The 144179-nt window shown below is 39.5% G+C and overlaps 1 protein-coding gene across 2 annotated transcripts; it reads left to right on the top strand.

The window, feature by feature from the left end:
- Positions 1-37211: 37211 nt before the first annotated feature.
- On the top strand, positions 37212-105456 carry TRIQK (triple QxxK/R motif containing). 2 transcript variants are annotated; one of them, XM_048286733.1, is made up of 6 exons: positions 37212-37305; positions 54448-54550; positions 54784-54823; positions 55038-55118; positions 90208-90293; positions 100222-105456. In XM_048286733.1, exons 2-6 carry the CDS (start codon positions 54461-54463, stop codon positions 100333-100335), a joined length of 411 nt encoding a protein of 136 aa, XP_048142690.1. In that variant the 5' UTR covers positions 37212-37305; positions 54448-54460; the 3' UTR covers positions 100336-105456. The 2 variants fall into 2 exon arrangements, with proteins under 2 accessions (XP_048142690.1, XP_048142689.1); XM_048286732.1 differs by lacking the exon at positions 37212-37305 and adding an exon at positions 37609-37775.
- The last annotated feature ends 38723 nt before the right edge of the window (positions 105457-144179 follow it).

Genomic DNA, 144179 nt, shown 5'->3' with positions numbered 1-144179 from the left:
TGAAACTTTGGAATCCTGTTTCAGAAAGTAAGCTCTGCACTTACTTAAAATGTGTAGAGTTTCAAGCCTCTATTTATCCACACCCATACGGGTACTGTGGTGGGCACAGTAACTGCCTATTAGGCAAATAAAATACAAACCCACTTGTGCTAAATGCTACCAGCACAGGGCTGAAACTTGAAGGCAGTCTCTGCTCTTTTTCCATAAATTTGCCCTTTTAACACCTTTTGTTTATCAAGGGATGGAGAATGCTTGACTGGTAACAAACTCTTGTAGTTTAACCCCTTTGGACTGCAGTGTGCAGCAGAATGTTGTGCTGTGTTTGTCTGGGTTGGAGTCAAGTCACTGGGGAGAGACCTTGTACAAAAATGGGACTATGTGAAAAGCCTTGAGATGTCCTCTACATTCCATAATAATACTGACTTCAGAGATGATTTTGAAACTACCAGGAAAACTTGTCAGGGAAGCTTGTCTTGGTATTGGTCTGGTAGTCTGGTATGAAAAAAAAATACCCAAACAAACAAAACCCATGTGCCTAAATGACAAACCTTATCTCCACTACAAACATAGAAGGAGCTGGTGGTTATTGCAGAGCCTTTTAAAACTGAACCCTATTGCTGTCTGATGCCTAGTTGGTCCATGTGATAACATTTTCTGATCTCTTTCCAGCTATGATACAAGAAACATCCAAAAGTCTCCATCTAAAAACTCCAGTACCACGATTAGCAGTTAGTGGGCCACCCTCAGAAAACAGAAGGGCTGAACAGCCAGCAAGGCAGAGCCAAGTCCTCTGACATGATACCTCTGAAATAGGATCTCCCTCCCTTGACAGAAAACAGGAAGGAAATTCACCTTGTCTCCATCCTCCCCATAGGTGTATCACCGCCGTGCAGTACCAGCTGACCAGCTCATGGCATGTGAGACTGACAGAGACCCACTGCAGACCACAGTAGCTGAGAATGGGACTTCTCCTCTTGTTCCCACCGTGTCTGCAATCCCTGAGCACTGAACCAAGCTTTTTCCTTCAGTTTATGAGTGTCCTCTCACACATCCATGATCCCACTCTAGCATCCATTTCCTTTGTCCTACCTATGTGGGGGAAGCATTTGGAACCAAATGAGGGTTTCTATTATGTCCACCTTGGGAGATTTAGTGCATTTTTAGTGGCATTATCTGTCAGTCCAGGCATGAAAGTAAGGTCAGATCTATTCCTAGGGCCCTGTTGGCATCTATAACTGCCTGATTTGTGCTTTAACCATATGTGACACCCAGTGAGTGAATTTATTGTAGCAATCACTTTGAGCATATCTCAAGGATTTCATCATGATATTTTCTTTCTTGCAATGCCAAAGAGAAAACAACAGCATGGAATGAAATGCACAGAACTTCTCCTCTTACGAAAGAGAAATGAAGGAACAGAAAACAGGCTGAATTTCTCCAGGGTAATTTTATGTAAAAGAAAGACCAGCAACATCCTTTAAGGCCTGAAATGTCAAGCTTGTAAAAATAGTATTCTTGGGAGTTGTATTTGATCATTTGTTAAATACTGTGATATAAAATGTAGAAATCCATGTGTAATGCTTCAAATCCCTAATCTGGTTTAAAAGGTCAGTTGAAGCCTAAAAGGACTTGACATTTTCCCTTTAAAAATCTGACTTTTTGACTCAGAGCTAACAACATTTGAGCCTGAATGACCTGAAGGATAAATACAAAAGCTGATTTCAATTGAACTATTTAGAAAGCAGGGGATCTTCTAATTTGTAAGATAGCATTCAGGGAGGTTTTTCCATTAAGAACTCAATCGACTGAAAAATTATTTCCTTGGGTATTCCACAATCTTTCAATGCTTGTGTAAATTTTACACAGGAGGGGGCAGTGAGTGAGGCTGAAGATATATATAACACAATGCCAGGAGAGCAGAAAGCCTTTTATGAAACAGAGGTAACTGGTATTTGCCCCAAAAAGATGTACCCTTTTCACCTCCTCCTTCACTGCCTTGGCAGACTGGGTCAGCTTCAAAGTCTTTCGTGTCCAGTGCAGATGAAGCTTGCGAGCGAGTACTAATGTCTTAATAAGCATGAGCTTATTAAGAGTCCTTTCCAACAACAGCCCTTCCCACAGACTTCATTTGGCTTGCAGTGAGTGCTCCATGGGGGTTTGATGGCTGCTTTCATGGAGGTGTGCATTAACCACCTCCCTGGCTGTGCGGCTGTGGTTCCATGCAGAGCCTCTCGCTCCTCTGCCTGGCTCCAGCTACACCAGAGCTTCACTGTGGCAATGACAGCACAGTCCCTTTCTCTTCCCCAAGCCCCCACTGTTCTCTGATCGCCTCCCACCCTCATGCCCTGCAGTGTCAGACCTCCTCCTGCCTGCCTTGCACCTTCCCAGCCGATTTTACCAATGCAATGATGGAGAAACTAGGGATGCCTGCTGATGGGTCATTCCCATCCCTCGGGCCTCTCACACTCATGGGTGTTGGCCCTGCTGTGCACCATATTCTAAGCACCCCATGAGGCAGAGGTGATGGAGGGGTGACATGCTGTGACACCTCACAAGGCCCCCACAGAAGCTCTGCTCTGGCAGAGCAGGGTGTGAGGGTGCCTGCTTTCCCTGGACAATCACCACATGGCTCCCTGAGGCGTGGGACTGGGACCATTGTGCCACACTGACACCCGTTAGACAGAGCACACCCATCAGTCACCCTCTGGAACAGAAGTACCATTGATTTAACAGAGAGTTGTCCCAGGATGAATGTCTACCAGCTTCTCCTGGTGTTTGCTTCTGATAAATGCCTCTGTTTCAGCTCACATCCACCCAGCAGCTGGGGACTATTATGCTGTGACAACCTTCTATTCCATTGTGACAGTGTCAGATGCCTGAAAAGGATAATAGGTAGATATTTCTGCTCTTTGGATGTTAAGAAGTAAGTGGCATTCCTAGTCCTTATTTAGTTACTTCTTAATTTTAATTAATGGCTTTAGTGATAATTACCAGATTCCTATATTGATAAAAACTGGCACATTCTGCATGTTATAATAGCACAAATTTGATATTTATGAACTGCAGTTCTTTTGCAAATACAGACATTTGGTAATCATCATTATGATGATAAAATTCATTAGAATTTGAGAAACAACCTATTATCCCTTCTGCCCATCATCTTTTAATTAAGTAACACAAAAAGATTTTATAAGTCTTTTCTACCCACATTGCAGAGTATTGTTTCTGTAAGGGAGTCTTTATGTATCAAAATACTTCCATTTCAGTTTTGATAGACTTAATGAAAGGACCGAAAGAAGACTGACAGTAGATTTATTCAAAAATGTATTTCAGACTTTTCAAAAATTTTAGCCATGTTTAGTTCAGCACACACTTGAATCTTGTTTGGATGTAGACTGGAGTTTGTGTATAAACTGGAGCCTATACCAACATTAGAGGCTACAATGCAATATGGAAATTTGCAATAGGGGAAAACTTTTATGATAAATTATTCTTCAGAAATTTCTAGCAGTATGAATGCTGGAAAAATTGGAGGTCAGTCACTCACATTAGAAGTTCAGTTGTATCTAAAATGATAAGTAAGTCTCTCTTTTAATGTGGATTTGGCCAAAAATCAAAAAAGTAGTGGGACGGATTAGATTCAGACACATTCAAACAGCGCAGGCATTTGATGAGGTTCAGTCAGAGCTTTCAGTCCTCATCTACTTCTGATCTACATCTTACTTAAAAGTTGTAATCTGTGTTTTGAATGACAAAAATATAAACGACATTAAATTACGGGGTCTTTTTGGATATCTTATATATTAATATCTGGACAGAAGAGATTTCTTAAGTAATAGGAGTGTTTTGTTATTATGACCATGACATTTAGGACTACATCCACAACAGACACAGTTTCTGTTAATTGATAATATCCTAAAATCAAGATGCATCTTGTCAAAACACACCTGAAGTTACATTTTTAATGCATTAATTTACCTGGTTTAACCAAAGACTTATACTAATTTCCTTTGATGCTACCTTCTACTGTAATCAGTAGAACTGTCAAAAATACTGCTGAGAACTTATTTTAAGAGTCTTTTGTATTTTCCCTTTATTCCTGATCATTTTGGTGCTGGAGAATACTCATGTGGGTAACACAGCACAGGAAAATGTTTCAGGGAAAGATGCAGGCTGTGCCTACCCTATCTTTGCCTTCCATTCTTAACCAGGCCCTAATATACTAACACATCCTGGCAGATTCTCATGCATACTGTGATATATCATCACTGTGTTCAGCCAAGAGTGAAGGAAGCAATTTTGTGAGGTCACAGGATGGTCAATGCTCTTCTATTTGAGTTTTTCTTGGGTTCATCCAGGCAATTTTAATCTCAAAAGGTTGTTCTCCTTTACATAGTTAATTCCTTCCTCTAAAAATCTGACATAACTCATTTGAAGAAAGCTACATAAGAGTTTCTTTTTCCAGACAAACCTGGTGTCATACAGAGACTATGATGACACAATAACAGGCAAACTAATGAAAACCCTCATGAAACACAAGAACAAAATATTTCTTCTTGCTTAGTCCAAACTTCATTCTCATGTTTGGAAGTTACTGAGGATAGCTGGAGAAGTAAAATTCCCAATAGAAAAAACAAACAAAATAAAACTACCCACCCAACCAACCAAAACAACAAAACAAAACCCCCCAAAACAAAATCTCCCCACTATTTTAATAAAAAAATAAGTAAAAACTCAAGAACTGAAATATTTTGCCCTAAATGCAAAGATTTAAGATTGAATGAGATTCTGCACCTGGGATTTGCTTCCCTTCTGTTCCCACCATTTTCTGAGGGTTGACTTCCTCTGGCAAACTGGAGCATTCAGTGATGCATGAGAACCACTTCTATTTTTGAGGAGTAATGGTATTTAATGGAAAATACCACCCTGTCCATCCAAACACCAGAGTGAGGCAACTGGACTGCAACATTCAGGATGTGCTACAATTGTACCACAGAAGTGGGGTGGGAAAACAAGGTGAAACAGTTTGATCCCCAAATTGAGACCCCTTCTGAAACATTTGTTTTAAAGTAAACAAATCAAAGCACAGTTAGTTTTCTCAGCCTTTCTCTAAAAATCATATAGAATCACAAATTTTAGATGAATTCTGTGATAATCTGCAAATCAAGAAAAACCTGCTGCGTAAAAACTTTCCCACCCCTAAGTTTCAGAGTCTAACTTACCTGGAATAAAACTGAATTTCTATGCAAACATTTTACACAATTCTTGGTAAATACACAATTTTGTTGCTTTGAAATGGCAGATAAAACAAGCTATTTTAGCACAGACAGTCTGTTCAAGTACCATCTTTCACTAATAATAATAAAAAGTGATGGAAATATGATTTATATCTCCAAAAATTTCCAAGGCACTGCCAAATGTTGTCTTCAAGCACCCTGCTCGCAGGCAGCCACTATAGTGAAAACAGTCCCAACATCTTTCCAACGCAGCAAGCAGGAATAATGTAATACTCTTCCTCCAGATGCATTACATTGTTAAGCACTTAATCTCAAGGACCTTTTTGAAGTTCAGATAGTCCTACTTTATTCATCATCTAGTGTTTAGTTTAAAGTAACAAATGATTGAGCTGAAAGTCTTTCAGAAACAAAATTCCTTTTTTTCCCATACATAAACAGAGTTGCAGCCTTTGCATTTTTTGCCATCTGGCCTGCAGTGTGAAATGACATTAGTAGCATGTCAGGTTTATTCCCTTTTCAAAGAGAAGAATAAAGAAAGCAAAAGAAAGAAAAAGCATAATCCTAATCTATAGTATGAAGAGTATTAAAATGAAACATCTGCCTTGCTGAAATGAGTGGATGAACTCTGAAGTCTACAAGCTGCTGGAGTTTGTCAAGTACATGTTTACATTGCTGACTGTTGTAAATTTGCAGGATGATGACAAGAAGTCCACAAACTAAAATATCTTATTCAAATGTTTTTAAACATCTGTTTCAAACAGAAAAGGCCCGAACAATGAAGTGGCAGAGTGATCACAGGCAGACCGGGGATGCAACAATATAACTTGGGTTACATAATAAAAGACGATGGCAACAGAGGCTTGTAACTGCAGTCACCAGCTTGTGCTCTAAAGTCGATTGACTGGAATGCTAAGAGAGTTGTGCCTGTCGTCAAACTGTGTGACTCTATCCAGAGTAAGGACAAAATACGGTCAAATGCTCCTTAAAACGTCTGCTTTTGCTAAAACACCTGCTGATTACAAAGCCAAATAAATTCTGTGCTCAGGAGAACAGCTCTGAATACCTTCAGGAATGAAAGATGTTAGTTTTCTCAAGAGCTTTGAACAACCAAAAAGCACTGGACCAATGAGATTATATTGTTTAGCAAACAGACTTTGTCCTTGCTATTGAAGGGCTTTTGCTTTGCAGGACTTCAGATTAAAGTTCCAGGATACTGATCTTTTTTTATCACCAACATGAACTTGAGATGTTGCCATGTGCTGAATAGTAATCTTTATTCTCACCCTAAAAATACAGAGAGGATTAAAAATAAGGTGTTAGAATTTTTTGCTTCTCGCTCTTTTGAGAGGCAGCCAAGAATGAAGCAAAAAACCCCAGTATCTTCCTGGTCAGTACTCTTTTAAAACCCAATTTATTAAAAAAAAAAATATATATATTATTACTTCTTAATTATCTTTTTGATATGATATAACATTCTTCTGAAAATCACCAAAGTCCTTTGGAGAGTGCTGAGACATAAGCACTTTTGATATGAAGCAGGGATTGATATAAATCTTGGATTTTGATATAAATCTGGGATTTATATAAGTCCTTAGCTCTAGCAAAATTAAAATATTGCTCTGTCTTCAAAATAACTTTGAACTGATGGAGCACAATGCCAGGAAGCTGGGCAAGGTGACCATGGCAAAATACAGCCATGGCATAATTATGGCCAGGGCTGTCCGTAGTATTTATTGTTAGCACATTCTCCCATCCAGTTTTGGCACATGTCAGTCAGCAACTAGTGTGCAGGAGTGCTGAGGGAGACTGCAAGGAACTAGGATTGCTTCCAGAGGGATTATGTTGGACAAAACTGTTTCTGTTTTATTTTTGGGAAATAGAAGGCAAAGTGAATTATATTTCATTATAGGGATATGAGATGTGCCACTTTGAAAGTTAGCAAATAGTCCTTGGCCACTTTTACTTCCTAGTATCTGTATGATAATTTATTTCAACTAGCATTATCACGAGCAAGAGAATTTTACTGTGTATTTGATTTGATTTGAATGATACAATGTATCATTCAAACGTATTTGCCCCACTGCTCCCCCACATTATCTTGGGAGGACTAATTTCCAGAAACTTCATTTCTATGCACCCAGGGTAAGGACACTTGCTCATATTTGTAAAGAAATGACAATATTGCTGACCTCATGAGCACAGAGCAGGGTGAACTGTCTACCTGCAAAAGAAGTGTGTGTTCCAGGAGTCCTGCCCAGGCTGCTCCTCCAGGATGTCAAACCTAGGCGCTAAAGCATAGATATAGATGGAGTTTCTTGGGGCAGTCACATAGCAGCATGACCTAAACCAATTGGATCTTCAGTGAGAGGAAGTAAGATGAAAGCATGAAAGGGAAGAGGGGTGATTTATAAGCTAATGATAAAGGAATGAATAAGGCTCCCTCATCCATCGCCCACTACAGGGCAGTACAGGTCTTTGTTCTGGAGACATAACTCAAGACACAATTTATACTAAAGAATGCAGTTAGGCCTCACAGTTGAGCTCATATTCATCTTTAACATAGTTATCTGATTGGTTTCAGATAGCTTTTATTATTATCTTTTTAATATTAGTGCATGATTTACTGTATCTCCACATTATCCCAGCCTTGCTAAACTATCATAACCCGCTACTGATTACAGGTTTTACTCTTCATTTTCAGGGTTGTTGCCCTAGAATTCCTTTCAAGGGGAGGATCCCAGAAGCAAGTCTTCATTAGACTATCTAGGTAAAATAAATTGTTTTCTCAGGGACCTGGTATGACTAAAACTTTAAGAGCGTGGCTATCCCTTTAAAGTACATCTTCAGCTTCTTTGTGCTTGCTCACAGTCAGATCCAAGGCTAAGGATTTGGCTTCTGTAGCATTTCACTTCATCTTTCAGGGTCCCTACAAACCTGGGCTATATCACATAAAGACAGCATAGAAGAATAACAGCCCATATAGGAAATAACACAAGTCTAATGAGTGGTTTAGATAAGGTATATCTAAAGTAATTTAAATGAAGAAATGACTGAAACAAATAATAATAATTACTTCTGTAAAGAACTTTTTTATCTAGGAGGTTCTTAATAGCCTTAGGAGGATTCTTCATAGACTTAACACCATTCTTCGTATACTTAATACCATTACTTGTTCCTGTAAATACTTTTTTTTAAGCTGAGGTTGAACTGAGAGGTGGTGGTCATGCACTTGGAGAGGGAATTTTGGTGGAAAGCAAGCTAGAATTTTACAGAGATACAGGAATGGATTGTTTATAAAGATGTTAGGGTCCAGCAGTCAGTTAGGCAACTTGCTTAAAAGAATCTTCAGCAGCAGTAAGAACCACTGGTTTGTACTTACTGAAGCAAAGGACTGCAATTTTCAACACTTCTGGTTAGCTGCCCCAGGCTTGGCTCTGTTTCTGGTGAAATCCTTGTTCTTGAGCACATGATCCCAAGTTATTGTGGAAAAAAATTTTCTCCATCAAGGTGAAATTTGCTCCATCTCTTTTTTATTAATGTTTTTTATTTCAGCTGAATGTAGTACCCTTTTCTATCTAATTGTTCATTTATTAGGAAAAAGATTGTTATCATGAACTTACAAAATGGATTTTCCAACTCCTTGGTTGTCAGTGAGTAGTGTTCCTAATTTTGCCTAGAGTCCAGCTCAGCTAAAAACACTGGAGTGAAATCTTTCAGTCTGAAAATTTAAGAGCTTAAGGGATATGTGGAGTCCTCATTTACTTAGTGAATCTATTGCTAAAAAAACCACAAAGCTTACACAATTACCAATGTGCAGGCACGACTAATGATAGAAGCATGTTTCTTAAACCTAGAAACAAATAATCACACTGTAGTTAATGATTTAAATACTGTTTAGATGGGAAAGAGAAGCTAAATACCCAAAAAGAATGTTCATTTTCTAGCTGGTTCTCACAGCTAATGTAGTCATATAAAAATAAAGCAGCCTTTTCACACAGAGCACAACTTTCTTTAATATATCTTCTGGGTTCTCAGCTTATCAGATTGAAGTTCAAACAGAAGACCAGAATAATTCAGAAAAATGTAGAAAATGTACGATCACAGAATCTTCTTCTTTGGCCATAATTCCAACCAGTGGTGAAGTACTGCCTCATTCTATACAGGGGTATAGGGATAGAGTAGGTATATGTAAATACATATCGTGGAGATATGTGAACATATTGTGTGCAGAATTGGCTTAAGAAAAGGTCATTTTTTGGAATGCATTTATACTGAGGGGAAAATTCACAGGGAAAGAACAAACAAGCGACCTCACTAAAAACATGCTTCCAGCACACTGCCTGGGAGAGAGTGCGACAAGCCCCCATGGCGCTGGGAGGCGAAACTGCATTTCATGAAGGGCTTTCTGCAAAGCTGCAGCAATGCTAACAAAGATTTGTCATTCTGAGCACTCAGAAGCTGTGTCAGCTCCACACAAATGCAAGTACAGCACAAAGCCCCCTGGATCCTCTGTTGAAGTTGGTGGAGTTACACAAATATATAATTTATTAAAATCTTTATCTAGACACAAGGTTTCTGTTGTACTGAGGCTGCCAGAAGCATTGTTAGCTTCTCCACTTCACTCTCTGATAAAGTAAAAGGACTGATCAAGTATATCACATGCATGGATTCACCTGCTATACCGCATGGTTACAAAAGAAAAAAAAAATTCATGAGAAGATAATGTTGTTGGAGAGTTGCTCTTCATCTGTGAAAAGAAAATTATTCTTCATCAGTGCTGAAATAATTAAACTGATATTTAATGTTAGTACTATATTTTGTGTATGTGTTCAATATTTGAATATAATTTGAATCAATAGCAGCATTATTAACATTTTTTGCTGTGAATTAAACAGGAAAAATTTTTACACCAACAATTAGTGGAAGAAATTGTGAACATCAAGATAAATTAAGTGAAGAAATCTATTTTTCCTACTCACTGCTTTGGTTGGGAACAGAGAAGGCTGAGGAAGGTGTCTTTGAAACCCAAACTCCAGATCACAATTTAAAGTCCACAGACTTTTAATCTACAGAATTTTGACCAAAAGAAAGCAAGTTGGCAATAAGGCAACCTTTCAAAAGCATGAGTATTTGCAAAGAAGTGAAAAGTGCAGGGTTACTAAGACTCCTGTAGGTTACAGTATTCTGAATGAACAAGAATGTCATACAATGGAAAAAAAAAACCCCAAAATATTTAAATTATAGTCAAAAATGAAAATTGAGTTATGACTAAATATTTTGGGAAATACTTCATTCTATATAAAAATATTACAAAAGTTGAATAATATAATGTACATCACTACTGGCAGTGCTCTTGTTAAGGAAAATATCCAATTTGCCAAATGTCTTTTACTGAATATAGAATCCTTCAGCTTGACTTTAACTCGATAAAACTCTGAGTTTTCCTACAGTGCTTGATACTTCCTTGGTGGACTGCTGAGGCCTTCTCAAACGCAAAATATTTCATGAAGGGACAAGCTTTTCTAATCAAGGTGCTTCTGCTTTCCACTTTATCTAAAAAGTGCATTATTGAAAACCTTTTCCTTTCACAGGAATTTTGTCTATTGTTTATATAGGTATCACAGAGAGATATGTTTGATACAAATTGTTTCAGCTGGAAAGAGCTCTGCCAAAGAAAACAGACAGGCAGCTGTTTGCATTGCATATAAAAATTTTGTTAAATATGGCTGCACCTGTGTAAACACAAATTTATTTCCAAGAAGTACCCCTGCAGCTGCAAAAGCTTTCAGACGTTGCCAGACAAGTTATTTTTATTAAACCATGTAACATACTAAATAGCTCTTTCAATGGTTGTCATGCTGTAAGAACATGTAACATAAAAAATCTTGTCCATTTTTAGGGAAGATTTATTTTGTTTTTATTTTTCAAAATCCAACAGAGCAATGGATCCACTCTATAAATTAGCATTATGCTACATTAGTATGAAAATTTAAAGCAATGCATAGATGTACATACTTTAAGAACACTATGTGTGTGTGTGCACATATATGTAGAATTTAATACTTTGTTAGTGCCTCAGTCTCTGCCTGATCCAGAATCTATCAGATATGATAGAGAGATTTTTACTGCCTGCAGCAGACTATGAATCAGAGTTAACTTGAAATGCCTGTATCTGGCATGGCATTGTATTTTCTGTGCTTCACCTCCAAAAAGCCTAAACACGACATTCATTTAAAGACCAGGAGATGCTCAGATACCCCATGGTGGGCAGAGATGAAATCTGGGGAAGGCACAGGGTCCCAACTTTCTGGCATCCACCAACACGCTCGTGCTTCAGCAAGACAGGACAGAGCGGTAACAAACCTCCTAGGTGCACTGGAAACCTGCCTGGATTGTGAGGGACCGGCAACCAAATTAAACGGCCACAGAAAGCAGCATGTCCATGCAGGACAAAAACAAGACCGTGCTTCCTAGCCATAAGGCAGAATTTCCTCCCCAGCTCTGATCACCCTCAAAGACACAAAACCACCCTGCCAAAGTGGGTACAAATGAGTCTTCAGGGACCACCTCAGTGACCAGGGGCCACAGTCCATATTTACGAGTATGCATTCTCCAGCCTTTAGTAGCCTCTGGGGTAGGATTAATGGACATGGTGTGCCTTGGCGCTGGGTTTCCCTATGCAGATGCATATTATGTAATTTGTCTGGGGTATTTGCACTCACTCTGAGGTCCATTCTGGTCCTGTGCCAAACTTGGACTGAAAATACATGTATCATTATTTAAATCTATACATAGACACATTCAGTCTATGTGCAACACATCAAGAGGTCTACCTGTGCTTAATAAGTTCACAGATCTCCCACTGACATTTATTTTAGTTATTTATACTAAATCATTTTCAGGGAGAATAGAAGCTCTTTTATACACTCTAGGCTGTATGAATGGCTTCTCTAGAAACCAAAATCAATAGTGTTTAGTGATTCAATCAGTGTTAGGTGCAGCACCAATTCAAGGGTTAAGGAACTTCACTGGATGGGGTAATATGGTGCCAATGAACCCCTCTGAGCTTAGCTCTCCTGTCTCTCCAGGACGATGCAGGGGACAGGGTGCTAGAGGCAGGCACTGCTTCAATTATAAGGTGAAGTAAAGGACAGTGTTTTAATTTGTAAAGGATCTAGCCATACATCTTTAGTTTTAAAGCATATTTCTGGTAATTAATGTGTAAATGCAAATACATAGAGACACACATTTATAAATATAATTTTGAAAGACATATGTCAGTCATATCTCACTTGACAGGTGTCTGTTACCAATTCAAGCACTAGGGAATGGATCTTCAGTAAATGCTACAATACTTCTCAGCAGCCTCAATCTCACTACCCATGAACATGTCGAAGGAAAACTAATTGGTAGGTAAGGTATCATGGAGCTGCCACAGCAGCATTCAGTGAGAAATGTAAGCATCAGAGCAGGTTCTTATGCATTTTAACACAAGCGCAACCTGAATCAGTGGCTCTACTAATTCATCTTTGCAGGAGGAGCAAGCCTAAAGTACTGAGGGAAGCAGACTAGATAGAGCTGGCATGTACCTGCTTGATGTAAAGCAGTCATATTTCACATGCTGCTCCACTTCTGATCAGCAACTCCAAAATTGCAGGGGTGATAGTGAACCCAGTTTGGAGGGGGAAAGAAATGAAACCTACAGACATAGGGAAGAGAGAAAAAGCAAAGCAAGTATGATAAAAGGTGATCACCAATGCTTGCTTCAATTCCAAAGGGATGCTTTTTCTGTTCTTCACAAGAAAGTTGCCTTTGGCTCCCACAAGCCTTTGGAGAATGACTTCTTTGAACATGTCTGCAGTGACAAGCACTTGGATCTGCCATGTTAGATCAGACAACCGCTGGCATGCAGCTTGCACCAGATACATGAGGAAAATGTATATGGAACCTATGAGAGGCAAAGTTAGATATAATTTTACTTTCAGAAGATCTCAGGTAAGTCAAAAAGTAGGGATTCCTGTAATTTTGAAAACTGAACTTTCAGATGTCCGTAAGAATGAAGTATTGAAATACTGTGATTCTGGAGAATCTCGCTATTAGAGTTGCATGTATGCAGGAAAACAAGTAAAATTTATTGTTCCTTACTGAGGAACTTCTTATTACTGTTTCAAAATTTCAACAGTTGGTCAAAGAAAAGAACCTATGAAGCAAGTAATAAGAAGAAATTTCAAACAAATAAATGTTGAAATACGGTTATGTATTCAGCCACAATTGAGAAATGAATATATAAAAATGAGGAATCACACATTCACCAAAAAAAAAAGAAAAATCAAAACACAAAACCAGTAGGGAACAGGGGAAGGGGAAAAATACCTGATCCAAAGAAACACCCTCCCACATTCATGTTTCTGCTGGTAGGGGGAAAATACGAACCTCAGATTGTATGTGCAGTTCTCCTACCTTGTAACAGATGAATTCCTGCAGTAAGTGTCCATCCCAGAATCATATTGTAAATGAGGAGCACAAGATTGAATTAAATTGTGCCCAGATCCTGGGACCACAATGAGCAAAGAGTAACTGCTTTCTCTGCCATTAGTGTATGAGTGAAACTTTGGACCATGGTCTGGAAGTGGTTTACTCTATATCTATGCTGATGGCTATAATTTGAGATGTGTCAACTTGACTTTTGTGTACAGCAAATTCTTCAATACTTTGTATGAGGCTGACTAGTTGGAAAACAGCACAAAGCCAACAGAAAAAGACAAGGTCAGCATACTCCACCATTCTTGGTAAGTAAGACTAAAGAAAGAGGCTTGTCTCTACTCACTGGACAAACATTCTCCTTCAGCAATAAGAACATAGTGCTGTGTCAGGAGGCAGCAGTAGAGTACCATGTAGGACGTAGAGATTCCTCAGTGGGAGGCATGATGGCATCTGCGATGGAAAAAACATGGCCCTCAGTTTTCCTTCTGAATGGGTAAGGAAACTGATGACAGCCACCAGTTCGGGGGTTTGGCTATCCAAAAAATGGATATGACATTTTTCTAACTGTCTGCTGTGTCCAGAATGTACAGGAGTCATTTTGGGTTCCTTATTCCTGAGAGAAAGTACAGCATGATTGCACAGCCAGCACTGTGCAAAGCAATCATGAAATGCATTGTCCTTGTGGTAATTTATATTTTATTGAAGAAAGCCCTAAAATATTAAGTGTTGGTTGATTATGGGTAACCAAATCATGGTAGATGTCCATAAGCAATTATAATAAAATATTAAAATAGTTTTATAGTCTAGCAAAAAAAGATAAAAATATAGAGCCACATACTTTAGATTTAGTTGCTTCAATTTCCTTTTCAAACATTAAAAATGTATACAGGAGCTGCCATTTCAGTTGCATAGGATATCAAGCCACTTTATTTTTTGAGAAACACCAACCTAAGTACAGTTGATTTGCCAAGTCACACAGATTTGCCCCCACTAAGCTGCACATAGCTGAGTTATGCTCATGATCCATCCTTAAATAATAAATTTAGAATCCGTATTAGAAAAAGTGATGCTGTCTAGCAGTTGGAGATAAACTATGCTGCAGAAGTCTCTCGAAAAAGATAGAAATAAGTCGCTTAATAAAGTCTAAATCATTCCTTAGGTTAGCTAATAGAAGCACCCGTGGTTATAAAATTAATCAGTCTGTGCTATTACAGCAAATTGGTGAAGATTGTATTGACACATCTTCATCTGCATGTCTCATCAGAGGTGTCCGTGTCATTTAGCTACAAAACCCTGGAGGCTTTACTCTGCACAGAATCTTATAATACTTCAATTAAGGGACACCAAGCTGCCAGCCAGACAGCAGAGCATTTATTTCTTGATGACTCCTTAAGTTGTGCCACAGGCCTATCATTAAGAGAATATTTTTCACAGCATGTTGCAAAGATTCTCATGCCATTAAAAGGAATTGAAAAAGCATCAATTTGTTGTTTCCACCTAACACAGATATTTTTCATTGCTGGAACAGCCATTAAAAACAATCTGTTTTATTGTGTTCTGAAAAGATCACAGGAAGTACACACTGTGATTTATTTTAAGTATGACATTAGTACTAAAGGTATAGCAAATCTGAAGTATTTGCAATAAATACTTAAAAATACAAAGTATTAAATATGTTTTCTTAAAAATTTTGCTAAAAAATCCTTTACCACAATTTCATTTGAGATCTTCAGAGATTCTTAAATGACCTTGAGGGGATCTTTGTTATTTGAGAGAGGATAAAACTGTTTTGGCCATGTGACATTCAGAACTAATGAACAACCCCATATAATGGATACAAAACTTAGAAGTGAATTTTTGGTCTCATATACCTCCTATGGCTGTGACCTTTCCTTGAGGTGGGGGGTAATACAACCTCTAGACCAGGGAGCAAGGAAGCTTTACATGGAACATTATATATATATATATATATATATATATATACACACATATATATATGTATATACACACGTGCACACACATACACACACACACATAAGAACTATAGTCCCACAGGCTACAGTTCTTCACAAACTGCTTCAGAGTGGGTCCCTTCCATGGGGTACAGTCCTTCAGGAACAGGCTGCTCCAGTGCTGGTCCCCTGCAGGGTCACAAGTCCTGCCAGCAAACCTGTTCCACATGGGCTCCTCTCTCCATGGGGCCACAGGTCCTGCCAGGGGCCTGCTCCAACGTGGGCTTTCCATGGGGTCACAGCCTCCTTCAGGTATCAACCTGCTCTGCGGGTTGCAAGTGGATCTCTGCATCCCTGTGGACCTCCATGGGCTGCAGGGGCACAGCTGCTTCACCATGGTCTGCACCATGGTCTGCAGGGGAATCTCTGCTCTGGCATCTGGGGCACTTTCTCTCCCTCCTTCTCCACTGACCCTGGCGTCTGCAGAGATGTTGCTCTCACATGTTCTCATTCTGTCTCTTTGGATGCAACTGTGCATCAACTTTCCCCCTTCTAAATACATCATCCCAGAGGTGCTACCACTGTTACTGATAGGCTCAGCATTGACCAGTGGCAGGTCTGTCTTCCACTGGCTCTGTTGAACATGGGAGAAACTTCTGGCAGCTTCTCACAGAAGTCACCCCTGTAGCCCCTCTTCTACCAGAACCTTGCCAAGGTTCAAGAATCATGCTGCACTTCGTTTTTGATCTTCACACTTAACAGACAGTTTCTCAAATTTTAATCCTGACTGTTCTGGGTACAGAAAGGTGGACAAGAGCCTCTCGAGTGCCCAAACAAAGCTTAAGTTGACATTTTCTCCTGAATACCACTGCTGCTACCTCTGTGTCCTAGGATATCTTTCTAAGACACCTCATTCTGCTTGCGTATGAGGGAGAACCAACCATCCTTGAGTGTTAAAGCCTTTCCAGTGCTCAGGTTCCTGATGGTCTCAGCTCTGACACACTAACGCTGTGGTTTCATGGGCAATTTTGAAGGAAGTGTTTCCTCCATTTTGCACTTTAACAGGAGCATCACCCTCTCCCTGGTGCTGGAACACCATGGACTTCATGAAATCATGGACTTCATCTGGACAAATAGTGGGGATAAGAGCTAAACTGGTCCAAAAAAAATAGTTGGTTAGTTTTCAGCCAGATTGGTCCTTGACATGATCAATGTATGGCTCCACAACTGTGCGGGTACACATAGGGCATGGTGGGCTGAGAAGGCAGGAATAAACAATGTGGAGCGGAGCAGAGCAGAGCAAGAATCCTTTCACTGGAAATAGTGCCAAATTTTATTACTCTCTCATGGAATTGTACTGCTCATATGTTGTTTAATTAGAGCTGATTAACTAAAAAATAACATATCCCAAACCTTACAAAAAGTTTGCTTCCTAACCATCTCTAACACAGAGAAATGAAAAGTAGAACTGGAAGTGTTTGTCACCCAAATGTGATTTCTCAAATTGCTGTTTCAGTGTAAAATGTTTTCTTAATAGGGACCAAAGAGCAATCAATTATATTAGCCACTTGTTTATCTGGCCTTGATATTGATCCTAGAATCTTAACTCAGGAGCAATCCCACTGAATGAAATAAGACTCTTAACATGATTAAAACCTACTTCCTGAAGTAAAAATTTCTGGGATTAAGCTCCTTATTTGTAGAAAGTTGTTTTGGGATGAGCCATTAGCAAGAGACATCTTCATTTTAAATCAGCACTAAACTATTATGTTAATATACGAGAGAGTTTAAATTATATAACCTCCTACCCTTATTCATATATGTAAATTTCTGAAAATATATTGAAAGAAGTAGCATTTGCAATTCCATCTCCTCTGCAATTAATTTATTTAAAACCAACATGTATGGCGAGTGACAATTTTGTGGAGCAAAAAAATACATTATATAATGAAGGCCAGACTCTAGAGCTCTAATTCATGTGAATCGCCTTGCTTGTGTGAATAGTCCAATTGGTTTCAATGGACTATTCACACCCGTTCAATGGGATTATTCATATACATAATACACTATGGTATTTGGGATGAAAGGCGCTACATAAATGTAAACTGTTATAAAAATATTAATAATATGCATTTTTACTTACAGCAAAATATGCGTTTATCCTGGTAGCCATTATAGCTGATAAGGTAAATCACGTTTCAGCTAAGAAACTCCTACTGTACATCCAAAACACTTATTTAACTGTGCTACTAATAAGTAGGTTTTTTGTAAAAATACAAATACACATTTATACGAATGAAAATACAACATGTATTTATGAAAAAGCTTTTGAGAGCTTTCGGGTAAATACTATGTATGTTTTCTTATTCCATAAAGGCAATTTCTTTTCTTTTTTTTCTTTTTCAGAATAAACAAAATACAAAGGTCCAAATTCATCTCTGCAGTAGTTCTATTGACTTCAGTCGAGTTTACCAAAACCAGGAAGGCAATTTCACACAAAGGGTATCACAAAAAACCTCTACTTCCAGCCATTCACAGGACCAATTTGCAATGTGATGTGTGCAAGCAGTTCTTCCAAACCAGCATGAAACCCTTCAGCAACTTCAGAGGAGCTGAATTGCACATTAGGCAACATTCACATTTCTCATGCCAAAACCTAGAAATCCATAGTTATCATAAATCCACAGAAATTCATAGACATCATTCATAGATTGCCGTAATAATAATAATCATTAGAGAAAAACTGACAGACAAGTTACATCTGAAGAACCTTTCCCCAATAAAATGGTGTATTAAAAAAACTCTGTGGGGGCACATCCACAGCCACTGCGACTCTGCAGTCTTCAATTCAAAGTCAGCCAGCCCCTAAAGAATAAAAAAGAGGAGAGAGAAAGCATGTGAGTGATGTACAGCCTTGTGCCTCCCAAACTAATAGCTGTGCAGTGAATTGATATCATACAGTCTAGGAAATCAGCCGCTGTCATGGAAACAGTCTGCTAATTTATTAGTTTGTTATTAATCTATTTTCTTATTTATTTATTTCTTGCCAATTCTTCAGGATGCCCAGTAATGCAGTGAGTATAATGCAAACCCCAGCAGTATCCCTTTGGCCTAAGAGGCAGACCTTTCTAAGTAACCAGCATGGCAACCTAGCACAGCCCAGAGAAGAGAAAGCAGACCTAATACAGAGATCTGAATCTCACACAGTTTCAGTCCTGAGCTTAGTGACTGGGGAAAGGCATCTGGATGCCTGAGCTCCATCAAGCCACAGGAAGATCTGAGAGGTTGAAAAGGAATTGTGTTTTGTCTTGTCAGACCCAGCTCAAAGTCTGGGCAGGCTTCAGCCTCTCAGAAAGATCAGGCAGACCCATTCCAGTGGTTTAAAAAGGGCCCTTGAAAACCTGGTATTTTTGTCAGCATCCTAGAAAGACTGGTATGTTCATCATCTTTAATGACTCTTTTTGCACAGGACTTCTATCTGGAATCAAAGTAATAAGTAGGTGACAAGAAAAAAAAATAGTTAAACCCACCATTGTTTACTGACTTAAGCTGAAGTTTCCTTTGGGTCAGTCATGTTTAATAGGTACAAATGAACCAATCTTACATAAAAGTCTAATGTCTTTTGACAAAAAAATCAACAAAAAAACCAAACAAAAATGTACCCCTTTTTGTCTTCACAGTCTTGTAGCAATGAGTTCCACATCTTAACTACATATTTTGTTTTAATTCCACTGCTTGATCTCCCCTAAGCCCCCCTAAGATAGTGACCTGAGAGTCACTGTTCCTCTCTGCTTTTGGTTAATCTCATCTTCCTCTTTCATCTGACTATAAACCCAAATGTTTTTCCCATTTTAAAAAAGACTGCTCTTCAACCGTCACTGTATTTCTTTCTTGTCTCTTCCATTTGAAAAATCTTGAGTTTTTCCTGTTCAAAGTTTTTTTCTGCATCCTCTTCAATCTGACTTCCACACCACTAAGGCTGGAAAATTGCACTTGAATTTCCCATGAGACTATTCTGACCACTGACGCACTGCATAAAAAAGAAGCAGTGGCATTAATTTCTCTTCCAGATGTGCTTTCTCTGGGAACAACAAATTTTCAGAAAGCTGCACCTTATTATTCTCTGCACAGCCAGCTTAGAATTCTCCTTTTCTGTGTGTGTGTGTGAAACCTACAGCAAACAATGCTAAGACTGCAGCTTGTTTTAATGTTCCATTTCACTTCCTTACATCCATCTGCCATATATTTTTTCATCCTCTGAAACTTACTGAAACATGTTTTTTTTTTGTCCTGTGCTTGTGCCTCTCCTCGTACACAGAACTCTGCTGTGCAGCTGAGACTCCCAGATGCTACCAAGCTGCAAGCAGTACTAATAACTTCACATCCTGCAATCAGTTTTTTGAATGTGGAATATGTACAAATTTCCTCTTCGTACGCAATGTGATTCAAATTTTGTCACAGGTAGAATGGCACACTTAAAAAAAGCCAGGTGCCTATTGGGAGGATGTTAAGTACAAATGCCATCATTTTTATCCAAGAGTTGGTGCCGCACCTGGGTTGGGGCAACCCCTGGTATCAGCTCAGGCTGGGGATGTCGAGACCAGCCCTGCCCAGAAGGACTTGAGGGTGCTGGTGAATGAGAGGCTGGACATGACCCAGCAATGTGCACTTGCAGCTCAGAAAGGCAAACACATCCTGGGCTGCATCGAAAGAGGTGTGTGCAGCAGGGTGAGGGAGGAGATTCTGCCCCTCTGCTCTGTGCTGGTGAGACCCCACCTGCAGTGCTGCATCCAGCTCTGGGGTCATAGCACAGGAAGGACATGGACCTGCTGGAGCAAGTCCAGGGGAGGCCACCAAGATGATGAGAGGGATGGATCACCTCTCCTGTGAGGAAAGGCTGAGAAAATTGGGATTGGTCAGCTTAGAAAAGACAAGGCTTTGGGGTGACTTAATTGCAGCCTTTCAGTACCTGAAGGGAGCCTACAAGAAAGATGGACAGGGACATTTTACAAGAGCATGACAGGACAAGGGGGAATGGGCTTCAAAGGAAAGAGGAACAGAGTAGGGTTTAGATTAGATATTAGGAAAATCTTCCTTACTGTGAGGCCGGTGAGGCACTGGAACAGGTTGCCCAGAGTAGTTGTGGATGCCCCATCCTTGGAAGTGTTTAAGGCCAGGTTGGATGGGGTTCTGAACAACCTGACCTAGTGGAAGGGGCCTCTGTCCATGGCAGAGGGGTGGGAACTGGATGATCTCTAAGGTTCCTTCCAGCCCAAACCATTCTATGACTCCATGACTCTCTCCCATTCTATCACTCATTTTTCCAATATTTTAGCCCTCTTTTCATGAAAGGGATGAAGCTGAGATACTTTTCCTCCTTTAAAAATAGTTCTGGTGAGTACTAAACCACTTTTCTTTCTCACGGGAACTTAAGGTCATTGTGAATGCTTGACTGGGGTTACCACCAAACTAGAGACTGAATTAGGGCCTGCTGAGACACTCATCATTCAGCTACTTATTTAAATGCACACAGTGAAATACATGTATTAATCTCAGAAGCTCAAATTCTACCTAAGCACAGAATGAGAGTAATAAAATTATACAACAAATAAACTGGGGCAAGAAAGATGTAAATACAGGTGAATGTGTGGGAATTTTTGACACTGAAAGGAGAAAACACTATCAAGACAGACCCAGATCCTGCAGACATTGGTTTGAATAACTCGGGCCCTCTGCGCAAAAATTTGTTTCGGCATCTGAGGCTCTGAAACCAGAAATGTGTGAATTTTCAGCTGATTCTTTCTCTGTAAGAAGCCACCATAACTGAGTCATGAAAACTTTTTAACCCCTGCAAAAATATGCTTGTAAGTAGAAAAATATCATAAACATAGATGAATGCTCATTCATGCTGTACTTTTTGCAATAGACTTGCAAGTCACTGTCAGATGATTTGTTTCCATAAGATGTCTCATTTTCTTACATAATTTAGGCAGCTCAAGGCCTGTGCATTATCTAGATCTAAAAGAAAAAAACCCTCCATATACAGAGTTTTGTCTTATTCTGGCAAAACTCCCCCATGAAAGAACTGATGTGCTTCAAACACTCCACTAATGGTACAGTAAATTACATTTTCACATTTGGAACATTGTAATAGATTTCTCTACAGAGTGATTTATCATGCAACAATTAGGAACCCTAGGGAATTAGATGACCATTTTAAATTTTATCAGCTTGTTTCAATAAACTGTTAATGTGACCCTAATGTTTGGGAAGCACTTTAATATAATCAGATTTCAGTTGTTCAATCTACTGACATTAATGGCTACCTCATTAATCATAGGATTCTCACTGAGACCTCAGAGGCTGTACTAAGTTCAATGGACCAGTTCTTACAATAATAAAAACAACAGGCAATTTTCAACAGGGAAAAACTCTCACTTTAACTGCAAAACATTGGGTTTTGTTATCCTCCAGGAGTTGACAAGGTCATTTAATAATCCCTGAAAGCTTGGAAAAACATCATTTTTTTGTAGTTCATTTTTCTTTGTAAAGTGGTCAATTAAAAATTATAAGATCTGCAATCTCATGCTATAAACAAATAGTGCAGCCTAAGAGGTAAAACATGGGAGGAAGACTACGTAACAGCCTGTGGACAAATCATTCAGAATGTCTACCACATGTACCCAGGGACAGTGATGTTTCCTCCCTGAAAGCACTTGTATCCCTCTGTGGTGGCTCTCACCTTGCCAAATACATCACTAATTACCAATAAAGCTTACCAATCTGTAAGATATTACCAGAATATTGTAGTGGCTTCCCTACCATCACCATCGAAATATCTTGTTGTCCTGAGTTGTTTAATGGAAGACCATACCAGAGGCTTTGTATCAGATGGGGTGTTAGAATTTGTGTTGCAAGGTCTAGGGAAATTTTTATGACTGTTCTTATAAAGGTCTCGACTGCAGGTGTCCTTATGGAATATGTCAGGAAAACACATAGGGATATTTCAGTGCAAACCCTGAAGAAAGGTGTGGGAAAAGGATGTGAGAAGATATTAAAAGAATTTCTGAGAAATTAGGACAGCAGCAAAGATTACTAGTATCATAAAGAACTGTAAACTCAATTCAGGAGGACTTTTTCCCAGTCTAGTTGCACAAGCAGGTTTAGCAGGTGATGACCTGTTTGTCAGCCTTTAATGGAAAAGCAGAATGGTGGAAACTTCCATTGCCTCTGAAAGAAAAGTTTTCCTAATGAAGTGTCTTCTGGAAATGCAGGAGCCAATAATTGCTCTTAACTCTTAACACACAGTCTGAGAGTATCAAACAGTAGTAAGCACCGAAACAGTTAATTTTAGAAGCTGATTTTAATAGGTCCTGGTTTCTTTATTGATAATGTAATCTATTTTTTGTATATATATTTGATAAGTTATGCAGTTGACAGTCAATACGATTAATGTGTACTTGCCTTATTTGCTGAGTTAATCTGTCTGAAACAGGTACATGGTTGCAAGCCAAAGAGGGTATGTACAGTATTGACATATTTATCTAACAGTTTGTTGGGACTTCAATAAAATTGGTTTTACCAAGTTAGTACCAGTTCTTTAAGATTTTAGCAAGAATAATGCATTTTGATTCCTTCTTTGCTTAGTAACGAAGTTAACAAAGACCACTAAATTAAGTCAATTTTTCAAATACACTTGAAATACTTGAAAAAATGTTACTTTGATTTTATCAGGTAGATGTGTTCAGAGGAGGAAATGTTAGCAGCACTTTGAATAAACTGGAAAGCAGCAACATAAAGCCATACAGCCAGAAGTACTTGTTTATACAGCACCCAAGAAAGGGATGTAGCAATTCACAGGTATGTTTTCAATGTCAATGAAAATATGCAAGGAACAGGAAAAATTCTTGGATCATTATCCAAGTACCTAGGCTATCCAAGCATGATCAGGCCCTTTCCTTAATGCCTGTCTTAATAAAGGTCAGATTTTTTGCTATAAATGCTTCCATTGAAAGGTACTCCAGTCCTTCTGCTCTCAAATGGTTAGAAATCTTCTTAGTAATAAAATAAAAGTCATCCATGGTGAGTGTTATCATTGGATTACTCTTTCATAAAAGTATTACCATATTCCTTTTGCTATTTGACTAACTTTATCATCTAGCTTAAATGTTTTCCTACCACACATTCCCATTCCCTGGGCATACATCCCACCAAACTCCAAGTCTTCTATTCCACTGCCATACAAAATATATCTTATTTACATGAGCATCCAAAGCTTTTCTTTGTCTGTTCCATATTCACCTAATTCTTCTGGAACACGCCTGATGAATCTTGTGGAAGGGTCTCATCAGAAGAGAACCCAATATTGGTGTGCAGAGGGCTATGGCAAGTACATAATGGTGGATTTGTAATCAGTATAGAAAAGAGGACTTTGATTAGAGACAGAGAAATGCTGTTCTGAACTAGCCAGATGCACATATGTGTGGCTATAGGAGAAACTGTACAAGGACAACAATTAGAGAAAGTAAATTCACGAGGTAAGCTATTGTATGACAAGCTCTCAAAAGCTTATCTTCTAGTTCTGTATAGATTTTTTACTTACGAGAAAAAAAACCTATTAAAAAACCCCTGACATAATTTCAAAGGGACAATGTGTGAGAGTTGGGATTAGTGAGGACAGAAGTAATGCTGTAACAGCCAGCATTAAAAGTTTGAAAGGTTCTTTAATACAAGACCTTTCTGTTACCCACAAGTGCAGGGATAAAATGGAGGGAAGAACTTCATGGAGGCGACTGGGGAGAGGAAAAAGACCTAGCAGAGAGCACAGCACAACAGTGAAACAGACCAGAATAAAGATATAGGAAAATGAATGGCACTACAAGATTTGGAGAGATTAAGTCATTTTAATTTTGACGAAAATCCTTAAAAAAAAATTCAAGACATAATCTGTTAGTGATTATGTATGTGGCCTTGGCTGATGGTCCAGTGCAGGAGTTACCTGATATATGGCTTTAGTGTGAAATGTGACATTTTTAGTACATGTTATCGGCAGTGATCCATCACAGCATAATATGTAAGACTACCCACTGGAACCCGGTCGTTTTGCTTCAAGTGATTTTCTTTACAGTTTGTGCAGATGCAGATGAAGCCATGAATCTAGGCTAGCATTGGAAGACTTGAACAAATGAAGCACCTTCCTTCTGGGTTGTGCTTTGAGATAGAGCGGGTACTGTCAGTTGAACACCTCACGTTGAACAGCTATTGTAGGATTTAAAGCAACATTTAACTCCAGGACACAGATCTGGCTGTTTGCTCTGCGTTTTGAAAGGGAGGGAGTGTAGTAAGTGTTGGTGTTTCAAGGGAGGATGGTACTGCTTGTATTTAATTTATTTCACTCTTTCTCACTGCTGTTTGGGAAAGAATGGCTTTGAACTCTTAATTGTATATTTTGTTTTTATCAGAGCACAGACTCACCCTGTCCTTTCTCACTCCCCCTCCTTTTCTCCTGCAGTCCTCACTTTACTGCTTTCTTCCTTCTCTCTTGCCTTTCATCTTCCACCCTGATAATAAACAGTCTGGAGTTGAATCCAGAGAGCAGAAATAGCTCTGATTCCCTTCCCATTCAATACAGATCCCAATAAAACTTTAAAATGGCCTCCAGATCTTGGCTGTGTGGAATAGGGACTGTCTCTAGCACAGAAAGAACACACACATAACAATTAGTCAAGAAGGGGCATTTTCCTCGAGCAATCTTCCTCACTAAAGAAGGTGCTCGCTCCCACATTAGCAGGAATGTTTTTGTATTAGGAAATGAGCAGTAGGAATGGAAGCAGCAGCAGTTTGGGAAGAGGTGGAGCCTGTGAAGAAGGATGATGACGATGATAAGGATTAAGAGCCTGGATACCTCTTGATGCACCACGTATTTATGTCAGTAATTCTCATTAGATTTAATGTGAATAACAGTCACAAATCCCCCGAGGACTGATAGAAGAACAGATTCCTTAATGTTTCCATGAGGAATACTTTGAAACCTTCATAAAACATTCATATTTGATGGAAAGGAAAACCTACTTTAATAAAACATGTTTACCACAATTATACAATCAGCAGTTGGTATTTTATCTACTTGAGTATAATGCATAACATACTTGCATTGTTATTATATATTATTAGCTTAAGATTGCTTTACTTCATATTACTGGTTTGTTTATCTAACATTAAGAGTTCATTTTACTGTAACCTCAAAACAGAGCATTTTAACTAAGACAGCCAGAATGAACCCAAGTTTACAGAACAGTTTCTTCTTCTTTCTCTAAGACACCATTTCTGAATGTGGCTTCAAGGACAGACATATGTGCCACAGAACTAATGAGTTTGAAGCAATTGCTGTTTAAGGTTTATTTTACTGCCTTAAAGAACGTCAGAGTTGAGTTGGGGTCCCTTGTTCTGGGCACTGAATAAATGCAGGAGATTTTCAGAAGGCTAGTTTGTTGACTACAAAGATGTGTCACAAAGCACCTGATGTGCTCTAAGGTACTTCACTTGGCTGCTTCCGAAGGCAAAATATCCTTCAGGCTCTGTGCCTTATATTGCTGGTCCTTGGTGGGGGGATCTTAATACACCACAGCATGCAAAATAGCATTAGATGCCTAAATTCAGGCACCCTAATCCCATCTTTAAAATATTTGATACTTCCAGAATACATCCAGGGACATTTTGCTTGTGGCTGCACACCCTCAATGTCATTTGGCTACAGAGTAGCACGAGACACTCATAAAACAATGCACACAACTACTTAAAATACTCCGGGTTGCATATACACTGGTACTGAAATAGATACAAATAATTCCAAGGAGAGCAAGAAAAGCAAGCTCTGCTCCATAAAAACCTTTCTCTGTCCCAATGTAATAACCTTTCCACAGTATTCCAAGTCAAACTCATGAGTACCTTTTGTTGATGAAATTTACTTACCATAGGTTATTTTTAACTCATGTCTGTACATTTTAGAAATTGAGGATAAAATGCGTTCAAGTTCCTGTGCAGCTGGGTAAGTACAGGTGTGTGCTCCCAGTGCTTTATATACCTTCTAATGGTTGCTGGCATTGCAACCATTGTGAAAATAAGAGCAGTACACACTTAAAGCTCACATATCATGAGTAAAATCTGCAACACTTCTTGAGGAAACGTTAAAATGTTCAACATCCATGTTCTCAACAAGTAAATAACACATTATAGGGCTACATTATGACCAGATTATATCTATTAGTTACTGCTGTGCACCATGTAAATCTCCAGATTCCCCTGGGAAATGAGAAAAATCATTTCAGACTTCAATAACTAACAATCAGTTATTGCTCTGGGCAATAATAAAGCTGAATGCAATTACCTAAAGTGAAGTTAGCAGTGTAACAAATGAAATACAGATTTCTTTCTCTCCTAAAATAAATGTAGCATCTCCTCATCACACACTACTGCATGGTATAATAGGGTCTTCTAAGCAGTGTTTTGTCTGAACAGCCTACTTGAGATTTGAAATATATGTGATTAAAACTTATATAAAAAGTTACTTTTTATGACATCACTTGCATGATTAGTGCTAGAAAAAGACTAACGGCTATGAAACTGAAAAAGTAAAGCAGTCATTCTAGAAAAATATATTTCAAAAAAAGATCCTCTGCTCCTAGTAGTACTCCTCTTTGCACAGTAAAGACAATTTACCCCAAAGGGGAAACAGAAAATTTCTGTTCATAAAATGCCTTTGATCAGATTTTTCTCAAAACACGTTAGAGCTGTAAATGCAGCATTTCAGTCCTCATACTTATCCTACCTCCTGTCACATTAATTTATTATTTATTCTGGTAACATGAAAATGTTCAGTCTGTTAAGAAGGAAAAAAATGTTTTTATTTTAAGCTGATTTTTAAAAGAAGAGTTTGAGAACTGAAGTCCCTAGAAGCTAGAACTTTTCTTAACTTAGCACTAGATCGTATAATACAAAGCATATACATAAATGTTTGCAGGATGAGAATTTTTGCATATAACTTTGGAATTAATAATATTTCCAAATAATATTTGGAATCAATAAGAATGAAGATATTAGGTACTGGGTGAAAGAATAATATGTACAGAAATATTCATAACTAAGAATAAGTGTTTCCAGCTATACTACCTTTCACCTTATTATGTAGAGTAAGTAATAATTCTCCATGCTGAATTATTGCTAATTAATTATTTGCATGTACTTTCTCTTTGTCACTACAGAATTCAATTATCCTGGAAAAGATTTCCCAGTAGAAAGTTAATCCTAATTCCTGATCTTTTGAGAAACCAGTTTTTTATTTATAAATACAGTCTGGGCTTGAACCATGAATGTTCCAGTTATTTCCAGCTACTCAAGACTTTTTTTACACCTGATGCTGAAGAAAGAGCTTCTTATTATGTAATGGGGCATTTTTTCATATTTTATCCTCAGCTGACGTTGACATCTTTAAACAGCTCCTTGGAAGCTAATGATCCCCTCTGAAACTGTGTCCACTTTTTAGTTGTTGGAAGCTAGCTTGTAGTGTTACATGAAACCCATTTTCAGATATTTTCAGGCAAAGAATATCTTTCTTGTTGTATATTTATATGATGCATAGTTCAACATATTATTATTACTATCAGTATTAGTAATGATACATTTACAAAATGTGTTGAAGCAATTCCAGTCAGATCTGGCTACCATACATTTCAGTACATGTTTTATTTGAATAAAGATATTGAAAAGATGGCTCACTTCGGCTATACTAATCTTGAATATCCTTTTAAGGTAATTTTGGCTTATATTTAGATCATTCTGATACAAATTTAAATTAAAAAAACAAATTAAAATCAATGCAGCCATTAAAGCAAGACAGCATCAAGAAGAGCCTCAGTATACAGCAGATAGGATAGACTACAGTGCAAAGTTGCATCATTTTGTTCAGTATTGTCTCAGTCAACTGGAACAATGCTTGGCAATTATTTGCAAGGTTTGGGAAGTTCCAGCTTCTTACTGCTCCAATCTTATTCTACCACTGCAAAACAAGGAGGAGAACAGGGATGCTCTCCATGAATGTTGTCTATCACCATGCTCTTAAGATTCAGTGTCCAAACTCTGGGTTTGACAACATTTAGACACAGGCGAGAGTGAAACCCACAAAGCCGTATCTCAGTCAAGGGGAATTCAGGACCTAATTACCTTGCATCTTTGGACTCATGGCCAGCCAGGAAACATGGGTTGTGTCTGTACTTGCTTTAGTGGTTTGAAGTGCTGACAGAAAAAGCATCCACATTATTCTTGAATTCAGGCTGTGTAAAAATCCCATCTGTTTTCCCTCACAGGTGATGCCAGGATCTTTCTAGGAAGGATCCTTCTGTCTTGTGTCAATCACTACTAAAGCGAAAAGGTGTTGGGATGGGCAGGCAGCCTTGCCAGGAACAGCATGCCAGACACACAGTGAGTGAGCTGGTGCCTGTGTGGCTGCAGAGCACTTGCCACCACTTCTGCTGTCATCCCTCCCAACAGTGGAAAAGGACCAGCAGCAAACATGGTCAAAGGGACAGTCTGGAAGCTGCTCTCACACAAGACTACAGGGATGTGCCTGTAGTCACAGCACATCCCATCAAGTAGACAGAGGCTGTCAAGCTAAAAGACTTGCTTTCTAATTGCTAATTTGTTATTAAACTTATTAGGGAATTTTGGCAGTCCACTTGTGTTTGTGGGAAGAAATGGTGAAGGGTGACTTTCCTAGTAACAAATCAATAGAGCACACATTAAACATATTAGGAAATAGAACGTGAACACAAAAAAAAGCTATTATTAAAGATACACTTCTAATAAGGTTTTTCTGGGAATGACAATGACCCACAGATGCTTTAAAGTTTTTGCCAAAGCTCCAGTTAGGAATATAAACTCATTTTTGATAAGAAAAAATGAGAACAAAAAGGTTGGCCAATAGCAAATAACATTGAGGATGGAATTAAAAGTGTGATAAGAATCCACCGCTGCTCTGGAACCATTAAACCATTTTAAATGAAGCCAAACAGAGAATTACAAGTGATACTTAGAAAGGTGGAAAGCTTTATTCTGAAAACCAGTGTTTTGAAACTATTACGGTCACTGCTTCCAAATGATTCAAAGCAGTTTGCCAAAGCAAAGCTTTGACAAAGTACATGCTTAGTTGTTGGATATAAAATCATGTATTAAAGTAACTCCCAGGGTTAATGACATGCTTTAATTCTGAATTTGTCACTGATGGGATCATTTTTGGAATAAATCATGCACTTCTATCATCTGTATTTTGGAAAGCATTTTGATAAATTAGGCAGACAGCTGTAAAAATTATGTGAGAGATGAAGGAAATGCCTAGTGGTAAGAAATCTTAGCAAAACTTCCCAAATCTCAGTTTATTAAAAGTAGGGTTAGACTGTGGTCTGATTACAGTATATAACCACCTTCCCAGTGAAAAGATGCTGAAAACTTTTCTGACAGATAGAGACAGAAGAAGAGCCAATGGCTGAAAGAGGGAATGAAACAGATTCAGATTAGATATTAGGAACAGCTTTTTGGCTATTATTTATTGGGTTTTTTTGATCTTAATTACAAATGAGATTAACCATAGGAACAAACCACAGCAGAAAAACATCTAATTCTCCATCTCTGGATTTCCACAGCTCCTTTGGAGAGTGTACAACACATGTTGTTCTGACTTGTGTCCCCGTGCTCAGCAAAACTCAGCACAACAGTGAGTTGACAAGTTTTCATAGCACAGCATATACAGATCTGATCAAATGACCTAACACTCACTTCTGACTGTAAACTATGAATCTGGGGAATGTAGACACCATTGTACTGCTGTCTGTGACAAACTAAACTCTCTCTGAAATACATGTCATGAGGAGTGAGACAAATCTCTATATGTGCCATATTTGGTCTGTATCATGTAATCATTTAATTGAATCATTTTGTCAACTGTCCATAAAATTAATGATATAAAACTTTAGCTCTGTCCACATTAAACAATCATTAAATGAGAAGAACTATTTCCAAGTAGCCTTAACCACTAACTATAATATAAATGCTACTCTGGTGGCAGTAACTTTAACAGAAAATCTTTTGTAAAAAAGATTTGTAAAATGAATGTCACATTTACCCGCTCAAGATGCAAATCTATACATATAGAGTTTTACCATACACTGAGGTATGGAATTTCTGGCTAAATTAAGAATTTACTATCAGAAAGGAACAAAAGCAGGGCTCATCTACAAGGCACATTGGCCAGGAGCTGGAGGGAGTTGCAGGGCAGGAATTGCCTTCACTAGCAGGACCCAAACCCACAGCATCAGTCATGATGGGCAGAGTGCAAGAGATAACCGGGTCTACCGATCACCACAGAGAAAGCAAAACAAGAAAGCAGGTCCACAGTCCAGCAAAGACCTCTGTTTTTAACCTGCTGCCTGGATTTGTTTTGTTTTTTTCACTTGCTGTCCTCTTCTTTTTTAGATTTGGGAAGCAGCAAACAATTGCTCCTTATTTACACACTCTGCAAGAAATTACTTTCTCACGTTATCTTTTTTTCAGGATGAAGAATGTTCATCTGTTTAATCTCTTTTTCAGCAGCCAAATCTGAACATTCTTGTTACCCACCTCTGTAATGCTTTTAGGTTTTAGGTGTCTTTCCTGAGACAAGGTGACAAGATATAGTGATACATACTGTGGTATAATAAGGACTTCTGTTTCATTCTGTCCTCTGTTCCATTCTAAGCAACTATGATTATTCTATTTTGATTTTCTGATCTGTGCCAGGCTCTGAGCTGAAGTTTTCAGATCTACAGTGACTTCAGGATTTCTTTCTTGACTGGTAACACAGAGACAGAAGTACAATGAACTCTGCCAAAGGCTGATCCTGGGCACTTGCATTTTGATCACCTGTGCTACTAAGTACCTACAAAGTCACACAGTGTTGGTTTGGCCAGCTCTGCCAAATTATTCCCAAACATGGTTCAAGCTTCCTGAAGCACGAGTCATCACCCACTAGGAATGATTACTGACAGGTTGTTGGCATGTGGACACACTGTTCTAGATAGAGGGCATGTGCCATGACCTCAGTGTCAAAGCACATCCTGAACAAAACATACAAGTATGTTTCGGTGACAAAAGGAAGACCAGGAAAATGTGAGCTCAGTGCTCAGTGACATAGGGGTCCTGGTTACACAGGACATGGTAAAGGTACTGAAGGGATACCTTTGCTTCAGTCTTCATTAGCAAAATGGGCCTTCATATTCAAAGGTCCCAGAGATGGGGGGAAAAAAAGAAAGGAAAGGTTGGAGCACTTCCCCTCTTTCTACTCCACTAGAAACAAAGAAGAGATTTCAGGTCCCACTCTTGCTAGGAGAGGGTCCTAAGGATTCTGCTGTTGGATAACTGGTGTAGGATAAAAAGCTCTCTGTTTATCCTACTGATGTGTTCAACTCCCTATTAGCTACTGGGACAGTACTGTAGAAAGGGGGATGGTGTATACTTCACTTAAGGCACACATCTGTGTGGGAGAAAATGAAGTTCAATTCCAGACTTAATAGAATACTTTACTATTAATACAAATTGGAGGAGATTTCTATGGGATACTGAGGAGAACTGTATCAGCCTAGTAATTTAGGGCACTATCATGCAATGCGGAAAATACTGATCCCAAATTATATTACAAATAATTTGTAAAATTGTAAATAGGTTTTTGTTTCCTGGATGACCACACTAATATTTAGAGGCAGAGCATTTCTTAGGTTTATTTTGCCATTGCAAAACCCACATTCATTCTTGGAAGCTGAGCTTTTTGTTTGATCCTGTAACAGGTAACTATTATGCTTATACTTAGCAGGTCAGCTTTTTTAAATAAAATGAACCAAGCTAGTGTCACAGGAATTTTCAAAATATGGTATTTTCCCCAATATGAAATACATCATTGTAATTACCCAATTAAATCAGTAAATAGGAAAATCTTCTGCAACAGAGATGACAGTTGTTCAGGTATAACAACTATATGTGTTACACAGATTAATATTTGCAAGCAGAAATTGTAGCAGAAAAAGATTTTATTATAATGCTATCTATCTTCAGTTGGAATCATGACATGCACAGATAGATATGTGTGGATGTGTATATATATATATATATATAATTATCATTTAAGTGAGTGGGGATGTCTAAGTGTCCAAATACGCTTCATAAGAATGGAAGATCTCTATCATATAGGAAATCTGTTAATATTGTAAAATATAAACGAGTTTTTCCTTTCTTTATTCTTCAAACAAATCACAGCTTACTTCTGTCTTGTAATAGGGCGTGTTCCAAAGACCTCTGATGGCTCAAATTGACTCAACAGGCTTTGGATCTGGCCCTAAAGTAGCAAAACCTTTGTGGAATGTTTATAGATAACCACTTAGTCCATGCCAGCTTAAGGAAAGCAAAAGGAAATAAATTAAATGCATCTTCCAGTGACATAAGTCTCATGAAGAATTAACTAGGATAAGCACTTACTTTAGTTGGTGCACTGTCGATCTGAACAATGCAGACAAAAATAATAATTAAAACATAGCTTCATGCTGAGATGAAACTTTCAAGAGTGTCTACTGTGTTAAGCTTATGATTTTTTCTGGTTTTGTATTTGCAAGCATAATTACGTCCCAGAGGCAACAGGAGCTAGAGCTTGTCACTCCCCATTTCCCCCTCCGATAGATTAATTTCTTTACACAGAAATCCAAAAGTTGATGCCAGAGCAATAATAAAAATGTAAACAAGTCTTTTATTCTTTTAATCTGGAATGCATAATTTAATGGTATAGTTGTATAAATAATGAAAACACCACAGCTACTTTAGACAATTAAGGGTAAACTGAAGGTAACATTTAATGTAGTATTGATTGACCGCATCAACAAAACAACAGCAGACATCTGTATGGATGAGGGCAGTTAGGAAAATGCTACCAAGTCTATCAATACAGATTAAGTAGGGGGTGGGATGGAGCAGACTTGATGGCTCAGAGTCCTGGTAATGGAATATGAAGCCTTTCACCTCCAGCATGCTGACTGGAGCCAGCCTAGGTCAGTCTGTCACTGAAAGTCATTACCATCAGATGGTTCAGTGAAATGAGTTTGTCCTAATGGCAGGCTGGCTGTGTCACAAAATGCACCACCTATCATGACTGACATCATGTTGAGATTTTCAGCTGGAAGGCTGGAAGGAGAGAGGATGGGCTCCACAACCCTTCTACCCCGCAAGAAGCATGGGTAAGGACAGTTGTTGGGAGCCATGCTGCAGGGATTTTAGGAATGCCTGATTTTAGGGACAGTGGTGTCAACTACCAACCTAACACAGCAAGAGGAAGGTATCTGTGCTGTAGAACTTGGAACTGAAATGCAAGACTAGACATGAGCTAACAGGCAGAACTACTAAGTACAGGAGAAGCATGATAGGAGTAGGCACAGCACAACAGCAGCATAAGTAACAGGAGCTAATCCTGCTGTACCTCTCTTTTGGATGGATTTGAGAGAAAGAGTGACATGTGGGGAAAGCAAAACAGGGTTTGTATAAAAAAAAAAAAAACAACTAGTAGTGGAACCAGAATTCTTTATTAGGCAGAGGCAAGCAATGACATATAAAAGCTAAGTGACAACAAGACAGGACAGGAATAAAGGATTTGAAAACGAAGACAAAGTGTGTACAGAGCCAGCATAGAGATGGGAGACATTGGAGAGATGCAAAGTGAGGAATGACATGGATAAAGGGATGAGCTAAGGCGATTATTTCTTTCAGTAGCAGTTCTGGTTGGATATGAGAAAAGCAAGACTGTATCTGTCAAAGCCACCAGAAATTACATTGTTCGGAAGTGACAGGAGCACAAAGAGTGTTTTAGCTTTGTGGTTAGATGGGGGATATTGTACCTTTTAGAAGTTCTGAAGTAAAGTATTACCTGAAAGTTTCAATGTTAGTCTGAATAGTAGACCCAATCAAATAGCTGTTTTATTTGCAACACTCAGGCTACAGTTCAGGGTAAGAGATGGGACAGAACGCTTACTTGGTGATAGCAAAATTAATAGAATAAAAATAATCAAGAACATTGTTTCACATCTTTGAGCTTAACTTGGTGGTTAGAGTACATGAGGAGACATCAGGTTAGACAGTAGACAAGTTGCTGCACTTTGGGGAAATAGTTTTCTGTATGTTAATTTAATCTGTGTTGTCAAGCTGGAACAAAGACACTGAGCAATATTTCCCAGCCTTTTACCTAAACTAACTAAGCTCTAAAAGCTCAGGAACTGCTTCTTGGAGCTTTGCAAAAGATAAATAAAAAAGGAAACCTATTTCAATGGGCTTAACTACACTTCTGTTAAAAAAAGTTTCATAAATCATAAACTTAAAAATCATTGCACATGATGAAAACAAAAAGGGACAGATTCTTGTCAAATTGTCAGAAGAAGCTGAAGAGCTTGTGAAAGAATGAAAACAGGAGAAAAACCAGGAAAAGACAGTCAATGAAAACAATGGCTGATACATTTACTTTAAAAAATTGTGAGATAAAGCTATGTAATTTAAAAATACATTTAGTTTTACACTAAACTGATCCAGGGATATGACAGAAAACTGATGGGTGTGGCAAGATCAACAAAAATCCCTCTCTGACTGACATACATTTCAGTTACAGTCACATAATAGTAATGGTACCTCTCCTCTATTTATACCTGTAAGAAACACATAAAATATATCCTAGAACACATACACTCCAGCCAGGCTGCTTCTTATCCCACAACACGCAGCAAGCTTGTCAGTAGCACTTCATCATCTAAATGTCAACTGCCTTTCTGACCATTCCATTTTGACCAGTATGAATCCCTTCTTGCAGAAAAAAAAACGCAGTGGGAAACAAACAATTTTCCCATAAAATGAGGATTAAGAATGAAAACATGAAACAGTGAAACTAAAATGGTGAAAACATCTCAGTGCTCATAGAGCTCTTTTTCACGAAGTCATAATTCCTTATGGCTTCTTTACAGATTAAGTATTGAGGCTGCTGTGCATACGCTGGTTTATCACTTAGAAGAACAACTCAGCAGTGAAATGGATCTTGTGATTAGGTCAAATTAGGTGAAACTGAACTAGAACCAGAAGTATTTTGCTACTAGGACTCACATGGACAAACTCCTTAGCAGTGGTTCAGATAATACAAAATAATGTAGCCAAGAACACTGCTTCTGATATTTCTTCATGGGATTTTTTTGGTTGTGATTCCACAGTCAAAAATCACATGTAACGTCTATTTGAATGTGATTGCTGTTTTTTTACATAATACTATATTTAAATATCCATGAGCATAATCATGACTTGGGTTTAACTTAATCATATTAAACCAATCAAAGGACCAAAATGAAGTATTAAACTATTCTACATGTATATGATTCCTGCCCTACCATTAGGCTTACAAATGAAATAAAATTATTGTTGAAAATTCTGAACAGAGAAGTTAGAAAAATCAGAGGAGGTGCCCACAGTGGTTGTAGTAACTCCAGTTCCAGAGGGGCACAAGATTTCTTGGGAAGAAAATGTAAGGTCGTGTCTAGTGACCTGCCACATTCAAAGCAGCTAAATATCCTTAGTGTGAGATTTCTTGGCAAAATGAAAGGATACAAAAAAAGCATTTTGTCTCATCACACAAAATCAGGATAGGTTATCCTTCTGTATCATTTGAAGCATCTATTAAGCTTGCTATAGAAATGACTGGAGAAAACCCTGGTTTGGTATGCATGCAAGACACAAACTCTGATTAATCAACTTCTCTGCAGGCTTATTCTCCATTTTATATGCATGTCATCTAGAAAGATGGGAAAGTTCAGCTGGGTATGGTTTTCACTTCCAAAGTTGCAGAGGTAAACAAATGCAAATATTTCTCTTTCTGTGTATCTTTCTTTATAAGGGAGTGTTACACTTGGTTATCAAGTGCCATTTTGCAGGAACCAAAGCATGCACTTGCAATACTAATCAGTAAGCTGTTCCGAGAGTCAGTGGCTTGCTTCTTGCACAGAAGTGAAGGAATTATCTGTTGTAGAAGACCCAGCACCGCCTCAAGATAGCCAAAAAATTCCCTGTTCGTAATTTGCCATGTGGTTTTTTTCATGACTTTTACAGTTCCCACTGAAGTGGCCTTGTGATGAGTGAGGATGATGGGGTGCTGCAACTAGATGATCTTTACGGTCCCTTCCAACCCCCAACCATCCTGTGATTCTACGACGTGCTTTTTGCTCTATGAGTCTGGAGCGACATTTCTGAAACAGGCAAGAAATACAGTGGTAAAAAATGAGCGGAGGGTGAGTGAGCTATGTTGAAACACTCCGTGGCCTTCAGCCTCCCCCAAAGCATCATCCCCGAGAAACCCTGCTGCACACCCGAGGGCCATAGACGGGCGGGAGCCACCTCGCCACCGCAAGTACCGCGGGGCTGGGGCAGAGCGGGCGGGACCGGGAGGCGGGGACGCTCGGGCAGGAGGTGGCGGGAGCCCCGCTAGCACAGGAAGTCTCCCCGCCGAGAGAGGAGGGAGGAGGCGGAGCTCTGCCGCTCGGCCCGAGGTACCGCGCCGCGTCCCGGGGTGGGCGAGAGGCCGCGGCCGCCGGGCCCGAGCGGGCGCTGCCCCGGCCCCCGCCCCTCCCGCGCGGCGGGGGCGCCGCCATTGGCCCGCGGGCAGGGAGGGCCCGCGCCGCCGGCGCGCGCGGCCGCCCCGCTGACCGCCGCGGGCCCGCCCTGCCATTGGCCGGCGGGAAGCGCGCGTCCCCGCGATTGGCCGGAGCGCGCTGTCAATCCGAGCGGCCCCGCCCCCGGACCGCGGGCTGAGAGGCTGGGGGCGGGCGGGGGTCGACGCTGCTGCCGCCATTTTGGGCGTGGGCGGGAAAGGCGGCGCGGTGCGTCGTCCTGGGGCCGGGGCTTGTGTTCTGGTTCACCGCACCGAGATCCCTCGGCTGCCAGGGCTGCTTTTCCGTGCCCGGAGGAGTATGACCCTCACCAGGCAGCCGAATTGGAGGGAAGCGTACTCCTCACCAAGGTGTCCTCGGTGAAGCCGTGTTCGAGGCTTGGCTCGGGCACACCAGCGGCGCCGAGGTGGCCGCAGCCTGCGGTGCCTCCGTGCGAGGATAGCTCACGGCTGTCCTTCGTGAGCACGACTGCTCATACGCTGCCGGCCCGTGCGGTGTGGTTGGGTGTGTGTGTGGAGCCTTGTCTTGTGTGGGATGTTCGGGTGTGTGGAGCTGGACAGTCTTGTGTGTGCTGATCCCCCACGCGCAGTGAGACCGGGCCTTGTAGTGCTGCTGGATGTGTTCGACCGGCTGTGGGTGTGTAGTAAATCTGATCCAGCCCGGAGTTGTTGAGCTGGCAATGTTTGCCTTCCAGGCGTGATGTGTTCCGGGTACATTGGACTCCTTTGTGTTTTCTGCAGAGTGCTCTGGTCATGCCTGTGCTCAGAAAATCCTGGACAGAAATATGTGAGAATATGTGAGCTGCAAAACTTCTAAATGTGAAGTGTTGGCAGGGGATTCTCTGCCACTCTGTTCGTGTGGCTTGCAAGCTGCTCCACCTTCATCAGCCCTCACAGTTACAAGGACAGTTCACAGTAGTACCAGAAACCCTCTCTGAAAGAGCTTATGGTGTAATGGGGCTGTATATGCAGTACACACCTTCACACTCAGTAATTCAATTACCTGTCTTAGGTTTTGAGTTCTTTCCTGTTGGGGCCCAGGCTCATTCCTGAAAAGCTAGTCAGAATGGAAGGATACCTGCTATTAAAGATGCATTGCGTTCTAATCCAGCTTTTGCTACTGATAGGTGACATCTGTGGTGGAAAACTGTATAAAGTGATATTTAAGAGATACACAAAATACTACAAATATGAGGAAAATTGAACCATTCCTTAAGTACTGCTGTTTGGCATGTCATCTTTGGGTGAATCACTTTTTGGTACAAAATGGACTGGGGCAAACTTCATTGTTCAGAAAATAACATGTCTGCTCACTTAAAGAAAAGTTTGGCCAATTTTTTTGTTGACGTGATTATCTTTCGTCATGAAATAATATAATTTACTCGCTAGGATTTCTTTTCTGTCTTCACGGAAGTTGGAAAGGTGCAAGTCTACTTCAGATATAATTTATGCATAGTCTTCTAGCTAAACATGGTTGAGCAAGAGTAGGTGAGCACAAGTAGACGACCTCAAGAGGTCCATCAACAATCCTGGGAATTCTGTGAATTTGATTCATGTAGCCAAGAAGAGATTACCGCAGTGTTCTATAACTGACTTCTTATTGTGCTTAAAATAGTATTTTGTATCTGCGAAAACAATGTAGAAAGTGGTTTTTCAGTGCAAATGTGGGAGCTCTTCAGACATACAGGTTTTGAAAGTTTTCTTCGTCAGATTTTTAAAGCAGAGATTAACAGTGGTAAAATTCCTTATGTAATTAGCTTTAAGTCTTCTATTGGATTTCATACAAAGACACATATGTGTCTTTTTTAAAGTCACGTGAACAGGACTATGCCTTCCATTTCAGATACAAGCAACTGAGTTCCAGAGTTTATTACTGCATCACATTGAATGACCAGGATTTTTCCATACGTCTTTCCATAAGAACGTACTTTAGCGAAAGGTAATATGCAAGGAGATACATACTTTCCTCGTGAAATCAGGACTAAAGGCAGCACCTTTTTTGCTGCTCTTTGGTTGATTGTGGTTTTTTTTCCATGAATTTGAGCTATGCAGAGTAAGTTTATATGCATGGGAAGATGCCACACTCACTTCTGCCAGTTCTGTGATTATGTAGCTCATGTAGCCTCTGCAGCCTCTTTGCATAGGGAAGCCGGTTTGTGTGTCAGTTTGAAAATCTTCTACCTCACTATTGGTCAAAAATACAGAATGAATTCTAGTCATGTAAGCTAATATATTAACCTGTGGTACTGCCCAAGGTATTTTTAGGACTTACTTAATTCAAATATTTCAGCCAAATTCCTGCAGCCCAGTCTAAAGGCCAACTGAAGCTCAGTGTACCTTACAGCAGTAGCTCCAGGAAACGTCCAGTTTTAGTAGATGCCATGTAGAAAACAAGACAAGGGTTGTTTTCTTTGGGTTATTTTTTTGCAGCACAGTGAAGATATTATACTTGCATTTGTCTGTGAAATTCATTTCTCTAGACCATGAATTAGTTTTGGTTAGATAATTTTAAGTACCTGTTGAAATGAATTGATACCATCAAGATTAGTTACTGTTAATCACAATTAGAATTACAGAGTTTCTGTGAGATTTTTATCATAACTAGGAAGTTGTTAGGATTTTTTCTTTGGGATATTTCCATATTAATCTAAATTTTGCATTAACCAAGGCAAGCTGTGAATTACAGGAGAGGATAGGAGTGGGCTAATGTTACAAAATTGGGTTGCCTGTTAAAAAACCTAAACCAGTTTAATATTGTGGGGAGCCGAGTCACTCTGTTAAGGACTTGTGAAGAATAAATGAATTATGATGCTTACACGTTACGAGCTATGTAAAGAGAATGAAACATAGATGGTTGTAAGGTGTAGACAAAGAAGCCAGTGATTTCCATTTGCAGTAGAAGCCTCCCTCAATCCTCTGACTCTCATACAATACTACTCTTGTAATGCAGTTACTCCTGGGAAACAGGAGTGTGAAAGTCAATGTTTTCTGACACAAACTGTGCCTTAAATTTTTCTGCTCTTGTGGATTTTTTCATTTGCTTTTGGGTTTATTTGCTTGAGGAAAAAATGTGAAGAGATTTACAGAATAAATACTAGCTGATCATTTTTCAGAATAAAAAATGAAGTACTTTTCAGTGAATGGCTATCCTCATTCCAAGTGAAGTCTGCAATGATTAAATATTAAAATGATCCATGGTTTAAATTAATACAAAAATTTTTCAGGAGATTATTACAAAGATTAACATTTTTAATGTTTTAATACTCCTGTAGTTTATCAATCATAGGGCCACTGAAACTGCTTTTAGTTAACAAACCTGATGATCCAATATATCATTGCAGTATTATGTACAGTGTAAACCTCGTAGCATAGTTGGTAGAGGAGATGAGGAAACACAAGGTATCTTATAGCTCTTTATTAATCAGGTTTATTCTTGAAGTATTTTTTGGCACACAAAGTGAACAGGTAACAATTTTTTTTCTTTTGAAAAGAAAATAAGAAGGAAGGATCCAGAAAAACTGTGGTGTTTGCTGTAGAAGAAGGAGCTCTTGTTTGATGTAATGACAAACATAGATAGTCACTGGTATGGCTACGGAAGAATAAAAAGTTCTTTTGTGTGTGTTTCCATGTAGGACTTGCATTAATGCAGCTTTAATGTTGCAGAATTATCTGCAACAGTGTGTGATTCCTGATACATTTTTATTCTTTAGAATTATGTTTGAAGGTCATGGGAAAATGTCATGGAATCCCAGGTGATTTTGTATCACTAGCTGCGCATAGATACCCTTCTAATTCAGTGGGTTGAATAAATACTTGAGGCGTTCCTGACATGGACAGTGCTAATTCCTTTGTTTCTCATTTGTTTTGTGTTTTTTTAGCCACAGGGCTAAAAATCAGCATTAAGTTTGATTCCGTCTCTAAACACACTGCAGTGACAGTGGAGCTTTGCACAATACTGTTTATTGTATCTTGGGATTTTTTGCAGTTTTACATATGATAATTCATACATCATCAAAATATTGTTCATTCATGTGTTGTGATTGTTCTTGTCATCATCCTTCACTCACTATGTTTTACAGTCAAAACCGAGGCAGAATTGGGAAGAAAGGCTGATGAATTAGGCAATGTAAATCCAGCAGTGTTTGTAAAGAAGCATGGGCGATAGGAAAGAAAGGGTACAGCAGAAATCCAGGACTAGATGTTGAGCTGGATAAATGGGGAAAGACTGTTCTGACAGCAGAAACTTGTGGTGGAGAAGTCACTTACAGTTGAAAGGAGAAATGTGAGAGGGTAAAAGAGCAAATGTTGGCAGTAGGTTAGTGTTTGGCATGGTAGTGGAGAGTTAAAATCCAGAGGGCAAGCTGAAGCACACCATTTTCTACACAAGTTTGTTGCCACTTATTAATGCTGTTATTTCTAGTCTTAGATAAGACAACAAAATGAAAGTGGGGTTGCATTGTCTGTAGTTAGTTGCCTCTAGCCAGAAAGCTGAATTAATCCTCATATATTTCTATTGAAATAAAATAAATAGTGGAAAAAAATAATAACCTTTTATTTCATGAACTGTTTTTATACTGGGGAAACAGATTGGGTTGAAAATGTAGTAGATTTCAAAGTCTCGATTGTTTTCTCTCCGGCTGTGCTGTGTGGTGTAAATGAAGAAAAGGTTAAGTTTACCCATGATAATTCCCTCTCACATTTTCATTATCAATCAGCCTTTGTAGCTTTTTGTGCTTTTATCTATTGTGTTTTCATTGTAATCTTTACATATGAAGTTCTCAATTCTACAAACTCTTATGCTGAAATTTATTCACAAATGGCTCTGGCAGATGTATTCTGGAAGCCTTAAATGCTGTAGTTTAAGATGCTGCCAGCTGGTCGGTTCTCCCCACCCCTCAGATTGCAGTCTGTATGGAAGAGCTGGCAATACCTGCACCTCAGTTCACTTCCCTCGCCTGAACTCACATTTGTTTTAGGGTGCCTTGTGCTGAGCAGGCGCTGGGAATTGGGTCCTGGGCAGAGAACATAGCCCCTTTTGTTGTCCTTTCTTGTAGCCTCCTTAAGCCTGGCAGGAGATAAGCACCTGGGTTACCAACATCTTAAAGCCTCTCAGACACTCACAGCTTGTTGATGAGACTCCTCTGTAGTTTTAAGTTGAAAATGTTTAAAACTTTCTTTTTCAAATTACCTGTATTTTCAGTTTCTCACTCTACCAAGTCCATGTGGAGGACATTTCTGTACTTGGCTTTACCATATCACCATCTCTAGATAAACTCTGACCCCATGGTTTTGTCTACTTTTAAAAGTGATCAAGCCTAAAAGATCTTTTCATGTAATGTGTATTACATAAAAATACATAAAAATTGTTCAGTAGGCTGTGTGTTGCTCTCATTGTGTGTGGAGCTGGTTACACTGCCTCCAGTTAAGATTGCATCACTTACTTTACTGTTAGCTAGACCAGTTTTGTATTATTTATGCTCTTGCCAAAAGGAAACAGTTAACCTGAAGCAGTGTATTACTTGTTTTGTTTTTGTGTCTTGGCTGTCAGACTGAATGCACACTATTTATCTAGCTAACATTTAAATTTGGTTAGGTCCTTGATTTACTGTTATTCAACTAAAATTAATTTTAAAATTAGGACTGTACAGTAACAATAAAATAGATAAAGAACTGGTGAGCTGCCAGCACTCAGAAGTAATGGCTAGAGGCCACTGTCAATGGTTGAGAGCTTGTGGGGACTTCCCCCAGCATTTGCATCAGGTGTGATATGCTTGCCATTTTGGTCAGTTGTCTGTGTGTAAACATACAGGCAATAATGGCAAACGGTGAATAGTTCAGTGATTTCTGGATTGATGAAGAAAGGATGAAGTTTAAAGCGTGGCTGAGATCATGGTAACATGAGTATGTTAGAATGCAGTTTGTGTGCGTGTGTTGAGGAATGAGGAATGCTGGATGTGTGTGCAGAATGGAAATATTTTATCTTGTAAAGCTGTGGCTGAGGGAAGACTTAGAGGTTTGTGGGGAAGGTCCTGTAGACAAAGGGGATTCAAGTGCAGGGCAGTGTCAAGAAGGGCTGGTACTGCCTAGGAGAGGAGGGGTAGGAGCATGTTAAGACCAGTGCTGGAGTGTTGCATCCAGTTTTATTTCTATGGAAAACATGTCCTGAAAAATTTGAAAGCATGATGAAGGTCCTGAAAGACACAGACTTACGTTCTGTTAGTAGAACTGCCCTTGATAGGTGGGTTTGAGATTGGGTTCAAGCTTGCTGTGGTGTTTCTGACCACACGTCTGCCTTCCCTCAGCGAGCTCTGTTAGCTCTCCCTTCCACCTGGTTGCTGCAGAGGCCCACCTGTACTGTTTAGTGTCCTAGGCAAGGGGAAGCTGGATCTCTCTGAATTTGTCATTTCTTCCCTTTGCAGAGGACATGAAAAGCATTGTTTCTATTTTGTTGTATATATATGCAGCATGGAAAAGCTTTCTAGAATTTGTTTTTTCAACAAATTTGAGTATTATTTTAATGGAACTGCTAAGAATTGCAGCAACTAATAGTTTCCTGGTTTTTTGTTTTTTGTGTTTTTGGTTTTTTTTTTTTTTTTTTTTTTGTTTGTTTGTTTGTTTTTTTGCTTCTGAGATCATAAAATGGTAAAAGCAAGGGTGGATGTTGCTTTCCTTGGATTTTTTTGACATGCTATTTAATTTATGAATTAATCTTTCTGTAATTTGGAGTGAAAAGGTTAATAAAGCGTTCTTAGATTGCTGCTTACTTTTTATTCTGGAAAATAGAATAATTTGAAAGCCTGGGTTATTTTGGTATCTTTGTTTATACAAAGGTAGAGACCAACAGGCTAAACAGGAAGGGTATTCTGGAAAAATTATTACAGAGACAAAACCTATAGAAAAAAACTTGAAACTATTTTCATTTTAAATACACCAGTGGGGTTAAAGACTATGAATAACTTCTGTTAGAGTAACAGGTCATAATAATTTAAAACTAAAGTTCCCAGCACACTTGCTAATATCTTTTATGGCTTTATTAAAATACATCTGAAATAATTTACAAAGCAAAGCTTCTGGGTGAATTCTTCCAGTTTTGCATGGGAAGAGTGCCTGTTTATCTTCATGCATGTTTATATAGAGCCATGGAAATTATGATGTAAATGTGAATGCTGTACTAAAACATAGCCATATATGCAGAATAAGGAATTCAAAGCACTTGTATTCTGTCATTTATTGCACACAAGTTACGTATATTGTATAGGCTTGGTTCAGTTCTGTATCCTGACCATAGAAGGACACTATAGAATATGTACGGTACCTTGAGGGGACCTTGAAGGGGAGGGAATAATGTGTGTAGGAAAAAGCTCAGGGCAATGACTCTCTGACCAAACTTGTCTCTTTTTGGGTTTTGAGCCTTCACACTTAAGCACTCGTTGCTGGAAAGAGTGAAGAGCTAGAAAGATGTTTCCCCTGTACTACGCTGTTAGACATTTTTATTTACTCACCTTATTGAAATAAATATGTAGATCAGTGTGGAAACAACTGGGACAGCTTTAAAGCTGAGTGCATGGGATAAAGTCTTTTGAAAGGTAAAAGAGGAATCAACAGCTTCATTTTCAGAGTTGACCCAGCTCTTCTTAAACTTTTAGTTTCAGAGCTGTACAGCTGTTGATGCAGTAGTGGCCAGACTGGGCAATTGGAGCAGGAAGAGAACAAACCTGCAGTTTCTTGTGATGTTGGTGTATTCTTAAGAAAACCAATCTGAACTCATTTTACTGTATGCTCTAGAAGGTTTTTTGTTGTCTGTCATCTACAAGGCTAGATTTCAGGCAGTGCATGCACCTTCTCCTAATAAAACTTCATGGCAGAAGCACACATTCTGCTTGACTGTAGCCCAAAGGCATGTGCAAATCTGTAGTGCTGAGAGAGATGCACCCAGGAAGTTTGAGCAACTGGAGTGGTTTGTCACCTGCTGTTTCATCTCAGGCTAGGTTCCTGATGAAATGATCACAAACTGCTTTTCAAATTACATCTTTTAGCAGACTTATAATTATTCTATTTGTAAGTGGTTTGTGGTATAGGAATCTCTCATCAGAGGTATCTTTTAGGCCAGAAAAGGCCAACCTTTAACACATCAGAATCTAGGATCTTAAAAAAATGTGCCATCTCCTAAAGCAGCCACTCATCAAAATGTGTTCAATTTTGTACTTCACCAGTATTTTTATAGTAACTAGAATTTTACTCATACTGAATGACTCGCAACATCCAAAGGAATACTTTTCTTTAATGTGTTTGTCTCAGTGTCATCCTTTCTTTTGGCATTCTTCTGGACAATGAATCTGGAAGCAAAATCTCTTCCTTATGACATGCCTGCATGCTGTTTAGGAGCAGAGGGAAGAGACGGGGATGCAGTCTCCTCCCACCCCATTCCCATTAGTGGGAAGAGCCATGAAAAGAGCCCAGTCAGACATTTGCACAAATGGTTGCATCCAAAATCTTCAGATGTTCACATGATGTTCTACTATTTCAACTGATACTTTCCTGCTGGTTGATGATTTTTCATTTTGCTGTGTTTCTTCCCAGCTGTGCATCACAATTTTTTCTGCCTTAAAATGAGGCAAGGAAACAGTTTACCAGATTTTCTGATGGTTATCAAAGCTTATTTTTCCACTGGATGCATATAAAGGTTTTAGCCTGATTTTGATCCATTCCTTTAATTCAATCTTTGTTCAAGGTTCAGATTGTAGATAGATATCAATGATCTTATATTCCCCTTTTTGCCCAAATACAATATAAAGTTCCCAAAGAGATGGTATCATGTAAGCTATTACTTTATTCTTTATCCTATAAATCATTGCCTTTAATGGGATCTCTAGGTAGTTTTCAGGAGAGCCAAGTCTTGAGCAATTTAGATAAAATCTGCAGAGAGTGTGCTTGCCCTGTTGTTTTGAACTACTTTGGAAGCTACTGAGCTGATGTTATTTACACCGTATTAAACTTTTCACCCAGTTATGGCCTAATCCTTCAAAACCAGTAGAGTAGGACTTACTTGGCTTTGAAAATGCTGCTGCTAACATCTATGGGTCTGTGTTCACTAAACCTGACTATTAAGCTCATTATTAAGTGTTGTAAGGCTGAACTTTACATTTTATCTGTTAACACTAAGTTAGCTACTGGTTATCTATTGGTTTTTGTCTCGGTTTTAAAGAAAAAAAGTACAAAAAAAGATATATTGTGTTAAGACTGAAATGCATGCCAGCTGTATGTTCTGGTCTTTGTGGGTAAAATCTGCATCTGGATGCTGTCCTGTGCCATGTGTTCTAGGAAGACCCTGCTTGACCAGGGATGTTGGACCAGATAACCCACGATGGTCTCTTCCAACCTGACTGATTCTGTGATTACTCTATCTTTAATCAGCTGTTGAATAATGGAGGAAAAGATAAATACCAAACTCATCAAATTTAAACTCTATACTTCATGTTTCTTTTGCCTGGTGACTAGAATAGGTAATTTTTTTTTAAAGCTGAGTTGCTTTCCTGAATGCCTAATACAGCATGTGAAACAAAAAAAAATGGCATTAAACTATTTTTTCTTCATTTATAAATCAGTCTCTTTAATACTTACTGAGCTGCAGTAGCTTGAGAGAAAGGAAGAAAATGCACATTTGTTCTGAATGCTGGATGGAAAGATTACCCTTTAAGTCCTTTTGAACACCAGGTTTAGTAATGGAGCTAATAATTTAGTTTTGCTGAAGTGTTACGATTAGGTTTATGTGGAATGAAGTATTATTTGCTGCTGTCATTTGTAGCGTGCTTTCAACTCTTGCAAGCTTGCTCAGGGTAAGAAGGGAAGCAATCATTAGGCTATAAATGTGGTAACCAGTTCCAGCAATTACTGTGACTTGAAGTCATGTGATGGGACATTGTGTTATACTACAGTGAAATAGGTTACAGAAGGGCACTGTCTGCCTCCCAGCTTTGTGCCTGCATGGCTTATTTGTGGCTGTTTTCTCTTCTGGTTTTCAATTAAGTTAATTTTATTTGCCGAGAGTTGGATTTCTGCTTGAATGATAGACATATTCAAGGAAAATAGGTATCAATATTAGAATTAATGGAGAAAAATTAAGCTCAGACTTAGCCTCATATACTTTAAAAAGGGTTTTTTTTAATAAACAGCACAGGAGTGTGAAAAGAAAGGAAAAAATCCAGCAGTTTTGTTTTGATATATTAGTTCAAAAAAACTGTTTCAGTTTTTAAATAATTCCCTCAGAAAGCTTAGATTTTTAGTAGTCTTACGATAAGGCAAGTGAAAAGAAAGGCACTGTAGAAACAAAAACATGATACAATATATATACAAAAGCATGATAGCATGATCAATATGAAATTATGACTTGTTCCAATTTGTGTGTGTGAATAACTTTGAAAGTTACAAGATTTATTTTCATGAAGGTCATTGTCCTATTTTGCAATATTGAAAACTTTGTAAAACACTGTCCTCTGGATGGTTGAAAACTGTAGTTTAAGATGGACGTACTAAAGGGAAGGATAATCCCTAAATACTTCTTCTCACTTGAGGAAGAAATCAGAATTTCATTTCCATCAAAAATGAGCCTAAGCTTGAAAATATACAAATGAGAAATTAACAAATGTATATAATTAAAGCATTCAGGCTTATAGCAAGCTATAGCTTGTGGCAGTACCAGGGAAGAAGTAACATTTAGGAAAAATAGAATTTTTGTCGGTTCTGAAAACTAAAGAGGGGATAATAGAGGGCTTAATTTCTCATTTAAAGAAGGGAAAGAAGCCACTCTTCCCTTGCTGTAATACAATGCCCTAGGAGGGCAAAACAGAATCTCTGTGGTTTTGGAGTAAGACTTCAGTAAAACCACATGGGACTCTATTAAATTTAAGAATGTGAAGTGCTTAGGCAGACTAAGCTGATTTTGAAATTTAAGGTCTATGACCTCTAGCTTTATACCTGTTATTTAAATTAGTCCCTACTTTATGAAAGGAAATGAGTGCTGAAGGGGTATGTGGTGGGGATCAAAGAGGGAGTAAAATTGCTCGGATTTAACTGAACTGCAAAAGTGTCCACTGCTGATGATTCAATTACTGAGTCAGAGCAAATAATTGTTTCTTGTTGTTGCTCTTGACTCGATGAACTTTTGAGGCAGAGATCATGTACTTCACTATGTTTTGTGTGGTGGTAGTGGAGATGTCCTCCTTATACCTCGTGCCACAGAGGTGTCTGTACAGCACCTGCAGGTGCTCCCGTGAAAGCCGTATCCATCCTTGGCAGATGTGCCTCTAGGCATTGGGGTGGTCTGGATGTCAGTTCTCTTTCTACCCTTTTTTGCTCTGATTTCTACCATAGTCCCATGTCCTTCCCACTCCCCCCAAAAATGTTTAGACAGATTCTGTTATTTTGAAGAATGTTATTCTGAAATACTGCATATGGTGTCATTTATTGTGTAATTTTCCCTTTTAGCAGAGATTACTCTTCCCTCTGTGAAGTACTACATTTTGAACTGTGTGGCAAGGCAGAAATGAACCATGTGTGTGTTTTTTTCTTTCATGAACTTCTTTAAGGATATTTTCTTGACACATCAGTGCCATCTTAGTTTCATAAAAATGGGGGGAAAAAGTTCCTCTTTGAATGTTTGGAATTTTAAATTTGTTCAGATGAGGATTTGTCTTCATATTAAATTGAATATGTGTTTCACACATGCTATAGCTCTACTTGTCACTGAAGTAAGTAGGGAATCTTGTTCTGAAGATATAACATCCTAATAATGAAAATTCAATGTAAGGTGCATAGAATCACTACAGTTAGGAATATTCTGCAAAATTTCATACTTTTTTTACATCAATAACACCAATTGCTAAATAGATCTCTTCTGTGTAAGTAGTGCTTTTATAAGTGTGTTTTGGCCTAGTACATATTCATGCTGTAGAAGCAGAGACAAACTGTACTCTCCTGGGAATGGAAGGAACCTTTTAACATTTTTAATAGCCTGTTTTTTGCATAAGAAAGCAATTTTACATAAATATTAAGTTCTTTTAAAAAATCTTATTCAGGTTTTGCCACCCTTGAAATTTTCACTGTTCTCCTATCTATGAGTACATTTAAGGATAATCTTTTCAACTCTTCAGATGTTTAAAAACATTTTATGTTTAGGAAAAGCATGTTGACTGTTCACTGGAGGAGAAAATACAAATATTTGAGTGTAAACAATCCCACCAAATTTTAGGCACTCTGAAGAGGTTTGGGAACGTAACAAGAAAGCAAGATTGCCAGAGGTGATTTGGATTCCTTTCCATTACATTTCTTTCTTCACTCATTGCATAGGGAGTGGAGATGGCCTGCTGTGTTGTTTGTGTGTCTCAGTTATGTTCCTGAAATTTAGTACAACTAATCCGGGTTGTTGATGAAATTAGTTTTTCAGAATATGTTGCCTTAGGATTTTGAAACATCCATGAGAATATGCTGAAAATTCCTATGAACTTGTTTATTACTTTCGTTAAATAAATGCAGAGCTAATTTCATGGGGTTTGTAGGTTCTGTATAGCTAACAAACAATAGAGCAGCTCCTTTCCCTGGAGTGCAGAGGGTACTAATGGGAAATAACAATGTATGTTTTGTTCCTAGTGCTTACATGAAGCTATGAAACAGCTTGAGATATGCCCGAGTAAAGGTTGTAGTTCCTGTATGGTTTGAATCTTGGGATGTGGTACAGTGTTTGTTGTCCTTGTGTAGAAAGTTGAAATTATTTTAATATCTGTTCTGACTGGAGTTATAGATCCTGTGTTTTTGATTAATTTTCCTAAATTTCATTAAATTTAAATCACCTGTGCTCTCTTCAAGGCTAAATTAAGTAAAGAAGTATTACATTCCTTTTATTAACAGAAAAATAAATAAACCCCCAAATAAAGCAGAGAGAGATTATTCAAGAAGCACCATGGGCAGGGTACTCTTTCCTTTGAAATAATAGTCTCATTCTTTGAGAGAGACTTTCCAGAGGAATGGAAGACTACTGTAAGATTTACCTAAAGAATATGAATGTATTTTGTTTTCAGTTTCGTTAAGTTTTTTTTAAGGTGGTAGTAGTAGTAGTAAAGATTTTTAAATTCTTTCTCTTGGCTACAGTATGGTTAAATAATTAATCTACATTATTTTACCAATTCTGGCTTCAGGCTACATCCACTGCTGTGTAGACAGACCTTAGTTATTGTACTTCAGCAGTAAAACAAAAAAGCCAATTAAAATAACCAGCAGCAACAGTTTCCAAAATACCTACATGCAGATGGCTTCCCACTTTAAATGTAGTGCTACCAGTTCTTTGGGATAACGTGATGTTTGCAGAGGATCTGATGTTCTCCTTGACTTTTACCTGAGGTGGATAAAAGGCTATTTTTGCTCTCTTGTAACTTGTAAATATTTTAATATCCATTGGTTATTAAACTATCAGGTATGGAGTTAACTGGGAGAAGACCAGTTCTGTCAGTGATATCAGTAAGTTTTCACAGCATCTTTGAATCATATTAAAAACTACTTGGTTTATGAGTTCAAATGATCAATCTGCATTACATCCAACAAAATGAACAAAAAAGGAGTTATTTTTAGGGTAGATACCTATTTGCAATTAAAGATGAGGAACTTCTGCATATATACAGATGCTGAAGACTGGGTCCAGTAGCTTTACATTCTGTAGTGGTTCTTTCCTGTCCTGAAGTTTTGCTTGTTTTTCTCTCAGCTGACTAACTATATTTCAGTTACAAAACCAGTTATTTCATTGGTGATTTCTTTAATGTGCCCACTGTTAATATTTAGGCCACCTACTGTTGAAGAGTGCAGACATGCTATCAAGTATCACTGCTAAGAAAGTTTGTACACATGCAGATAGGCAGGTCTTTTCAGTGTTCACTGGTTTATACTTTTAAGACTTACCACTGTTATTAATCATTGGTGTATTGCACCAATAATGTAGAAAGTGCAATCTCTGTATGTATAGATCCTATTCTTATTTTTTATTAGTATTCCTAAAGTCATTCATAGTAAGTTTCTATTTCATTAAAGTAGTTGCTGGAATTTATTTTTTAAGTGGCATAGAAAATGCTATGTATACATCAAGAACAGTGAATTGGGATTTAAAGTGTAGCCAGACCTTGAATGGACATTTAGGACTCATTTTAATCTCACAGAATGCTATTGACATTTAGAGGTGATAATAGGGAATTTATTATGTGTTTTAATTACTATCAGCCACTGCTTAGGAGTAAAAGAAGGGAAGAATAAAATCTTATGTTTTTCTGAGTGTGCACACTTTCAAAGGTGAATTACTAGAGGGGAAGCCAAAGGGGGTGACAAAATAGTGAAGGGTACCACAAAAACAAATATGTCTTTTAATCTTGTAGTATCTCTGAAGCAGAAGTAAACAAAAAATCATTCTTTGGGGCCTCGCTTTGTTTTCTTAAAACCATCTTTTATAAAAGCTTGAAAGTTGAGGATGGCTCACTTTCCCTTCATATTATCTGAAATTACTTTTCAAATATTTTGAATAGCCAGTAAAAGGAGCAGTAACGAGCTCCTTTACATGTTTTTTTAAATGGTTATGTAATCATTAAAACTCCAGGGACTTGAAGGCTGCTTGGGGTGCATGCAGCACACCATGCTGCCTATCCCTTTGGTTTGGCAAAGAAATATAGGAGAAGCCAGATCCTCCATTTGCTGATGTCAGAAGCAGCAAAGTGTTCAGACACCTGAATGTAAATTTCTTTTATAGTAAAGATGACCAACTATTGTAGGATGACCACTGCTATTTTAAATGGGGAGAATTAGTTTTGTGACTCACAAAGGTTTCAGGCTTTTTCTTTATCGAGAAATGGTTAGAAAGTTGCATTGAAAACCTACAGCAAGGTTCATAAATAATAAATAGTACCTCTTATTAATCCATATTTTAGTTTAAATCTGGCTCATGGCAAGTTGCCTCCTTGGGGAATGTGGGATTCTTTACAAAAGAAGGTGATGAGCCATAGTCCCTAAGGAATTAAATTTTGAAAACAATCTCAATTTCGTACATGCTAATATAGTTCTATTATTCCCTTTCCACATCTATCACAACACGTTCTAAATTGTGGCTGATCTTCTATGCAAATAGCTGTCTTATTAGTCACTGGCTCTGTGTGCCAATGTCTCCATGGGTTTCTCAGGCATTTGCTATCTAACCATCAAAGCAGTGGAAATGAGTGAGGATTACTGCATCCCTTTGAAGAACAAAGAGGACTCGAGGTTCTAGATGTGAGAGTCGGTGACACTGAGCCACGTGGGCAAATGCGTGTATCTCTGTGGCTCATATTAAGTCAGGAAATAATTTTTGCCTGTGTTTTCTTCTTGTGTTTTATTGGCATTGCTAAAACTGCAAACATCTTTCACAGCTGATGTTTTGTTATAAACCATTAGTAGACTATGGAAATTGCAAAAGGCAAGTCAAAACAGTCTCTTAACAGTGGCAGAAAAAAGCCAAGAACTAGTTTTGCAGTGCAAAAATGTATCTGTTACTTCCTCAGTTAGCTGAAAGTTCAAACAATACTTTTATTTTCCATTCTAATTATTATGATGTGAATGTTATGAAATACAACCCAGTTTAGAGAATTTCTCTGAAGCACAGTAGAGGGGGAAACTCAACCCAGTGGATTACGATTCACTGCTTACGTGTTTTACATAAAGCAGGGAGTATTCTCTGAATTCAACCAAAGTAATGTATGGAAAAATTAGAACACTATAATTGAATTTTCAGTTCAGTTTAAAAATTAATGGCACTCTTCTGTACCTTGCTATTATTCCTGAATACATTTTAACAAAAGTTGCTGACTTTGGAGTATGCAAGTTCATTTTATGCCCTGTGTCCCACACGTGAAATTGAGGAGCCTGGATTTGTCACTTGACATTAAATGCCAGTAGTTCCTATAGAATAAATAAATATAAAATAATAAACTTCGTGGTTTTAAAATGCAGAAATAACTGGTGGGTGTCATTTTTGCAACTGTATTTTAAATCGTGTTTGAAGCTATGGAGAAAATGGTGAATGCATTAAGTTTGGGATGCTGGCAGTAGTGTTCAGCAGTGCCGTGGCATGCTTTTTGGGTCATGATTTGGCATCTCAGTGTCTTCCAGGGCTGCACTTCCCAGAAAGCGTGCCTTGGCAGCAACCAGGGAAGCTCGTCTTGCTGTAGCACAGCTGGTTATGCCTAACAGAAAAATACAACTCTTGCAGATACTCCACAGCCATATGTGCACAATCTGCACATGGTTTGTGGCTACCCAGGATGATTCAGCCAAAGTTTGCCCTTGACACAGTGCTCTCCAGGGCCATTTGGAAAAAGGCAGGGGTTGGCTGCTGTGTGTCTTCTGTTCTTGAACAGTAAATCTGACACTTCTTGAAAATGTCAGTCTTCTCATGAGTGTGGGTGTTGATGTTGGGACTCTTGTGTCGTACAGGCAGTCAGATGGTGGGGCTTATCATCACTGTGGTGAGTAATGTCTTCAGCCCAGCCGAAATGGTTTGATCCCAGTGTTTTGAGTGTGACTGTAACAGCCAGTTATTTCTTAACTAGGGAAAAAGAGGTGAAATGAGCATGTTTGTAGAATCTGCCACTTGAGTGGCAGCCCTGTGAGGGGATGAATGTGAAACCATAAGGTTTTGCATGTTAAAAGATACATCACGAATTTGTTAGAGCACTATTCAGATGATGCTTGTTCAGTTACATGAATGGTGTGGAAGCATCAATATAACAGAAAGACCATCTTTGTATGGATGATAGTGCAGTTCCTTGTGCAATCCTAGTGTCACCTTGTGAGGAGGTGTGCAACATGACTGTGCAACATGAGAAGCGCATTCAAGAGTTAGGATGGTTGTTATTTAAATGCAGTGAAGGTGATTTAAACTATCAATACCATGGCTAAGAAGTGTAAAATGCACACAGCCCCAGCTCTCAGTTTTTGTTCTCCACTTCCTTTTCATTCACAGGTATCTAGAGCCCATGGCAGGAAGGCAGGAGAGTGTGGGGTTGCTGTGTTTTAGGTATCTGCTCCTCCCTTTTCTCAAGATGGCTGGAGGGCTGTGTCTGCAGGTGGGTCTCCGGAGCAATTTCACCTGTGAAAGCACACATGCCTAGTCCTGCCTTTGACTCCTGTGTGTGCTATAAATGTATTTGCCAATAATGGGAGCAACTCACAATACTACATTCATTCCCTGGTTTACTAAAGAAATAAATTATATAGAAATGTAATTCAATGGTACCAAATGCTGAATTACAGTGCAATCAGTTTAAATCCTTTCTTTTTTCTTTATTCAAACTAACAGGCATTCTGTAATGTTAATAACCCATGCAATGGAGAAAAAGGTATGTTTAGAATGTATCTAATAGTCTTCAGAATAGTGATGATTAACTCCAGTGTTTCATTGTACTCTGGGAAGGCTTATGTCTTTGTGTATAATCATGTAAATGTTGCTTGTTACCATTTTTCTGATGTTATAAGCAATTGATTTAGTTGGTAATTTATTTAGGAATAATGTTGTGGTTTTTGTTTTGGTTTTTTTTTTTCTGATACTGACAGTGATTTTTGGATTGAAAACAATGGGTAGAAAAGATGCCTCTACATCAAGGACTCCTGTTGACCAATACAGGAAACAAATAGGTAAGAGTTTGAAAGAAAAGTTTGTGTGCTTAAAAAAAACCCCTACTTTTTTTTTCCCCCCCCCCAGCAATTCTCACTAGTGTAACAAAATGTAGCATTCCTATTCAAAAACTTCATTTTCTATATGCTGTTGAGTAATTCATTCAGCTTTATGAAGACAGTATTTTGAGTGACTTTAGATAAAGTATATGCTCTGTGTTTGTGTACACTAGTGAAATACTGTAGTGAAGTGGTTTCACAATGTTTCTGAACTGGCTGAACTTTCCTGATTTTCCTGTTTGTCTCTAATTTCATATATGGGCATTTCTAACAAGATACTTTCCTCATTCATAACAATTTTTGATACACTGAACAGACTTTTGCATTGTATAACTGCATTTATTCTCACACTAATGGATATTTTGAATATATTAATTTCATTTCTTAGGATTTTTTCTGTCCCTACCTACTACATATGTAGGTAACATGTATACGAAGTATGTACATGCACACGTGTACCTTCACATAGATACTTAGATAGCAAACTCAAATCCCTCTTTCTTTGCTTAAATGCAAAGGTGAGTTATTTTTGAAATCCATATATGAGGATTCTGTCTCTGTATGTTAAATAATATAAAATTCACAGTATTTTAAAAGTTTGTATATAAAATGAAATACCTTAATCTGCAGTCAGTTATTTAAGTAAATTACTTTTACAGTTGCTAAGCACACACATCTGTTTAAGTATGCAGAGAACAACAATTGTCTGGGGAAAAAAAAAAGTTGTTTGGAATGTGCATTCTCATGGTGAAAGAACTAGGATTATGTGAGCAGTCGTATTTTTGTCATGTCTTAATTTTTTTAGTGCTGCCTGATTATTTTAATGTAACTGTTTTAGTGGTCTTTTCAACTTCTCATCAAGTTGTAAGTAAGGGATTATTTTGTATTTAATTTGGTTTAGATAGCTATGGAGTGGTCTATGTTTCCTAATCTTGGGTAGTTTGTGTGGCTGATTTCCTTGGCTCATTCTATGAGAAACATAGCTGAAAGCTTGTGAGTGCCTTTATGGATGAGAAGCAGATACAATAGAAAAATGTTTAAAAATATGAACTCTCTGCTTTTGGGTTTTTTAGGTTTTGTGTAGAAAACCTTGCAACGAAACTGTTGCCCAGTAGAAGGTGACACCACAAATATTTCACCCAAACGTGTTTGGTGAGAAACGGGAGCCCTGCAGCTTCTTTTTGGGACAACTCATCCTATGTAACTGGGTGCTTGGATAGAGGATGATTGTAGCAGTTTTTTGGCATTTTCTCCACTTGTTTTTTGTCATGGTCACTTGTTTTTCAACCACCACCTTTAGAGTTGCTTTTTTTGGTTTTTTGTGAACACTTTCAGGTGACCATGGTTGGAGTTGTTTTTTGAAATCCTCTGCAGAGTGAAAGAGTGGTGACCAGCAGGACCCCTGGAGAGACCAGGGCAGGTATAAAGCTTCATTTAAGTAGGAGGCTCAATACCTCCCACTCTTGCACAACTTGTGCTGTTTCTTGCACATGACTACTGTGTGACACTGTTATACTTCTCAAAGCTGTGAGATGCCAGGACTGATCTGCTGTGCCTTGAGCAGGGGAGAGGACACTGTACTATAGCAAGGCATTAGGAGTATTTGTACTGGGGCCCAGCACTCAGAGGGATCCTGTTATGTTGCTGACTTGACAGTTTTGGCCTGGTGTGTTGTCTGAACAATTTGGCACCTTCCCTGTTACACTACAGCAGCATCATCCATTGGGCACTGCAAAATATAGAGGGGGTTCATAATAAGCTCGTTTTCTTTAGACATGATACATTGCTCTTAACTTGGCAAAAGCAAGTGTTAAAAATTATTGTAGGGAAGAATCTCATGCTGGCAGGCAAATAAACTATATAACCTAGGAGGTGTTTCTGTGATTGTGATATTCCTTAGAGGATGGAGAACAAGAACTAAAATAGACTGTGCTCTGCCTTTTGATGATGATTGTTTCAGTTCCCACTCTGGTCATTCACTGATACAGCTATAGAGTTTGCCAATGGAAATTAGTTCTCTGAACTTAATGAATATAAGAGGGAGAGTTTGAAAATTTATTGATATGGTTTTATACTTAAGTGTTGCAGGTGTGTTTGAGTTTTATGTGTAAGCATTTTGGGCTATCTTTAGGCATGGTAGCAGAGCTTAGTGGAGCTCTCTAGTCTCATTAGTGAACGCTCTAGTCTCATTATGCCTTTAGGTGTATTATAGGACAAATAGGTGTATTATTGACAAATACTGCCCACTATTGCCCTCATGAATATGAAAGTTGGGGGTTTTTTTTGTCATTACTGATTTTTTTTGTTCTTATATAGTTTTGTGTAACTGGTAATAATTCCTCCATTTGTCATAGGATGGTTAAGGTTGACAGGGACCAGTGGAGATCATCTCATCCATCTGCCCTGCTCAAGCAGGGCCACCTAGAGCTGGTTGCCCAGAACAATGTTCAGATGGCTTTTAAGTTTCTCCAAGGTTAGGAACTTCACAACCTCTCTTCCTGTGTTTGATTATCCTCAAAGTAAAAGGTTTTTTTCTTATGTGTTTCTGTGTGGGCCCATTGCTTCTAGTCCTGTGACAGGGCAGCACTGAGAAGAGCCTGGCTCTGTCCTCTTTGCACCCTCCCTTCAAGTATTTATATACACTGATGAAGTCCTTGAGCCTAGTCTTCTCCTTTGTAAACACTCTCAGATCTCTCAGCCTTTCCTCATAGGAGAGATGGCTCTAGATCCTTCATTTTAACTCCTCTTGACTCTTCTTGGCCTGATTTCACTCAGGTACTTATTAGAAATTATACAGAAAGAATTTATTTTGTTTTTAAACACATTCATCCATTAAAACTTAGATTTGACAACTTAGGTACTTTTGCAGGGATGTTTTAGTGTGAAGCTGTTCAACAGATGATCCTTCAGAATACAGAATGCCCTAATGCTCCAGGTTCATTTGTTTTGGAGATGGACATTTCATCACCCTTTTTGAGGTAGATTATATCTAGAAACAGTAAAGAAAGAGAGGCTGCACAGGACTTGTCTTTAAAAAAATTAATTTATCAAATGCATTTAAAGCTCAAAATCCATGCTTGGAGTGATTGCCGGCCTTCTTTTCCAGGCATTTGGTATCTATGGATTGTTGAAAACATTATGATAGATGCTGGCTGAACAGCTATCTCCTGCTGACTAATGGTGTGATGTTATTTTTTAGCTTACAACTTAGTAAGTTGTAAGCTTTTCTAGCCTTGCTGGATAGAAGGTAACCAGATTGAAATGCTTTTCATACCTTTTTTTTGATGGAAAATGGCAGCCTTCAAGGAACAACATGTCACGAAGTCATATCAACTTCAACACAATTTTCAGTTAGATGTTTAGTGGAGTAATTTGAAATAAAACCAGATTTTTAATTTCATTTTGTTCCAAGCTTTCTGTTTTGTGCTGAGTTTCCATACGGCATGCCACATGTTTGCCCTGTGCCATGGTTCAAGTTCCTGTTGATTACTTCAGTTTAGCCGTTTGCCTTTTTCTCTTCTCCAGGAGAACAGGATCGCTTGTGTCTTGTTTGCCTCTGTGCCGCTAGCTGTTGCTATTTGCTTCAGTAGCATTTTCAGGGGATTCCCCCAGCACAGAGATTGATACTGCTCTTCTCTGTCAGCTGGCTTTCAGCCATGTCTCCTGCCACCAGCCAAAATTTGTCTGTAGTGCCACTTGAGCTAGTGCTCCAGTATCTGACAGTGGCACTGCCTTCTCAGGGGGGAGCAGAGGCAATCTTTTAGTTATCAGACAAAACTGGCAGTGGCTTCTTGAAGCCTATCCCCGAGTGGACAGGGGACAACCACATCAGCCTTTTCAAACTGGCTTCAGCTGTGCCTGGAGGAGGGCGGATGGCTCCAAGGGAATCTCTCCCTGTTCAAATCTCCATGAGCAGCCAAGGCTGTGGAAGACACATGAGGAAAAGTAATGTTAACACTTCTTATTCATCTCTGGCTCACATACCCAAATATATACCTGTAGTGCAGCAGTAAACAGGGCAGCTCTTCTGCAGAGTGTTTCCTTCTCCCTGCTGCTGTTTGTGCTGCTGTGCTTAATTTGCTGGAATCTAAGGAAAGGTGTGAGGCAGTATGCATCCTTCCGCATTTATGCAGCTTTGCTCCACAAATGCTGTGAAAATAGCAACAGGTTTTGTACCATATTTGCTTTGTTTACTGTTATGTGTGCTTTAAGTTCCCAGAACAATTCCACATGTATATTTTCCATCCTTCTTCATCTGGTGTGTCGCTTGCTCGGCATGGAAGCCGCAGGATTTGTGGGTAGTGTTCATGACTTGTGTGATTGTGGGATCCTAAGCAGGCATACTGAGAGGATTATAGTATAACTAAAACCTGGTCTACAAATCAGGAATAGACATACTTTTGGCTGCCATTACTATTGTGTTGCTCTAGCATAATTTTTCATGAGGAGAGGTTGTTTGCCAATCATTCAACCTTCAATTTGTAGACTCAAAGGTCTGCCTATTGTCTGCTCTGTATCTCCTGGCTTGCCAGCTTGGTCTTTTAGGAGCTGGATCTTATATAGGCATAGCCCAGGGGTTCTTTGGAGCAAATAAGGCTCCTCACATCCCCTGGGAAGGAGTAAAAGTTATGAATGAAAATACATTCTCTTTTTGTTTTGGAAAGCACAAGATGGTAGAGTGAGCACGGTGACTTCGTGATGGAGGTGGTGCTCGTTGGCATGGCACACATGGAGCAATGGGGCAGGGAAGGGGACTGGGTAGGAGTCCTGAGTCCTGCTGTGCCAGCGCAGGAGTGGAGAGAGCACTGCCCACATGAACTAACAGATAAAACTTTGTGGGTAAAGTTGGGTCTTTTAAAAATTCGTTGGTGTGGAGACTGGTGACTTGTCCAGAAGAAAGGTGCCTCGTTCTGGGGCCAAGGTTTTGCTCTCACTGTAGCCCTGAGATGGAGAAAAGCTTGGGGACTAGTGGCAGCATGAACATCTCTGGGGTTCCCACTTCCATCTGCCAGCTGGAGCATAGACCTGTTGCCTTCTTGTCTCCACAGAGAAGCCCTTCTTGTGGCAGATTGCCATTTCCACCTGCCCTACTGCTAAAGGAGTTGTCTTTACTCTCTACCGCCTGACCTTTTCTATGTTTTCCGTTACTGTTTACCTTCTCTGTGCTTTTATGGAGTTAGTGTGCCTCCACCTTCCTTGTCCTGAGTAGTGCCATTGCATACTCAAAAAAACCTGGCCATTATCAGCCTTCCTTTTCAGCTTAAAAAGAGGGAAAATGTTACATTTCTATACTTTTCTTTTAAATACATTGCATACTTTGAAGTGAAATGTGGTTGTTTTGTTTTAGATCAAGAAATGCTTGTTATCAGCATGAAAATTTTAGATATAATTTCTGAAATAACAGCAACAGCAAAAAATGTTTGGACTGAATTTGTACTGAAAATTTCAAAATTTCACTATTTGTCACAAAACAGCAATTCCTCTATCTTTTGTCTGTTAAGAAAAGGCAAGGAACCAGAAGGCAACATCTACATCATTGAGATTTCTCTTCTCTGCCGTAAGCAAAGATGTAGGAGGACAGATGCCAATGGAATAAAAAAATGCTCTGGTCTATTTTTTTAACTAGTCTAATTTTTTTTCCCTATTTTAATGTCAATCACCTATTTACTGTAAATAGGAAAGGAGGAGAGGGGAAAAGTACAGAAACAAATACTGACTAAGTTGAGACAAAAAGGTAAGTCTTCTCCTACTGTTTATTTATAGTGAAAAAAACCCCCAAGAAATAGGCAATTCTAGTGTAACCTTTTTTTTTGCATATGGAACATTACATTTCCTCACTTCAATTTTTCTAATAAAAATCTACTATTAAGCATGTAATAAAGAGATGTAGGAAAAAATGCCCTTTTTTGCTATTATTTGTGACTGCTGGCAAGTTTTGGAATCTGAGTTTCATACTTCACAGTGATAGGCCACTGATACCATGTGTAGTCCCTTTTCTTGGGAGGAGGTTTTATGAAGAATGAATTTTGGTGTCACAGAAAAATGAACTACATCCTTTGGTCAGTTAGTACTGTTTTGATTTTAATTTTGTGCCAGTGGAATCACTTTTTGGAAGCAGTGGGAGCAGCTGAGGAAAACACTGCTGTGAAGTAAAGCCTAGTCTGGCTATACTAATTTAATCCACATTTTGTGATGATTGGGATGTTTTTAAATATGTTCTGTGAAGACTGATGATGGATTTTAAGAACATGCAGTTTGTGGTCACATATTTTTTTAAGTCCAACGCAGCAGAGCTATTCCTTGTATTATTGCCTTGGCTTAGAGCATAAAAGGTGATGGTAGATCTGGATATATACTTACATTTGTGTGGATATTATTTAGTTTCCATTTGTTGGGCAGACATGGACTCAGTCTGAGCAAGAATGGGAGGGGTGGCTGCAGATCCAGAGGACTGCGGGAATGTGTTCACACACCTCGAAGAGAAGCTGAGGAGAAAGGTTGTGTATCTAAATCCTTGGCTCTCATCCTCTCTCCACAGCAAAAGTTTCTTTGAGCTTGTTTGATTATACTACTTTTACTATACATTCATACTACACTTGTTTAGTACTTTTATACAGATGGAGGCTCATAGTCTGCTCTTGTTTTAATCTCATCAACCCTATCAACATTTTACTCAGTGGAGTTGCTACAAATTTCTTATAGGTGTAAATGAGAGTGAAATTTGACATGTTTCTAGTTGCTGAACTGCCTTTCAGCGTGGTGTCATTTCAAGCACTTGCAATTCCTGTAAGGTATCCGGTGTCTACAGGGCTGTTGCAATGCTACATATTTGTGTTCGTACTTACTCTCAGCTTCTGATCCAATTCTTCAGTGAGTTCCTTCCTGCAGTCAAAATCAACTGAGAAAAAGCTCTTACAATCCTTTACAAAATACATAAAATTTTTGCTATAGACACATATAAGCATGTATAGACTACATTCAGAGGCAGAGCAGTTTAACATTTTTAGAAATTCTTTCACCAGGATTTGAAAATCTTAGCTCATGTGTGAAAGATGGACTTCAAAGTACTCCAATCTCAATGCAAATATGTAAATCTAATTTTAGACAACCATTTCTAAAAAATCTCAGACATAATTTTTTATGTATACAGTGTTCATATATACACATTCTCTATGTGTGGTGCATGTGCTTATATTTGTAGGTAATATTACATCAACATAAATGCAAGGAGAGTTGGGCAGCGAACTACAGATCTGATTTCCTCTCATTTCATCATGACAAAGCAGTGGAGCAGGCATAAGAATGAAATGCCCAGCACAGATGCATCTCTCAAGATCTATTTGATAGATAATTAAGGTGAACATAATTCATAGTTGTAACTGCATTTCTTTAGCTACAATGCTATGAGAAGTGGTGCTGGGCTTTTTGGGTGCAGTTAAGTTTTGTCCAGCCATTGTCCTACCACGTAAAGTGGTGATCTTTTAAACCTCTGCTGCTCCTCCCCTGTCTAGGCTAGCAGGAATGAAGGCAGCAAGGAGTCTGGCAAGCATTGCAGGGCAGTGGTCTGAGAAGAAAAACGTAAGAATCACCTTGGATCAATTCAAGAGGTTTAACTGAAGGGATTTTTGTATTTCATGCTTCAGGATGTGACCATGTGCATGATGTAGTTCATCAGGTGTTGCACCTATTTATGGCCTTAAAAGAATGTGTTAGATGCCTATGTTCAGTGTAAGCATGACCATAGAATAGTCATCTGGATTTGTAATGAGTTGAATGTAATGAGTCACGTTGGTGATTGCTATCATGCAGTCCATTAATTGCATGTTGTCATGGATTTCTGTAACTGGATTCTATTAAAAATATTTTTCTTTTTGGTGGAAGCTTTTGCTTGTAGTATGCCTTATTTTGGAAGAAAGCTAGGAACTGGCTACATTGTGCTTTTCAAGGTCTTGAAATATTTGTGGGATTGTCTGCTCGGCTCTACACATTGCTTGCAGGCTTTAAATGTTGGATAAGAAAAGAACTTACAGGGCAGAAGGAGAATGGTGTTAGGAAGATCAAACTGCTAGAATGAAGAAAAGGCTTTTGCTATTAGATGTTACTTGATTTGAATTACAATTACAGAAATCTCAAACATCATGTGACTAACCTTTGCTCTTACTTGATGGTAAAGGCTGATTAAAATAAGCACTATTGAAAGTATTCACACATTGAAAGTTATTTTGAGATTTTTCATTCCTGTAGTAGTTGAATCAGTATGGAAAAGCACCATGAAGTGAACAACGAGCTCTACAGTAAGTGGAATGTGGGAAAACAAATAATTTGCCCTGATTGAGCACTCTGGTTTCAGTTAATAAATTTACAGATAATATATGCAAGTCACTAATGTGTTGCTTAATTTCTGAAATACTTTACTTGAAATCTGGTCCTTGTCATTATCTCAGTTGCATAGATACCCTATTTGCTATGGGACCGACTGAGGGAATTCTGCTCAGCTAAGCTACTGATACTGTTCAAGAATAACTCATATAGTAAACAATAGTATTTTCAAGAATTTTGACTGCCTGTTAAATAGGAAAGGTGGAAAAGCCTGGCTTTTCCTTCATTTATTTTATGTGAATATCTCATCATTATCAGCATATTTGCATTCATGCTGTAAGATTTGTAGCAAAACTGATATCCTCAGTTGCAATATTTGATTTTTCATTAACTAAGTAACAGTAATTTTAGAACGCATGGGGGTTTTTTTGTTAGAAATAATTTTCCTCTGGTATTTTAACTGAATACCTGTGGGCCATTCATAAGCATTGGTGTTTGGATGATCTAGGGTGTGATAGGTAAGAGGATGTGACACAGATTGTCAGTAAATCACTTGCTCAGGTTCAGCCTAGGTGATAGTCATGGGAAGATGGTAACTGCCTGGCAGATGTTGGGTGGCATTTATGATGTGATGTTTGTGCATTCAGTTCCTAGTGGAGAAGTGTTGAAAAACATCATTATTTGTTGGCAGTCAAAACAGAGAGGAGCTGGATAATGAACTAGCATATGGAATGAAACAGTGTCTCAGCATTAGACATGGTCCCTTCAGCTCAAGGTTACAGCATACTGATAAGAGCGTGGCCCAGATTTACTGATGCCGTTTTGAATAAGTCTGAGCTCACAGTGTGTGTTAAACCCTTCAGCTTTGGGCGTCTTGAGCACAGTGCTTGTGTTGTCCTGTCTCTTATCAGCTCTAATTAACTTGGCCATGATGCTCTGTACTGTAGCAATGGATCTCCTGCTCGCGCCTTACCAGTTCACATCACAGGCAGAATGAGTCTGCAGCTGTCAGTTGAGACCTGGCCTGGGGGACCTGCGGTCACTGTGAACTGAAGAGCAGGGAGAAGTTTCAAGTGAAAGTAGAATGTAAGTGGGGCCTTTTGCAGGCATAGAGTGGAGATGTGTAAGAATAATCTCTACAGGTTTCTGTTCTAGCAGGTGAAGGGTGAGAGTTTGGGCTGGTGATTCACATCTGTGCTTGTAGCTTAAGCAAGCATTGTACTGCTTTCTGGCACATAGGTCAACTGGCATCGAAAAATGTTACAGTTAAACTCTTTTGTCCATAAAACAGACTGGCTGCTTGCACACTCCTTATGGAAAATTGCTCCAAGCAATTTTCAGTTCCCTCTTGAGCCATGTGTAGGAATTACTTGGGAGAGTGTTGGGGTTTTAGTTTAGTCTTAGGTTTTCCTGTTAAAGGAATTTTCTCCCATATGCATGTTGCTAGGGGACAAATAGCTGTACTTAAGAAAGACAAAAAGGGGAGTGGGGCGGGCCTGGCTACTCTTTTGTCTACACCTGGGTGTGGGGACAGTTCGCTCTGAGCGTCCGGAGAGAGAAGCTGCAGAGAAAGGAGCTGCTGCTGCTTTCTTTTTGGCCGTTCTTTCTTCCTGCTGGAAGCAACGCCGGGACCCCAAAAGCCGCTTTCCCTGCCCTGCTGGAGACCGAGCTGTGGCTGTCCTGCTCCGCTGCTGCTTCGAGCTTTCGCTACGCTGCAGCCCTGCTCACCCTGCCTGCCCGGGCCTCCGTGGTTTTTTCCCATCTGGATACATCTCGTCTGCCACCCGGGATTTGCGTTCGTCCCTGCCATTCCAGCCTGCTGTTCCTGAGAGTCCGGGATCAACTGCCCAGGGGTTTGTGAAGCCTTTGTTCCATCCCTTCCCGGGATCCCGGGGCACCAGAGCCGCGGGTTTCCCGAGCTCGCTCCGGAGCGCCCCCTGCAGCCGCGGGGGAACCATCGCACCTGCCCTGCTCACCGGGAGCCGCCAGCGCCCCTGCCGGCTGCGAGCGGAACTGCACCCGAGGGGAAAGGGCCCGACAGCCGAGAGGGCTGGCACTGGGATTGTGATTGCTGTTACTGCCAGAGTTGTTGTTGTTTTGTTTGACTGGTTATATACATATATATATAGAGTAAAGAACTGTTATTCCTATTTCCCACATCTTCGCCTAAAGGCTCTTGATTTCAAAATATAATAACTTGGAGGGAAAAGGGGTTATATCTGCCACTTCAAGGGGGGCCTCTGCCTTCCTTAGCAGACACCTGTCTTTCAAAACCGAGACAGATCTTGGCGCCCAACGTGGGGCCTGAGGGCATTAAGAGATAGAGGTGAAAAAGGAATAACAGTTCCTCGATAACTTTATTTTGTGTGCTGGATATTGGAACCTTGTTAGGCAGCACTATGTGGTCTAGTTTACCCTGGTTTGGGTGGCATGTAGCCGTGGCTATATTCTTCCCCTTTGCAGCTCCTTACTTGAATATGGGTCCTCTGACTAAGGCTACCATTGCTGTTATCCAGCTTGCGTTATGGGTCGAGAAGGTGAGGAATTCATGGGTTTTTAACTTCCTCCGGAATGTGGGCACATGGATAAACAGCTATCACACACTGAGCACATGTTTTTGGGGTTATGTTAACAATGGTACCTTCTGTGAGGAAATGACACCAGGGGAAGTTTTCTCCCAACCCCTCAACCAGTTCTTTGGGCCCACCCCATCAATTTTCGAAGGGTTTAAATTCCCTCTGAATACTAACCATCTGCTGCTGATAGGCCTACTCTATTTAGCATTCAAGGATAAGTTGAGATTGGCTTGGATATCTACCCGGACACCAGCCCCAGAGACTAGAGATCCTGCCCCAGAACCTGACATGGCCCCAGAGAGTAGAGTTCCTACCCCAGAGCCTGATCCTGCTCCAGAGCCTGACACGGCCCCAGACACTAGAGATCCTACCCCAGAGCCAGAGCCTGCCACAGCCCCAGACACTAGAGATCCCGCCCCACAGACTGATACTGCCCAACAGTCCACCTCAGAAATGGACTACCCAAACTGGGTGGGGGTAATGGCAAAAGGGATGCAGGAGATGTGCCAAGAGATGGGTCAGGTGCGCCAGGGGATATGCCAGGAGATGGGTCAGGTGCGCCAGGGGATATGCCAGGAGATGGGTCAGGTGCGCCAGGAGATATGCCAGGAGATGGGCCAGGTGCGCAAGGAGATGTGCCAGGAGATGGGCCAGGTGCGACAGGAGATATGCCAATTGCTAAGGGAATACACCTCCTCAGCTAGTGAAAAACCCTCTCCCTGCCCCAAAGAGGGTGAGTCCGATGGTGCAGCAGTGGAACCCACGGATGTTACAACCGTCCAGGCTTCAGCTGAACCACAAGGACAACCACAGCCAGCAGCAGTCGCCCCTGTGCAAAGGAGGAAGTATAAGACCAAATCAGTACGACCAGTTAATGATGATGGGCAACCAGGGCCCTCACAACCAGCAGGAGAGCCAGAGCCAGAAATCATTACTGAGTCCCTGTCGCACGACAGTCTCCGTGCTATGCGAAACGACATTGTGCGAAGGGGGCGTGAGCCTTATACCACCTGGCTGCTTCGGGTTTGGGACCTTATGGGCACAAGTGTGCAACTGGATAGTGGTGAGGCAAGGTATCTGGGATCGTTGACCCAGGACCCAGGTGTGGACCAGATATTTGTGAGGGAGCCAGGGCCTCTCTCTCTCTGGGAGCGGCTCTTAATGAGTGTGAGAGAAAGGTTCATTCACAAAGAAAGAATGCAGGAGTATCATCATAGAATGCAGTGGAAGACACTCGAGCAAGGGATCCAACAGCTAAGAGAGGTGGCAATATTAGAGGTACTCTTTGGGAAGGATGGACAGCATGATAATGACCCCGATAAGGTCAGGTGCACAGGACAGATGATGTGGAACCTGGCAAGGCTAGGGCCATCGCAATACACCACCTTCATTGCAACGATTGATGCTGACAATACCCGAGAAACAGTGGGCTCTGTTGCCAACAGGCTCAGGCATTATGACAGCATGATCAATGGCCCGCTGAAAGCTCATGTCTCTGCTGTGGTCCAGGACCTCAAAGAGGAGATGAAGGAGAAGATGGAGGAGATGAGGGAGGAGATGAGGAGGGTCAGTGTGGCACCAGTGCGAGTCACAGGCCCCCAAGTCAGAGCCCGTCGTCCCCCTGCTAGAGAGAGAGGGTACACCCCACGAGCTGAGCTGTGGTTTTTCCTGTGTGAGCATGGGGAAGACATGAGAAGGTGGGATGGGAAACCCACCTCTGCCCTGGCAGCGCGGGTGCATGAACTCAAGGAGGGAGGCACTAACCGAGGGGGTTCCGCTAAGGTGAAGGTAGCCTCAGCCTCCCGTGACCGAGCTGCCAGGCATTACAGAAGGGAGGATGATATGTCGGATCCCCTTGAAGGTACCTCGAGCATGTACGCCCAGGGAAAGAATGATAACCAGGGCTAGAGGGGCCCTGCCTCTAGCCAGGAAGAGGCACGGGAGAACCGAGTTTTCTGGACGGTGTGGATCCGATGGCCTGGCACATCAGAGCCACAAAAATATGATGCATTGGTTGATACTGGGGCACAGTGTACTTTAATGCCATCGGGACATGTGGGGGCAGAACCTGTATCCATCGCTGGAGTGACCGGGGGATCACAGCAGTTGACCCTTTTGGAAGCTGAGGTGAGCCTGACTGGGAAGGAGTGGCAAAAGCATCCGATTGTGACCGGCCCAGAGGCCCCGTGTATTCTGGGCATAGACTTCCTCCGGAATGGCTACTACAAAGACCCAAAAGGACTCAGGTGGGCATTTGGGATTGCTGCTGTGGAGGCAGAGGGCATTAGGCAATTGAACACTCTGCCTGGACTATCTGAGAATCCTTCTGCAGTTGGGCTCCTGAAAGTGGAAGAGCAACGAGTGCCAATTGCCACCTCGACAGTGCACCGCCGGCAGTATCGGACAAATCGAGATGCTGTGATCCCCATCCACAAGATGATCCGCGAGCTGGAGAGTCAAGGGGTGGTCAGCAAGACCCACTCACCCTTCAACAGCCCCATCTGGCCTGTGCGCAAGTCTGACGGGGAATGGAGATTGACTGTGGACTATCGTGCCCTGAATGAAGTGACTCCACCGCTGAGCGCTGCCGTGCCAGACATGTTGGAGCTCCAGTACGAGCTGGAGTCCAAAGCAGCAAAGTGGTACGCCACTATTGACATTGCCAATGCATTCTTCTCCATTCCTCTGGCAGCAGAGTGCAGGCCTCAGTTTGCCTTCACCTGGAGGGGCGTGCAGTACACCTGGAACCGACTGCCCCAGGGGTGGAAGCACAGTCCCACCATCTGTCATGGACTGATCCAGACTGCACTAGAAAAGAGTGAGGCTCCAGAACATCTGCAGTACATTGATGACATCATTGTGTGGGGGAACACTGCAACCGAAGTGTTTGAGAAAGGAGAGAGAATAATTCAAATTCTCCTGCAAGCTGGTTTTGCCATCAAGAAGAGCAAGGTCAAGGGACCTGCCCGAGAGATCCAGTTCCTGGGAGTAAAGTGGCAAGATGGACGACGTCAGATTCCCACTGAGGTCATCAATAAGATCACAGCAATGTCTCCGCCGACCAACAAGAAGGAAACACAAGCTTTCCTAGGTGCTATAGGTTTCTGGAGGATGCACATTCCCGAGTACAGCCAGATCGTGAGTCCTCTCTACCTGGTTACCCGCAAGAAGAATGATTTCCACTGGGGCCCTGAACAGCAGCAAGCCTTCGCCCAGATCAAACAGGAAATTGCTCACGCCGTAGCCCTTGGCCCAGTCAGGACAGGACCAGAGGTGAAGAACGTGCTCTACTCTGCAGCCGGGAACAATGGTCTGTCCTGGAGCCTCTGGCAGAAGGTGCCTGGTGAGACTCGGGGCCGACCACTGGGATTCTGGAGCCGAAGCTACAGAGGATCTGAAGCCAACTACACTCCCACAGAGAAGGAAATCCTGGCAGCTTATGAAGGAGTCCAGGCTGCCTCAGAAGTAATCGGCACTGAGGCACAACTCCTCCTGGCACCCCGACTACCGGTGCTGGGGTGGATGTTCAAAGGAAAGGTTCCCTCCACGCATCACGCCACCGACGCTACTTGGAGCAAATGGATTGCCCTCATCACGCAGCGCGCCCGAATTGGAAACCCAAGTCGCCCTGGGATCTTGGAAATAATTACAAACTGGCCAGAAGGTGAGACTTTTGGGTTATCTTCTGAAGAAGAAGAGGAGCAGGTGACACGTGCCGAAGAAGCCCCACCATATAACGAGCTACCAGAGAGTGAAAGACAATACGCCCTCTTCACTGATGGTTCCTGCCGAATTGTAGGCGCTAGCCGGAAATGGAAAGCCGCTGTATGGAGCCCCACACGACAAGTTGCACAGGCCACTGAAGGAGAAGGTGGATCGAGCCAATTTGCTGAGCTCAAAGCTGTCCAATTAGCTCTGGACATAGCTGAAAGAGAGAAGTGGCCAAAGCTCTACCTCTACACCGATTCATGGATGGTAGCCAATGCTCTGTGGGGTTGGCTGGAAAGGTGGAATAAGGCAAACTGGCAGCGCAGAGGAAAACCAATCTGGGCTGCTGAAGAGTGGAAAGACATTGCCACTCGGGTAGAGAAGCTATCCATGAAGATCCGTCATGTAGATGCTCACATCCCCAAAAGCCGGGCTAATGAAGAACATCGTAACAACAAACAGGTAGATCAGGCTGCGAAAATAGAGGTGTCCCAGATAGACTTGGATTGGCAACATAAAGGAGAACTGTTCCTAGCTCGATGGGCCCATGATGCCTCAGGTCATCAGGGCAGAGATGCCACCTATAAGTGGGCACGAGACCGAGGGGTGGATCTAACCATGGACAGTATCTCCCAGGTTATCCATGACTGTGAGACATGCGCTGCGATCAAGCAGGCCAAGCGGGTGAAGCCTCTGTGGTACGACGGGCGATGGTCCAAATACAAGTATGGGGAGGCCTGGCAGATTGATTACATCACACTGCCTCAAACCCGCCAAGGCAAGCGCTATGTGCTCACAATGGTAGAAGCCACCACTGGGTGGCTGGAGACCTACCCTGTGCCTCATGCTACTGCCCGGAACACCATCCTGGGCCTGGAAAAGCAAGTCCTTTGGAGGCATGGCACCCCTGAGAGAATCGAGTCTGACAATGGGACTCATTTCAAGAACAGCCTTATAAACACCTGGGCTAGAGAACATGGCATTGAGTGGGTGTACCACATCCCTTACCATGCACCAGCAGCTGGGAAGGTTGAGCGGTGTAATGGACTGCTTAAAACCACCTTGAAGGCACTGGGTGGGGGGACTTTCAAAAACTGGGAGATGCATTTAGCAAGAGCCACCTGGTTAGTTAACACTCGAGGTTCCACCAGCCGAGCAGGCCCTGCCCAATCCGAACCCCTACAAACAACAGATGGAGATAAGGTTCCAGTGGTGCACATGAGAGGTATGCTTGGAAAAACTGTTTGGGTAAAGTCTGCCTTGAGCAAAGACAAACCCATCCGTGGGGTTGTTTTTGCTCAGGGACCAGGTTGCACCTGGTGGGTGATGCAAAAGGATGGAGAGACCCGATGCTTACCTCAAGAGGACCTTGTTTTAGGGTGAACTACCCATGGCTCTGCACTTGTATCAATATCAGCATGTATATTTGTATATAATTTGGGTAATGCATAGATTTATATAGTTAAAAAAAAAAGTTAAGTTTCATGTAACATGTTAGTATGGGAAAAAATTCGGGGTGGATAATGTTGGGGTTTTAGTTTAGTCTTAGGTTTTCCTGTTAAAGGAATTTTCTCCCATATGCATGTTGCTAGGGGACAAATAGCTGTACTTAAGAAAGACAAAAAGGGGAGTGGGGCGGGCCTGGCTACTCTTTTGTCTACACCTGGGTGTGGGGACAGTTCGCTCTGAGCGTCCGGAGAGAGAAGCTGCAGAGAAAGGAGCTGCTGCTGCTTTCTTTTTGGCCGTTCTTTCTTCCTGCTGGAAGCAACGCCGGGACCCCAAAAGCCGCTTTCCCTGCCCTGCTGGAGACCGAGCTGTGGCTGTCCTGCTCCGCTGCTGCTTCGAGCTTTCGCTACGCTGCAGCCCTGCTCACCCTGCCTGCCCGGGCCTCCGTGGTTTTTTCCCATCTGGATACATCTCGTCTGCCACCCGGGATTTGCGTTCGTCCCTGCCATTCCAGCCTGCTGTTCCTGAGAGTCCGGGATCAACTGCCCAGGGGTTTGTGAAGCCTTTGTTCCATCCCTTCCCGGGATCCCGGGGCACCAGAGCCGCGGGTTTCCCGAGCTCGCTCCGGAGCGCCCCCTGCAGCCGCGGGGGAACCATCGCACCTGCCCTGCTCACCGGGAGCCGCCAGCGCCCCTGCCGGCTGCGAGCGGAACTGCACCCGAGGGGAAAGGGCCCGACAGCCGAGAGGGCTGGCACTGGGATTGTGATTGCTGTTACTGCCAGAGTTGTTGTTGTTTTGTTTGACTGGTTATATACATATATATATAGAGTAAAGAACTGTTATTCCTATTTCCCACATCTTCGCCTAAAGGCTCTTGATTTCAAAATATAATAACTTGGAGGGAAAAGGGGTTATATCTGCCACTTCAAGGGGGGCCTCTGCCTTCCTTAGCAGACACCTGTCTTTCAAAACCGAGACAGAGAGAGTGACGGTGGGCATAAACTGTGTCAGGGATTGTTGTAACAACTGGAGTGAGCATACCCTTGAATTCCAGTTCCTATTTACGTTGTCTAATATATTGGTGTACCTGCAACCAGATATGCAGAGGGTACAGGTCAACATTACAAAGTGATCTTTAACAACACCTACCTCTCTCTCCTTGTTCCTGTCGCAGTGTATAGTTCACCATCATCTGGGATGGCACAGCTGTTTGTATGCCATTTTGATCCAGCTTGAAGTAAAAGATGTGCTGAGCAGTTTGTGAGTTGAATGAACTCCCTGATCTGCTTCATCATCTGGCTGCATGCACAAACTAAGCTAATACACATCAAAGCCAGGACAGAACACTGCAGGCACTGAAATGTGTGGCAAAACTCAGGCCAGCAAGTGCCATAAGCCAGTGTTGCTGTTGAACACTTTGCAAAGCCAAGCCACATGTCAACTGAGTTTAAGAAGTCTTTATTCCATATAACACGCAGATTGAACAGATTAGGAAGCATAAAAAGGATTCGTGCCCTGTGTAGGTTTCCCTCAGCTTCTCAGAATCAGTTTTGATTTCAATCCAGTAGCCTCTGTAGGTCTGATCAGGCCTGCAGGTTGAGTTACTTTATGAATAATAACTACAATAGTTTAAATCCATGTATTTTTAGAGGTATTTTATGCTGTCTTCAGTGAGCAATGAGGTTGCCTTTCACACGTGTGGAAGGCACAACAAAACCTGAATGCAGTTCTTTTTTGACACAGCCTTTTCCATAATGTTCAGGTACAGTACAGTGGTGTTTTGCATACTGAACAGTGGAAAGAAGTGGAGTGAAATGACTAGTAGGGTTGTCTGTGAAGAAATACTTTTACAGAAAATATAGGCTGCAGTCTTCTCTTCTCTGGAATAGATGAGGACCGTGCAAACTAGAATGCACAGAGAAACATTGAATAAATTGCAAATCAAATAGAACTGAAGGTACAATCCTTAACATACTTCATAGTGTGAAGTGTCTCAGAAAATCCACCTGTTAAGTACAATACCAGATGGAAACATTTGGTAGAGTTACAAGAAAGTCAGACTCATGTCTGTAATACAGGAGGCTCTGTGTGTCTTGATAGGCAGCTTGGAAAACCACAGACCTCATAGCACATATATTCCATGAAAGAGCTTCTATCCAAATGGTTTAATGGAAGAAGGAAGTATAACTCGTGTTTGTGTAGAGAAAATTATCAAATTCTAATGAGTAATCATTGTGAGAAGGACAAAGAGGGAAGTGCTTTCATGTATTCCTCAGAGAGGAAGAATAAAACATTTTGACTCTTAAAAAAGCAGAAAAAATGTATCTCACAGAGGATTGTCTTCCTCATCTTATTTCTGTCACTGATGAAAAAAGAGAAATTAGAAGCATAGTTTAGTGTTTTTTGCTTTGTTCAGCTACCTTTCAGATAATTTTTAGTCTGAAGAGAAACACTTCCTATAGTCAAGCGACTATGAATAGGAAGGTTGGATTTTCTTGTGGTGGAAATTTGGGATAGGTATCACACTACTGAATTTAGCAGTTATTTCAGATACTCATCCTTGTAACTGGGAGCAAAATCCAATCCATAAGTGTGAAGAAAAAAGGAATAACATTTAGATGCTGGGTAAGCTAATTATGTTTCTTCACCATTTTTTGTCTATGGTCAAAGTGGTATCAAAGAACTATGTACTTTGATGAACAGCTAATTCACAACCAGTGATAGAATCAGCTGGAAATCTTAGTGGAAAGGTTCCCTTGTTTCTAGTGATTACGCATGGTCACAAAAAAAGTGTACTTTTTCCTTTTATGTATTTAAAGTAATAATAAAAAATACTAAAGCCATTAAATAGGGCACTGGGGACAGTGAGTTTGAAGTACTGAGTACTGTTTTGCTCATCTATGTTTAAGAAAGATGAATTGAAAGAAGTGCTGAAAGAGCTACTAGGGAAGACCAAGAAAAGCCTTGTTTAGCACAGCTGAACACGGATTAAGACAAATATGGTTCCTTTTGGAACTTCCCAAGTAAACACGTGGGAAAGAAACGGTCCATATATATCCAGTCCGTAACTGTATAAATTGTCCATAAAGAAATGTAACAGGAAATAGAAGGTGGTTTCTTACTAATAGGAGATTGAACTTCTTGGGTAATGTAGGCTAAAGAAAAAAAAACCCAAAAACCCAAACTGAAAGCTCTAACTTGTTTTCCAACTGATCCTTTTCTATGATCAGTTTTGAAGAAAACAGAATGATACATGTGTCTTCTCCAGCAAAGCACTGGATTTCAGTAGTTCACCAAGTCCTTTCTAGTCATATGTTCCATATGGACAAAGTTTCACTCTGAAGTGGAGCAGCTTTCTGAGGTATTTATAGCTAGAGAATGCATTTGGAAGGATTACCATAACTTTCTGACTGAAGTTTTACTTGTGGAAAAATTAATACTGAATGTTTTTACCAAAATCAAGATTTCAGGAGAAATGACAACATAATCTTGAATTTCACAGGCTTTTTCCTTTTTTTTTTTTTTTTTTTGGAGAGAACATGAAATTCATGCTGAAAGGAGAGAGATAAGGGTAAAGGGACACATTTTGATCATAACATTAAACTTTGTTTTTCAGTGCCTGTGCTCTCAACACAGTGTGGTGAAGCTATCACAATATTTCCACAGCATCATATTTTTTTGTTTGTTTTGGGGACTTTTCAATAAATGTTGAATGTACATTTGGTGTTGCTGTCCTTTTTGTTCTTTATATTACAGAAGTGCAGTACTTAGCAGTCTAGTAGTAAGTATAGTGTACAGTTTATCAGAGGATCCCCAGTTGTAAGTCTTTGACAGGACTTGCCTGTGTTACCCGTTGGCCTTAGCTGTTACAGCATGTCCCACTGGTAGGAATAGGATGTGACACAGGCATTTTGTCATCAAAAAGTCTCGGTAGGAAACTAAAAGGAGTTCATACCACATACATCTAGCAATTAGCTCATCTCCAGGGAGTGACAGAAAAGAAAGACACATAGTGTCTGTAGGTTGACAAGGAACCTGGGAACATATTTTATTTAGTAAGTAAAAAAGAAGATTTGGAAACGGTTTACAGCAGGTACCAAAGGTGGTGGCATAAGGGCATGGTAATATGTTCTATCTCCACTGCATACATCACCGGCTGAGGTGCTTTCTTTAGGTGGAGTTTTCCTTGTCTGCCTGTTTATTTATTACACAGCATATGCAAAATCAGTAATTCGCCAATTTTTAACCTATCTTAACCTAGCTTATCACATTTTGAAAGAAATTCATGCAGGTGTGCAGCAGTTACTGAAATATTCCCTGCAGAATTGCTCAGATCTTAGAAGTGTACACCAGTATGGGGGACACTGGAAGAGCTCCGTTCTCAGTAAATCTTGGAATAGGTTGATATATTGGCTAGAGTGGGTTATAGCAGAGTAAACATCTGCAGTGGAAAGTGATGGAGGCACATGTATGTCTGTGGACTGTTGGTCACTGACATATCACACTGATGTGCCAGCTAAGGCTGCCATTTGAACAGTGGTTGGACTCAAATGTTGTAGTAATACTGTTTTAATAATTCAGTGTCCTCTGTTCTGCATTTGCAAAAACCCTTTGCTAAATTCTTAGAACTTGGCATAGTGAGATTCACTGGCTTTTTTTTGGCTCTAGGAGAAGCATGTCTGTCACAAGGACTGTGTTGTTACTAAAAGTGATGTGTCTCTTCTGAGGAATGCAGCTGTTGAAAAACAGGCCATAGGGAGAGTGTGTGGCTTTTTTTGTTGTTGTTCTGTGTTCTTACATCCATCTATCTATCTATCTATCTATCTATCTATCTATCTGTGAAATGAGACATTCAGAAAAACATTTCTCTCGAAATGTGAGACAAACCTTTAGGTTGCAAGGAACTGAAAAATTACTGTGAAAAAGAAATGTACTGACAATTTTTCACTCTGCATGTTATGTACAATGAAAGTGTCCTTTCTGGGGTGTGTTTAAAGAATAGAATGCATCAGATTGAGAAATGTCAATAGAGGACCATTCAGAGAGTTTACAAATATACTCTCATCTGTGTAGATCAATGCCTGTCCTGTCTGCTGGGAGCCCACCTGGGAGATGGGGGTTCTCTGTGCTGATGGTTTGCATCAGGACCCTCACAGGAGATGGAGTTGAACTAAGACCAAGTCACTGGTCACCTAATGGTGCATGGCTGATGTTCTGTGTCCTGTGTCTTGGGGTGACTAGGTGTCTAGGTGACTAGACAGAAGGACTTCATCAAGGGAAGGCAGGGGGTGGCACATAGGACCTTTGTGATCAGAGCAATGTCCACATACACTTTGTGAGGAACATAGCATAGCTAAAAGTTAGTTTTCCCTTTAATTGTTTTATTTTGTATGCTTGTAATTCCAGAAACTGAAATTGCTTTGTCCATGGATTTATAAATATTTAACACACATTTTTAATGAATAAGAAATTGAATTTAAGGGTCAGTAGCAGATTCAGTTACTTTTTCAGGTACTTGTTTAATTATTTCTCATTATATTTGTAAATGTAATTTTAAAATCTTTAAAAAGAAATTAATGTAGGCCATCAGAGAATCATCTCTAATAGATAACATTCATGATTGTTTTTTACTTCTATTATACCATTAGACCAGGATCTCAAGAGTTTTTGATGAGTACCAAAGTCTTGCAAGGAAAAGAGATTTCCCAAGGTCATACAGTAATTTTATGGAAGGTTCAGGAATAGAAGACAGCTCCATGCTTTATCTGATCTAATCAAATAGTTTTCCAGATGGAAGAATTTTTTCCTCAATAGTGTCTCCATCTTTTGTATGTTTCCTACAAGAGACATTATACTTAAAAGACCATCCTGTGGAATAAAGATTTGGAAAAAAGGATACTGGGAGCGACCCTTGATTCTTTGAATAGATTGCCCTAATACATGCTTTTCACTATTTAATTCATTTATAAAGTAGTGATGTTCAAAGTAAGGCTATTACTGAAACTAACTGATTTTATTCATTAAAATATCAACAAAGCAGTGATGCTGATGCAAATGGTGAAATAAAATCCAAAGGTCTCAGATAAAATCATTACCATCACTCTGATGTCGGCTATTTGAAAGAATGCAGCATATAAATTACTTGACAAATTTATATTTCTAAAGAGAAGGTTTGAAGTAAAGCCTAGTTATTCTTCACTATGTATTTTAGATTGCAGTATTTGTGAAGGATTCCAGACATTCACCTGTCAGGCAGTAAGCCCAGTCCCAAAGTTAGGAGTAAGATGCCATTATTTTACTATGCACATATGTGTAGTTGCTTTTATGTGAGCATTCAGAAAGGGAAAAGGATGAAATAGTAGGTCTGAAAAATTAAAGATAAATTTAAAAGTTAGCCAGGCTCCTCTATCCTATTAACACCCATCTCATCACTGACAGAAGCCTGGTTTGGCTCTTGAAGGTAAAATTGTGTCTCCTGAAATGCCTGCAAGACATTATTACACCTTTAGTTCTCAGGTCCATAAACCATTACTCTGGGTGCTCATAAATATGCATTTCCTTTGCACTTTTAAATAAGCTGCTATTGCTGTCATTCACTTTTAGTTAATACCTGTCAGGTGGTGTTTCTGTTGAAGGAAAGAAGTTCAAATTACAGGCGAACTGAAGATATGTAGTTCTTAGGCATGCTAAAATTATGAGTGAGTTGGAGAGATTATTCCTCACAAGTAATTTTAGGATCCCAAGGGATAATGGTGATGTGTACAAGAGATGTTCCCTTCTTGGCTAATTCCATTAAAAGCTTCTGATTTCTGCATTGCTGGAGTGCGACTCCAAAAATCTGCTTTTCTATCTTACATAATCACTTTCACAGTATCCTGTAACATCCACCTCTGCTACGACTGTCAGTGCATTGACTTCTGGAGTGACAGTGATATGTAGGTCTGACGAAGCATCCTTTGCAATGTGCTTCATTGAAGTGAGAACTGCAAATGCTGTCAGTATTACTGGAAGCCTTTTACTTAGGCAGAATTAATGAATTGCAACTTGTATTTTGGGATGGCCTGGTTATATACAGCTGGTCCACAATGATATGACTTACTAGTAAGAAATTACTGCATCTTGGCAGACAGCATTCTATTTTCAATTCTGAGAAAAGCATTATACACTGGATCAGAAGTTAAGGCATTCAGGATCACAGTTGTGCCATTCTTATGGTGCCTGACTTCTTGCAGGTCTCCTCACTTGGATATTTTCTTCCTTTGGCTTTCCAAATGTGGTTGTGATTATTCATAGGATATCCTCCTCAGCTCTTGCAGGCCTTCTGCTCCTAGGTGAATAACATGAATCCCACACTTGAACTAATTCCATAAATTTAGTCTGTTCCCTACAGGTTCTAGCTCCAGTCCAGGCTTTGTTTGGTTCAGACCTGGAAGGCTTTTCTTTAGCAAGTCGTGACCAGTGGTGACTTAATGTAAATTTGGCAGCAAAGTCTCAGGTTAATGTTAAAAGGGATTTCAGCTCAACAAAGCAGGTGCTACAGAGAAGTGACCCCAGCTTCTCCTGAGCTGTACTGTCTCTGGGGCGCTGTCCCTGGTTCATCATGTGACTTTGTTGATGTTCTTTGTTTACTGCAAGGCTTTGTTTGTTTTTTGTAAAATCAGATATATGCTTTAATACTGTTCAAATAGTACCATCCTATTGTGTGTGAGAACAGAAAACTGAAGCTGATAGAAACAGATGTGATATGGTATTTGTGGTGAAAGTCCTGTACTATGTTTCATATGGTCTCATCTGGTGCCCAAGTTGCTTAGGTTTTCTGTGCCACCTCCAAGGCCTCTCTGTTTCTGTTGGGGAAGAAGCAGCTGTGGGTGGCAGGTTGTGTCATTCCCTTCCTGGACTAGTTGTCACCATCCCTCCTTTAAGCAAAGCCCCGCAGCAGAAAGGTTGGTGAGGTATTGTTGGGGATGTCTGTGGCTCCTTGGAGGATGCTTGTGAAGTAGCATTAGACATCGGAGAATGGATGACTCCAGATTCATGTGCTGCCACAGTGCCACTGTGTCATCCCCCAGGGACTGGTCCCAGTCAACTAATAAGGTTTAATGTGTCAGGTAGTGTGATGTGAATTACAGCAGAAAGACAGACATCCTCCTCTCCTGAAACAGCAGTGACTCTTTATCCAGAAGGTTTAAAAGTGTTGCTACAGTACTTGGTGATATTATGGTGCTTATAGAGCAGCCATTTTTGGGAATGAGTTAGTGGTGTGGGCTGGCAGTAGCATGATACCAGAGTAATTAGGAATAAATTTCAAGTTACTGATATTGAATACATTTTTCTGGCAGTGGTTGGTTTGGTCCTGCTTAATGCCAGAGAGGTGGTCTGGAAGAATTTCTTGATAGTTCAGATGGGCTAGGGCTGCTGAACAGATTTTCTTCAGTGAGGGAAGAAGGAAGGTGGCATCCTTTTGACCAGGATCCTTTTGATCCTAGTGCTAGAATCATATACATGTGTCTTGAATTTTTTCCTAAAAACATAACGCAGTGGGTATCTGACTTCTCCTGTGATTTTAGTTGCTCCTGTTCTGTTCAAGGTCAAAAGCCAGTAATTAATGTAAGACAATGGGAGACATTTCTGGCTATGTATAAGAAGAGCAGAGAAGATATTTTGTGGAACATCTGTTATATGGATATGCTTTATTGTGGGCAACTGAATGCGATGGCCTGGTCATCAGTCTCTGTATTTTCCTTTGTTGTCTTTAAGTGCTCTCAGTGGAGAACTATTAGTATTTTCCTACCTTCCTGCCTAAGCACAGGCCAGCGTTTATTGGAGCTAACCTCTGGTAATTATAAAGCCAACATCACAATAACAAGCAAACAGATGGAATATATAATATTCATAAATTATTGAATTCAGCTTCGTCATCCTTCACAGTAAGCTCTTCAGGATAGGGACAGTTTCTTGTAAGGACCCACAGTCCAACAAGGAGATAAGCAATAGCCAATGTGTTTTGTCAAATCAGTTCAATTTTCTTCTCTGACAGAGTAGCAAACTTTCCATTGATGGGGAAGAGGAAGAGGTGCCATTCACCTTGACCTTGTCAATGTATTCTGGTAAACAAACTTGAGATGTATGAATAGGAAGGTACTGCAAGATGGGTACCCAACTGATATGAAAGCTGTTCTCAGTAGTTACTAGTGAATACACAGTGTCCTGTCCTGGAGCCAGTATTTCAATTGCCAGTGGGATGATGAATTTAGTCTGCAAATTATACCAGTATGAGAGGCAAATGCAAACTAAATTTGAGAAATCAGTGAAATGGCTTGGAAAAATAGAATATAATCCACTAGAAAAAGGACAAGTTTCTTAACTGTGGTGTAAATATTCAACCTATAAACTGAATAAGTGTAAGAAATGCTTATGCCATAATCTTCGAGAAAGGATTTGTAACAGTGAGTAGAGTCACAGGCAGACTGATTGAATGTGTAAGAAAAATATATACATAAAAGATAGCAATAAGATCTGTTTCCACATTTTGGGGGGGGATATATCACATTTCCTCTATTTGCAGCCAACCCTTAATAAAATCAGTGTAAGCCAAATTGCAACTGGGTGCAGCCTGAGTCCGAGGCAGAAAGACTCTGTGTTGTGTGTGTCTCTGTTACCACACCTATGCTGCCTTTTTCACACCTCTTAACATCAAAGAAATAGTATGATAGTTTCTGTTGCCCAAAAATCATCTCATCAAATGCTTGATAAAAATATGGCTTTTAATTGCATTAATAGTGAATACTTTACAGAATCATAGAATGCTTTGTGTTGGAAGGGACCTCATCTTGTTCCAGCCCCTGCCATGGGCAGGGACATCTCTCAGCAGATGAGGTTACTTAGTGCTCAATCCAACCTGACCTTAAACACTTCCAGGAATGGGGCATCCACAGCTTCTCTGGGCAACCTGTTCCAGTGTCTCACCACCCTCACAGTAGAGACATTTTTTTCTAATATTTAATCTAAACCTACTCTCTCTCAGTTTGGAGCCATTCTCTCTTGTCGTCTTACTACATGCTCTTGTAAATATTCTCTCTCTGCAGTAGTCGTTTTGGTTTGGGTTTTTTCATTTTCAGAATTTATACTAAAATAAGGTTGTTTATATGAAAGTGTAACTGCGAGCAGTTGTTCCATAGCAAAGTAGTAAAAGTGTACTCAAAACAACATGCACATACAAATAATATATGTATGTATTTTGTAGGTGGAGAAGAAAAACGAAACACCCACTCAGTGATCTGTTTCAAATGAATTGTGTTAATTTATTTTTAAGAAAGGTGTTTAAGGTTTTCACAGTTGTCTGTTTGAGTAGGAAATGTTAACGAGATTGTTGGAAAGGTTAATTGGGGAGCTGCCGTCGTGTGGCTCCTTTTACATGGAGCCACTACTTTTTAATGGCTATAGGCATGCACCTGTTGGACTTAAGCAAGCACAAGATTGCAACAGATAGTTTAGCACTGAAAGGCATGAAAAAGGACTGCCTATCAAATAGTACTAGTAAGCATCAATATTTTTAGTGCTGTTATTCAGATCTTTTATTATAGTCTTGCAGTTGAGTATATTGTACAGGTATTGAAAAAAATTACCTGAATAATTAGCTGATTTAAAGTATTGCTGATACTTTTTGTTCTGTACATTATTGATAACTGGTTTCCTGAATTTATTTTCTTTAATACTTATATAGATTTTTTAAAATATTCCTTAAAAGTAGAATCTTGTTACAATCAAAGTAAGTGGAATACAAATTTTAAATGTAAACCTTTTTTTAATGAAATGCTTCTTTTCATGGCAACTGATAGAAAATTCTGAGGGATTTTCTGCTTCCAGTCAGAATATTATATTTAACAAATATTACCAGACTTCTGGTTTGGAATCAGGGAAAGATAGCAATAATTAAATGTGTATATTTTTGACGTACTTAAGAGTGCATTATATTTTGGGGTTTTTAAATCTCGCATGCAGCATAAAATGAAGTTATTCACCCTTCATTCTTCATCCTTCTTGTTGGCTTAAAGCTGAAATATAGTTGCTTGAAAATTAATTTACCCCTCATGAATGACTGGCTGGATTATCTTTGTAGCATTAAATGTCAACCCTGAGCTCAGAGCACATTGTGTCTACGGTAAAAAGTTGTCCCTGAGCACTTAATGTTGTGTTAAATGATGATGTGTCCTTTGCAAATGTATTATTAGTGTCAAGCTGTTCTGTCTCTCAAGATTGAAAAATGGTCAGTGATTTGAGCTGCCATTAAACCTGAATAAAATAGAGAGGCCGTGGGGGGTTTTCATGCCTTTTGTGAGTACAGACACACTCTTGTGTAGGTATAAGACATGTAAAAATCTTACTGTTAACCTAAGACTCCAAAAACTCCCTCTGGAATCACAGCAATTAAAAATAAGAAAATCTCACTTCTGCTTCTCAGGAAGAGAATAGTCATTGAATTTATCTGTGTGACGCTAATAACACAAAACCCAATAATAAACACTTGAGAGCTTGATCTAGTTTCCAAAGATGTGAGCTAGGGCTGTGTTGCCAATTCTCAGACATAGGTTATAAAACCGTTGCTGATGTGTGGTTTACCAACCGACTTTTACTGAAGTTAGGCCTGAAATTCATATGGAATTTTGTTTTTCTGAGGTTCCTCAAAATCCTAAATAAATAGGTACTTCCAGAATGAAGCAGGCATGTTGAAGATGTGGTGTGTGAGAGTAGAATTTCACGGAGTTTCACTGGGTTGAAGTTCTGTTATTCAGTGAATATACAGTGACTGGTTTAAAATTTCTCAAAGATCACAGAATTAAATACTTGTTATTGCACCTTAGGAGGCAGGTGAGTAGGTACTTCTTTGTTTTTTGATGTTGTTACAAATCACTTTAGAAAACACTTCTTTCCCCATGCCAGACACCTAACTTGCTGGTGTTTAGAAAGGCACTTAAAGAAAAGTTGTACTACTATGTATGAGATTATAGAGCTCAGTTTTGGAGTCCCAGGGCATGTAAGAAAATAAATGTTTGTCTTCCCTCCTACTAAAAAACAAACTACTCTAAAATTTGATAGAAAATTGCTGATAGTGCAAACTGATTTGAAGCTTTTAGTCCATTTACTAGCTGTTTACAGACCCTACTGAATTCCTTTGGTGCACTTTAGTTCCATTGCAAGGTATTTCATTAAGGTATTTCAGGCAATATGATTTTATGGCTAAATTCTCCCTCAGTTGTCAGCCATTTAGCTGGTTCCACAGAAGTGGTTCCCTTATGGTTGAAAAAGGCAAGTGCCATGCTCATCCACAAGAAAACAAGGAGAATGTGGACATACTGGAGTAAGTCCAGTGAAGGGTCAGGATGTCCATCTGGAGCACAGGATGTACAAGAGGAGGCTGAGAGAGCTGTCTTTTCAGCTTTAAGAAGAGAAAGCTCAGCTGAGATGTTACTGCCATGTACGAATACTTAATAGGAGGCTACTGGCATAGTGAAGCCTAACTTTTCTCAAAGGTGCACAATGGTAGGAACAGCAAGTTAGAACATGAAAATTCTCAGTAGGTAGGTGAAAAATATTTTTACCAGAGGGATGTTCAAATATTGGGAAGGGTTTCTCAGGGAGGTTGTGGAATCTCTACCTTTGGAAATACTCCAAACTTAACTGGATAAACTCAGCTATACTAGTTCCCTTGCTTTTCAGGTTGAATACAGTTTAAAAATTGGCTCTGTTCTGAGCAGAAGACCCCCAGAAATGTCTTCTAACCTAACCTGTACCCCAAGACTGTAGCTTAAAGCAGAACCATAGCTGGTATACAGGAGCTGTTCTGAAGAAGCAGTGTGCATCTTCAGTGCAGTGGCTCTGTAGCACAGGCACAGCTAACTGGCTTGGGAGCCACCATGTCACAGCTGAGCAGGGATGGAATTCAGACTGTGGTTTTCAGTGCAATTTACAGTCCCTTCATGGCTCTATGATTTTCTCTCTATAGTACTAGTAATACTCAAGATAATTACTTCAAAGGTAATTTGACCATGCCTGCAAATGTCTTGAATCAAGATAAAGTCATGTAGGGACTGATACTTCTTCACCACTTGTCCCTTAGAGCTATTTCCTTGGTTCATATTTATTCTGCTTAACCTTAGAGTTGAAGCCAGTGCTTCAACTGACTTGGGTTCTGAACATTTCTAGTTTTTGTTGACAGTAAAACAGGCAGCACCAGGGAGTACTTTAGTCTATGCTAGACTGCTGTCACTCACTCTTTGGTGAAATCTGTCTATGAGAAGTAAAGAGAGACCTAAACTAGCAATCACCTAAAACTGAAATCAGGTTTAATGGGTGTGACCTTCTGTGTCTTTCATATAAGGAGGTTGTGGAGGGACAGCATGACTGAACCTTCCTCCATCTTGGGCCTTTGTCCCTGCCAGTGAGATCTAATTCTCCCTACCCCTGTTACTGCAGGGAAGAGGACGGGATGCTTGAAGTCAGACTGTGGAAACCCTGAAAAGACCAGAGGTCCATTTTCCTGTTCTATGTTTGTTCTGTGGGGTTTTGTGAAGAGTTCCTGGAACCTTCACTAATTCATATCAATAATCATAATAAACAAATTGATTTCAGCTTAACTGGGTGTGTGATTTCACACTTGCAGTTTGTCAGTAAATCTTTCCACAATCTGTCTCTAGTTTCTAATTAGCTATGTATATATTTTAGTATAGTTTTCAGTATCAGTTACAGTAAAGTACTTTAGTTAAACTACTACTGGTAACTAAAATTTACCCTCTAGTTGTAGTTTTATTGCACCTTAAACAGTACTTTAACATGTGAAATGGATTGCTAATGTATGGAAAATGTCTTACTAATGTTTTGAGTATGGATATAATACCAGTACAGAAAGATTCAGGACAGCAGTTTGCTGGTTGTTACAAATTATAGTGAAAGTGTTGAAAGGAATTTTAAATCTGTAGTGTTGATTAAAAAATTTTACTATCTGTCAGGTTTTTTGGCATGCTGTAAATAACTCGTCTTTAAATTATTTGTCTGAGTAATTAAATTTAGATTGCACATTTCTCATTTCAAATATTTTGACTCTTATCTATTTGGTTTTCCATTGTGGCTTAATTGGTGTGGTCTATATAAATGGACAATAAATTTATATACCTTTGTTATAAAGATCAGTTAGTGAATAGAACTTGGTATTCATCCCAGACAGAATTATGATTGAATGTATTTGCAAGATTAAAGCACTGAATTTACTTCTTTCTAATTAAAGGCAATTAAAGATTTGCAGACACAAATAAAAGACAATGAATTGAGGAATAAGTGTAGAAGCAAGTCCATTTGCAGGTGAAAAGAAGTGCCTTTGAAGCAGAACCAGCTGTATTTTCATTGAAAGAATAACAGTTTAGGAAGCTTTTCTGCATGTGCTTGCTTGATAGCATAATGTACTCATAAGCAGCTTACGCAGTACAGTATTCAGAAAATAGCAGTGCATTAATTTTTAAAGTAGCAAATGCAGGCGAAGAGCAATGCTGCCACATGATGATAATGAAGGTGGATATTGTAAAGTCTGCTGAGAGAAAAGAAAGCAGGGAGCTCCTGAAATGTGAACATTTATAAAACAATAACTAGATATTCATATGATAATAAGCTTGGACAGCAGCATCAACAAAGGCCAAAGATGCAGTCCTGTTTCTGCTTAAGCCTGATGAATTGAAAAGCAGAGAGGCAGTTTTTAGTCTGTTATTCAATTCCAGTAATGAGCTATTGTTAGAATGAAAGAGTAAATATCTAGAAGGGTTGGAAATACAATTATTTTTCTCATGAAGTTATTCTGTAGATTTTTTCAGGTTGTGTCTTAAACAGCAACATCTTTAAACACAATCGTAAATGTAGTCAGTTTTCTGAAATACAGTGTTCATCAACATGCTGCATTCTCAGTTACATGTATAAAGGAGCTTGGTATGCATGCAGAAGTACAGTGTTGTGCATACTACCTGGCAGTGTCGCAGTATTTCTGTAGACTAAAAAAAATTAACCCAGAACTTAATGAACTTGTCTAGCTCATACATATTATTTAGTTTAAGTTTTGCATTTATCATCATGTCATTGGAGGTTTTAATTAAAAAGAATACTGAATATACAAGATCAGTTCATCTCTAATATGTTATTAAAATTATTGAATAGAAGATGTATGAGATCTCAATTTCCTTTGTAAGCAGAGTTAAATAAAAAAAACTTGCAAAATTTATAGATATTTATTCCTAGTTACATGAAGAAAAACTCATGTTGCATATTGTATGAATCCCTAATACCCACTCTGAAGGATGCACCCTTTGTCATTTTTCACAATATAGCTGTTTTAGTAGCTAAAAAGCTCCCTGTATGTCACCCTTATGGTCACCCTTTTCTAATCCTACATCTAGTAAAATAATCTTTGGAGGGACTGTCAGGAAGTAGAGAGCTGTAGTCAGTATAAATAGTTTAGTCTTGTCATGGAGTGCTTCTTTGGCCTTAAAAATGGAAAGGAAATGATGGACCTGAAAAAGGAAAGAAGTGGTACATTTGTTCAAAAATAAATAAATAAATTGGGGTAGTTATAAAAAAAAAAATAAGGAAAACTGGCACTAAAGTTTAGAGTTTGAGAGAAGAGCTGACAAATTGGTAACAATAATGACTAGTCAAAGAGGTAAGGATTTTGTTTAAGCAATACGAAAAGTAAGATTTAGTCTGGACATCTTCCAGTTCTTTTTGGCTTCTTCTTGCCTTTATATATTCCATCAGGAGAACTTGGTGTCTCAGATAGGCATTGGATAAAGCAGACAAATGGGGCTTTGTCTGATGAGTCTGTCACAACTGGCTTTGATGATCACTTCCTGAGAAGAAGAAATAGCTTAAACTGATGACTCTGACAGATAAATGTACAAGACGGCTTGCAGGACAAGGGGGATAAAACTAGAAGACATTGAGAGTGTGAATATACTTATCCCAACTGGTTGAATTTGCAAGCCCAAAAGAAGGGAGGCTGCAGGGAGCCTGTATTATTTTTTTCTGCTTGTTTTCCAGGTGGTAATGATTAGTATTCATGTGGCAGGAGCTTTGCATTTCATTGTTCTTTATAGTCCTGTAGTTCAGATGTCTTTCCCAAGGCCTCAGAAAGTTCACATGTTTTAAGAGTCTTCTAGTACAATTTCTGAATCTGGTTTTCATTACAAAGAAGTCCACAGATGCCCTTTTTAAACTTTTGCACTTGGTGGACTCAGACTGTTTCCCTACCATATTTTCTTCCTTTTGGCTATTACGTTTAGCAAGGAGAGTGGTAAATTAATGGCAGGTGCATGGATTTGGAGAACTACCAGCTCTAGAGTCATCATTGAAATAGCCTGTTTGTTATAGGAGAGTAAGTGATTCATATCAGACTTCATATAAATCTGGAAGTATTCTCTAGATAAGTAGAATCCAGTCTTAGCTGTTGCCATGATACTGGAATAAGGAGCAGCAGGGTGCCTGAAACCAAGGGAAAGAGTACCGATAAGCTTTCTCATTTGGATGAATAAACATGGTCCTGCCCATAGATGTATTTCACAGACTGGGCCTTCTGTGCAGTATTTTCCCCTGCTTGTGTCACCTTCACACTTGAGCTGTGGAGAAGAGGAGGGAGAATGGGCAATTGGAGGAAAGGGAGGTGGGTTTTACTAGCTCACTTGTGTCCCATTCCTAAAGGACCTTACCAAGCTTTCTAGTTTTCATTATCTAATGCTGTTGCATCACTGGAAGGGAAATCTTTGACCGTCTTGTTTCATTTACCCCTGATGGAAGAGCAGCAAACCTGAATTATGAGAACTGAGATTGAATTTAGTGCTTGTCAGTTATATAGTTCCAAACTAAGATATTTTTCATGCTTAAAACATTTCAGATTGATACATTTCTATAGTTTGTTCACAAGTAAGTAAGAACAGCTGCATGACTTATGAAAGTTGGCTCCCAACAAACAAACAAAAAAATTCAAGGCTAGGGTGTGTCTATGCCAAATTTCAGCCTGGAGTGTATTTTTATGAGTAATAAACTTCTGCCATTTGTAATGGAAATTCTGAAAGATCTTTTAACTATTTCATGGCAAAAGTATGAGTGCAGGACTTTAGGGAGCAGAAACACATTCTCTCTCTGGCTGGCTTAATCTCATGACTTAGCCATTTTTGTGGTTTCTGCAATTCTTTCCTTAAATGTTCTGAAAACTTACTGTGCTCCTGATGCATCCTATTATCAGATATTACTGACTTCTGAAAAATAATGCTGCAGTGGTCCTGTCCTGCTTAAAAGATGTATTGGCTAGATGAATATATTGGAGCATCTGACATAAATCATCTTTCTGTCATCCTTTCTTTACTCTATCCTCTAAGTTTCCTTGGCTATATGCTGCCTTTTTTTTTTTTGTTCCTAATACATATGGTTTCGGTTATTTTTCCATTTGTCATTGAGTATTTTAAGTTATTTCAAGTCTTTTATGAATAGTATCTGACCAAAGAATAATATGGAGACCTTCACAATATATAATCCATAGGACTGAGGAGAGATTATATAATGAAAGCAAATTTGTAATCAACATTCACAGTATGCTACACAGAAGATCTTTGTATTGAGTACGAGCAGGGTGATACAAACAGTAGATGAAGTCAGAAGTGTGTTTCCATGAATCCAGTATATCACTGGAGAAGACATTCATGTTTCAGAATTTCATCACTACACTATAATATCCCAGTTTTGAAGGTGGCCATAAAATGAGAAGTTTGCATTATTGATTATGAATGTAAAATCACATCTGCTTGGACAAATGGGATTTTTGTATACAAAACCACTGGACAAAGTTATAGAGGAAAGGTTAAATTATTTGACTGTAGCAGTAATGAAAGCTAATGTACAAATAGGTAAACTTAGTGATCTGAAAAAGGCCAGACACTCTGCTTCACGCATTAAAGCTTGGCTTTGGAATTAGGCATAAAAAAAAAAAAAAGATATGTATGCATTAGGAGTGAAAAAATGAAAAGGACTTTTTAAAAAAACCAAAGCAGTTGTACTGAGGCTCTATCCTTTGGAGCAGTTTCTTCACAGATTCCTCTTTTTCTTCTCCTTTTGTGACTGTATCTGTACCTTGACACCTGTTAACTTAAATAAGGTATGATTAATAGTTCATAATACAATACTAACAGGCCTTTCAGACAGCAGAAATATCCCTGAGAGATACCAAGTGTTTTATGCTTTGTTATTTAGTTGAGATAAATGATTTATACCATTTCTACCATTTTTGAATAATTACATGTCCTCCTCTGAACTCAGTTCATCTGGACTCACAGTAGTCAAGCCCTGGACTGCCCTCTGTGACTGCAAGAGGTAGTCCCTGTAACTTGTAGAAAGTTCTAGAAGATTTTGTGTAATGTGTTTCTACAAGCAGATGGTGTCAAGCAATGGTGTTATTAGTGTTTACTTAGACTGATCTCCATATCTCTGAGTTCTGATGCCTGCAAATAATGTTCCAGTTCAGAATTATAAATGTTTACATTCACCAGAATGTCTTGTATTGCACATTTATGTATATGCATTAGAGATGACTAACCAAGAAAAATTCTAATGAAAACTTTTGATTTCAATGAGAGGGAAAAACATCATCCACCCTTAATCTATGTATTTGCTGGCTGATTCCTATGGAGCAATTTATTAAACATTGTTCCAGTGGATATGTATCCATAGTTGTATTTTGATGTCACTGTGGAGTAACAGGTTCTACACTGATTTGTTGGATCTTGTGCTATCACTGTTTGTGTTAAGGATGGTTGTTCCACAGATTGAGTCCCTGTGTTACAGAGTAGCTGTTGTTTAAAATGCTGGAGTGTGGGATGTTTTTAATGTGTTAAACCTGACTTTTCAACTGAAATAAATGCTCACTTTCTTTATGTTCTTTTTGCTGCGTTTTCATTAAATATGCTTTTTTCTCTAGGGAAACAAGATTATAAGAAAACCAGGCCTATGTTAAGAGCTACAAGATTAAAAGCAGAGGCCAAGAAAACTGCACTAGGCGTAAAGGTAGAGACCTCTTTGATAGCTCAAACCACCTTTGTTTGTTTCTTTTCCCCATAGATGTACTGTGTGAATATTGACTTCTGAGAGATATTGTTTATGACACTTCAAAATCTAAGTAGAATGCTAGAATCTAAAATATTTATGATGAATTGCTTTTACTTAACCCTAAAATGACTTGAATATTTGAAGTGCTGAAAGATTTTACATAGTCTATGTCCTTGTTATGATGCATGTGTACTTTAAGGTTTAAAGTACTGTGCTTAGAAAATTGATGGTTTTGGGGAGCCTGTCTACACACAGAACAAGTTCTTTAACTATTTCATACAGTTAGACAAATTACAATAAACATCTCCAGAGTTCCTCTTCTGATCCTATACCAGTAGTAATTTGAAGACTGGGTTTAAGTATTGTTAATTCTCAGCATTATTGTCTCAGTCTGTATCCTCGTGTACTGCCTCTGACTTGGAAAAAGAAGGCTTAGCTAACAGCAAAACATATGGAAAGGTACTAAACTTTATTTTGAAAATGTACCCTTTTCAGGCAGGTATGAAGTATAGCAATTACTTTTGATCACAGCTGTGAATATAAGCAAGGAGGGCAATTAGAAATATTTTCTGTTATCTACTACCCAGTGTGTCATCAAAATGGGATCTATCTGAACACACATTATTTATGTTGCCTCCAGTATTTTTTTTCCTCAAACTTATTTTTTTAATCTAACTGATACACTGTTAACTTAGCAGCAGGAGTAAAACCTGAGATAAATAAAAAAGTGGATCCATTACTTGGATATTCTAGTGAAAGAAACTTCAGAAATGTTAAAAGGAGAACATTTTCTTGTTTCTGGCAGATGAGAAATCAATTTTTTCAAGTTATAGCTTATAGCAAATGCCAAGGTATTACTACCAAGCTGTAACAGCTGTTAGGCTGCCAGATGATGTATTTGGTTGTCTTCCAGAATTTGCTATTATAATCACGAAACAGTGCTTTCTTTTTGCTCCTGATTGCTGATCTCGATCAAGCATTACCATGCGATGCAGTATGTTTTCACAACATAATCTCCTCAGTTAGTGCTGTGTGTCAGGTTTTAATGAGAAAAAGTAGATTGCCTTTTTTGTTTAAAGGATAGATTATTAACCTTTTGAATTCCTTTTCCTTCCTTATTAAATTTTCCTTTTTCTTTTCATTTTTCTTTCAATGACGTGACCTTTTAAAAGTGATGTTCTACTTGGAGACTTAGTGTACAGCCTAATTCTTTTAAAATGTACAAGTTTTTTGCATGTCTTTCACAAGTGAGAAGAATATGAGATTTGGTCCTTCAAAACCTGTTTCATTTCCTTATTTTCTTAAGTAATTCTTTCCTAAAAATGAGGGTGAATGGGAAAGCATATGTGTAATCATATATGTAATGAAGAACTGAGTATTAGTGAATAAAGGACATCTGCCATCAAGGTGCACACGTGCTCTCCAGGTCATGAGGGTGTGTTCCTAGGGTTCTGCTGGTTGCACTGTGTGATGTCTCAGGTTTGCAATTCTGCCTCTGCCTTAAAAAAAAAAAATCTTTAAAATATTTTCTTCTGGCTGTAATATTTTTTTGTGCTTCTGAACCTTAAAAAAAACAAACTGGATCATCCCCAAGTAGATCACAGTAATTTGTTTTGCTTCCAAATTGCTGAGAAAAGCTGACAGAGCTGAAGCAAAAAGGAAGGTAAGTTGGGCACCTTTCCCTTTGGGGATTTGCTTGTAGGGGAAGGAAAGCAGGGCTTTTGACTACATCTTTCTCACTGAGCCTGCTTAATGCCAACAACCTCAGGCTTACTAAATGTTACAATGCTTCTACCAGAACATGGGCAATTTCTGTAGAATAAACTCTGCACTTCTGCTGACAGACCCTGCAGTGCACAGCATGGAAGCGAGACGTATTTAATGTCTTGGGGTAAAGGTGCACCTCTTCCCATCTTGCGGTGACAGCTCTTCACCCTGCTCAATCCCTCCAGCAGCAGAGCTTCACCATGGACAGTAGATGCTCCTGGAGTGTCTGCAGGGAAATCACCTTCCTTACCCCCGGAGAGGCTGCTTAGTTGTGAAGCCCCATAACCTATATCACTCTCTTCAGGCACAGCATGTTTTGTTCAGTCCAGTGTTAAGATCCTCCAGCTGTCCAAGTGCCACCTTTTTTTACGTTCATCCTCCACACCTATCCTAAATACTCCATTGTTTTCTGGATAATTTTTGAAATAATTCTTAACAGCATCTGTTCGGTGTGACAGCAACTGGCAGGACAGAAGAGAACACAATTTGTTCTTCAGATCCCTTGATCAGTTGTCCCAAGGCCCTGAGGTCCCTCTTGATCATCCATAGTCTTGCTGGGACTTTGTCTGTGTCCACCTGGAAAACCAGTGGGCAATAGTCAGTGGGCCATGCCAAGCTGGGAAGTTTCTTGGTGATTTCCCTTACATGTCCTTACAGGAAGGCAACACACCTCCGTATGGGCTGGGTCCAGTTGGCATATTGGGCCCTCCATTCCTCTCAAAAGGGAGTCACCAATGACTACTACCCTCCTTTTTTTCTTAATTGAGGAGGTTTTGATCTGGGGGGTAGGTTGCCCTGCCCTACACAACCCCTCCAACCTGGATGGATCTTCATTCACATTCTCATCTCCCTGGTCATCAAATTCCAGGGCCTCATATCTATTGTTGAAGGGCACCTGGAGAGGTGAGGTAGGTAGGTCAGGAGGGAGTTTGCCTGCCACACCAAGCAGAAACCCAATTCCACTCCTCTCTGTCTCTTAAGAGCTCCTCCTTATCCCTGTGATGAGTGATTGTAATAAGCAACATGATTCACCTTCCAAAGGCTGGGATTTTAGTCTTTTTTATTATGTAGGCCCTTATTCTGTGCTGTAGCAGCTGATTGACTTCAATCTGTGTTGAGAGGAAAAAAAAAGAGATAAAACTACAATGCTGTAATCAGTAGGCAGTTTAAATATAAATAAATAAATAATAAATAAAAATAAAAGTCCAAAGTTCTTGTAAATGTTTGAGAAGAAACTAGACACATACGTGTATTTGGAATGTATTTTATTTGTTTATATACATAGCTATTCAGTACATGATGCAGTATACAGCATTACAAAATAAACCTTTTATTATAAAAAGCTAAGTTAAAGTCAATAAAAATATTGTAGACAAAGAATAAAAGTAAAAGTATAAACTCTCTGGGAAAGGGGAATATTTTTATAGTTCTGTGACGTACACAATAAGCTAACACACTAAGCACCATACAGCCTCTTAAAACAATAGGCTTTTTAATGTCATTGGTAACTCTAGGGTTGCTTTGCATTAGTGTCCTGAAGAACTTAAATGTCTTGCTATAAACTAAGACTTAGTGTAGAATTTAGGGTGGAAAAAAAGATAACTAGAAAATAATGAAGGGATTTTAGTCCTTAATTTCTATGAGGATAATGAAATTCAAATGTTGTGTATTTCACCATGAGAGCTGACAACATTAGCTTAAAAAAAGGCCCTATAAATGACATAAAACTTTTCAGAACCAATCCCCTGGAGATTCTTCACATTTCATCGCTGGCATACTAATTAGCTTGTCTTGTCAAACTTTGATTGCCTTGTCATTTTAATGCAAGGTTTAAAGTAACAAAGTTTCTTTCAGTCACTGGCATTTAGTACTTTTTAATTTCCCCAATGAGGGATTTTTATCTGTGTTGATAATGTCAGAGAAGCAGCTGAGCACTAATAACTATCAAAAGTTAGTTCAAGCAGGGTGACCATGCTCGTGTTTGGTGTGTCATATTTGCTCTTTAAACATGTTTAAAGATTAAATATTTTAGCAGAGCTATTGTACTGGCTCTGTTTGTATATGTGACACTAATGTAGACAGTGCCAAAATACATTGTGTCTCTTGGAAAAGCAGGACCCCTGTCTTAAGAAACGACTCCAAGAGAAAGCAGTATGCTGTTTGTCTCCTGGTGTTTGGATAAGACAAAATTCTTTGTAGCCGTACCAAAAAGGGAGCCTCTGAACTTTCTTTGGGTCGTTTTGTTGTCCAGCTGCTCCTCCTTACGAAGTAGAGCAGGAAGGCCTTTCTACCACTGGTGCTGGCTCTGCTCTCAGTGGATGAGGAAGATGTGCCAGCAGGAGGGTGACAAGCAGAAAATGGTTTGAGAAGTGTGGAAGCTTTGCCCCCAGATAGCTGGAGTTTGGTATGCAGAGACCGAAAGTAATGGGAGTTCTTGGGGAGAGATTTTTTTCACAGGCTGCAAGAACAAATCAGTGGTCTGTGGGACAAGTGATGAAGTTTTCTGTGTTCTTGAAAGGTAGGCAAAAATCTTAAAAGTAGTATTTGCAAAGTACTTGCAAAGACATAACTGACTGCAGAATATTAATCCGTAGAGAATTAGCAACATAGTACCTCAATTCAGCTAAGGAAAAAATGTTTCCTAGACAAAGTGAGAGCTTACTGTCTGTCATTCTTTTGCATATCTGCTTAATCTGTTGTGTAATTAGCTACCTCACTATGGAGAGTTTATCTCATCTGGAACAAGTTAGATACAGATACAGATAAAAAGACATTCCTAGTGTATTTTGGCAAGGGGTATTCTCCGATTTCATGCTGTTCATAATCTGCTAAATTAGTCAACTATATTTGCCAAGATACAGTTTCATAGCTTTGCAGAAATTAAGGCCACAAGAGACTATTAGATTATTTGATCTGCACTTCTATATGTTACAGATCATAAAATTTCATCCAAAGACTTTCTGCAAAGTCCGAGCACTTTCTAATGACCAAAATACTGGGTCTTCAAACAACTTACGTGTCTCACAAAGTGCAGAGCAGCTTAATGTGCCACCAGTGAATAAAGTGTGATGTTCCCAGTTATCCCAGTGGTCAGGCTTTGACCCCTGACCTTGAAATGAAAGGGAGGAGAAACAACACATACAAAGTAAAGAACAAAATCAGACCCTTGACTGACCTGAACACATGTATTGTAATCATGGTGGTTTGAGGTGTGAAGAAGATGCACCAAGTAAAATCTTAGGAGGATTTTCTGAACCAGCTTGGAGCAGTAGCTCATCTTTCTCAAGCCTTCTTATGTCTCTACTTAGGACAAATCTGTAACCCTTCAAAGAATAATCAACAACAGCAAAACCTCAAGTCCCAGAAATGAAATCAATACAATTGGAGGAAAATTTCTACATCAGGAAACTTTTTATGCTATATAAAAAAGTCTGAGCAGTTAAACATAGGATGCTATTACTTTTAGTAACCTGATACTTCAGGGGTTCAGAATATAACATTGACTGTGGAAATAATCTGAGTTTTCCTATGGCCCTGAAGGAGAGGAACAGCTAGGAGAGCTGAGTTTGCTGACTCCAAGGCTGGCAGCCAGGTCCTTCTTTTCACACAAGCCCGAGTTGAAGTATTCTTCACAATTGCTAAATAAAATTGTACTTTTTGGAGAGAGATCAGTTGATAAAAGACTCGCAGCTATGGAAGTCCATATTTTCCCGAAGAATGTTCAATCATTCTTGCTCCTAGAAAATGGCATCTTAGTTCAAGGCTGAACTTACCTAAATGCAGCTGGGCCTTGAAAGTTTCTTGTAAACAGGATAGAAGGACCTCACACTGTGAAATGCTTTACTCAAATAAGGTGTATATAATTATATGCTGTAACCAAACTACCTCTCATTCTTCTCTATGATAAAATAAATACTGGTCATCTCCCTGCTGGAAATTCCTCCACCTTTGTACATCCAGAAATCACGCTGATGGAGTAGCTACTCCTGAAATCCAGAGACCTTCTTAGAATCATAGTTTTTCAAGGCAGAGTACTGCACTTTATAAGTACTGTCTTCATCTTTGATACCTGTATATATTATTTTGCATTTAGCTGTATTAAAATGAATCCTGTTGCTTTGTAGGCATATAGCCGAGTGTTTTTGATGACTCTCTAATAGTACCTTGTTCTCATTATTTGAGATAACAATGATCTCTGTTCCACCTGAAGAAGATCTCTCTTCCGCCTACAGTAAAAAATTAGAACTGAAAAAGTGTGGATAAAAGTTCATAAATTACTTTTGCTGCCTTCTGTTAGCTGTAGAATGTCCTGCATTAAGGAAGTAAACATTTATTTTTAAATATGGTTTAGTTAAAACTCTAAAAAATGGGCGCAGTGAATATCCACCTTAAGCGTTTAGTTAAAAACTATATGAGATAAAAAGATTTTCAAGTTAATATATATTTATTTTTACAGGTGTCCTTGGTCAGCTTGATTTTCTTTCCGTCTCTTTTCAGAAAGAGCTAGGAATAGTATAGCATTTCAAAGAGAGCAATTTGTGGTACTCTTTCACTTAGTTTTAAGCAGGTTTCAGGTAAAAAAGGTGTGATTCTCTTTGAAGGACAATTAAAAAACATGTAAAATCGCCCTGAAATTTCCTGGAAGAATTATATTTCTCTATATGTGTAGGGTATGATGCTGCCATACACAGTGTCCAGATTTGTGTTATCATAGCTTACATTTTTTCCTCACCCCATCTTCTGATCAATCTTGTTTAGATCCCAGCTCTGCCACTTGCTCCATCAGGGTGAATTTGAGGACATAATCCAAGTATTTTGGCATGAGGGACATAAAACTGACAAAAAATGATAGGAGAATTAAATCTACATTATGCTGTAATGGTATGCATTTCCTTTATGAAAAGTTTCTGTAAAACTTAAACTGAAATCGGTAGGGTTCTACATATGTTATTGTAAATGTAAGAGAATAAAATAGAAAATTCTGTTCCTTTTTAAAGGCTTCTTTGACTGTACTTTGGGATTTGAGAGGAGGGATGTTGTTTCCTAGTATTCTGTACCATGATATAAAAGAAAAAAGAAAGAGAAAAAAACCCCTCTGATCATTTTATTTCTATAGGACTTTTTCTATATTCTTTAATTATTCATGGTGAAATCCTTTGCGTAAATGGATTTTTCAGAAGATGACGGGGATGATCCATAAAGTGCAAGAGAAAGGGAGCTATATATGCCAAGCGGGGAGTATTTTAGCATTTCATTTCTATGCATGACTTAAAATACAAATAGCAAAGCCTGAAAAGTATAAAACAAAATGACAATATATATCTGTTGTTGCAAATACAGTATAGTGGTGTAGGATCTCATTTGCTATTTACCTTGCAAACTTCATGTTTATAAAAGTTCATAAACTGGATGCAATTCTTAAGAGACTGCATATCCCTAGCTGAGAGCCAGATGTACTTTGTTAGGCCATTTATTTTAGATTTTTGTTACTCTGCCTTTTTCAGTAACTCAAAATTAAGATTCTTGCATAATTCTCCAACCTGGGGTTTCATTAAGATTTTTCATTCCCAGGAATAATAAATACTGATCCAGCCACCCAGTTCCCAATGGCTGTGCAAGGAAAATAGTATTGTTATCACAGTGTTACTCATTGTGAAACTAAGGCAGAGGAACTGAAGAACTTCTGCTCTCCAGCAGTTACTGGGCAGCCTGAGAATAAAACTCAGGATTTTCCCAATTCCACTTCCTTTGAAATAAATCTTTAATGCAGGTTCCTCAAAAGTTTGCTGCTGCTACCACAGCATTTTGTAAGGGAGACTGGGGAGAAGGGAGGGGAAAGGTAAAGCTATTGTAAAGCAGAAAGCGTGGGAAGTGTGGCATCCAAACAAGGGAAAAACTTTTTAATACTGGAATGAATTTGCTCTCTGTGTCAAGTGTGAATGGTTCCTGCATTGTACGGTTTTGTTGTCCACTCTCCTGAGCAGATGGAGCCTGCAGTTGTATGTCACTTGTTTATTACATCCTCTTAAGATTAGTAGCTGTGTGGCCAGATGGGTCTGGGAGCACAGCTGTGGATACAAGGAAATAAATGAAACCTGTCTGATGCTGCCATGCCCTTTTGTGAGATACTGACGTGTTGCAACTGCAACAAAGCAAAAATCACTTTCCTTTAATATATTAGTGAATTAGATGTACTTTTTTTTAAAATCAAATCATTTGAATCAGGAGGATGAAGTTCAGAGGATGGTACAATTCTAAGAGGAAAATGTAGCTGAAATCTGTAGCCAACAGCCTCAGCAAATTTGCAGGAGCAATTTTAATGTGGTAAAACAAATTTAAAGTACATCTCAATCATCCATATAAAATATAAAGCAAAGGTTTCTATAGAATAAAGAATATGCTCCTATAGAACATATGCCAACTAGGCAGTAGTATTTCAAAATTTATTAGATGGCATATGTTGAATTATTGATCCAACATTCTGATAAACTATATAATGCATTCATGTAAATGCAAATGAAATGCTGTTCCAAAGAAGAATGCCAGATTATGGGCTAAAAAATGAAATGCACAGTTTTAACTCCTTCGTGTCAGTGGACACACAATGCTGGTACAAAGCCACCACCAATGTAGAGATGCTGGGTAGGATTAATCCCACAGTGCACACCAGAGATACCATCGGCACTCCCTTCTAGTCTAAGGGAAGAAATGGTGATTTTTGGGAAGAATTCACCTGGCTTGTCTTAAAGGACACAATGAATCTTAGACCAAAGAGGGCCAGATTCTGTCCTTGGACAGTAAATGGTGTCTTGTCTTGGTTCAGTGTAGGCATCTCCTTTCAGTCCCACTGACAGAGTAGGTTTGATGTGACATCTTCTGTACCAATTCATATCAGTTGTCATAAAATCACGGAACTTTTTTTCTTCTCATTTTAAATGTACTTTGGGATTGTTCCGATGTAGTTGTTTTATAGCTTAACATGAAGCTGAGAATTGGAGGGGAAGTTTGGCTTCTTTCTTTAGAGGGAGAGTGAGGTTTGGACTGTACTAATGTTTGGAGCATCTTGAGTGCACACTCTTAAAAGTACATTGTGATGGTCAGGAGTGAAGCAGTAGATGTTGTTAGCTGTAGAGTCACACTTTCTGTGAGCTGAAGGGACAGAAGGAATTTTCTCAAGTTTCATCTTTCATTGTCTAGCAAAACAAGAGTCAACACTATAGGAAGTGTGCTGTGCCTTACAGAAAAATAAAAACTTTAAAATGTGAAATACTGTGTCTTTGAAAGAAATAGAAAGGAAAGAAATATAAGAAAGAAAATAAAGAGGATGATCATACAATAATTTATTATATTTTTACAGAGTCCAGCCTTAAGATGATAGGCAGCCACATAATGAGTATGTGTAGTACAAAAACATTTTTCTGCTTCTGAAAGCTGCTATAAATCATGTATACTTTGGAAGTCTCTTTTATGTTAATTAAGGAAGATGCAGCAAGTTGCAATATTTTATGGGAAGAGAGGCAAGTGCAAATTGTTGTGCTTTTTGCCTTATTGCAGAGCGGAAGAAAGAAAAGTTTGATCCAATTCTGAAGGAGTTTGTAGTTCCATATTGTACTGCATGCCAGGAGGTTGGGAGGTAGAGGTAGCAATTTTCATTGGCTTCCACCATACTGTGTTTGCTTCATTAAAAAATTACAAATTTGTTGGCAAAAAGCAGTAACATATTGCTAGAAAACATCAAAATTCACAGTGTAAATTCATAACTTAAATTTGTGTTCAAAACTGTGGTTTGTGAATTCTGTCTTTTCCTTTAAAAAAGAAGGAATAGGATAATAAGATATAAAGCTCCTATTTCTAGGTCAGACTAAAGATTTTTAAGCTAAATAGTCTCTTTCTGATGGTACAGCAGACTCACCAAAATCTTCATTAAGTGAATGGATTCTACAACATCTGAAATGGTAACCACAGTAGAGAAATCATTAAAACATCAATGCCTGATGCAATTTTATATGTGTGATGTTATTTTGATGTGCATTATAGAAGGCAAGTAATATTTAGTCATGATTAATCTGAAAAGATGGTACTATTTCTAACAGGTTTTTGTTTTCTTTTGTTTCTACAGGAAGTTGCCCTTGTCCTTGCAGCTATACTGGTATTTTTGTTGGCTTTCTATGCTTTTTTTTATCTTAATGTTTCCAATGAAGTTGACCTTGATCTGGATCCAGATGAAAACTAGCAGATGTAATGAATCTATCATCAAGATTTCTTCAGCTTCAACAAGACTACATAGGAGCACACAGTCCCCTTTACTGTAAGATAGTAAACAATACCATTTCTTGCAGTCCGAATTCATAAGAACGTTTTGCAATATGTCGGTCACATTCCAGGTCTCCAAAATAAGAACACTTATGCCTGGCCAAGTGTTTTTGTTTAACACCAAAGCCAGGAGCAACAGTACAATAGATGAAGTTTATTGTTTACATTATTTTTTTCTCAGGCAGAGAACTTTGATGTCAAAAGACAGGTGCTACTATTATCATGGGTATTGATGCTGACTTCACAGGAGGAGTGTCTGCCTTGGCCAAATTTAGGAATCAGAGCTTCCTAATAACCAAATTAGCTTCCTTTTCCTTTCCCAAAAGAAAGCAGAAATACCAAATAAGAAGTATTTTCTTCATTTGTGTTTAAAATATATCAAAAACACCTCATCCTTTCTCTCCCTTTTAATCTTTCTCGTGCATGCATGCACATGCGTGAAGATGGAAGAAATTGTAGGAAAAAAATACCTTCTTACAAGCAGTCTGTCACCTTCTATATGGACTTAATTTTCTGTCATTCCAGATTCTGTGTGCCCATGTATCTGCAGTAATCTTTTTCATTCTTTTGCCAACTGTTCAGCACACATGTGTTCTGTTAGAAATGGCACCTGGATGACAGAAGCTCTAACATTCACATATGCTTCTGAAACACAGTTCTTTGCCTCCTGTGCTGTCTGAACTAGTGTAAATAGAAAGTTTAGTCGATGTTGGTTTTAATTAGTGTATTGGTCTACTATTAATATAAAGTCAAAATTGTATTTTAATTATGCTCTTCCTGATTCTTTTGGTATCAACTTGCTCTACCTGCTAGGGGCATGTTGTATAAAAACACTTCTTTCCAGCTAAACAGTCATTTTAATCATCAAACTAATGTGAGAGATTGTAAGTAATAAGAAAACACTTTTTTTTTCCAGTGTACTAATAATTGGTAACTCTTGGCTCCATTACATCCTCCAGTTCTTGCAAATTACCTTTCAAATTAGGCACTGTAGATAGCATTTTTGTTCCTTTTGATAGCCAGAAGCCACTTGAAGAATTTGGTGTGTCAGAGCAGCTGCAGGGAGCTTTAAAATTCTGGCTTTATCCTGTTCTGCTTTGAGTTTGGTATATAACTCAGCTTGTGGATGTAAAGACTCCGTTTTGATCCTCTTAAAAATATGGTCAGTCCTTCTCTGAGTTTCATATCAAGAAACACGTAGAGCCCTTGGTGCTGAATGTGGCAAGGAATTTAGGCAGACTGACTTCCAGAAAAGTTTTCATAATACTGGAGTTAGTGCACTAGCTTGGCTTTGCCTTTGGTATCAGCTTCAGAGCTGAATGTTAGGTTTAATTGCAGCTGAGATATTTACTGTCGTGTTCCTTAGATACCTAAGATTTCTTATAGCGATTTTGAAGACAAAGGAATACAAATCGCAGCAAATATTATAATGGAAAATATATTTCTTTTAAATTGACACAGTACCATTATCAGCACTTAAGAAACTTGGATCAATACAGTTAATTTTTAAAACATACAGTAACTATGACCATATACATTATGAGTCTCTAAGGATCCACTTCGTATGTGTCATCGTCTTCATTCACTTTATGCAATGCAAAACAGCGCCTCTAGAAATTCAGAGTACAACAGTCTTCCAAAAAATATATGAAAGAGAAACATATATATGCAAATATATCTCATTTTCTAATTATGACTGTTACAAAATCCTAACATTTATGCATGCATATGACTTATAGTCCAGTGCTAGTCGCACACTTGACCAAACATCTCGCAACATGTTGAATTTATGGTGAAGCATTATCTGACACATAGCCCAACTTCCAGTGGAGGGAAAAGCATATCACAAGCTGTCTCCTTGGATGTGACATGCCTTTCACTTCACCAGTGCCCAACCACATGTCGCAGAAGCTGCACATCTCTCCTGTTACTTTGCATTAGCAGTTTTTGTGTTCTATAACATGCTGGGAAGATTGCTTTCTTAATGTCAGCATATAGCTCTCTGGGTCATGTGTGGTCTGAGAAAGATGTGTAGTTACTCCCTTCATGCAGGTCATCTCGTAACCTGCTCTCTCAGTTGGTTGTGTTAAAAAGCAAGCAATTTACTGTCAAATTTGTGAACATGAAGTTCCTAGAACAGGAATATTCCATTTCCCATGACTATGAATCAGACCAAATCTGAAGTGCGTATATATGAGATTCTGTCAGCTTTCCCTATGTGTGGCTTATGAGTCCATATTGCCCACAGTTTGCAGTTTATCTATTGGCTTTGTTTGAATTAGGTCTTTTCATTTGCATGAAAGATCATGGAATCATGAATTAATTGAATGGTTTGGGTTAGAATGAACCTGAAAGATCATCTGGTTCTAAAACCCCTGCCATGGGCAGAGACACTTTCTACTAGACCGGGTTGCTCAAAGCCCCGTCCAACTTCCAGGGATGGGACATCCACAGCGTCCCTGGACAACCTGTTCCAGTGCCTCACCACCCTCAGAATAAAGAATTTTTTCTTAATGTCTAATCTAAATTTACTCTCTTTTAATATGAATCGATTCCCTTTTGTGCTGTCACTACATGCTCTTGTAAAATGTCCATCTTTCTTCTAGGCTCCCTTCAGGTACTAGAAGGATAGTCTCATGTAAGGGGAAAATTTCTTTTTGCTTAGACTGGGTAGACTTCTGTTCAGTGTACATAGGAATACATGGTCAATATTGCAACAAATATACTTCCTCTCTTATCAGTACAATAATTCCTAATGGGACATGTGGTTTATTTTGCCCTTAATTATATCTGAGATTGAAATATACCTTTTGGATTTTGGACCATCTATCTTTGTATGAGTTGCTCAGTGTCTTATTTTATTAAGAAATGTTTTTTTTTCTATTTTGGTTCTCGTATTAATGTTGAACACATTGAATTATGTATGCGTTTGAAATGACATTAAAGCAATCTAAACAGCACAATGTTAAAAAGTGAGCACTGATGTCAGTTTTAGAATATCTGGATTATTTTAGGCAGTTCTGGCCCCTAAGCTCATATTAAAACTAAATGTGGCCTATGAATACTTAAAGGACAATGAAGAGAACTTCATTTGGCTTCCTACCCAATACCAATGCATCAGATCTCTTTCTGCAGTTGATCCATGCAGCTCTATCACCTCAGTCTTACAAGAATTTTTTATTATAAAATAAATAATTCTATATACTTGTTTCAAATAAGGATTGCTGATCAAATAATTTACACGGCAAATGTGGCTTAATGAGTTTTTTCAAAGGTATTTACCTGTAGGAAAAGGTAGACATCAGTAGTGTTGTTGCCCTCCTGGAGTAAACTGAGTTTCTTTCTAGCAGAGGTTGTGGAGGAGATGCCTATACTGAGTCCTTGTGCTGTGGGTGGGAGCAGATGTCTTGTTTGGAAGAATCTCTGGCTAGGAAGGCATAACAGTCTTCCAGCAGTGATTTTGCTCAGTATATCTTCCTAGGCCGTTTTTCTTTTCCCATTGATCCTACAAAAGAAGAACTAGCATGTAGACCATCTCAGGACAGAAGCCTCAGTCTAGCATTTTTACTAGTGCTTCTAGTGAACATTGCCAAGGAAAGGCTCTAGCTCGACTTCCTAGAGTCCATAAACATATTTTACTGGAAGCTTAGGAGGCACATTAAGCATTTCCCTAATAGACCCTAGAGATACATTTAAACTTTTCTTGAAGAATGCTTTAGTTAAAGTTCACTGTTGCATATCATATAGACATCGTGATTCAGGATCAGAAATAGCTCCTTCCATGCATCAGACCAGCTGTAGCAGGGATGACATGTAGACTGGGAGATAGTGCTGCAGCACATAACTGCAGATAGCTATGACACAAGCAAAGTCATCTGTTTACTTAGGTGTCCTCTAGAGCAGCTGACCTAAAAGTTGTGTTTGAAAACATAGGTTTGGAACAACCCTACTAAAGGAAAGCACAGTTAAAGACCTACAAAACTGTTCATGCCTCTTCCATGAAAATTGCTACCATGGAAGAGGCTTATCTTCTGACTTAGGGCCAAGTTTTGAATGCTGCCATTTCAAGAAGGAAAATGTTGCTAGCAGCTCCCAGTAGAGTGATGACTGATAAGGGATTGTGCCTGTAAGGCACAACTGAGCCAGTTGGTGAAGGTCAAATGCATTCGGGATGATTCTCTGTAGATGACTATACTTGAAAAGCAGAGTAGGCAAGTTAGAGTGCCAACAAAAAAGATAGTACAGATCTTGATCGCATTTCAAGTTCTACTTACAGTAGCATAGTAATTAGTGGTGCTTATGACTAAGAAAATAACAATATGGCACATCAATAAGACAGCAGAAATGTGATGTTGGAACTGCATCCTAAAAGATTTTACAGTGGATTATGTCTGCACTTTAGGAAGTGAAGCCATGAAATGAATAAATTGGCAAAGATTGTCTGTGATCTTACGCTTACAATATTTTTCCCTGAAAGAGCCAGCAGAGATATTTTGCAGTACTTTTCCCCATCATCCTCTTAGTTTGCTGTAATGCATTTTTGTAGATGTATTTCTTTCTACACATTTCCAAGAGTGAAAAAAATTTTTTTGCAGTTCATCAATTCATTTAATTGACAGAATCCTCTACTCATCCTTTTATCCCCCCTTAATCACAATCAAATTAGTGGGGAGACAGCCAAAATGTTAGGTACCAGTGTCTTTCAAGCAGATGTCACACCACTATTTTTTAGCTCGTTTAAATGAATAAACATGTTAAACTGTGAAGTATTACATTTTAGATTTTTTCATTAAAAAAATGGGACAATCTGTTTACTGTCCTTAATTGAGACAACAATCCTGGTGGTTGCCAGTTTTGGCAGTTGTAATGATGATCTATAAATATTGGGACAGACTAACTGATGATTGTGGAGGATAGTTCAAGCACAATACTCATTCTGCATGAATACTTTTTTTCAGTGCTACATTTTTTCTAAATTCCGTGATTGTTATACTGGTTTTGCATGTTAAAACCACAAATAAATACGTGACTAGTCAATCAATAGGCTTGATTCTGTTGTCTTATTCTCCATAGCTACAAACCGCATATAAGAGCTGTCCGCCCTGGACCACAGTTCATGCCTTGCCCAAACTCTCCCTAAAAAGTGTGTGTCCACATCTCAGGCATCAACATCAGTTACAAATGTGAGCTACAAAGAGCTTTGTTTTGCTGAACCATGGAAAAGCTGAGCAACATAATGATCTTTAGTACTCCTTTTGCCATTTCACAAAGATATTGTAGGAATTTAAAATAGCGCAGCCACAGGAGGTGAGTATGGAGTTTGAAGTTTGGTGACAAACAGATGTTCTATCACACTTCCTCTAAACAAGACTGGGAGAAAATCAAAGCAAAATGGCCACTTCTTCCAGGAGCCAACCACCTCACATCTCACCATGTTGTTCAAGAAGAGATACGTCTGATATAAAATCAGAGCTACCACAACAACTTCTTTTTCATAGGACGATAAAAGGACCACAAGGAGATAAAGGTGTCAGGAGCAAAGCAGCTTCTTCTTGGACCAGTGGGTCATTTGTTTAGGTAAGAAAGAAACAGGGTTTGGGGATTTACACAGAGTAGTTGCTGCTGCCTTCACGTGTGAAGAAAGTCACATTATGCCAAGCTAGAGTATTTTTGTGTGTCTGTTACAGAGTTAAATGTAAACGTTCTGATACTGGCAAGGTCCACATTTCTCTAGAGGCACCTTCTCCTGTGATACTATTAGCAGAGTGGAGGGATGTTGAGGGAAATGGCAGGGGAGCCCTTTTGCTGATTCTGCACTCCTAAAGCATCTCTCCGGCTCAGTGGGGAGCTGCTGGTGTTTAGAGTAGGACTGCAGTCTTGGATTGCTTTGGACAGGCTACAAAAAGAACAGAGCAGAGCTTAACCTACGGGGTGAGCGTCCTACCATTAATGTGCCTGATTTGTTACCACAAGTAAATAGATGCTGAGACATTCAGCCATTTCACTTTTATTTATTAGGTTCTCAGGAAGGTGCCAGAAAAATTGTCTTTTGTTGTTCTTTTGAAACTCTTCAGCATAGTTGTTTCTCTTACTGTCTGTGGTACTCCTATCCAGTCACAGAATACCACACTCATGCCTACTGCTCTTTGGTAGTATGAGGCCTGCTGCCTTATCCTTTTGCAAGGAGTGGCTGGGGAATGACCTGCTATCTCCCCTGCTCTCACCTGGCTGATGCTGAAGGGGCCTCAAGTTGCTATTACTGTGTAATGTAGTAAAACTTTTTTCTGTTTTGGTGAGGACAGCAAATTGTGAATTCAGGGCAGCTTAATTTATCCTTTCCTGCCTGAGGAAATTTTAGAGCTGCAAGCATGGTGAAACTCAGGGATTTTGCCTACTTCCCTTTTGATGACTTCTTCAGCTTAAGATGAGCTAGGGTACAATGCTTCTCTACTTAAGGCAGGGCTGTTTTAACAACAGTATCATGGGTTTTCACTGCCCTAAAGAGCTCATGACTGCAGGTGACCATGTTTATGTTCATTAATCATAGCCTTTCTTGACCTGCCCTTCTCAGGCAGTACTCTGCCTTTGTTCCACTCTATCTCTGCTGCTCCAGTAATAACAGGATGCACTAAACAGAAAAGAGAGTAGAGCGGCTTTTTTAGACCATTACCAAAGCCGCAAATTAATTTAAAGTTAGGCAATATATGTGGGGGCATTCTCCCGTACACTATATAGATTTTTATTTTGAAGAACAACCTATTCTTGTGAATTATATTTGACAGTCCTTGCACTTATACATAGAGGCTTCTGAGTTCTCATTCAAATAAGACAAGTTATAAACATGGCTGTGTTATTAATGAGAATACATCTGATTTTTTTATTTTCTCATAAACTGATCATCAGCTGCCTTTAATTAATAGAAGAGTGGTCAGTGATACAGTTCGGTCAAATATAGCTTCTCATCTGAAATGTTACAGAATGATAATTACATCCCTTTTGTTAAGGGTTAACTCAAAATAAGAATTACTTGTAATATGTATGACTTTTTCTGAAGACTGTGATGATGAAATTTGGAAAATTCTCCACAGAAATATCAGATGTATGACTCTAACAAGAGCAATGGTTTTGAAATTCTTCCTTGTCAGCAGGTTTTATCTTCTGTATTAAGAAATTTTCAAGTTGATACTGGGATGGAGTGGGAAATGCCTGAAGGACAAATGAAAGGACTAAAATAAATGCTTGAGAGGCTGTTCCCATGGATTATTCAACCTCACGTACACACTGCTTCGACTGGGCTATGTCAGAGTTATGGGGTGATGGAGACGCAGCACATCTGAGACAGCCCACTTTGCTTGTGAATGTAGCACCCTCAAACCCACAGTGGCAAGTATTTCTTCTACACTATATTAGGCTCCTATACACAGAAGAGATGTCTCTTACTAAATTAATTCCTATCTACAGAAAAAGATAGATTCTATTTTATATGTCTTTACAGAAAAAAAAAGAAAAAATGTTCCCCATGAGCAAGGGCCTTTGGAAACAAGAATCATTCCTGTGGCATGGGAGTTGTGCAATTTAAAAGATAACATGTTCAATTTAAAAGAAAATACAAATACAGAAAGGAAGATTTCCTTGATCCACCATTCCTTACAGTAAAGATCTCTAGAATAATTTCCACAAAGCTATTATTCTTCCTATTCCACCACTAGTTTGGGGATCGTCATTGCCAACTCAGAATGAAAAATGATCTTGTATTTCCCAGAACTTAAACAAGAAAATTAAAGTACCTTTGTTAAACACTGAGTTACTCAGTTGCTTTGAAAGGGTCTACCAGAGGGTATTTGCAATAATGTATAACTCAAAGTGATGTAAAATAACAGAAAAAAAATATGACTGACTTTCAACCAAACAGCTACAGAGCTGGCTTGGGGACCTTCAGCACTTCCTTGCTGCTTCCTTGCAAAGCCTTGAGGAAGAGATTTGTCACATCCACTCATTGACATTTATCTTAGTTACTTAGTTTTCCTGTCATTTGTAAAGAATTAAAACTCCTTGGTCCCTGGTCTGGAGAAGGCTGGATTTGATCTTCGCACCTAGATCAGGCTTTCCAGCTTGCTCAGATCAAGGCTCTTCGTCCGGTTCCTTCCAGAGAGCCTTAGCAGTTTGAAAAGATTCTGAGCAGTCTTCCATCAGGTGAGCAATGAGGTAACACAGGATGAGCACACTGAAAAACTGCCACAGCCTCCCTTGGAGAGAGAAGTATTTGCTGAGGTTTTCTGGCAGTGGGGTACACAATGTGTCAAGTTCTGTATGACAAGTGAGCCTAGGCAGACAGATCTCGGGATGTCAGCAGGGACTTGATGCAGATGTTCTGCCAGATGCTGCTGCTTATGGACTCCCTCCTCCAATGGCAGAAACCCAAGAAAACTTAGGAGAGGACCCCAATGCAATCTTTTCATAAGTAAGACCATGAGAAATGTTTCTTATGCTAAGGAGGAAAAGTTGTTCAGTTCATTAACAACTCAGGATTATAGGAACTGCAAGTGCTACAATAAACCATTCTTAGCCTAACAGCAAAAGTTCCTTTGTAAAGCTTCACAGAAGTCTATATACATTACAGATAACTAAACAATTTAATTCTTGTAATGAGGGAGTTGATGCGGCTGCATATGAGAGAAAAAACAACACACGCCCCCCAAAAAAAACCCCAAATCCCAAACCTGAAAAACATTTCAATAAGAAATATGCTAATTCTCTTCCAGAGGAACTACAAAGGCCCTGGCTCTGATGGAGTCTGAGGAAGGAGGTCATGTACACTACTGATGTCTCCTTTCATCATGTGGTAGTCACAGGGTAACACATCTTTCCACCCAACCAACGGAATACTTTAATTAAGTAAAACAGGATTACAAAACACCAGGCTACCTAACTGCCCCAGTTTAGAGAGCTGAAGAAATAAAACTCTCAGTTCATTAAATTATAGCTTATATAGATACCCCACTATTACAGCCAAATATCAAAAACAGATCCACCAGCAACATATTCATGCTCTGTTGACTTCTTATGTATCTCAGAAGTCTTGAGGAATACAGAGACTCTGTGAGAGATTTTGTATTATGTTGGTCCTCTCACAAGGTGTTCCTTGACCTTAGCGTGGGCTGAGAGATGAAGTTGGCAGGCTATTGAGGAAGAAAAACCTCTACTTTATGCTAGTCTTAATTATTTGGAGGCACATATCACAGCTGTCCTTGGAAGTGGAACTGGTATAATGTATTTTGGGAAAGACACTGTTGTTCCTCTTTGGAAAGCACAGTGAAAAAAGCTTTGGGCCATCTATGTCTCAGTGGAGGAATAATCAGGGATGTGGAAGGCTGAATAGATGGTACTGAAATGAAGAAAGCAACCAGCAAGCAGAGCAGTCTCTTCTTCAGAGCCTCAAATCCACAGCAGTGCCATGGCCTGGAGGAGCAGCACTTCCTCTCCATCTGAATCCCAAGCCTTTGGCCAGTTCACTCTACCTGGGAGCTTGGGAAAACCAAAGCTTGTGTGACCTTCAACAGCAATTATGCAGGAGGTCTCTGCAAGAATGAAAATTTGCTCACACGGAAGAAGAGAGCTTGAAAAACTGCGTAATACTCCCACCCACTGACACTCCCTACTTGTGAACTGTATCACTGGCTTTCATCCCTCTGATAAACAAAATTGATTTGACTAATACTGCTATGTTCCTAATTACTTGTTTTTTGAATATATGGCAGCTGCATTAAAGAGAAAAAAAAATCCCATGCAGATAGTTGTTTGATTCACTGTGGCTGGCACAGAGATGGGTGCAGTGTCTCTGGCAGGGCAGCTTGTTTTGGAGAAGGCAGGAGTCTGTTCATGGTTACACCATCATGACACACTTCTCCCAGGGGTATTGCCTGCTCTGGGAGTCCGGAGTCCCTGCAGGGCCAGTGCAGCTGATGTGCTCCCTGCTGCTGAATCAGCCTTCCAGGCAGTTTTAGTATTGACAGGACTGGTCTCTGCAGTAGACCTGAGCAAGCAATACCCTGGAGGCAAAACCAAGTCATGAATGCATGTGACAGGATGAGCAGAAGCCACAGGGGACACAGAGCCTAGATTTGCTGAATTCTCAGGAGGCTGGTGTCCAAATCCAACTCTGGTCAGAAATGAAGGGAATTTAGATGTTGGTTTGGTTTAGGGCTGGTTCTCAACAGATCCTGAGTGTACAGTGAACAACTGGGCACACCAGAAGTCTCTGCAGAGCAGACAGCAGTCTGCAGTTGTAGATGTGTGGATATGTCACCAAAGGGCCACCACCCACCAGGATGTCTGCTCCCTGTCCACAGTGGAACAACCAGGTGTTGTGTTTTGCAACAGCCTGTCTGGTAATGCACTGACCCACTTCATGCCATGGCAATATTAAATTTACTTGTGGGTGTGCTTGGGTGTGTGGTTTCTGAAGGGCTGTCTCCAGCTGCTCCCAGGCTAGCCCATGTTTGTTGCCTGTATGAAGGACGAATACACATGATTATGTATGATGATGTGTTGAGCAAGACTCTGTGAGCACATGCGTAGAATCATGGATGGGTTGGGTTGGAAGGGACCTTAAAGACCATCTAATTCCAACCCCCCTGTCATAAGCAGGGACATCTTCCACTAGACCAGGTTGTTCAGAGCCCCATCCAACCTGGCCTTGAACACCTCCTGGGATGGGACATCCACAACTTCCCTGGGAAACCTGTTCCAATGTCTGACAGTGCCACCTTCACAGTAAAGAATTTTTTCCTAAAACCTATCAGTTTCCAAATTAATGCCATTACCTCTTGTCCTATTTCTAGTGGCATAAAAGTTGTAAATTTTCTCTGGCGTAATTCTAACCTTTTTGTTTATGTCTTGTGATTTGTTTTTTCCAGTGTTTTTCACACCACTATATCTAATCACTACTGAGATTTTAGCAGAGCTTTAGGAGACTTTGTCACTTTCTTTGTCCCACATGCATGTGTGTTTTCTTGGGCTGCATTAACTAAGATGTTTTGCACTCACTGTATTTTGCAACAAGCCAGTATAACAGAGTTTCAATGTCTGAACAATGCTGAATTGAAAATACAGGGAAAAGAATAGACTATTATTTGCAAAAAAATAATTTAATAATATATATTATTCAGTCATGGATTTAAATACTTACTTCTAATTATTAAATCATTAATAATTTAAATACTTTAAATATCTTTAATTAAATCCACTGTTCTGAATAATACCAAATTCATTTAGATGAAAGTGATAGGTTGGGATGAAAAGAGTCGTCTTAAAAACCTTTTCACTTCATTCAGTGCATGGTGCCAACAGGCTTCCTCCTGAAACCTGCTCAGGATGTTTCACAGCCATTGGGAAGTTACAGTGCTGGTATGTCACAGCCAGGTTTTTCCATCCTCCAGTATGGTGTTTGGATCACTGCACAGCTTAAGATTTTGCCATTAGGTTGAAGCGAAACTCAAAAACCTAATAATTACTAAACACTATGTAGGGCTTTCCTCTGAAGCAGAGAGGTTTAGCTGTTGTTTTCCTACAAACCTGAACTCAAATACTTTCCCTTTAATTTTTACATAGTAGTATTTATTCCTTCTCCTGATCCTAAACTATCATACACTATTGACCTTACCCATATTTGAGCAGATGTTGTGATTCACTCCAGAGGTGGCTGCATTTGAGTAACTGGGTAAAGTGGTCCCACTGCCTCATTTTGCAAAGTTTGTAGAATTATTTAATGGAAACGTTTTATTTAAATGTAAATTATTTCACTATTATCATCATCATTATTATTACTGTCATTGTCTTCAACTACTAGGCGTGAATACTGAGAATTTTTCTATCCACATTAGGAGTAGAAAGAAGCACACAGGAATACAGCAGAGGTAATTGTCTACCTATCGCTTAATGTAAATGGACTCATAGTTTACTATCAGCTTTGTATTTTTTTTCCTTAACTCAGGTAGTAGTAAATGTAATGAAAACAGTTTGGAGGTATTTGAATTCAGTAAACAAGTTGTTTTGAACAGATTTAACATGAATTTCACACTGTGTCTTAATTTTCCTGGCAGACTTTATTATTCCTTTGTAGGACATCATTACACTGGCTCTGTGAAGCCCTCAAAGAAATGTTTTACAGGGGCATCTCACCTGTTCATTGTGATGAAATTCATACCATTTAGAGAATGGCTGTAGAATGTTCTACATGGAAGTGCGTTACCTCATTATCTAAACATAGTGCATACAATTTATTCCTAATAAAATCTGTCAGTCACTATAAACATAGTCTGTTCTCCAACAGTGGGGAAAAATCTGTCCTTTGTATCTTTGAAGCATGCTGGCCATTGGCAGAAAAATATTTGGAGTTTCCCAAATACAAATCCCAGGATTTAAGAGAATTCAAGACCAGTGCAGGTTTTACTGTCACAACACTCTACCACTGATGTATACAGTTTCTCAGTACCTGATCCTTAATTGGGTGACCTGGGTGACCAGGGTCCATGAACAGTGCATGGAGGTGCTGGGGGATGGAGCATACTTGGTGACAGGACACGGAGATGTGGAAGTCAGGAGCCTGTCTGAAATCCCATGGCCTTCCCCACTTTGGAATGGCTTTTTAATGGGCTTTTTAATTTCAATGCCATCAAGAAGGCTTGTCCTTTTCCCCACCATCTGACTGCTCTCTTGATGGTAGTAGGTGCCAGCTCTGTCAAAAGTGGAGCACCTGTTGGATCTCTTAATCATGCTCCTGATGGAAATTGCCATTTCTTTTCTATGAGAAGGGGTGAGAAAATCTCGCACTGACCTCCCAGGGAGATGAAATCTGCTGACTAGAGTATATCACAAGAGGAATATGTTCTTCTGGGGGTCCTGGTCAATGGAAAGTTGAATGTGAGTCAATGGGAGTTGGCAGGAGGGCCAACCACATCTTGGGGGGCATCAGGCACAGTATCGCCAGCTGGGCAAGGGAGGGGATTGTCCTGCTCTGCTCTGCACTGGGGTGGCCTCACCTCAAGTGCTGGGGGCAGTTTTGGGTGCCACAGTGTAAGGATATAAAGCTACTAGAGAGTGTCCAAAGGAGGGCAACAAGGATGGTGAAGGGCCTTGAGGGGAAGCCGTATCAGGAGCAGCTGAGGTCACTTGGTCTGTTCAGCCTGGAGAAGAGGAGACTGTGGGGAGACCTCATTGCAGTCCTTAACTTCCTCATGAGGGGAAGAGGAGGGGCAGACACTGATCTGGTGACTAGTGACAAGACTTGAGGGAATGGCCTGAAGTTGTGTCAGGGGAGGTTTAGGTTGGATATCAGGAAAAGGTTTTTCACCCAGAGGGTGGTTGGGCATGGAACAAGATCCCCAGGGAAGTGGTCACAGCACCAGACCTGACAGAATTCAAAAAGTGTTTGGACAATGCTCTCAGGCACATGGTGTGACTCTTGGAGATGGTCCTTTGCAGGGCCAGGAGTTGGACTTGATGATCCTTGTGAGTTACTTTCAACTCGGGATACTCTGTGATTCTATGAGCTCTGACTGGGCGTAGTGAGGCATTAAGCTGCATCTCTCATATCCCATTCAAATACTACAATAGCTTAGACCAGGGGAGGACTCCAGCAGCCATATTTCAAAAGAAATCAATAGCTGCCATTGTGTTTTATGAAAAATCCAATTTCAGAGCTGTTTAGTATGAATTTTTGGAGTGCTCAAACCAGCCCTGGGGGGAGATAAACAGAGGAGCATATTTTTGTGTCTGAACTAAGGTGGTGCCTGAGTGGGATACTGGGCAACTTGACCTTTTTAAAACCAAAGAGCTCTTGGGTATGACCCAAATTCAAGATGTCTGGGAAGATTTTGTCCTGGCAGCTGAGCTCAGAGTCTGGAAATCTGAAGCAGATAGCAGAATCTCTCTTTTGAATGTAAGCACATAAACTCCCACTCTGCCAGGTTTTAAGCACTTAAGTCCTCTTCTGAGTATAAAGCCATGACAGATGTATGCCCACCCTTCCATCTGAACTCCAAGATTTCATTCTTATTGCACAACTCAGGAAACTTTTAAACTTTAATTTATGCTCAGTGTATATTGAACAGTGTGCTGGTTTTGACTGAGGTAGAGCTAGTTTTCTTCACAGTGGCTGGTATGGGACTGTGTTTTGGATTTGTGCTGAACACAGGGCTGATCATATAGAGATGTTTTAGTTATTGCTGAGCAGGGCTTGCACAGAGCCAAGGCCTTTTCTGCTTTTTGTACTGCCATGATGGTGAGGAAGTTAAGGGTGCATGGAAGGTTGGGAAGAGACACAGCCAGGATAGGTGACCCCAACTGACCAAAGGGATATTCCAGACCATGTGGCATCACGCTCAGTATATAAAGTAGTGGGAAGAAGGAGGAAGGGGGATGTTCAGATTGATGGTGTTTGTCTTGCCAAGTAACCATTGTGTATGATGGGGCCCTGCTTTCCTATGGATGGCTGAACACCTTCCTGTCCATGGGAAGCAGTGAATTAATTCTTTGCTTTACTTTACTTGTGTCCACGGCTTTTGCTTTCCATGTTAAACTGTCTTTATCTCCACCCATGGGTTTTCTATCTTTTGTCCTTCAATTCTGTCCCTGACCCTGCTGGTGGGAGAGTGAGCCAGCAGCTGCGTGGGACTTGGCTGCTGGCTGGGGTTAGACCACAACAAAAAGCATTTTCATCCTGAGTTTTCCTTCCACCATTTTTTGCTAAACTAGCATACAGCGGAACTGAAGATGCATGAGGGGTTTCTATAACAACACTGTGAAATAATAAATTCCACAAAGCAACTCTGGAATCTACAAATGATGTAAATGTTTTTTTTTATTTAATTACTATCCACATTTGTGTCCAGCTTCAGAATAATACAGCTGCAAAAGTAATTAATTAATATAGGAATGCAGTTTAATAACAGCGGAAGGGTTCTGTGTTCACCGGTTGGTTACGGGCACTAGCTAGCATGCTGATAACAGGTTGTTGCCATTGTTGCCACCTCATTAGAAAATTAGCATTTAATTAACTTAGGAAGATATGGAACAATTTTGGTATGGGAAATATTTGTACACATTGTCTATTGGAATTAAAAGCTCCCATCCAGCAAAAAGCACAGCAGCCTCTACAGCTGGTGGCTGTTGGCCCACAGAAACTAAACAGACTCGCTGGTCTGTGCAGCTGCAGCCGCTGCCTTTGATTTGGAGGGGAAAGGGAAGCTGTGAGACTGTTATCCGAAGCACCAGCTGAAAGGAGTGATCCAGCTGTGATGTCAGTGCTTGCCTTGCAGGCACTGTAGCAATTCCCCAAAAGTATTAACGCGTAGACAGTGTGGGCTCTGAAATGTCGAGCAAAGGTTTTAAAGGAAAGATGGCCCTGCTTCGAACTGGGCTTGATGCAGCCTCCCCTGAAGCCAGTGGGAGTATTTCCACTGACTTCACTGGGCTTTGGATGACCCCACTGGGGTTTCCTGGCCCAAGAGCATTGGTGCTGATTTGAGCCAGGTGCAGGGAGAGTCAGGTCAAGCTGCTCAAAGATTAACCACTGCTGATTTGGAGGGGCAGAGGGTGGGGAAGAGAAGGGGAAAGCCAGAAAAGGCTGAAAGGCAGCTGGATTTTCTTGCTGTTGCTTTCTTCTTGTTAACACTGGCTGAATGGTCTGAGGTTTTGTATGTTCTTGTGGATGAAAAGATCCTCTTTAAACTTCAATGTTGAAAAATAGCCTTAAACCTCCTGCTGTCAAACACAAAACAGAAAAAAAGCTCCTGGTTCCTAGAGTGAATTATTTTTCTGACCACACTCTTCTATGTAGTTTGATGCAAAACCAGAGGAACAGTCAGATGACATTGAGCTTCGCTCCTGTGGGGTGAGGAATTCACACCTACGTGTGCCAGCTCTGCCATGGGCATCTGTGGGGGATTCCTCCAGGCAGGGGTAAATGGTTATATCACCTCTGTCATCCCTTGGGCTCAGGAGCACATACTGCAAACCCTCTGCACGTGTTTAATGTTGCACATGCAAAGCCATGGAGTCGTGCCAGCATCCCACAAGTTTCTCCCACTGACGTCCCCTCAGCTGCAGCTGCAGCAGCAGGATCTATCCTAACCCCAGGCTGAACCAGTACTCTGCAGCAGCCAGCCTGCCTCAGCTGCTCTGGCAGCCGTGCTCCAGCGTCTCCAGGTACTTCTGAGAGAGATGTCACTGCCCTTGCCAGCAAAAACTGTGCTCCCAGCTCTTCATTTGCCCTTCCCCAGTCTTGCCAAGCAGATTGCCACCTGCCAGGAGTGCTGCAGCAGGGCATTGGGGTCTCACTGAACAGGACGGGTGGGCTGTATTGTGTAAGGCTGCCTCCCCTGGCAGATCTCACTCCTGTCAGTGCAATGAGCTGACAGGTAGGGACCGACAGCACCCATCAATCACACCCTTAAGAGCCTGAAATGCTGCCATTTCTCTTGTGGAGAGCAGCAGCCAAGCCGACAGGCTACGTGGGGCTGTCAATGAGGCAAATGTCCTCTCTGGCAGAGCTGCTCCTGAGAGGATCACCCACAGTCATTCTTGTTTATCCCAAGGAACTGTCCCCTATTCTTCCTCCTGGTGTGAGGTGAACAAATGCCAGAGCTGGAGAGATTAAGAATAATTGTGTTGTGATTGGCACAGATGCTTTTTAAGGCAGATGCTGAGGTGTGTGACACTGCTCTGCACTGTGTGTCAGGCTGTGAGGGAGGCAGATAAAATGCAGTGGTATTCCTTCAGCCAAGGAGAGACAGACCTAGCACAGTGGGGGGTGAGGGGTGCATGCCTGCACTACAGGCCTTTAATTGGTGGCAGCAATTAAAGGCTCTTTGTGCATGTGAAGCAAGGGATGTAGATGAGCATAAGTACTGAAACTTCACTATTTCTTTGAGGGGAAAATTATTTGGGCTTGAGAACTGCAGCAGCATTTTATCACCCCAAAATCATCTGGCCCATTTGGAGTAAGATCAGTGCTGAAGGTTAATTTTCACTGCCCAGCAGCAATGGTTAAATACATGAACGGAGGGACAAATAAATGAGGAAGCTGCAAAAAGCAGCAAACAAACAAAACATCTGATTAAAATCTCACTCTGTGTCAGTTGTATTTTTTCCCACCACTGATTCAGAAGAACTAGCTGCTTCTACCTTACGACTAATCCCACAGGCTTATTGTACGGAGCACGAGTTGGGCCCCCATGGACAGGTGACTGTTGCCATGGATGTGGCTCTGTGGGAAGGCAGAAGGACAGATCCCTGTCTAGCAGGACCTGATGAGCCACTGTATGATACAGACTGATGGGGCCTGGGGCCTTCAGAAGACACCACATAGTCATACACTTTTGCACTGGCCTTTCCATTTACATTTTCCTCTATTTATGCATTGCTCTCACTGCCAGTAATTTATCTTTGGTGAGACTTGGACCACCTATTTGCCACTAAAATTCAAGAATATGATTTGAAAACCTACAGGCCACTGTAATTTAAGCTTAGAGGCACCCACATCCATTTTAGTAGATCCCAGAGCTCCCAGGAGCAAATGCCTCCTATTCTTGGAAACATTAAAGGAGTACAAATTGGAACACAGAGCCATCATCTTGTCACATCCCTGCTCCATATACTCCATTCCCCACACTCTGAATACATGTGGGACATATCCACATAAGCAAACCATGCCAGGCTGGAGCATGGTTGTGTCTCCCACAGTTGTCCAAAATGCTTCTTTGGCATGTTTCTCCCCAGCAAGATTCATGCTTCAGCCCACCTGTTATATTCAGTCAAGGTCTGGTGACAGTCTGGGACATCATGTCCATCTCTGCTTGTCCTTTATCTGACAGCCAGCTCTGCCACCCCTGGGTACAGAGGTGCCGTAGCCAAATCCCTACAGCCCATCCAGTCCCTGCTCTCAGAAAATGTATGGAGAGTTACATTGCTGAACACTGATGAAATTTCAGGTAGTGCTAAATCTCCCCACTGCACACTACCTACATCCTGGCATTTTACTAATTTGAATTGCTGATCTATTTAAAATGTAAATTGCTGATCTATTTAAAAGGCTACAGCAGGAGCACAGTTTACATGGAGATCCAGCTGGGATGGAGGGTCGACATTCAAGTTCAGTGTTTTCTTTCTAAACAACTTGGCTGCTAGAACAACACCTCAAGGATTTGAATTTAGTAGATCAAATTTTCTTCACAGTACATTCCCACTGACACCACTTAGGTCAATGGACCAGCTTGTGAACTCAGTTAAATCAGCATGTATTGGGAGTAACATTACAGAGAGTAGTGGAACTATTCCAGATTTAAATTGGTGATAATGAGACCAAAATTTGGTCCAATCTACTTGCAGAGATCTGAGAGCAAAGCATTCATTTCAATCCTCAAGTAAAATATACCACCCTGCAGACTTTTTAAAATCCTTGAACACAAGTCTCTGTGTAACAATAAGCATAAACAGAGTTAACACTAAGAGAATAAAAGATTAAAAGCTATCCACTAGCTTATACCAAAACTAGTAAAACCTGGGAATGTTCCTGGGTAGATGCAAAAAAAGATAATCAGATAAGATACATTAATTTTCAAGTTATGAGCTTGCAAATATTTTTAAATGTGCTAGTTTAACAAAGTATTTTGAGATGGGAACTATAATCCAAGTTTCCACCCTTGCAACAACTAGGTACACTACTTTTGTTAGTGCCATCCTATTTATTTTAGCCATGTTTTATTAATCACCCATATGATTCTTTGTACTTCTGGACTTTAGACTTCTGGCTAAATACCTGCCAATTCCTTTCCTTTTACTCTTCTCACCTTAGCTGCTTTGTGATTTACCAGCTTTTCCAGTGATTATTTCAAAAAGTGATTTATTTTCACTATATGCATGAAAATTTTATTGTTGATTAGTTCAAGTTCTTGAATTCTTATTCATAGAAGAGACCTCCCCCATTTTAGCTTATTGGAAACATCTGTATTCTTCCTGCTTAGACAATGAAAAGTGTTAACTTTTCAGCATTCTCACCACTGAGTTCCCAGAGTTAATACATATGTGATGCAGTCGCAGAAACCAATGTGCTATTCAAAAACAGAAGTATAAACTGGAGAACAACCATAAGAGCTCCAGCTCCTCCAGCTTTACTGGAGCTCAAAGACCCTGCCAATTTGGGTGGAGGAACAAAAATCTCTATATATTGCTTTCCACCAAATTGGTTACTTTTTCCAGGTGTGTAAAATGATAATCTGGAAGGGTGGGACAAAAAAAAACCAGCAGGAAAGATTTTTTTTTTAAAATTAAAAACAGAGAAAGAGATATAGAAAACATGTATATCTAAGCTCGCCTGTCCCTTTCCTTTCAAATTAAATGAGAACACAGAAGTGGGTGTGAGGAGAGGGAGGTTAGGGCAGGGGAATAGTGGAAAGCTGGAGAAAGGTTTGAATTCCGTCAATTCAGGGATCCCTCTGAAGGAGGATGTTTCCTATCCTCTTGCTCTGGGAGTCCTATTTCTTGGGGTTTGTCGTTTATTTTTTTTTCCCTTGTTTCTTTTACAGTTATATCTACATAGACTGAAATTCAATATAGAAGAATGTATGTAGATGTGGAGGGGGCTCAGCTATGTAAAACACTACAGTTTTTGTGGGAATCAGTGGAGCTGTGCTGATTTACATGACAAGAGGATCACATCTTTGTACCTGGTATTTAAACCGAAATAGCAAACTACTGGTGGCCTAATTTGTACAAGGTTTGTATTTCTGTTTTTGCCAGTTTCTGATATGGACTAGGGGAAAAAGCAGAGATCTTTATTATCATCTCTAATAAAAATCTGAGCTCCAAACTTGATAGTATGTGACTGTGCATAAAATTAACTAGATGTGTCAGTTAGCAGATCTGGCTGAAGTTGTGCCTGATTATATTCTGCGTGCATATTTGTTTTCAGTCATATTTACAGGGGTGCCTCTATCCTGATGCTTCAGTTAACTGTTACTTTGAGGAAATAAACAGAGGTGAGGGTCCAGTCACCTTCAGCTGTTGGAAGTTAATAAGGTGTTAATGAAACATTGCCAAATAGCAGCAGTTTAGCACTTGGTTGACACTTGATTTTTAAAAGAGACAGAGTGTAAATAAGCTGTGTTTGCAGTGAAAATTAGAAAAAGTGGGAGGTGGGGGAACAAATAACACTCTCACAGCTTATTAGTTTTAAGCAGGAAATACTCGATAGACCACATCAGGGAGAGTAACTGTGATGCTGCAATCACTGGCAGCAAACAATGCCCGGAGGCAAAGGGGTCTGTTTCCATACAGGCTTTTTAAGACACTCTTCTAATATAAGATCAGCCAATGCACATAACGCTTGTAAGAGGACCCTTGGCACCTCTGCCTCTGACCTCTGGAACTGCTCTGTGGGAGCATCTGGCCCGTTTCAGACCACAAATCCTATGAACCCTTGTGGTTGGTTGTGAGGGATGGGCAGTCTCTTTCTGCGGGACACTTAAGGCTGTCAAGGAACATGAACTCTGTTATTCCTGCTGCATTAAGGACAACAAACTACACCTTGAGAAATGGTAGCACTCTGAAGATTTATTAACTACTTGTGCCATAGCAGGGTTGTGGGAGTGATCTTTGGGATTCAGGGAGCAATTTAGCCTTGCTACATATGAGGCAACTCTACATAAGATAATACAGCATCATCCTGAGTGAACCTTGCCTTTTTACACCACTCGCAGGGTGTAAGTGTGTACAGGAGATGGCACAGCCAAGCCAAGCTTTACCTGGTATCCTGCTCCTAGCTCTGAAGAAAGAGAAGGATAGTGATTACCCAGGAGCTTCCTTGGTGTGGGAGTAGAATTAAGCAACGGTAGTTTAGCAGGCTAGCGTTTAAGTTGCTATTGATCTGGGAAGATCATTAGCAACTTTGTCTCAGAATGGCTTCTTGGAATAGGGATCATTGACACGGACACCCAGCACAGATCTATGTTCAATAGGAAGAGGAATATTTGTAACTGGTGCACTGAGGATTTTCTGTTTATGCAAAATAATCAGAAAGATTTCATGATATAATGTTCTACTACAGAAGACTTAATGCCAAAGCCATTCAAAAAAGGAGATACCCTGGGGACATCACTTTTTCTGCATAGTTACAAAGATATTGTTTGGTTTTGCAGGTGAGTGGTGTGTGAGTGATGCTTCCTTGCCAGGCTGGAGAGATTGGTGTGTTCTGGCAGATTATCAGACACATCTGAAATTTCTTTAGCAGTATGCAGTTGTTATAGTCAGAAGCTGGAGTTACTTGATGTGTCTTTTCCCTTATTCTCATGTGTCACAGTCGTTCACAGCAGCCCTTACTATAGTGTACCTTACCAGCATAAGGTAGCTCCTTTGGCACACATACTGTATAATAATCTCTTACAGTACATTACGATTGCAAATTAGAGCTACCTTTAATTTAAAATGTAAAAATTTCATTTTCCTGAGGTAAGCATTGTCAGAGGAATAAACCTGTGGGTGTAATGTACCCATGGGTATTAGAAATTCTGAAGTGTTGAATAAATGAAAGCCTATATTTTTGTGTAGGGTAAATAATGCCACACATAAATATTGAAGTATTGAACATAAAACACTCTATGCAAAAACACAGACTTTGTTTGCTTGATTCTCCCTGATGTGTTAGTAAAGCTTTAACCCAAAGGGGACTGTAAGTGCAGTCTTTAAAATTAATTCAAGTGTTGTACATTGTCTATAAATTTCTGTATTGAATTACTGTCTTATTTTAGTTTGATATATATTATTTTGTTTATGAAGACTACAGTGTAGCAGGTATCTTTTTGGTATCAACACACTGTGAGATAAACACCTTGCAATGTGTTTGAAAGAATCTGCAAATCCACACTTCCCAAATGAGGCAAAGTCCCAAGTTCTGTAACGTGCTTCCCAGTAGCACTGGAGTTTGGCCACAGTCAGAACTGGGATGCTGGGCAAGGCACAGAGGGTGTCCCAAGTTGATTGCGGAAGCAGTTTGGGTACCTGGTTGCTCAATCACTGAGGACTTGAGGTCAGGATTTCCCTTGACTGGCTGGCAAAGAACACTCATAGTCCTTTCTCTGCCTTTGTAGTATATGGACAATTTCCTAGGATAATCCATTTTTTCACTAGCAGCTATTATGAGGACATGAGACACCAGGAGGTGCACTTTGACCTCTCCTGTTCTCTTCTGTCATACACAGAGTATTTGAAGCTTTTGGCCTTTTGTACCAAAGGTCCAGTTTTGTTGTAGGATGTCAAGGCTCCTTTTGTAAGGGGCACAGAGCATAATTCCTGTGATGCTTTTGTCGCAACAGTGTATTTGTTTTAATGACAACCAAGCCACCTTTAGCAAAAGCAATTGACCCTTGGTGATGGATTGACTTGCTTGCCATCAGAGCATGGAACATTTGTTTTGACATTAATGCAATAATACCAGTACTGCTATTTTCTCTGAGTATTTTTCTCTTACTGTGTATCCAAATTTTTTTGAATGCAAAACCCTCATATTCAGTAGGTACAATATAGAGTCTGAGTGAAAAATCTTTTGCCAACGGAACTTTCATTCTTTTTCTCCTTGTTTAGCATTTAAAATAAAGAATACAAGGTCTTTTTTCTTCAGATCCAGGTCAGTGCAGCAGAAGATTGTGTAACCACTTATAAAAAGAATCATTTGAGGCTATGAAACAAGAAGAGAGAGAAGGTGAAGCAAAAATGCTATCATTTATGGTGTAGCAGAAAGTAAAGAGGGAACTGAGATGAATAGAAGGAAAGAAGCACTAATATTACTTAAACAAAATTATTTCCTCTGGAATATTTTAAAGGCAAAACAAAAAAGTAATGAGGTATTAACACCAGAGTAAGAGCTGTTCCATGATTTTGCCATGAGTTGCTCTTCGCTCATAAGGTTGAAAGACTGAAAATGACCCATTTAGATTAGTCAAGAGCTAAAAAACTCCTGCACAGACTTCTGCTTGATTGCAGATCTTGGGGAAGATTATTGCAGGTGTAACTTTTCCTCAACCCATGAAGACAATATTTTCCTAGGCTAGGCTAGAAGTTCAGGCCAATATTCAGTCTAATATTAAGACATGCGTACTTGGGTATCTCCATGCAAGTGTCTCAGTCTAAAACAAGTCTAAATCATCTGACCCTCCATGGCTATTCCAGACTAATGTTTAATTTCCATTTATGCTCATTGAACATGAATATTTCTCTCGAGAGGAGCTGACTTCCAACTGGTGGTCAGGATTTCAAACTCAGTGGGAACAAAGCTCCTGGATATGCTCAGGTAGCTAATTTATATTGGACACCTAAGTAAATTTCATTAAGATGACTTCTACATCTAGCCATTACAATTAACTTTTCATCTATTCCAGACTCCTGTCAGTCCTTGAGCATCTTTGCAAAATATATTGTCCTGTTTTGGCATACACTTCTGTCATACCACAAAGGTACACTGGTGTTTTACAGACACTTCTGATGGGCAGGATGGCACATGCTCCTGGGAACAGATTTCAGCCTGTGAACAACACTGTGCTGTACATGCCAGAATTTCAGCTCTGGGCAGCTCTGGAGGAACTTCAGGCCTCCCCTCGTGGAATTGCCACTAGTTTGCTTGCAGTGTGCAGTGGAGAATGGTTGTTTCCCATGCTCTGATCAGAACTTCTATTTAGCAGTGCTGCCCTTCTACACTATCTGTGAAATTAGCTTTTTAGGCGCTGTTGGTGTTTCTTAGCTGTTTCCCCCTGTTAGCTGTGGCACATGGACTACAAATATAGCTTCCATTCAGGCTACTACCCTCTTTGGGTAACCTGTTTGGGGCTCATAAATGTCTTGCATGAGCCCAGTCCCCCCATGCATAAATCGCCATCGCAAATGAGAGGAAGGGAGGCAGACCTGGGCAAATGGGACAAGTTCCTAAACTAGCAGTGATGTTGAAACCTTTCTCCCATACGTAATAATACCTTGTGGTTTCCCTTACTGTGTCTGGTTTGAAGTTTACACAGGTGATTTTCTGGTGGATACCTGTTAGGGTGCTCCGATGCCAAGCAGCTGGACCACTGAAGTTGGAAGCTCTGTTTAACTGCATTCTCCGTGTCCAGATCAATAGTCATTTTGTTATGAAGCAACAAGCATGACCGTGCACAAAGGGTTGAGTCCTTTTTAATTAGGTGCTCCCATGATGATTATTTTCCTGACATACAAAACAGGAAAATTAACCTATGTGTAGTTTGTGTCCAAGCACTCTTGAAGGGTTTCATTCAAATTGCCGCTGATACAGAAAGAGGACTAATTTCTCGGTAGATATTTATCTGGAGGGAAGAAGGTGATAAATAGTTACCCATGCCTGTGAAGTGCAGGTGTTCATTAAGTGTACCCTGACATAAATATCTTCTTTTTTTTTTCTTTTGTCTCTTCTGTTTGTTTGCTTTCTGCTGTTTCATTCAGGAGCAGCCAAGTGTTACTCAGCAGGGATATCCACCTGTGGTCACTGGGGTAGATGTGCCATAAATGTTCCTGGAAGCTCATTAAAATTAATCTAACTCCCGAGCAACTTTTGTTTGCTTTTGAGCATTCTCTGAAGAAACTCTGTAGCCAACATTTTTTTTACATCAAAATACGACTCCTTTCTTTTGCATGGACTTGTCTTTTATATCACTTCAAAAAGAACTGGCTGTGCTCTTTCTTCGAAGTGAGAGTTAAAATTTCATTTGTAATTACAGCAAGACCACACTTCCTTAATAGGCTAGAACTAGAGCCTTAAAAGAAACTCAGTAACAAACAAACAAAACAAAAAAAAAGCCCCCACAACCAAAAGCCAAAACTTCAGAAAGCTTTGAACTTTAGTCTGCAGTTTGCATTACTAACTTTTTGCTGGTTCAAAAACTGGCCAGATAAAACCCCTTTTTTACTCTTTTACATTTTTCTCAGTTTGACTGTGTTTTTCTGGTACAAATATTTTACACTTTTACCTCTTAAATTATTGGGAAGCATTGCAGCAAAAGCAGGTTCAAGTCAAAAGGACCTTGAATATGGAGTCACATCCCGAAATAGTTGCACTTTGCATTTTTCTGACCTGTTTCTAGGAGTTAGTTTCACAGCTTCTTCTGCCACTTCAAATATTCTACTTCCAAATTTCAAAAGCCTTCATTATGGTTGTTACCATTTACAGTAAACTTTAGCACATGGAATTGCAGCTACCTTGGTGGTTTCTGAGTTGAAAGCAGCTATTAACGTGGCAATGACTTTACCTGTTATCTTCTTTGAAAATTAGAATCAAGGCACTGACCACATGCAGTGAGATTGAGAATTAGATATGAGCTTGGAACACACAGAAACCCCAGACTTTTACTGCCTTTCTCTTTGTTAAAACTATAATTCCCATATTTCTACGCAATTTCAAGCATATCTTGGGATTTCTGATAGATGCATAAGGCTTTACCAAAAATAATTTGATCTGTTAATAATCAAAGGTATTATTTAATAAAATATTGTTTTTCTGGTTTGTTAGGATTGTTATCATATGTGATACAGTAATAAAATCCAAATAGTTAAACCAGAAAACTCAAAGTGTTTCTTTGCTGTATTCAAGTTTGCAGAAAGGCTTTATTAGGGATTGAATGCCATTAATTTAAAAGTTTTTTGGCACTTGGTGGAAAAAGAATAATGATTATTTTGTTTAAATGCACATGGTTGTGTCTATATTTCACCAGAAAATAGTACCAAAGAGAAGAATAAAAGCAGTAGGCATTAAAACTGAGTTGTGACCAGCTCTGATATTTCTCAAGGTGGCTCTGAAAGGCAAGCAAAGATCACACAGACCAAGAGGGTGTCAGCAGTTAAGGTCTGGGCAGGATGAACTTGAATCAAACACAACTTGAAGAATGGATTCTGCAAGGCCTGGGGACCCAGCGTGGTGTACTGGTGGGCTTTGCCCTTCCAGCTGGAGAACCCTCAGCAATGATGTGAATGTAAATCAGCTACAGATGCAGACGTATTGTCCAAAGTGTTCCCGTGCTCAAGCCATCACACAGCACACAAGGTATGGAGCTGATCTGCTGGGATGACACTGCTCTTTTCTGCCTACAATAGGCACCTTCCCTAGCCATGCCTAACTGATAATGAAAAGTTTGGTCAGCAAACAGATATTGGAAAAGAATATTTGTCATTTAGATATTCAAATAATTATTATTCAGCATATGTTATATTCCATTGGGGAATAACAGGCTGGTGTGTTTGGGGATGAATGCATAAACCATTCAGGAACCGTTTGAAAATAATTAAGGAAATAAGATGCCTAGTGTATATAAAGTGGGCTTTTAATTATAATAGAAAAGAAATTCTTCAGAAATAATTTGTGAGATAACTTATTCCTCAAGTATGCTTTGGCAGGGTTTCAAATAATGTATCAGATAGTTATGACATATTCTATGAATGGATTGCAACTAACCCAACTCTTTATACAGGCTACTGTATAGTGTTGAGTTATACTATATACTGTATAGTGTTGAGCTACTGAAGCTCAGCTCCCATGCAAATTTAATGGCATCCCAGGAAGATATTGGAAAATTTCAATCTGGAGTTAGGTACTTCTGTGTGCAAGATTTTCTGAAATCGAACTAGAAGTGGAGAAGTGTACTCTTTGCTCTGACCCATAAAATCCTGAAAGCATAGGATGGTCTTTGCTGGGAATGTGAGAAGCACTTACTCCCCTTTTCAGGGAGGTGGTGGCTGCACGGTACAGTATCTGGTCTGCTAAGTCCACATTTGATCAGTGAACATTTCTGATAGATTAGCCACACCATGCATTAGGGTTTAGCCTTCATGTTTTTATGCTGGTTATGTCATTCCTTGTCAGGACAAAGAATAGGACAAAGGCATTAAGGCTGTCAGAAAATTTTGTCAGAACTTTTGCATGAATTTGGACTGGGAAAGTGAAAGCCTGATTAGCTCTTTTTATCATATGACTACTGCAGGTTTTGCCCCATCAGAATTTACAGGAGGAAGTTTGTGCATGTTCTGTTTAGTGAGCTTTGATCTAGTGGAAAAGCTCATGCTGACCAGTGCTTATGCTTGTGAGGAGAGCTGGTGCTGCTGTTTTCTTTACTCAGAGTGTCAGGAATTGGAGAATAACTGCAAGGGAAGATTGTCTTAGGTTTAGCTTCCTCTTTGTTCATTTGCAGGGATATACTCTACCAGCAAACTCCCAGGAGACAGCTGCAAGTGTCTGAAGACCTTATGGGATCTGGAGGCGAGTTGTTGGCAGTTCCTGGGACGAAAAAACAAGGAGGTTCAGTGGTTCTGGCATCATCCAGGAAAGAAATACTAAATTTCCTGAGTTCCAAAACATGTTGCAGTGCATATTTTGGTGTTTCATATGATAGCATCAGTGTAGCGAAGCTACAGCTAATCTTTTGTGTCTGGGCTTTCTTCACAGGAAGCCCAAGCTTTCTGTGTCTGTTCACTTACCATTAATACTGTAGTAACACTTACAGAGAAGATAGGAGAAATTCAGAAAATGCCACCTTAGATTACAAGCTGCTGATTCAGGTGTTTTCTCAGGAAGATGGAGGTGAAAAGGAAGATACCTTGGATTTGGTATGTGAGCAGCCATTCACGTGGCTGTGAGAAGGCACAAGGCTGTGTACCACAGCTGGTTGTATATCATAGTTGCATGCCCACCACTTGGAAGGCTAATTATTAGAGAATCATACAACAGCTGAGGTTGGAACGTGTCTCTGGAGATTATCTAGTCCCCCCTTCCCACACTCCAATTTTGGGAATATTCCTACAGAACAGGGAGTGAGTCCCACTTAGCTTTATGCTTTTGAAATCTCTAAACCTGTGATACTCTTGACAATATGACCTTTGCTCATAATACCTTGAAAGCAATTATAATAAAACCTCCCTCTTGAAATACATATAATTCTTTTTAATTCTCTGTCTTGGCTTAGAAACTAGTGTAATATTTGCAGTTTTTGCCCTTTGCAAATGATTTCTTCTCTTCAACTGTGAATCTCAGGCTGTATACAAAGCCAAGGGTATAGCCCACAGTTTGCATTAAGTAGCATTTGATTAGGTGGTAATAACATTAATTGGCACCCAGAACCAGTTGGCTGTAGGTGATCTGAAGCGATAATGCACTAGAGCTTCTAACATTCTAAGTCAAAATGCTCCCTTAGCCTGGGGAAAGATGCAGGTGTTTGGGATAAAAGAGTGTTTTGTAAATGAAGGACTTGAACACTGTGATTCCACTTCATTACTCCTCTCCTGATGCTTAATGTAAAATGATTACTTTATTGCCACCTCTCTTCTGTGTTTTAAAAGTATTAGAAAATTAAACAGCAAACTTTAAAGATAAAAGATGTCCCAAATTATTTTTAAAAAAATTCAAAGCAAAGAAGCAAAAAATATATTGAATAACTAAAAAATAATTTAGAAACATTCCAGATTCAAGCCAGCATATCTATTACTAAAAGATACAATTGTAAATGATCAGTTCTTGATTATCTTGCTTGCCTTTACAACAATGAACCCCTCAAAACATTCGCCTTTCCTGAAAGACTGTTTCAGCTTTATGGATTAGGGGCCTTCATGGAGATAGAATATATGTATGCAGCTGGCAAAGCAAGTGTCTTAGTGAATGGTAATTGTTCCCCAGTTCCCACAAATCCTTTCATAAACCATAGGCCTCGTTCTTTTTTTAATGTTCTTTCTTATATTTCATTAACAGCTGAGCCATTGCTGAATTATACTTGATATAATCAGGAGTTAGGCTTAGCAAAAATAGCATTGCCAACCAAGGGAGTCTGAGTGTTCCAATAATTTTGCACTCTTTGGAAAAGGGAAAAACATGAGCAAAAAATTATGAAAGCCTCTAAAATTTGTCTACACTATATATGGCCATATAGAATATTGGCATAAAATTAAACTTGACATTGTTGTGAAATTGCAGGCATGTTTTTCATGTCTTACTACCATCTCTGAAAACTTTCTTTCCTGTATTTTTCAAGGCCCATGACCACATCTGGGAGAAATGCTCTGTTATCTGTGCATGTGCAATAACAGAGCCAGAGCAACCCTGGCAAGACCAGGGTGGTCTTCTACAAATAGAGACCCCAGCACTTGGTGCCTGTTTCTGGCTTCAGGGAGAACATGGCATGGGGTGCTCAGGCTGTGGTGCCTTTGACAGGCCTGTGCAGGAGTGTGGTCTGCAGCTCGTGCTGTTCGAGTGGACAGTGCGGTGGAGGTGAGTGCTGTGATCTGTAGGATTAAACGCATTCCTCTTCTTAAACATATGAACTGTATTTGTCTGTGGTCTAAATTATTCTCATGGATTATTCTGAGCATGGTTTTGGTGTCCTCAGTTGTACCCCAGAATAAAATTGGTTTTCTTATTTTTAAATAACAGGAAAGAACAAGCATAATAGAGAAGAACAAGCAAATAATGAAGACAAATGGGGTGTGCAAGGAATAAAGCAGCATTTAGACATGTAGATCAGTATTTTTTAAGTTATGCTATTGGGACATCCGTGGGGTTCTATGGGCAAATCATCTGTATAAAACACTGAAGAGAAATGTGTAGTGTAAACACAACAAAGATCTGATTCTTTTCTTAAAGACTGCTATGCAGTTTACATAGCTTGTGATTCCCAGACAAAGACTGGTTTTGTCAGACAGGGAACAATGAGCATTGCTGCAGGCATGAGAAAGGAGAGCTGCATTTGGAAAGTATTACAATTATAATGGGAGTAGATTACGAAGTAGATAATTAATGGTAGGGATACAGGATCTTCCCTTCCCACTGGGATTCATTCTCACTCTGTTGGTGTAACTTATAGCCCTGAGGAACACTCTTTTTAGTTTCAAGACTCTCTTTTCTAATCTCTAGGTCTTTTGGTGTTTTATTGCATTGGTCACAAAGGTTCAAGAAGGTCACTCCAGAAGATATGCTCTCCAAAGGATTAAAGTGACTCAGAGGAACAAAGTAATTTGGAAGTTTTTGCAGAAGCCTTCTTCCACCTTTAAACTAAAAGTGGAACTTTAAACTAAAACTTCCACTCCTACAAGACCACTTCTGAAGTGTTTTGCTCTTCTAATTTATATAATTCTTCCTTCAGGAAGATCAGAAAAGAGTATGTAAATCTTCATAGTTTTATCTAAACAATGGAAATTGTATATTAAAAAGTGTACATGCTTGGAATGATGAATGAGTTAGTTATGTTATTACTGATTAATATAGCGTTGCTCCTTTCAATTACATTAAATAATATAATTTTCTCTCCCAAAGTATCTTTTGTTATAAAAAATAAGATTTTGGATGAAGAAAACTCATTTACAGAAGATGATACTTCAACCATTTTTTAAAATCATTCCAGTATAATAGGGTAGATCAGTGTGTGAGATTTATTCCTGAAAAACTTGGAATAGATATTGAACATAGTTATTCACTAAGACTTAAGAAAGCAACTCAAACATTGCAAGCAGAGAAATAATTTTTAGATTTTGAATTTTTGACTGGTCAAGTATATAAGCAATGAAAAAGAAGCATAGGTTACTATATTCTTTAGAGTATCTGATACAAATTGTTTTTCACTTAGTGTCTGGCCTGTAAATAGAAATTTTCCAATTTGCATTCTAAGCACATATATAAGGAAAAGAGAAGACTTGTAAGTGGAACACAGTATCACCTTGAAGTCTTCAAAGTTATTTGGAGTCATCAAAACAGTAACTCAAAGTATCATCAAAGCAGTTAGCAGCATAGCCTCCGTATAGCAGTATGTAAATAATTAGCAAAGAACCATCTGTAATGCATTATGAGCAAGTGTGTTCTGGGTATTGATCTATTAATGCATACATATATTAATGTATTCAATGTGTTGGGGTATGTCATGCTGTACATACTGCTACAGTAGAGGAAAACTATTTTTAAAGCTTTTTTTTTCCAGTGTACTCTAGCATTTCTGCATTTTTTTCTTACATAATATTAAATTTAAACTTCATTGATTGTATTGCCAATTGGTATGGCCTACTGATAAGGGTAAAAAAGGCTTTTATCTGGTCACTATGCCACTTGTGGTTTAACAGGTGTGCCTATTGTCCATTCAATTAATGTATTTCAGTTCAGAGTTTAAAAAAAAATTGGGCAAGTTTTATAATTGCTGAGGTTGCTGGAAGAAAAGGTATATATATTCATGAAGTGGGCCCTGTACTTTGAAGTTTTGCATAATATAAGCCCTAGAACCTCACCAAAAGACAGTCCTGCTTAGAGAAAAATGCTGACTATATAGTTTAATAGGAAAATGGAAAATATTATTGGTTTTTTAGTAAAATTATATATTCAAACTTATTTAAGATTGAATAATGTTTAATTCATAGCTGATTCTATTTATTTTGAAGATGGTTTTGTGCAGTTCAATATTAATGAAAAAATAGTATTTCTACAGAGTCAAGCTTAGGGCTTGTGATATGGTAAGGTTGAATAGTGTTGAAATATGTAAGTAATATCTTAATATGCATAACATTTGTGTTTTGTGAATAGCAGATAGATATAGTTTCATGGAGTCCTCAGATAGTGTTTTTCTCTAGCAATTCTAACAGATATTTTTAAAAAACAATAACACGATAAAGTTTTTCATTTCAGATTCCTTTAGTCTAAGCCACATGGGGTATTTTTTCATGAAAAGGAAAAAAACGTGGAACAGGCATTTAGGAGACAGTACCTCCCATGCCAGTGTTTCTGTGGATGAAGGTGAGGAAAGAGGACAGAGAGGCAGGAAGACAAACAGGTATCATCAAGTCGTGTACAGGAAAATGACATGGAAGAGAAATTGGCCAACACAAAGTTGTTCAGGGAAGCTTCAACATAACCAAGCAGCAAGTCACTTGTCTGGTCCCAAGTCCTATTACAGGCTCTTAACCACAAGACTGGTTTTCCTTCTTCAGCTGCAAATAATTAATAGCATTCTGAAATTATAATTTCACTCAGCCTTGTTTCCTGTTGTGCTGGCTGGTGGTTTTCAGTGTAGCTGGTATCTTACCTCTTATTTTTCATTAATTGGTTGGCATTTGATTAGCCACCAGCCCCCCAAACCACAGGGAGTTTTGTATTTGAGCAAGCTGAGGTGAGAATTGAGTCCAATATAAGTCACTTGAGCGCAGCTGAGCTGGAGATTCAAGGTGTTAAGTACTTACTGAAGACTGTTCTTATAAATCAGGTCAGTCTGTGTATATACAACTGTGCAATTTGAATTAATACACTTCTGCATGTGCTGTATTTTAATAGAGCTGGACAAAGGAGTCACAGTAAGGAACTGAGTAACTCAGTGAAAGCCTAAGCTGCCTTAATGCCAGTGGGACAAAAATATTGGCATATTTACCTACAGTGTAACCAGACAATTTTTTTTTAATTTGCATGTTTGTCTACCCTGACTATGAAAATGGAGAAGTGAGGTAGTGTAGGGCATTTGGTTTGTTGCTGTGCTTTTGCTTCTGTTTGCAGCTATCATCTTGCTTCTCTCCCTCAGCCAAAACTGAGTAGAGAACACCTTATAAGAAAAGAAGTTTTAAAAATGTGTGCTCTGTTCCCTAAGGAAGGATTTTTTTTAAAGGATTTTGCTTTTTTTTTTTGTTTGTTTTCTGTATGTATAGTAGAGCAAAGGGCTCCAATTCACTTCTGGCTAGTATTGAAAAGGGCTTCTTACAGCCTGTCTCCTTTTATGTTTTGCACCCTCTGCGGTGCCCTTCTACTGCCTGAATATTTACTGCATGGCAGAGGAACAGAGATCCCGTAAATGTGAAACAGAGTATGCTACGTTTTGGAGTCAAAGTACTTTAGCACTAAAGCTTCCTGTTTTTCTAGCATTATAGGAAGAGAAGAGTCCATAAATTCATAAAGCAAGTCATTAGCTTAAATGTCATACGAACTGTGCTTGTCATGCAAATTTAGAAACTGATTTACAGGCTGAAAATGTTATCAATTGAGCTCGAGTATTATGTAACACCTGAAGTGACTGCTCACCCTGCATTATTCAGAAGCATGTATTTATTAAAGAAAAACAAATTGGGCTCAAGTTTGGTTTTTTGTTAAATTCAAAATGGGGAGGAAAGTGACAAGCAATCAGTCAGAGCTTGTGAATATGATTTGTGACTGCAAAAGGGAAGGGAAGGAAAAAAGAGACAAGGGGAGAGAGGTAAACATGCTGTGCAGATTGGTTGTGCTTTATTCTGGAGCAAACTTGTCCAAATGTGTTATAAATGTGGTAGCTCAATAATAAATGGGGAGCAGGAGAATAAAAGCAAAAAAATTAGGTGGATGCATGGAGTTTTCTATATTTTATTTAAGTGGATGGTGTAATGTGGTAATAGAAATATGTTACCTACACATCCTGTTTTAATGACCATTGCTTCATTATATTGCTGTAGTGAATGTTTCTCATTTCCAAGAACATAAGAGGGTATCTTACTGTGGGAAAAAAAAAATACTCATTAAACTGCAAGTTACCAGCATGCCATTCTTGAAAAACACACGCACACACACATGCATACATATGTATATAAAGCATAAAATAATTAAAATATTCCTGAGCCCATGCATACAATTTCATTTTTGTAATATTCATTTCATCTATTGTAGAGAAATGCTGTTTAATTTGAATGAGGCTGTGAATTTTGCAAAATGAGCTGGTAATAGCATTTTACTTAAACTTATGGCATCTCTGTTCACATTGTATGGTTCAGGAATGGTTTCTTTATAATTAAAGTGTCAAAAAACACATTTGAATCAAGAATGATGAAATTCATTCAGGATGATTTGCTAAAGAATAATAACTTTAAACTTTCTCCCTTTAAACAGAATTGTTTAGGCTCTCTCATCAGCTGTCCAGGGTTTCCTTATTTCCTTTTCTAGCTACCCTTGGAAATGAACTGGTCTCTTACAATGCTTTCTGTATTTCCATATGCTCTGCATATTGTACACATTTTATGGGTCAATTATTGGAGGCTGTTGTACCAATGATTTACATGAACATTAGTAAGTATTTTTTAAAACTTCATTGAGTAGATAAGAAGAAGCAACATATTGCGCCTCCAGGACAAAGAGTATAATCAGTGAAAGTCCAATTTTTTTGCAGAAATGTGGAGACTTCCAGGAATCCAAGTTGATAAATGTGAATTTGTCGGCATGTTGAACTTGACTCCACAATATTTGGCTTATTAGTTCACTGCTGAGCACAGGATGGTACCTCTGGCCTTGATTCAGCAGTCTTTAAATAAGTGGATAAGTGCTCTGCTGAATCAGGGCCAGACTAGTGCAGTGTCAATATAGGGCATTTTTGGTGGAAGAAAATGTTGACCACAGGGGGTTGATTTCTTCTTCCTTGTAGGAGAACGAATCTGAAATAAATATACAGAAACATTAGCAGGAAAGAAGATGGACTGAAAAGTTTTACCTAAAATTAACTTCAGGTTGTGTGTTCAGAGGAACAGTGCTTGTTCAGTGAGATGGAAAAGATATGCTGGATCTTCAGTATTATTTCTTTAATTACTCACTGGGGTTTTATATAATAAGGGTGGGATTTGCTGCACCTTAATGGCTATCTGAAAGCTGTCTGGTCTGAGCTTCTATATGTGGAAAGAGACAGCCTCTCTCTAGGAGCTGATTTATCCCATTGTAAGGTACGTGTGGTTAATTACCCCCAGAGATGCTGCTACATGGAAGGAAACTACTGGACTCTAATCAGACAGAAGCTAGGTGAGATAAAGAAGATGCTACCTGACTAAATAGAAAAAAAAGTTTATTACACAGGTGTCTGTCTTGTCTCTTGCCCAGCAGAATTAAGACATGAAACAAAGGGAAGAAATTAGGTTTACAATTTACCCCTGTGCCTGTGTGAAGCAGGTGTCTGAATGCGAGCCAAATAGCCAGCCCTTAGATCCAGCTTAATTTCTGGAGAATGACTGCTGCAGAAAAAGCTCCCAGTGTTCCTCACATTGACCTAGTTTTCAGTTATCTAGTGACTCTGTGCTAATGTGACCCAGTATTTCTTTGCAGTTCCCTGTCTGGTGCGTTTAGATTTTTTCCTTTTTGTTTGCCATTGGTGTCTATACTCACCAGGCACCTAATCCTGCAACGTGTTAAATCCCACACGGGAGGTATGGGCTGTTCTCTTTTCTCATCTGGCAGGAGTCAGGCTGCCCCATTTCTCCCAGGATTAGACTGGACAAGAGACAGGTAAGCATAAACAGCATTGTAACTGGCTTTAGGATTGTACCCCAGCAAAGGTCAAGCATAATGGTGCAGAGAAAATAAAGCATTTTGAGTCATTTATTCCTTTAAAAAGGTTTGTATTCGTCTATGCAGCTGCAAAGCCATAATGCTTTCATTAAAAGTCACATCTGTGCTGAATTAAAACAGGAGTCTTTTCCAGCCAAGGAGTATTTGTCAGGTTGAAAGTTTTTCTCTTAGCTCCTGAAGCTTTTTTCCAAAATCCAAGGGCTAAGACAGAGAGCAGACCTTGTCACGAGCTGGTACTGAGGTTTAAGTACATTCTTGCTCTGTTATTCACCGTCTGGCTCCAATTTGGAGGTACATCTCCCTTGTGTTCACTTTATTAACCTACATATGACTGGGTTTTTTGTTTAATGTGGAAATGAAAAAATAGATGCTGGGCCCAAGAAAAGTAGTCTGAAAACATCTTTTTCCAGATTTTCTGTTCCTTGTGGCACGTTAACCACTTGCTTGGAATGTTTAGTGGATAAAATATATTCTAAAAGACTTTTTTTGAGAGTAGGCATTTCTAGCTTTATGTGAAAAGATTTAAGCAATCACAAAATCTTAGCCCTCTCATCTCCACTACCTTTTTGAGCCCATTTACCACTTTCTACCAAAACTGACTTCAAAGATAGGAAGCTACCAAATCAATCAAAATTTACTAAGTGGATAGAAGAGGATAGCCAAAATTAATACCTCAGCTGAGACTGTGTCTGCAGCATGAGCCCAGCAGCTGTGTGCTGTGTAGCTCAACCAGTGAAGGAACAGATGTGTTTTCCTCAACACACTGCTGGATGCCTGTTCCACAAAAAGCCACCACACAAGCTTGTACTGATTTGTCCATCTGATGGGTATGAGACCCAGTAAGCCGGAGGACTTGAAGGAGGAACTGAAGGTATTGTGGGAAGATCTGTGGTGGATGTGAATGTAAGTGTGGGTTGCTGGGAAGTAATGTTTAGGACAAGAGGCTTTGCTGGTTCTGCAGCTCACAGGCCAGATGACTTAGGAGAGGGGTAGAGAGCTTCAAAATTTGTCTTCTTTTTAGTGTGATCACTTTAGTTAGAAAAGGACAATAAGCAGCTGGCTGTACAACAACTGTAGGCAGAAATTAAGTGGGGTTTCTAAAGCACTGCAAATTATCTTTATTGGTTTACTGAAATTTTATTTTTAAATGGAAGAGCAGGCAAGCTTTGAGAAGTAAGTAGGAAGACAAAGATGGGCATGTCTTACCAACACAATTGATAGCAAATAGTGCAACAGGACAAGAAAGGCAATCTACCTTTAGGCAACAGTGCTGTCCAGGAACCTCTGGTATTATCCAGGATTCCTTGTGCTGATCTTTGCATGGCTGAGGAGAAAAATGCCCTACCCTCAAGGATCTTTATCTGATTTTTCTGGGTAAAATAAACAAACAACCACAATTAGTTAGGCTTTTAATGGCTAACATACATAATATATTTGTATAAAACAACTATTTATCTACAACTGTGTATACATAAAAAATTTGAGTGTCTTCAGTCCTTTAAAAAAGGCCAACAAGCAAAGAAATCAGATTTTATTTTAGAAACAATAGCATTTCAGCTATATTTTTCCTTTCTTAATCTGACACTCCACATTGCTGAGGTCAATGTCTTCCCCAGTCACAGAATTATGCTCTTATTTTTCCCAGTAAGGACTGTCATCTCAGAGGAAAAGTTGTACCAAGGTTTCCTCCAGGTTTTTGGCTGAGCTGCTTCACAAGGGAAATGTTTTGTTTGAAGAAGATAGTTGGATGTAATACAAACAGTGCGAGGAGCTTCCCTCTCTGCAGAGGAGAAGGGGAAACCACCTCCAATTCTTTTTTTCATGAGACGTGGCAGATTTTCAGGATGTGTTTAACAGCACTGTGCTGAATCTCATATCCTGGGGAGAAGTTTTGGCTCTATGGAAGCTCCCATCAGTGCTCCTGCCAGCTCCTGTGAAGTCAAGCAGAGGCAGGACTCCCAGGAGCAGGGAGGAGTTCATTTCTTCCTCGGTACTCTGGAGTGGGGTTTGTGGGGGGGTTTCCTCTGGAGCCTGCATCATGCCAGGTCTCTGAGCTCATGCAGCTGCAGCTCTCCCTTCCTCTCTGTTGTGGAATAGATAACTTGTTTCCATTGCATGTGTTTATAGAAATAAATTTAAGGGAAATTATTTATTATAATAAATTAAGGGAAATAAACCTGTGATTTAGGTGTTCCCTCAGGGTTGATTGCTTAACCTTCTCCTTCTGAAATTATTTAAAAGGAGAAGAGGATGGTGATAAATGTGAGGGAAAGCAGTATTTTACTAAGCAAAATGAAGGGTATTGAAAAATAAAAGCTGTTAAATAAACAGTTCTGACACAGTCCAAGCTGGCTTTGCAATGATGCAATTCCCTTCACCCTGTAAGGTTTTACTGCTCCATATCTCTTGGGAGCAGAGGAGGAGATGGGCAGCCTGTGCTGGTGTTTCTTCCAATAGATATTCTTGGAGTGGTGGTGGCAATCAATATTGAAGCACACTTTGATATTTCTGGGTTCTAGTAATTGAGAGTTTCTGAATTTAACTGTCGGGTGCAGACATTAAAGAGGATGAAAGGATTTCATTATTGCCAAGTTGCAATATTGTTCAGAATCCACTGTCTCTGGAGGCTGACTGGGCTCTTGTTCTTCGTTCCTTGCAAATTAAAGGAAAGAGGGCTTCAATAGAATTCCCCACTACACGGATTTTGCCAGCTAAGAATAGGCATCTAGAAAATTAGAGAGAAGTAACGTAAGTTAAACACTCATGTCTGTAAACTCATAGCAGTGGAAATTTGTATGCTGAAAAGCTGTTAATTCAGTGTTTGTTTTATCTTACTGTTTATTGGCTCATTTTAATTTTCAGTAAATTTAGCCTTTAGAGCCTCTGAACCCAGGAAGAAGTCATTATTTATTTAAAAATAAAATAGTTTTCTTTATGCCCATCTTTCTCCCTGTGCCTCTTATCACACAGAAGGGATGGGGTGGTGGGGTGGTGGGGTGGTGGTGTCACTGTAACCACTGTTTCACTGAAGAGGAGGTGCAGGTGATCTCCTGGAACTGCTCATTATCACTCGTTGCCTTGACTTATTAACCATTGGAAATAGATGCAAGGTGGATGCTGCTGTCTGGTTCAACACTGCATGATGGTTTTAACTTTTATATTTTTCAATTTTTTCAAATTCTGTACTGCTTAGTGTGTAACTCTGAAGTTTCCTGTATCCTGTTAACTTCTGCTCTCTCATGCTAGGTAGACATAACAAAGCCTCTCTGGTCCTGCTCTTCAAGGACACCCAGACCGTCCTAGGCCCAAAACGTATAAACCAAAGAGCTTCTAAGGGGAGCAAGCAGAGGGGAACTTACATCATTAACTGAAGCTTTAATTGGAGAATTAACCCTGATATGCAAATGAACCAAACCTATAAAAGTGTGAAGAACTCGTGACCTGTTGTCCATCTTGGGGTCCATCCTGGCAGTAGCCTCTGGCTCCCCAGGGGGTACCTTTGAAGGCCTTTCAAATAAATACCTACTTTTATTCCTTTACTAATGTCTTGGGGTGACCTTATGATGTGTATCCCATATCGCTGCCTATGCCCGGAAATTAATTTTTGTGCCTTTCTATGCCTCTAAACTGAGCCTGAGAGGGGGAACCGGAGGGGGGCCTGAGAGGGCCAAACCAGAACAACTCCTGTCTAGTCTCTGTGTCTAGGAAGCCTCTTAAGGCATCAATGGAATAATGTGTGTTGGTGAAGATTTGGGTGAAATGTCTTCTTCCCTGACAAGCTTACTGTGAGGAATGCACTGGGAGAAAAGTTCCAGGAGGCTTTCCTTGTGAGTCTTCAAAGAATAAGGCATTTCCCTACTTACACCCCTGGAAGGGAGAGGTCTGAAAACCTATAGCACACAAATGGGATTAGGTAGAGTTATCTTTATGTTTGCAGGACCACAAGTTCAGTGCTTAAAGGATCTGGAAAGTGGAGGTGATGCCTAAGGTGGCCACCTAAAAACAGAGACTAGACAAGAATAAGAGAATAAAGGTAGGTATTTATTTGAAGAGCCTTCAAAGGTACACCCTGGGCAGTCAAAAGGCTACACGCAAGATGGACCCTGGGTCACGAGTTCTTCACACTTTTGTAAGTTTGGTCTATTTGCATATCAGGATCAATTCTCCTATTACAACCCCAGTTAATGATGTAACTACCCCAAGTTTGCCCTCCTCTTCAGAGGCCTTAGTTTACATATTTTGGCCCTGGTGTCCTTAAGGAGAAAACCTAGAGAGGTTTGTTATGTCTAACCAGCATGAAAGAACAGCAGCTAACAGGCCACAAGAAACTTCAGTTACACACTAGACAGTACAGGATTTGAAAAATATAAAAGTTAAAACCTAAGGCATAAGAGGTAAGAGATCCTGGCAGCCTCAGGCTGTTAGTGCCCAGGACACTTGGCAGTGTTTTGGCTAGTTAGCCAGGGAGTCAAGCAGAAAGGGGAACCTATGACCTTGAACCCCAGTTCTTTAGGTAGGGGATGTTGGTTCAGGCGTCTTTCCTCTGTAAGGTCACTGACTTCTAGGTGGAACTTCATATGCTTCAAACCATTGGTTATCAGTTAAAACGGGTTGAAAGTGGTGAAGCTGATTCTTGGCAGCAAAGGTGGACAAGTGCTTCTGGGTAGGAGGTTAGTTGCCTTTAGGTGCTTGGGCAGGGTTTGTGGGGTTGCTATTTTGAACAACAGCATCTAGACTTATCTAGTGGATAGCTTTGAGGTTTGGATCTGAGTACAAAAGCACTTGCTTTTCAAAACTGCAGGTGCTCTCCCTGCATCTCCAAGTACAGGTACAGATTCCTCTCCTCAGAAGTGCAATGTTGCATCCACTTGCTTTGCAGTTCTCCTTAGCTGTCATCTTCTAAGAATGTCCCTTACTGTTTGCATGTCTGTCAGACAACTGCATTGGGTGATCAGGATTTGCATTTCTGGACAGTATTCAGGATGCAGAAAGGTGGTGTTGTCTGTACCTTTTCCTATCTGTAGGCTGTGCTTTACCGCTAGGTTTCTCAGAAGAATGTTTTTGACCCCCATTTAGTTTTCCTTGCAATGGATTTTTGTCTCAAATTAATGCATGCCAAATAAGTAGCCTGCTTAAAAATAAAAAAAGAAAAAAAATTTTAAAGAAAAAAAAAGAAAAAAGCCAACCTAACAGCAAAATAACTGCAACAACAATGATAAAATCCTAGTTCTTACTAGGTTGCAATCTCAATCCAATCCACTTTGACTGTAGCCATGGCAAATTGCACCCTGAAAATGACTGCCCTATTCATCTGTTAATATTGTTAGAAAGAAAGCTACAACTGTACCTATCAGTGTAACTAAATTAGAGCAGGTTCACATAAGGCAGGCACACATAAAAATGTACTTATGAAACAGATGTATCCCTCAACAGGAAAATGACAGCAATTCTGATAAAATGCTTTTATTATTTACTTTCAACAAGTATCTATAGCTGCAGCTTGACTATTGTTGAATCATTTCAATAATCTTGTTATAGGCCTGGCAATAAAAGGAAAAGCACTTCAGCACAGTGAAATGGCCTGGCTTCTGACATCTTCGATGGCATGTCAGTGATATGGTGATAGTTTTTTTAGCTGTCAAAACAAACAGCAGCATTATTTATCCAGGTGATGAACTGCTTCAAAGCAGAGCACATCCCTTGTGTGGAAGAAGGCAGCTTGCACAGGTTGGGCCCTGCTGGTAGGGATGGGTGGATGGTGGATGGATGTCTGACTGACTGCAGTGTGAGGGAAACCTCAGTTCTGCTGGGTGCAGGAGTTACACTCGTGTCTCTTGGAGGTACACACAGCAGTGTGAAAGATTACATTTGGAAATTAAAAAATTATTTTGGTCTTAAACGGAGCAAGAGTCTGCCTGGTTTTTTTGCTGACTTCTGCTTCTTATATGCCATAAAATTTATGGTCCACTTACGAGTTCCTCTAAAACTGGTGCAAGCATGTCCTGTTTCCAACATAAGGTCTTTTGGATATGGATTATGTGCATTTTGAAAATGCTTGCAAAAGGAGATGGATAGCAGATAGTTAGTATTTATGCATTCAGTGTCTTTCCAGGTTTTCATAGATTTCGGAAGAACTGTGAGATGATAGCTAAGTATATGCAAAAAAGCACTGCAGTTGGCAAGTATAGAAGTATCTTTTGCTATTTATAGGAACACAGAAAAATAGACTCGGTGGCTTGAATATAGTCATGTAGGTTGTTTGTGGCAAAGTAAGGAATATCTTTAGAGTATTTAATTTTAATCTGTTACAAAATAAAATTGATTCCACTTCAAAAAATATGAAATAGCTTATTTTCATTTGTTCTCAAACTTGCAGAAATTTTCAGAGCAGAGAATGAAGTTCAGAGCATTTTAGAGCAGGGGCTGAAAATGTCTAAAAATGTTAAATAATGGACAGTATCTATGAGAAGTTATATGAAATGCAAAATCTAATGTCAAAAAACCTGTTCTGATTGTTCTGGTAATTCTGGTGATTGCTCCAGGTGGCTATAAAAACTTACTCTTTAGCAGAATATGTTAAATTACAAGCTCTGGTAATGAAAGTGTTAACATTTCTGTAGCAACATTGCATTACTTTTTATTGTGTATATTATTCTAAATATTAGAACCTTTAAAATAAAGTTTCTGAATATTTCGTGTAAGAACATATTGCAACTGAAGTCTTAAGCTTTTTAATATTTAACATATTTTGAGGATCTTGCAGTGAAATTGGCTATATGACTTCTGCTTTTTATAATTGTTTAAATATGTATTTTCTCTGCTATATTTATATCTCTACTTTTAGTAACTATTTCTTTTTACCGTTTGCTTTAATATCTATTGATTGAGAGACAAATAAATGTATTTTTAAAATACTTGTTTGGAATCTGTAAGTTTCTGAAACTTTCTCCCCTTACTCTGAACACACTGTGATTAGATACCATCAAAAGGAAAATAGTTACTCTGAAAATTAGAAATAAACCCCCATAACAATTTCCTTTTTGTTTTCATTTCAGACAATGATAAATGAAAGGGTGCTCCATATGTCAAAAATGTACAGTTTTAATCTTTGTTACTCCAAGAAGCAAGATAAATTGTTGACTTTTGAACTGTTGTCCTCAATGAGGAGCACATACTTGTATAGTTTGAGCAGAAGCTATCACAAACATCTCAGGCAGTTGCCTAAGCTCTTCCCATGCATGCATATAAGTCTCTGCCAAAATATTTCAGGCAGCAAATAAAATTCCTTCTCCTTTGAGAGCTCCCACTGCCTTGTTGCCTCACTCAGCCTGAGAGCCCCAAAGGAGGGCTGTGAATGGGGAGATTATAAATATCTCAGCAGAACAGACATAACACCTACAGTGAAAAAGTAGTGGTAGAAGGAAGGAGGGAGATGGGAAATTGGGGATATTTTTGGGAAAGTTTTTCTTCCACAGGGAATTTCCTTTTAGCATGTGCCCTACTGATCCTGACTCAGATTAACTAAGGTTTACATCTAGATCTCTTTTTCTAAACCACATGTAAACTTCATCGTCAATTTTACCTGAGTGATAGTTCCAAATACTTTCAGCTCTAAAATGATGTTTTCTTTTAGGTGACATGAAAATTGATTTCTGGTCAAACCAAATATTCTGAAATGCCCATCCAAAGCCTCTAAATGGAGAAGCCAATACTGTATCAGTGAAGCCTGGCAGATGCAGGGAAAAAAGGTTTACTCATTCTGCCTACAAGAGCTGTGTAAACAAAAACAAAACAGTCTTTCAGGAGAGAACATGAAGAACTGGCAAGGAAACACAAGTGTAACGGAGAAGATTTCTAGGCCGCCCAACTGTCTAATTGCTGGCATCATCTCTGTTTTTTTTACAGCATGTCTTTCTAACATAGTCCTTTGGAAAACAAAATGCTATATATTGCAAAATAGTTACAAATCTAAAGCATTTTGTATCCTGTAGACTTCAGCTTTTACCTACAGTGGGGTTTTTAAGAGACTTGTTCTGCACGTTGAGTTAAATAGAGCAACCTATCTTTTCATGACATATTAAAATTTCGTGATGAGTGAACTGCAAGACTATTTTCATTTTCCAACTTGATCTGGAGGACAGTGGTGGCATTATTCACTGTTTTCTAGGGACAATAATGAAAACCCTGGATTTTGTACAGCCTTGTACTTGTGGTGTCCATACTGTATTGCTGTGGAATGATTTAGCCATTCCCATGACTACTGGGATCTCATCAGCAATGTTTGATATCTGATTCTTTAACAGTATTATTAAGAATTGATAGGATGGAAGTGGGATATTTTTGACCTCTGCTAGCAAACTGTATTAAGATGAAATACCAGAATTAAAAAGCAAAACAACAGGAAAAAATCCCCAAAC

The sequence above is a fragment of the Corvus hawaiiensis genome, chromosome 26 (genome assembly GCF_020740725.1).
Source record: "Corvus hawaiiensis isolate bCorHaw1 chromosome 26, bCorHaw1.pri.cur, whole genome shotgun sequence".
Lineage (NCBI taxonomy): Eukaryota > Metazoa > Chordata > Aves > Passeriformes > Corvidae > Corvus > Corvus hawaiiensis.
Note: the sequence above shows the minus strand (reverse complement) of the source record. Positions and strands in the feature narration are given on the sequence as shown.

What these genes read in the sequence shown, in the direction of transcription:
- TRIQK (XM_048286732.1), top strand. Translation starts at nt 37,726, where the DNA reads ATGACCCTCACCAGGCAGCCGAATTGGAGGGAAGCGTACTCCTCACCA. An exon ending in CTGGAGGGCTGTGTCTGCAG is followed by an intron (nt 54,551 to 54,783) that starts GTGGGTCTCCGG and finishes TCAAACTAACAG; the next exon opens with GCATTCTGTAATGTTAATAA. An exon ending in CCCATGCAATGGAGAAAAAG is followed by an intron (nt 54,824 to 55,037) that starts GTATGTTTAGAA and finishes TGATACTGACAG; the next exon opens with TGATTTTTGGATTGAAAACA.